We start from the raw sequence: 144,179 nt of genomic DNA, 5'->3' as shown, positions 1-144,179 counted from the left end.
TCTATTGCTCCATGAGGGAATACTTTGTGAATCAGGAATGGTCCTGACCATCGTGACTTTAACTTTCCAGGGAATAGTTTCAACCTGGAATTAAACAGCAATACCAATTGACCTTCCCGCAGTTCCTTTTTCTGAATCCTCTGATCATGCCATTTTTTGTTTGTTCCTTATAGATTTTGGCATTCTCGTATGCTTGATTACGAAACTCTTCCAACTCATGAAGTTGAGTCGTTCGAGCTTCACCAGCTTTCAGAAAATCACAGTTTAGGAATTTGGTGGCCCAAAACGCTTTGTGCTCGAGTTCGAGCGGTAGGTGACATGCCTTCCCATACACCAATTGATACGGAGACATACCTATTGGTGTCTTGTACGCTGTTCTGTACGCCCATAGAGCTTCGTCTAACTTGACCGACCAATCTTTTCGAGAGGCACTAACAGTTTTTTCCAGAATTTGTTTTATTTGCCTGTTAGAAACCTCGACTTGCCCACTTGTTTGAGGGTGATATGGGGTGGCTATCTTGTGTTTCACATTGTATTTTCTCAACAAATTCTCCATTAAATTATTCAAGAAATGAGTACCTTCATCACTGATTAGTGCTCGGGGTACTCTAAACCTAGAGAAAATGTTATGCTTGAGGAAATTTACCACCACTTTCACATCATTGGTGGGCAAGGCCACAACTTCTACCCACTTTGATATGTAGTCGACTGCCACCAAGATATAATTCTTCCCGAAGGACGGTGGAAAAGGTCCCATAAAATCAATCCCCCATAAATCAAACAGTTCCACTTCCAACATAGCATTCTGGGGCATCTGATTTCTCTTTGAGATGTTACCTATTCTCTGACATCTTTCGCATTCTCGAACGACATGATGAGCATCCTTGAATAAGGTCGGCCAGTATAGCCCATAATGTAAGACTTTTGTAGCACTTCTATCACCACTAAAGTGTCCCCCATAGTCTGAGTCATGGCAAGCTTTTAGTACATCCATTTGTTCCTCCTCTGGTACGCATCTTCTGACCAAACCATCTATTCCTTTCTTGTATAGGAATGGGTCATCCCATAAGTAGAACCTGCAATCATGTAAAAACTTTTTCTTGCGGTTAGAATCAAAATCTTCTGGGATTACCCCACCTACCAGATAGTTTGCATAGTCGGCAAACCAAGGTACACCAATAACAGCAAGGATGTGTTCATCTGCGAATTCATCCTTTATTGGACGTTTTTCTTCTGTTTCCTCAATGGGTGACATTCGAGAAAGGTGGTCTGCTACTGTGTTTTCACACCCTTTCTTGTCACGAATCTCCACATCAAACTCTTGAAGGAGTAAGATCCATCACAGAAGTCTTGGCTTAGAGTCCTGTTTAGCAAAAAGATACTTCAACACAGCATGGTCAGTGTAAACAATGACTCTGGACCCCAACAGATATTGCCTGAATTTATCAAAGGCATAAACAACATCTAGCAACTCTTTTTCAGTGGTTGCGTAGTTCATTTGTGCATGGTTCAAAACGTGACTAGCATAGTAAATAACATGTAACAATTTGTCTCTACGCTGTCCTAGAACTGCCCCTACTGCAATATCACTTGCATCACACATGATCTCGAAAGGAAGAGACCAATCCGGGGCCACAACAATTGGTGCCGACACCAGTTTTTTCTTAATTGTTTCAAATGCTACGGCACACTCATTGTCAAAAGTAAAAACTTTATCCTTAACCAAAAGAGTAGTTAAGGGTTTGGCTATCTTAGAAAAGTCTCTTATGAACCTGCGGTAGAAACCCGCATGCCCTAGGAAACTTCTAATACCTTTCTCATTCATTGGTGGAGGTAGCTTTGATATTACTTCGATCTTTGCTTGGTCAACTTCTATTCCTTTGTGGGAGATTTTGTGACCCAAGACTATACCTTCACGCACCATGAAGTGACACTTCTCCCAGTTGAGGATCAAGTTGGTCTGTTGACATCTTTCTAACACAAGAGCAAGATTAGTTAAACAATTATCAAAAGACTTACCAAAAACCGAGAAGTCGTCCATGAATACTTCCATATGCTTTTCAAGCATGTCGTCAAAGATGGCTTGCATGCATCTTTGAAAAGTAGCTGGAGCATTACATAACCCGAATGGCATCCTTCTATAAGCAAAAATACCAAACGGGCAAGTGAAGGTCGTCTTCTCTTGATCTTCTGGTGCGACCGCTATCTGATTGTACCCCGAATACCCATCGAGGAAACAATAGTAGTCATGACCCGCTAATCTTTCAAGCATTTGGTCTATGAAAGGTAACGGGAAGTGATCCTTTCTGGTCGCCAGATTTAACCTTCTGTAATCAATGCAAACTCTCCACCCTGTTACTGTCCTTGTAGGGATTAACTCATTTTTCTCATTTTTTATCACTGTAGTTCCTCCCTTTTTCGGCACTACATGAACAGGACTCACCCAAGCACTATCAGATATAGGGTAGATCATCCCTGCATCTAATAGTTTCACCACTTCTTTTCTGACAACTTCTTTATTTGCCGGTTTCAACCTCCGTTGAGGTTGGACTACAGGTTTGTGATCATCCTCCATGAGAATTTTGTGCATGCAAACTGTAGGACTAATACCTTTTAAATCGTCAATCGACCATCCCATGGCACCTTTGTGCTTTTTCAAAACTTCAACAAGTCTGTTCTCTTGGATAACTTCAAGGTGTGAGCTTATGATAGCTGGGCATTTGCTTTCTGTGTCTAGGAAGACATATTTGAGGTTTTCCGGTAGTTGTTTCAATACAGCCCCCTTTTTTGGTTCATCTTTCTTTTCCTCTACTAACGGTTTCCTTAGATCTTCCCACCAATTTTGTCGAGAACTTTTAATGAAAGGTTTTGCTTCCATCATATTCAACACTTCTTTCACTTTTTCGTCAACCTCTTCAGCTTCATTAAAAATTGATAAACTCAACACTCTTTCTAAGGGTAATTGTTGTGACTTCAAAGCATTCTCATTGCTAACAATTTGATCAATCACCTCAATATGTTGACTAGTAGCTACATCATCCTTGTATTTCATGGTGTTTCGCACATCAATTTTTAACTCTTCATCGTACACCTTCAAAGTCATTGTGCCTTCTTCTATGTCTATCAAACATCTCCCGGTCTCTAAGAATGGTCTTCCTAAAATGATTGGTATCTCTTCATCTTCAGGCATTTCTAGAATGACAAAATCTACCGGGAATACGAACTTGTCAATATTTACCAGCACATCTTCTACCACCCCATAAGGTCTTTTTACCGATTGGTCAGCAAATTGAAGTGTCATTCTTGTATCTTGCACTTTACCTATTCCCAATCTTTTGTAGATGGATAATGGCATAAGACTTACACTTGCTCCCAAGTCGATGAGAGCTTTCTTGAAAGACCTGTCTCCGATGGTACATGGAATAGTCACTGAACCTCGATCTTTCTTTTTAACCGGGACCTTTATACCCTGCAAAATAGCACTACAAGTTTCAGTTAGAATAATCGGATCATTCTCGATGGTCCGCTTCTTTGAAATGATGTCTTTCATGAACTTCACATAGGTAGGCATTTGCTCAAGTGCCTCCAAGAAAGGAATGTTAAGCTCAAGTTTCTTGAACATCTCCAAAAACTTCTCAAAGTTTTTCTCATGTTGTCCCTTCTTCTTATTTTTCGTGGGGAAAGGGAGTTTAACTGCCGGTTTTGGTGTAATAACTTTTTCTTTTACTACGCTTTCGTCACCAGTAACCTCTTGACTTGCAACCTCATTTTCTTTAATCTCTAGATCAACTTCAATTAATAGATATTCTTCTTTAGAATTCTTCCCATGTGTTTCTTTCGACTTATTGCTCCTTGTTGTCACAGCGTTCACATGATTATTGTCTCTGGGATTAGTAACCGTAACACTTGGTAGAGCGCCCTGTGGTTGAGTGTTGGTCATTTGTTGTGCAATCTGACTCATTTGAATTTCCAGATTTTTGATTGAAGCTCCTGTGTTCCTCAGATTGCTCCTTGTTTCTTCCTGGAATTGGGAGTTTTGAGCTACCATTTTTTCAATAGCGATCTCCCAATCTGCTTTCTTCGGTACCTGTTGTTGGAATTGTTGTTGACCTTGAGTTTGGAACTGTTGTGGATGGTGTTGAAATTGTTGCTGGTATGATGGTTGTTGTGGAGGTCTGTATTGTTGTGGTTGAGCTTGAGATTGATATTGGTTGGGTCCCTGCTTTTTAATATTTCCTTGTTGGTCTTTCCATGCAAAATTAGGATGATTTTTCCATCCTGGATTATATGTGTTGGCGTATGGATTATTCTGCCTCAACATATGAATCTGTTCCACTTGTTCCTGTGTTGCTACACAGTGCATAGCAAAATGTGGCCCACCACATATTTCACACACAACTGAGGTGACTGGCTCAACCTGTGCTACTTTCTGTTCACCAATATTCATCTTCTTTAATCTTCTTTCTACTTCAGCCGCAATCTGTTCTTCCATTTTAACCACCTGATCTGCAAGCTTTAAATCAATTTTTCCTTCTGGTTGGCTCATTGCGCGATCATATAACTCAATATGCTCGTTAGCGGCAATTGCTTCTATGATCCTCTTGATACCAGTGGCTGTTGAAAAATTAGTTGAGCCACCGGCAGCAGTGTCTATAAGTTGTTTTGTCTTGACTCGTAAACCATTAACAAAAGTCTGCATTTGCTCGGTTGGATCCATGTTATGAGTAGGACATGCAACCAAACACCTTTTAAACCTTTTGTATGCATCTCCAAGCGATTCCCCTTCTTTCTGTTTGAAATTGACAATGTCATATCTTTTTCGAATGAAAGCTGAAGCAGGGAAATACTCATTAAGGAAAGCAGTTTCCATCTGTTGCCATGTCGTGATACTTCTGAAGGATAGAAAAACACTTAGAAAGGGGGGGATTGAATAAGTGTGACTTTAAATCTTGAACGATAAAAATAAATTGCACAATTATTTTTATCCTGGTTCGCTGTTAACGAAGCTACTCCAGTCCACCCCCGCAGAGATGATTTACCTCAACTGAGGATTTAATCCACTAATCGCACGGATTACAATGGTTTTCCACTTAGTTCACGACTAAGTCTTCCAGAGTCTTCTGATCACACACTGATCACTCCAGGAACAACTGCTTAGATACCCTCTAAGACTTTTCTAGAGTCTACTGATCAACACGATCACTCTAGGCTTAGTTCACTCCTAAGACTTCCTCTAGAGTATTCTGATCAACCTGATCACTCTAGTTACAAACTGCTCAGCCAACTGCCAAGACTTCCTAGAGTATACTGATCACACGATCACTCTAGTTCCTTACAACTTAATGTAATCTATTCAAGAGTTTACAAATGCTTCTTAAAAGCGATAATCACAACTGTGATATTTCTCTTAACATTTAAGCTTAATCTCACTAATATATTACAACAGCAATGTAGTGAGTTGATGAAGATTCTGAGCTTTGATTGAATAGCGTTTCAGCAAGTTTGATATTCACAGAATTGATGTAGAAATTGGTAACCTTGCTTCTCATCAGAACTTCATATTTATAGGCGTTGAGAAGATGACCGTTGAGTGCATTTAATGCTTTGCGTGTTCCGTACAGCATTGCATTTAATGTTATACGCTTTTGTCAACTACCTCGAGCCTTGTTCACGCTGTGTCTACTGACGTTGCCTTTAGTAGCTTTAACGTTCCTTTTGTCAGTCAGCGTAGTCTGCCACCTGTACTTCCTTCTGATCTGATGTTTGTGAATACGACGTTTGAATATCATCAGAGTCAAACAGCTTGGTGCATAGCATCTTCTGATCTTCTGACCTTGAAGTGCTTCTGAGCGTGATACCATCTTCTGATCTTCAGTGCTTCTGATCTCATGTTCTTCTGATGCTTCCATAGACCCATGTTCTGATTCTGCTTCGACCATCTTCTGATGTCTTGCCAGACCATGTTCTGATGTTGCATGCTGAACCATTTGAGACACAACTTCTGAGCGCTGAATTATGCGTACTCTTTATATATTTCCTGAAAGGGAAATTGCATTGGATTAGAGTACCATATTATCTTAAGCAAAATTCATATTATTGTTATCATCAAAACTAAGATAATTGATAAGAACAAATCTTGTTCTCACAATCTCCCCCTTTTTGATGATGACAAAAACATATATAAATGATATGAATTTGCGATCAGAAAGAGTAGACGGCAAAAGACAAATTACACAGTTATTGCATAAGCATATGAATATGTCTCCCCCTGAGATTAACAATCTCCCCCTGAGATAAATAATCTCCCCCTGAAATAAATACTCGAAGAACTTTGATAAAAGACTTCCCTGATTATTTCGGTAGAGACGATCATATAAGCTTCTGCCTTCAGAGAATTCATAGCTTCTGATTTCTGCTTCCATTGGACAGCTTCAGAACTTGAATTTCTTTAGATCCTTAGAACACTCACAGCTTCTGATTCCTGCTTCCATCGTGGACAGCTTCAGAACTTGAATTTCTTTGATCTTCAGAACATTCACAGCTTCTGACTTCTGCTTCCATTCAGGACAGCTTCAGAACTTGAATTTCTTTGATCTTCAGAACATTCACAGCTTCTGATTTCTGCTTCCATTCAGGACAGCTTCAGAACTTGAGTTTTCTGGATCTTCTGGAACATTCACATCTTCTGATTTCTGCTTCCCTCGGATAGCTTCAGAACTTTGAATGTCTACCAACATCACTTCATGCTAGATTTGTATTAGAACATTGTTGAATGTACCAGAGCATCATCAGAGCATCTCTACATCCTGAAATGTTACAGAACAAAAACTAAACGACAAAAGTCAGCATGAACGAGTTAAAACATAAAATGTATGTTTGAACACATTATATGTATCAGAGCCATATAGGCTGAAATAATGTATCAGAGCAAATAATGTATCAGAGCCATAACATTATATGTATCAGAGCAAATAGAATTTTGTCAGAACAGGATAGACAATGATATTCAAATTCTATTATCAGTGCTTCTGATTCATTCTTCTTTCTTGCTTCTGATCTCTGAAGCTTGACAGCACTCAGCTTGCTTCAGTTTCCAAGAGCTTATTCCTTTTACAGAATAACACTTCTTATGGTTTTGCTTCTGAAGATTCACTTCACTTCTGTGTACCTGCAAAACACTTAAACCATATAGAACTTGCAGTTCTTGTTAGTGAATGTGTGGGAGCCTTTACCCAGCCACTGATAGATTTAATCAAAACATTTATCATTTATCTTCTCCCCCTTTTTGTCATAACATCAAAAAGAATATTTAAAAAGATTCAGATGCATAAAACGACAAAAGAAAGCATTTACTGGAATGTAAAACACAAAGAAACTTTTCATTGATAATCAAAAGATATTACAAAAGGTTCCTATGTTTAACAAGATGAGAAACATTCCTAGCAAATACATAGTAGAATTTCCAAAGAGGAAATCACTACAAAAATTAAAAACAGAACCCTAGCTAGACACGCTCTGTGTCAACCCATCAAGAATCCCGGAGGACTTCTTGTCTTCCAGACTGAAACCTCCACTGTAGGAGAGATCCCAGAACCAAGGAGGAAGTGAGGGACAGTTCACAGACAGAGAGCTAATGTTGCAAACGGGGCTTTCCCTTAACATAGAAGTTAAGAATATCATTCTTAACCTCTTCCCATAACTCAAGAAAGTCTTCTGTCTTTGGATGAAAGTTGATAACAACATCAAAGAAGGATCTGACTTGAGAGGTATTAGAAGAGCCATCCCGAGATGCACAGAGATCTGTCGCCTTTGAGTCATGGAGCTACAACAGGCTTAGGGTGAACGCTAGGTTTTGAGAGAAGAAATGAAAAACGAGAGAGAGAGAGAGAGAGAAAAAAAAACTTTAAGAGGAAAACAAAGAGATAGGAAACCAAAAACCATTTTGAAGAGTATTTAAAAGAAAATAAAATGAAACGAATGATGACTAGCATTTAATGTTACGTGACGTGAGGAGAGATAATAAAGACAGATGAGGTGACTAGCACAGTTACCTATGGTCGGCGTCCCTTCAACTACACGCGCGCTTATCCATGAATAGTAACGACAGGTTTACCATCCCGAGATAAAACGTAACAGCTGTTTTGCTTTAAAAGAGGTTCTGAATCAACTTAGACAATGAAACGTTAGTAATAACCGAATCATAATTTCTAAAAGAATTCAATCAGAACTTCTGATAAAAAAAAATGTTCCACATTCATTTCAGAAGATACTCATACATGAGAACTTCTCATCTTCTCATTCTGGGCATAAATCCATACTGATGTTCTTCAGAATGAACTTAAACCTATCTTCAGCCAGGGGTTTTGTAAAGATATCAGCCCATTGATGGTCTGTATCCACAAAGTTTAAAGAAATAACACCCTTCTGAACATAGTCCCTTATGAAATGATGTTTTATCTCAATATGTTTAGCTTTTGAATGAAGAATAGGATTCTTAGATAAACATATAGCAGAAGTATTATCACAGAATATAGGAATGTTACTCTCAAATATCTGATAATCTTCCAACTGACTCTTCATCCAGAGCATCTGTGTACTACAACCAGCAGCAGCAACATATTCTGCTTCTGTCGTTGATAGAGCAATAGTTGCTTGCTTCTTGCTGTACCAGGAGATCAAATGACTTCCAAGAAATTGGCAACTTCCTGAAGTACTTTTTCTTTCAATTCTGTCTCCAGCATAATCAGCATCGCAGAATCCTACTAAGTTGTATTCTTTAGATTTTCTGTAAGCTAAACCAACATTAGTAGTACCTTTCAGATACCTTAGAATTCTCTTAACAGCAGTTAAATGAGATTCTCTAGGATCTGATTGGAATCTAGCACACAAACAAACACTAAACAGAATGTCAGGTCTAGAAGCAGTCAAATATAGAAGAGATCCAATCATACCTCTGTATAACTTCTGATCTACCTTCTTACTTACCTCATCCTTACCTAGGATGCATGTTGGATGCATAGGAGTTTTGGCTTCTTTGCAGTCCAGAAGATTAAACTTCTTCAGAAGTTCCTTCACATACTTGGTTTGATGAACATACGTTCCTTCTGATGTTTGATTTATTTGTATTCCAAGGAAATACTTGAGTTCTCCCATCATGCTCATTTCAAACTCAGCCTGCATAGACTTAGCAAACTCCTTTCCAAGTGTAGCATTAGATGTTCCAAAAATAATATCATCTACATATATTTGACAAATTAAAATATCCTTTTCAAAGGTTTTACAAAAGAGAGTAGTGTCCACTTTTCCTCTAGTGAAACCATTATCCAGAAGGAAAGAACTTAAGCGTTCATACCAAGCTCTGGGAGCTTGCTTCAATCCATATAATGATTTCTTTAGTTTAAACACATGATTCGGAGACATAGAGTCTTCAAAACCAGGAGGTTGATGGACATAAACTTCTTCATCTATATAACCATTTAAGAAGGCACTCTTAACATCCATTTGATAGAGAGTGATGTTATGTTGAGTGGCAAAAGAAATTAATAAACGAATAGATTCTAACCTGGCCACTGGTGCAAAGGTTTCTGTATAATCAATCCCTTCTTGCTGACTATAACCCTGAGCCACCAGTCTGGCTTTGTTCCTTACCACTTCACCTTTCTCACTGAGCTTGTTTCTGAAGACCCATTTTGTACCAATTATATTGAATCCATCTGGTCTAGGAACAAGATCCCAAACATCATTCCTTGTAAACTGATTCAGTTCTTCTTGCATAGCAATTATCCAGTCTGGATCTTCTAGAGCATGATCAACAGAAGTTGGCTCGATCAAAGATACAAGACCTAATTGACAGTCTGCATTGTTCTTAAGGAATGCTCTTGTTCTGATTGGATCATCCTTCTTTCCAAGAATGACATCTTCTGAATGACCAGAGATGAGTCTGGATGATCTTCTGACAGACGGTTCTTCAGAAATACTTAGATCCTCCAGAGAAGCTGATACTTGATCTTCAGATTCTTTGCTTCTGAGAAGCTCTGCTTCTGATGCGTTGCTTCTTGGCTCAACAACTTCTGAGATGTCAATATCACAATCTGCAAAATTATCAAACTGCTTTGGTTTTTCAGAACCAAGCTTATCATCAAACCTGATATTGATTGATTCTTCTACAACCAATGTTTCAGTATTGTATACTCTGTAGCCTTTTGAGCGTTCAGAATATCCAAGAAGAAAACACTTTTGAGCTTTGGAATCAAACTTACCAAGATGATCTTTAGTGTTCAGAATAAAACATACACATCCAAAAGGATGGAAATATGAAATGTTGGGCTTTCTATTCTTCCACAATTCATAGGGAGTCTTATTTAGAATAGGTCTGATAGAGATTCTATTCTGAATATAGCATGCAGTGTTTATTGCTTCTGCCCAGAAATGCTTAGCCATATTGGTTTCATTGATCATGGTTCTGGCCATTTCTTGCAGAGTCCTATTCTTTCGTTCTACAACCCCATTTTGCTGTGGAGTTCTAGGACAAGAGAAATCATGGGCGATACCATTTTCTTTGAAGAATTCTTCAAAGGATTTGTTCTCAAATTCACCACCATGATCACTTCTGACCTTTATGATTTTACACTCTTTTTCAGATTGAATCTGAATGCAGAAATCAAAGAACACTGAATGAGTCTCATCCTTGTGTTTCAAGAATTTTACCCATGTCCAGCGGCTATAATCATCTACGATGACTAATCCATATTTCTTTCCTCTGACAGATGCTGTTTTGACTGGTCCAAACAGATCAATGTGCAAGAGTTCTAATGGCCTTGAGGTAGAAACAACATTCTTAGACTTGAATGCAGGTTTGGAGAACTTGCCCTTCTGACATGCTTCACAAAGAGCATCTGATTGGAATTTCAGATTAGGGAGTCCTCTGACAAGATTCAGTTTGTTAATCTGAGAGATCTTTCTCAAACTAGCATGACCTAATCTCCTGTGCCAGACCCACTGCTCTTCAGAAACAGACATAAGACAAGTCACCTTCTGACTCATAAGATCTTGCAGATCTGTCTTATAAATGTTGTTCTTCCTCTTGCCTGTAAATAGGATTGAGCCATCCTTCTGATTTACAGCCTTGCAAGACTTTTGATTGAAGATTATATCATAACCATTGTCACTTAATTGACTGATAGATAAGAGGTTATGTGTTAATCCTTCTACAAGAAGTACATTAGAGATGGAAGGAGAGTTACCAGACTTTATAGTTCCAGAGCCAATTATCTTGCCCTTCTGATCTCCTCCGAACTTGACTTCTCCTCCAGACTTAAGCACCAGGTCTTGGAACATAGACCTTCTTCCTGTCATGTGTCGCGAGCATCCAGAGTCCAGGTACCATGACATGTTGTGCTTTGTCCTTTTTGCAGTCAAGGATATCTGCAATAGGAATAATCTTATCCTTAGGTACCCACATCTTTTTGGGTCCTTTCTTGTTAGATTTTCTCAAGTTCTGATTGAACTTGGATTTAACATTGTAAGTAATAGGAGGAACAGCATGATAATTCTTAATGTGAGTTTCATGATATTTCCTAGGTTGTGTCACATGCTTCTTAGTGTGTGTAATGTGAAAACTTTGTGCATGTGAAGTGTGCCTAATATCATGAGAGTGGCCATACTTGAACTGATCATACAATGGCTTGTATGTGAGTTTCATTTCATCAACAGGTTCAAGTTTGTATGGGGTTTCACCCTCATAGCCAATGCCAACTCTTTTGTTTCCAGATACGGCATATATCATAGAAGCTAGCTGACTTCTGCCAATACTTCTAGATAAGAACTTCCTGAAACTTAAATCATATTCTTTCAGAATATGGTTTAGACTGGGAGCGGATTTTTCTGAATCAGAAGGAGATCCAACATTATTGGATAGTTTTAAAAGTTTTTCTTTTAATTCAGAATTCTCCAACTCAAGCTTCTTTGTTTCAAATTCAAATTGCTTTTTCAGCTTTTTGTATTTGAGACTAATCTGAGACTTGAGTTCCAGAAGTTCAGTTAGACCGGAAACTAACTCATCTCTAGTAAGTTCAGAAAATACCTCTTCAGAATCTGATTCTGATGTAGATTCTGATCCGTCATCTTCTGTAGCCATCAGCGCACAGTTGGCCTGCTCATCTTCTGAATCATCTTCTGACTCATCCCAGGTTGCCATAAGACCTTTCTTCTTATGAAACTTCTTCTTGGGACTTTCCTTCTGAAGATTTGGACATTCATTCTTGTAGTGTCCAGGCTCATTGCATTCATAGCACATGACCTTCTTCTTGTCAGATCTTCTTTCATCAGAAGATTCTCCACGTTCAAATTTCCTTGAACTTCTGAAGCCTCTGAACTTCCTTTGCTTGGTCTTCCAGAGTTGATTTAGCCTTCTGGAAATCATGGACAGTTCATCTTCTTCTTCAGATTCTGATTCTTTAGGATCTTCTTCTCTAGCCTGAAAAGCGTTAGTGCATTTCTTGATATTTGATTTTAATGCAATAGACTTACCTTTCTTTTGAGGCTCATTTGCGTCCAGCTCAATCTCATGGCTTCTCAAGGCACTGATAAGCTCTTCCAGAGAAACTTCATTCAGATTCTTCGCAATCTTGAATGCAGTCACCATCGGACCCCATCTTCTGGGTAAGCTTCTGATGATCTTCTTCACATGATCAGCCTTGGTGTATCCTTTGTCAAGAACTCTCAATCCAGCAGTCAGAGTTTGAAATCTCGAAAACATCTTTTCAATGTCTTCATCATCCTCCATCTTGAAGGCTTCATACTTCTGGATTAAGGCTAGAGCTTTAGTCTCCTTGACTTGAGCATTTCCTTCATGAGTCATTTTCAAGGACTCATATATGTCATAGGCCGTTTCCCTGTTAGATATCTTCTCATACTCAGCATGAGAGATAGCATTCAGCAAAACAGTTCTACATTTATGATGATTCCTGAAAAGCTTCTTTTGATCATCATTCATTTCTTGCCTTGACAGCTTTGCGCCACTGGCATTTACTGGATGTTTGTAACCATCCATCAGAAGATCCCATAGATCACCATCTAGACCCAGAAAGTAACTTTCCAGTTTATCTTTCCAGTATTCAAAGTTTTCACCATCAAATACCGGCGGTCTAGTATAACCATTGTTACCGTTGTATTGCTCAGCAGAGCCAGATGTAGATGCAGGTGTAGGTGTAGACTTTTCACTTTCATCAACCATCTTTTAAATGAAGCGTTTTTCTCTTCCTGAATCTTTTCTAAACACGGTTAAGTGCTTGCACCTTAGAACCGGCGCTCTGATGCCAATTGAAGGATAGAAAAACACTTAGAAAGGGGGGGATTGAATAAGTGTGACTTTAAATCTTGAACGATAAAAATAAATTGCACAATTATTTTTATCCTGGTTCGCTGTTAACGAAGCTACTCCAGTCCACCCCCGCAGAGATGATTTACCTCAACTGAGGATTTAATCCACTAATCGCACGGATTACAATGGTTTTCCACTTAGTTCACGACTAAGTCTTCCAGAGTCTTCTGATCACACACTGATCACTCCAGGAACAACTGCTTAGATACCCTCTAAGACTTTTCTAGAGTCTACTGATCAACACGATCACTCTAGGCTTAGTTCACTCCTAAGACTTCCTCTAGAGTATTCTGATCAACCTGATCACTCTAGTTACAAACTGCTCAGCCAACTGCCAAGACTTCCTAGAGTATACTGATCACACGATCACTCTAGTTCCTTACAACTTAATGTAATCTATTCAAGAGTTTACAAATGCTTCTTAAAAGCGATAATCACAACTGTGATATTTCTCTTAACATTTAAGCTTAATCTCACTAATATATTACAACAGCAATGTAGTGAGTTGATGAAGATTCTGAGCTTTGATTGAATAGCGTTTCAGCAAGTTTGATATTCACAGAATTGATGTAGAAATTGGTAACCTTGCTTCTCATCAGAACTTCATATTTATAGGCGTTGAGAAGATGACCGTTGAGTGCATTTAATGCTTTGCGTGTTCCGTACAGCATTGCATTTAATGTTATACGCTTTTGTCAACTACCTCGAGCCTTGTTCACGCTGTGTCTACTGACGTTGCCTTTAGTAGCTTTAACGTTCCTTTTGTCAGTCAGCGTAGTCTGCCACCTGTACTTCCTTCTGATCTGATGTTTGTGAATACGACGTTTGAATATCATCAGAGTCAAACAGCTTGGTGCATAGCATCTTCTGATCTTCTGACCTTGAAGTGCTTCTGAGCGTGATACCATCTTCTGATCTTCAGTGCTTCTGATCTCATGTTCTTCTGATGCTTCCATAGACCCATGTTCTGATTCTGCTTCGACCATCTTCTGATGTCTTGCCAGACCATGTTCTGATGTTGCATGCTGAACCATTTGAGACACAACTTCTGAGCGCTGAATTATGCGTACTCTTTATATATTTCCTGAAAGGGAAATTGCATTGGATTAGAGTACCATATTATCTTAAGCAAAATTCATATTATTGTTATCATCAAAACTAAGATAATTGATAAGAACAAATCTTGTTCTAACAACTTCCAGCTGGAAGTGAGTAAAACCAGTCTTCCGCATCCTCGGATAAAGTGAATGGGAACATCACAAGTCTATTGGCTTCTTCAGAATGGCCTTCTATCTTCAATGATGTTGTTGTGGTTAGGAATATCTGTAGATGCTTATTCGCATCTTCGTTGATTCTTCTAGCAAAGGGCTTGCTTTCTAACTGGCGGATAGTGGAAGGATGTAATTGGAAGTGTGCCATGTTAACCGGTTGATTTACTATTGTCATTCGTCCAAGTGGTGCATTAACCCTTCCATAATCACCTAAAAGTCTTTCTGCGGGAGGCGGATCAGCAGCCATAGTTTCAGGTTCTGAATCAGAATGCTCGGATGGGATGGATAGTATTTCTTCTTTTTCCGATTCTGAAACTATGGTTGAGTCTTCTTTTGATGCCAGTCTTTTTTGCTTAACTTCTCAAAGTCTTGCTCGCAATGATCTTTCTGGTTCTGTGTCAAAAATAAATTCTGCTAAGGCCTTACCTCGCATACAAAATTAGACAATGATTAGTTGAGAGTAAGAATAAAACAAAATAAAAATTGCAGAAAAATAAAATTTTAGTTGCAGAGCAACAAAATTTCAATTTAATTATTATTTAACTTATATTTGGCAGTCCCCGGCAACGGCGCCAAAAACTTGATCGGAAAAATAGCAAGTGTACTATTTTTACGAAGTAGTAATAAAAGGGTAAAAACCAAGTATCGATCTCGAGGACTGCGTTGGAATATAAGTTTTATAATTATTCAATTAAACAAAAAGACAACTGGGGTTTTTTTGATTTAGTTATAATTTCTAAACGTAGAATAAAAATAGCATAATGTAAATTTAAGCTTTTTCACTAATATGAGTAAATGCCAAGGCAAGGTGTGTGATTTGCTCTGTAACAACCCTGAATCCTTATTTGAGATCTCTTCAACAAGTTCATGATATTCAATTACTAAATATTTAGAGTGTTTGCCCCTAAATCCTTATTGGGCAAACCTTTGGTTTTCCATCTATAAATCCTAAGTCCTAAGAGAAATCAGATAAAACCAAGCTTTTTCTATCAAGAGTTTTAGTGACCATAGGGTATCCCTAGTCCTAGGTGATATCTACTATGGTTCAATTGAATACAAACCTTAACAATTGCGATCCGGCAAATTGTTAATCAAATAACAATCTTTATTGGTCCAATAAAGAAGGCATTAAAAACGGTATAAAATTGAATTGAATAACATAAACATGAAATCAATCAAATTAAAGTATCAAAGTCACTACAAACCAAATCAGGGACACCCCCTTGCATTGGGGGGTTTAGCTACTCATATTGTTCAAAAGAAATTCAAAAGTATCAAAGTTAAACATTACAGATAATTGAGGAATTTGTGATCTTCAATTGCTCTTGCTCATGAATGATCTCCGTTCTTCAATAATCTCATACGTTGCCCTTCCTCAGATTCAATTTCTTCCTTGTGTAAAAGATGCCTCTTCTCTTCTTGATCCTTCACTATATATTGCAAACCCTTCTTTTTAAGTTGGGAAGTACCAAAACGCCCTTCTGGATCACTTTTTGAGTAGAAAACATAAAATCTTGAAAATCAGCGTAACAAGCCAACACGGGCCGTGTTAGGCAACACGGGTACCCGTGTTGGTCCTCTAGATCCTTTTAAATCAGATTGCGCACTCAGTAGCAGCAACACGGGCCGTGTTAGGCAACACGGGTACCCGTGTTGCACCACTGTTTCTTCACTTTTGTTTCTTGATTGCCTGCCTAGCAACACGGGTCGTGTTACTCAACACGGGCGCCCGTGTTGCACCACTGATTCTCTCCTTTCTTCTTTGCCTTGCTCCTTACTTCCGACATTTCTTGCAATGGGTAGAGTGAACAATCTCCTAGATCTGAGGCATCATTAAACAACCAAACCAAAGCATAAAATGGGAAAGTAAACTCGAAAAAAAATGAAAGGATAAAACATGCCAACACACTCATACATACTTAAACCAATTTAAAAAAGACTAAACTATGACATTGAGCAGTGCGAAATACCTGGATTATCATCAGGAAAGTGACAAAAACATCATGAGATTCGTGACCGATCAGTAGCCTTAACTTTCTCTAGAGATTGTCTTCTTCTTCATTAGGATACATACCAGACAGTAGGATTGACATTCAACCGATGACAAACCATAATTCGGTCGATGTCGGGCATCTCATGAGGAGAAATGACAAACAGGTATGTGTTAGCTCTAAAACATTTAATCAATTCATTTTTTGCCTTAGAGGAGAGTCCAGGCCCCATCTTTACTAACCGTGCAAGATTGTCTTTAAGTTGAACAACTTCAACGTCTGAATTCAAAATCGACCTTATCTCGTCTTTGCATTATTAAGGTTGACCATATTCACTTGTCCAAGAGCCTCTCTCGATACAACTAAGGTGACGAAGATGTTTCTTAATATATCATCACGGATGTGCCTTGTTTTTCTTAAGTCGGCACCAAGAATAATCAGTTCCTTGACATCATTGTGATATATTACTTTGATGTGGACAGTGGAAGCTAATGCATCCAACATTACCAGGAATGACTTTCCAAGGATGCCGTTGAAAGCACTTTACACGGAACTATTAAGAAATGGATAGTTACATTCCTTTCATCTTCTCCCTCTCTGAGTGACAATGATACACCCACTACTCCATAGGGGCGACTTATGGAGTCATTGAATGCAATGAGACTTATGTCTTTGCACAAATTCAGTTTTTGTTGGTAGTTAATGAAGTGCGCCGACGTAAAGGACATAACATAAACTCTCACTGTCTATGAAAAGACTAGATACAATATTATTTTCCATGATAGCTTCTATGACCAACAATAGTGTAGCGTTATGTATTCCATCAATCTTCTCGCGATCCCTAAATCCTAGCATCGGTCCGTGTTTCATTTTGCGATTCGGTGCCAATCGTTGCTTGGAGAAGGTTTTGTAGTAGAGCATATTTGCCACACAAAAATTTCCCACGAATCTCCTTGACGACAAAAGTTGAAAACGATCAAAAGATTCTACGAAGTTCTATAGTGCGATTTTCTTCATCTTAATGCGTTATAGTAGCGATCTAGTTTTTGAACCAAAGGCGGCCTGGTTGTGGAATTTCATAGGAATTAGAAGTCGATTCCCATAGACGTCGACAATGTTCTATACTGAAACTAGAAATGTGATTGATTGGTGATGAGGAACTCCTGATGTAGTGATGTTGATCTCTGATATAACGAAGCAGATGTGAACTTGTTAGGTTAGTACTCCAACACTTTAGTCAATTATAGAATACAAAATAAAATGGAATTATAAAATCAAAAAAAAAAATTCAATCTCATGTATGTCAAATATATATGATAAATAATTTTATTTAAACTTTACGGACTAAAGGCTAAAAACGTATCCAAATCTTTGACCGACTCAGAACAACTTTAAACTTTAACTCCTTAAAAAACAAGGCTTTCTTTCATTCTCTCAAATAAACCAAATGTTGAAAACCTGTTTGCAATAAACTTATAATCCTTCATATCTATTTATTTTATTTTTAAAAAACACGATATTTCAATAATAAATTTATCATTTAACAAATTTCTAAAATATTATATAAAAAATATTAAAGATATTTTTATCTTGAGTTTTAATTTTCCTTTCTATAAATCCTATTTACAAGTTTACCTTAAGATATTATATTGTAAAATTAAAATCCAAAATAAATCACATCTAAAAGAAAAAAAGTTAGGTAAATGACAATGACAAAATACTTTTAACTTAGAAAAAAGAGAGATAGAGCATTGATCACCCCAATCAATATCGAGAGTTGGCACTTTGTGGGTACATACTACACATAAAGTAACGAGGGAATAAAAGAGACAAAAACGTGTCAATAATCCGAAGCAAGCACTGACACGTGTACCAATAACACCTCATCCACAAACACGTAGCAGTAGCCATGGCAACACGAAAACAACTCTGCATACGAAAACGAAACCAACCAAACATTATAAAAGTTTAAGGACACGATCCTAAACTTCACCAAAGACAGAACAACTTACGCAGTGTACTTCTATATTGCTCAGAATTCTCACTTCATTATTAGCTTTTGATTGAACATGGTTGGAGTAGGAGTTCCAATTTGCGTGGAATGTGGCACAAGGAGTAACCCTTGCCGGTGTAAGGTGGTGGGGCCTACACTCGGGTTCGTGGCGTTTGTGGCAGCGGCGGTGGTGGAGTGGCCGGTGGGGGCTCTGGTGTATTGCTTTAAGCATATGAAGGGTCGCAAAATCATGGGTCATCCTGCTACTGTTGTATACCCTAAAGTCACCAATGCCATCCCCATCTAACTTACTTTTGTTGTATTTATTGTTTATCCAATTTCTCATTTCGTGTTATGTAGAGTTCTGATGTTGATGTACTAGCATCATATGTGTCGGCATATATGTTCAGTTTGTATTGTAACTTATGAATGAATTTTGTTGTTCGGCTAAATTGGCTTGGGTATGCATTTCATATAGTAATGTTTGACTTTGAGGTTGATTATTGCACTCTGTTTTTCTCAAATTTTATAAAATTTTGAAATTACTCTTTCTTTTTTTTTCCGTCTTATCTGGATAGTATTGTACAATTGAGATGCATTATAATAAACTAATATCAAATTGTTTATTATTTATTTGGAATGACATTTTGAAAAAGAAATGTATATAACTAGAATATAATATTTAATATATTTGGATGGTGTAACTCCATAGTTTATTGTAAAATGAGTTCTATATAAATTCTCTTAGTATTAAATATTAAATATGTTTTTAATACCTATAAAATATCTATTTTTATTTTTGTCCTCTTATAAAAAAATAACATATTTTGATAACATTTCTACAAAATTATAAAATTATTATGCATGTATATTTTTCAATTATTATTTTATAATTGTTTAGAACGTTTAAAAAAAATTTTAAAAACATTTTCAAAATTTATTATTTTTATTATTGTTTTATAAAATTTTAAAAATTCAAATTTTATTATTTTCTAGAACGTTTTAAAAAGTTGCTTGAGAAAAAAATTTAAAATTTAATTCTTAAGTCTAAATTTTTATTATTTTTATTATTATTTTATAAAATTTAAATTTTTTATATTAAATTTTTTTCATTTTAAATTTTTTTGAAGTTTAATAAATAACTATTTTATAAATTATAAATAAATATTTTACAATATATGTATAAAAAAAAATTCAAAAACTTAAAAATTAAAAGGTAATTAAATCATTTTTAAACTTTTTAAAAATAAGCCCATCTACATGCATTGAATTTTTGTAAAGATTAAAATATATCAGTTTTATAATAGAGACTATAAATGAGATATCTATAAAGATGAAAAATATATTTATTGTAAATTATTAATAATTGTGGTATTTTCATATCATACATCATAAAATGATGGATGAAAAAATCTTGTTTAAATTATGGTCCATTCTTTCCAACAACTGTCATTAATGTAGAACAAGTAAATGTAAAAGGCTCATCGAATCGAATGAATTATTTTCTCATAAGGTACAATAGATGTAAAAAGATCAAAACTGAACACATTTTCTCATTTAACAAATCATTTGATGGCCCTTGAAAAAAAACATTTAACAAATCATTTGATGGCCCTTGAAAAAAAACATTTATAAATGATGATTTAAATCTCAAAATCCTTAGCTCAATGACAAAAGCATGTCAACCAAATGTGTTTATATTGGAAAAGAATAATCTCTCCAAAATGTCTTTGGCCGCATTATTCTATAAACTTCAACCTGAAACAGAACTCGAAAGGATAGAAAAAAGACCCAAAAGTATTGCCTTAAAAACTAAAGTCAAAGACCATAATTTTGAATAAGAATATGAATCTCAATCCACTAGTGCATTAATCAAGAAACTCGAAAAATTCTTGAGAAGGGAAATGAGAAAGGAAACTAGTAAAAAGGAGCACCAACTTCAAAAAAAAGTTACTTGTTTTAAATATACAAGAACAAAGCTAATAGTAAGAAGGACAAAAGGGCAAAGAAAGCATACATGGCATGAAAAGACAATGAGATAAGTTCATATTCAGATGAATAAGGGAACAAGGCATTAATGGCTTCACACCATTCTGATGATGAAGAAAATGAGGTTAGTGATTCCAAAATTAATGATATACCTTCATATGATGAATTAAAAATGTGTTCCATGAATTACATGAGGAATGTTTGAATCTTTCTATAAGATGTTCAAAGCAAAAGAAAATTATTTTATCTCTAGAGAGTAAGACTAATAACACTAATGTGAAATTAGATAACGTCACAAATTCTACATGTAATGAATGTCAAGAACATGAATCTAAAATTGTTGAACTAAACCAAGTTATAAAAAAATATGAAAATGTCAAATTGATTTAGATGATGAGCTAAGTAGACAAAAATATTCAAATAACAAATATGGACTTGGTTTTTCTAATTTTGATAAACCAAGCACAAGTAAAATCATCTTTGTTAAAGCTATCACAAAATTCAACAATGTGGAACCAAAGAAAGTGCATGGTGTAATTTATTCTAAAAGTTCTTATGATATAAATAATTCTTATGTCTATAAAAGGAATCATGTTTTTAGACCTACATGCTTTTTTTGTAATACAAAAGGTCATACTCCTAATGCTTGCTAAATAAGAAACTATAGTGTTCTTTATGGTGAGTATATATGGGTAAGGAAGGGAACTAAACCTAGAGGATCCAAAGAATATTGGGTACCTAGAAAGTACTATTGATTATATTTGTAGGTACTTGAAGATCATATGCTAATATTGTCAAATTAAGATTTGTTTTTCAAGTTACAAGACCATATAATATGGTAGGATTAACATGTCATTTGATTAAAGATGATTTGAATAATATTAACATTGATATCCTCATTAACATCAAATCATTGTGAACAAGATTCCCCATTTTTTTATATATGTTTTATCCGGTTCCTTATATTATGATTCTTTAGATTTTACTTTTTTTTCTTCTTTCTTTTTGATAATGTCAAAAGGGGGAGGAGGGGGGGAGAAATGGTTGTTTTTGTTGTTTTTCAGGAAACCAAAGACTAAATCATAACTTGCAAAATATAGGGGCAGTTATGAAAGATATGGAGAGATATACAAGATAGGTGAGCAATCAAGTGTCAAGCAAAAACTTCTTATCAATATAGTTTGTTATCATAACAAAGGAGGGGGGAGATTGTGAAGAAGATGTTCTTCATCAAAAAAGCTTATCATAGAAGAAATATCAAAGAAGAAAAATATTATAACCAAGTATCAAGATTAGATAAGCTTTGAAAATCAAAGGGTTGTTGAATCACGAAGATTAAGATACAATGACAATTCATATGTATATAAGTTTTAGGTGCTCAAAATATTTTCATCTAAACCATTATATATTTCAAAGAACAACTTTTAAAAGACAAAATTTTAAGTTTTTAAGAGAGTAAATCGATTTACCCTTTACATCAATCGACTGATGTGCTCTCTGTTTGAAATTCTGATTCTTGTAATTTGTGGCAGTTTGAAACTATCACAGTTTTATTGTTTTCTAAATAGTACATTGGTTCGTAAATTAGGGTTGTTTGTAACAATTGTAAATGACCTGTTTTATGAAACAACACACTAGTTCGTAATTGGCATAATTTGAAACCACCACAATTTTACTATTTTTTCAAAACAACATACTGTTTTGAAAAATATTAACCAGTGTGATTCCAAAATATTGTCAGTGATCATGAAACTTTTCCAAAATATGGTATGAAATCAAAGAGGCATAATAAAATGTTATTAAGTCAAAATACATTTTTTTTCAATTACCTCTTTCATACATTATTTTTCATATATTTTAAACAAGATTTTTTCAAATGTTCATACATCCATTACAATGAAACTTCCATAATTTTCATATCATTGAAAAAGAATTTCATTCAATTATTTTGAGCATTTAAGTGTTTCTATATATATATATATATATATATATATATATATATATATATATATATATATATATATATATATATATATATATATATATATATATATATATATATAGAGAGAGAGAGAGAGAGAGAGAGGGAGGTGAGTTCTAAAGGGAGGGAGGAATTAAGTCCCTCACCAATGAACCACTAATAATATACCGTTAGATTTTTAAAAATAATTTAAAGGTTGAGATTTGCTAAACTAAAAAAAATGTAACACCTATATTAAGAGATAATAAAGATGGAGATTTAGATGCCAGCTGTACTTAACATTATCTCTAGTTAGTTTGATAGCTTCAGTTAAGTTAGTTACACTTCTACATATATATAGTGTAACTGTTGTAACTGATCAAAACCAACAATGAATAACAGAATCATCTTCTCCATTTTATCTTCTTCTTCGCTTTGATCATCAATGGTTCAAGATCTCTCCAATGGAGTTCACCATTGCTTAGATATATCTCTATATCTGCTAGCACTCGATTCTTGACTATTCTTCTTCTATATCTTTTATTTACGGTTTCTTTTACCCTTCCTTTAATTTTATCTCCTTCTCATTACCTTTGGTATTATCCTCCAAACCAAGTAGAAGATAAATTGCATGGTGTTTCTTAATTTTTTTTTTCTTTTTATATTTTGGAACCCATTAAAAATTCTTGTAGTTTTAAATTTATTCTCTTTGTTTTATTTTTCATCTTTGGTTGACTTTACGTCTCATTAGAGACAACATAATGCTAACCATGCTTGTAGAATAGATATCTCAAAAAAGGGAAAAAAAGGGAGTAGCATAACAAGAGGAAGAATGGAAGGAGGTGATAGAAAAAGAAAGAACATTGTAAATTTTATGTGATAGAAATCTATAATATAAGAAAATTAATGGCTGTGGAAAAGTCCAAAACACCCTTATTTGATTTTTTGTCACCATATTAAAATTGTGGTTTTTTGGTCTTTGTGCCATAAAGTGTTTAATTTTATTATTAAAATAATACAACTCATATATTTTATCAAACTTATCAAATCTCTCTCTATTCTCTATTTTTTTTTTCTCTTTCATCACTTTCTCACTTATTTCTTCCAAAAAAAATCTATCAATCTATAATATTGTGGAAAAGTCCAAAATACCCTTATTTGATTTTTTGCCACAAATTAAAATTGTGGTTTTTTGGTCTTTGTACCATAAAGTTTTTAATTTTATTATTAAAATAATACAACTCTTATACTTTATCAAACTTATCAAATCTCTCTCTATTCTCTATTTTTTTTCTCTCTTTTATCACTTTCTCACTTATTTATGATCCATATATTTTTTATTAAAAAAATGGTATATGGGAATAAAATCCAATATTGATTTAAATATTTTTATATACTAAATTTACTATTGATCCAAATATTTTTGTAAATGATACCTAAAAAAAAATGAAGTCTGTATACGGGAAAAAATCTATTATTAACCTAAATATTTTTATATACGAGAAATTATATTTATGATCAAATATTTTTGATCAAAAATTGATATACGGGAAAAAATATATTATTGATCTAAATATTTTAATATACGAAAATTTAATATTGATCCTAATATTTTTGTAAATGATGCCTAAATAAAAATAATATTTGTATATGGAAAAAAAATCTATTATTTACGAAAAATGGTATTTATGACCCAAATATTTTTTATTTAAAAATGGTATACGGGAAAAAATTTATTATTGATCTAAATATTTTTATATACGAAATTTACTAATGATCCAAATATTTTTGTAAGTGATACCTAAACAAAAATGAAATCTTTATATGGGAAGAAATTTATTATTGATTTAAATATTTTTATATACGAGAAATGGTATTTATGATTAAATATTTTTAATTCAAAAATGGTATACGGGAAAAAATCTATTATTGATCTAAATATTTTTATATATGATATAATCAATTATTTATCTAATTTTTTTTTATTTTTAAACATTTTATTTAAAATAAATGATGTATCACAATTCGCGTAACCGAACAGAACCCGTGCGTATGCACGGGTTTGTTACTAGTTATTTTTTAGAAAAATATCAGTAACCTTCATCGTCCTGCCCACATAACATTAAAATTATAAAAAATAATTTTAATAGAGGTAAAAAGAAATAAAAAAAGTAGTTGAATGAAAAAGATAAACAACATAAACAAAACTACATTGAAAGAAGAAAAAACTCTCCGTTTTCTTGAATTTTAAAATATATCACTACTTTCAAGAAACTAAGTGAAAAATGAGATTTGCAAATGTAATCCATGATTTGGTTTTGCGGAAATGCTTACCCTCAATGTGTCTTTTTTGCTGAAAAAAAATAGATTAAAGAGCGAGGATTCAAAAGAAAGAAAAGATTAAATTGATTATCTTGAAATTTAATAATACTAATATTATTCAAAATATTACTCAAAATTCTCTACAAAATTGTATTGTTTATTAGGTAATACTAACATGTGTCCTAAGGACTCATGTTGATAATCAAATATAAGTTTGTTTTGGAAATTATGCCTCAACGTTATTAACAAATTAAAATTAAATTTCTTATTACTTTTTCAATATAAAATTTATATTTGTTGGTTTCCTTGTCCTTAGACAATAAGTTAATTATATTCTTATTTGTTTATCATTGATAATTTTTATATGTTAATTTTTATTTTTATTTTATTTATTTATAAAATATTTAAAAATGGAATGAAAGATATGAAAATCTTCTATAACCATTAGTAAACGAGAAATTAAAGTTAAAAACAAAAATTTAATATGTATTTGGTTACGCGTTTGATAATATAAACTTATGTCTGCTACATATTCTAAACTTATGTCTGCTACATATTCTAAGACACAAAAACATAAAAAGCCTGAAGTTAAGATTTGGAGTGTTAAAGAGACGTGGGCTTTTGACAATGTGAAAGTAAAAACCAACATATATTAAAAATGCTATAATTTGAAATAGGCTATACATAAATTATTTTATATATTTTTATATTTATAAAACCACTTGTAATGGAGGTGTTAAATATTTTTTTCAATAGTTAAATGCTTCCAATAGTGTGTTCAATAAAATGTTGAATATCACGTGATTAATTGGTGTTAAATATATTCAAGATGTTGAATGAGAATGGAGTGGGACCACATCATATACTTTGCAAAATCTTATTGGTTGTTTTGATTATTTAGATATTTATTCCATCATAATTATTTGGGACAATTATTTTACAATAAATCAATTATTTTATATATTTTTATTTTTATCAAAATTCATAATTTTTTTTCTATAAATAGAGACTTGGTTCATTCGATTTGGACACAAAAAAATCAACTTTTTTGTCTCTAATTTTTTTATTTAGCCTCCAATAAATTCTTATTTGTTGTTCTAAACATTTTTTTAGTGAAATGATCCAAACAATAACTCCTTTAACATCCAAAATTCAATTTTATTGTATTGGATTGTATTTTAAGTTTTGTAACTTTATTTGTTTTAATAATGACTATCCTTATATCTCGTCTTTATTACTTGCAAGAAAAAAATTAATTAAAAGTTAAATTAAAAAAAATTAAATTCAAATAGGTTATTAAATTAAAAAAATTAAAATAAATTATGTAACCCTTAATTTATAATAATTGTTATTAGTATATAATAATAAAAATTATATATAAAAAAATAAGAATATGAAATAAAAATAATGAGGTTAAATTTTATTAAATAAAATTATAGTAGTGAGATAAAGTTAAATAAATATTAAATTATTAAGTTGAAGAGAGAAGATAATGTGGAGTGTAGGATGTTGAATCATAAACTATTGTGGATACACGTGTGCATTGTGTGTACACAGAAAGTAAAACAAAGAAGAAAACAGACAAAACACCTGTCAAATTACAGTAGCAAGTAATGACACGTGTACCACTTATACATCGTCCACAGAGACACGTAGTAGTAATACACAACCATTAACCATACCAAAACAACTACGTACGGAAACAAAAAAACAACCAAACATTATAAAATGGATTTTTCTAAAGGTTCAACAAGAACAAATAAAGCATCAGTGTTCTTCTTTACGATGGTTGCAAAAGGGATTCCAGGTTGTGTGCAATGTGGCACAAGGAGTAACCCATGCCGGTGTAAGGTGGTGGGGCCTACACTCGGGTTTGTGGCGTTTGTTGCAGCGGCGGCGGTGGAGTGGCCGGTGGGGGCTTTGCTGTACTATTGTTTTAAGCACATGAAGGGTCGCAAAATCATGGCTCATCCTGCCACTGTTATATACCCGAAAGTCATCAATGCCATCCCCATCTAAGTCTAACTTACTAGTTCTATACTTCTATTTCCCAGTTCTATATGTACCATCATCATATCTGTTTTAATTAGATATTAGAGTATTAGATATATAATAATAAAAATAATGATGATGATAATAATAAACTAATTACTCAAACTAAGTTTTTTTCCTTCGCTTTTACATTTGTATTGCATCATATGAATGGATTTTGTCTGTAAGGGGTTTTCTTTACATCATATCAGAGTTCATGTATTTGTTAAAGATTTTCGTTAAAATTTAAGTTTGTCCATTTTTAAAAGAGAGTTTTTGGAGGCACTATAGTTGGAATTTTTTGTGAAGTCTATGTTTATCAACATAGATTTAGTTACATTTTTTTTTCTTCCTGTTTACCGGGGATATATCTTTGAATTTAACTGCGATTCTAGCTCTAAAAAGAATGGTTTGAAAGCTTCCACAAGAAACATATAATAAATATCGATAGTTTGGAAGTTAGACTCGTTAAATCCACAATTAATAAATTTTAAAATTTTAATCACATTCACTATTAAATATAATATAAATTAATATTTTATTTAATAAATAATACTTTTTCATATTTTTAGAAAAATGATAATGCAAACAATAAATTCACGTGTGATTTCTTCTTTTTTGTACATCTTTACTTGCAATTTTATTAAACATTAAAAATAAGTTTGTCGAAAATATTTTTAAAAGAATATTTCATATATTAATGAGATGCATTTGAAAAAATATTTTTATAAAAATGAAAATGGGTGACGCACTGACACACTGTCAACAAATCACCACCATCTATCAAATTAAACAATTCTTTTATTTAAGAGAAACTCTAATGATATAGGAGATCAGTGGCGGAGCCAGAAATTTTATGCAGCCTGGGCAAAAAAATTTAACTGCACGTTATATGTGAAAATATATAAATAGTCATAAAGGGTCTATCACCAAGCTCTTCCATAATCACCTTGGTAACTTCATGTGCACAACACGTTGCAAACTCCTTTTGAATGTTACCGGGAGTCATTATGCAATTTTTTGGACCACGATCAAAAGCATCTCTCACTTTTTCATCATTAGATTTTACCCAATCCACAATTTCTCTAAAATTTCCCTTGTTTAGAGAAGTAGAGCTTTCATCATGGCCACGGAAAGCAATACATTGTGTTATGAGATATCTAGTACAATCTAAAGGACAAGTTAAACGGATCTTATACAATTCTTCTGATTCCCTAGTTGCTCTAGCAAAGATACTTGTCACACTTTGTCTTTGATTATTATAATCGTCATAGTACTTCATACATGAGTTGTGCTTACTATCATGACTATCAATATGATCTTTAAAGCATTTAGATGCATGCTTCCAATCTTTAAATCCGTCTTTGTTGAAGACTTCGTAACCAAAGTGTCCGGCCCTCCCGGGCGGTTTAAAGAGAAAGCAATAGAAACAATAAATTGCATCATTCGACTCACTATATTCAATCCATGTATAATTTCTATACCATACTAAGAAAATAAATAAACAATTTGTAACACACAAATTGACGAGACTGAATAATAAAATAAAATAAATAAATTGTAACAACAAAGTTAAAAGAGAATTCTAAAAAAAATAAATAACAAATATATAATAAGAAAAAAAATTAAACTATTTTAGATTTAAAAAAACATTAAACTATTTTATTATAATATATAATATGTCAAGTACTTTATATTAACGTTGCAGTATAGTACCAGGGCGGTTCTATGTCAAGAAATTGGCAATCACTTAACCATATGAAAATGAAATTGAATCTATATTGCAAATTTCAATTGTGATACAGTACTACAGCGTATAGAACTACAAATAGGTACTACTAGTCTACTACTAACTATATGAATTAACCTATATAATATATATAATATAATAATAAATAATTAATTGGATTGGGCCTACCTAGACTATTGGGTATTTATCTGTTTTAATTGTCACACCCTTATTTTTATTAATTTTGCCCTTGATTTCGTTTAAAAATAGACTATTAAATTGGGGGAAATACAAAGAAATTAGGGGTTGCGCCCAGGCGCGTGCCCGGGCTCGCTGGGCTATAGAACCGCCCCTGTAGGAGATTGATGATTTTTATACTGTCATTGTACTATCTTTTAACTCTTAAAAAAACAAAATTGAATTTTTATAGAGTTATTGACAAGATATGGACTGAAGCTTTGTCCGAGGCATTAATAAACATTTTTCATGTCCGAGGGCATTAATAAACATTTTTCATATTACAAAAATTATATTAAATAAATTTATATTATAATTATTATTAAATGTAATATTTATTTCTTTAATAATTATATTTTAAATCGAGTTAAACAAAAATTAATGTCAAAATAGTGCAAAAATAAAAGAAATTACAAGAACAAAATAAATTGAAGGGGGAACAAAACAGGAATTTTGTACTGGTCAAAAAGTACATGTATGTTCCTTTTACAAGGATAAGGAGATTCAAAAGCTTTAGTATGTATATTACGTTTTATGGTGGTTAGAGCTTGTCCACAACGACGAGAAGCCATATATGGTAGTCTATTACGATGGTTTAGAGGCCTTGTTTACTTGAGGTGAGAGGTTCCATTATTAAGTGGTGTGCTTAGGTAAAGCATATACAGGGTGTGATTTGTATGAGTTTAGATCTCTTTCTCCTTATTTTAGGAATGAGATATTTAGAGGTCTCTTGAGTCTGCGCTAGAGATTCAAATAATGGTTTACCTTAACTTCGTAATCAATGAGTGTGGTTATGGGAAGACTTGATCACCTTGGATTGTGGGGAAAGTGGTTTCATCCTTTGACTGATCATTTGTCAGTTGGTTATTGTAGGTCCACGCCATCACCCATGTTTACTTGACGAGTGGGCAATGGGAGTTCACCTCAGGAGGCCTTGCGGTCCCTTTCGGGAAACCATATGGTTCTTTCGGGCAGCCCTAGATATGTAGGGTAGCTCGCCCCTCGCCATGGCGCCTTGCCATCCCTCTTTTCCATGGACTCTCCCCTCTTAGGGACCTAATAAAATTATATTAATACACAGTCTCTCAAGCTCGAGGGATTAAAAAGACAAAATAGTTTAATCTTGACCAAATCACTAAAGTCTTTCTCTTCCATTATTCTCCAAACGACTTCCTTGTTTTTACCATATGATCCCACTTTTTTCCTCTCTTTAGTTATTCATTGTATTACCATTGTCTTACTTTTGCTAGACGCCATTTTTTTTTTGTTTTTCCTTTGTTTCCTCTCATTCTTCTCTATGTGTTTCCCTGTGGTTGGACCATTCAAATTGTTTCCATTTTATCCGTTACCCATAATTGTCCCAATAATTAGTTGACCAATTGTTGCTTTTCTCGTATCTTTATTAATGACCTTTTGAATTTTTTTTACAAAAGAAAATTCAATGCATACCATTAATCAATTGTTGCTCAATACAAGGAGGAATCAGATTTATAAAATTACGTCTAGTTCAAGAATTGACTGCCTTCGTAAGAGATTGAGCAATCAAATTTGTTTGGCGCGTAATAAACTTCATCTCGAAGTTGGGAAAAACATGTAACAAACTTATAATTATTACATGTAACAACCCTTTGACTTAATATTTCCTTTTGAGTTCCATCATTAACTCTAATTATTATTCTCATATTTCATCATCAAGGCTAATAAATCTTGATCCCTTGTTTTCCTCCTGGCCATTATTGACATTAACTCCTATCGGTGCTACAATCTGCACCAACCATAACCATTCTCTTCAGCCTCATATCATTTCCCTAATTTATTATATGATTGCTTTTGAATTACCATTTAGGGTCCTTTAACGTTTGAATCTTCACTTCTTCCCTCCATGTTCTGCACTCATTGAGCTTTCGATTCAACTCTAGTCATTCCATCCTTTGCAGTCTTCTTATTTGTGCATTCTTCTTTGTAATAATTTAATCTTTCACATATGAGGCATAAAAGATGCATACCTTCATATTCAACTTTGTAGTGTTTAACTTTGATGGAGAACATTGCTAGAAGCGGTTTTGTCAGATTCACTTCAACACACAACCTTGCATATTTGCCTCTTTTCTGTGTAAGAGTATTTTCATCAACCTTTACTATCACACCTATGCGATCTCATATGAAAGAAAACACTTTTGCATGATAGTATTCAATGAGTAGCCCAAAAATCCTAACCCAAAGTACTACCTTTTCTATGGCATCACTTGAAAGACAGAAATTTCCACTCAAGTCTTTAACGGAAAGATATTGGTCGTAGATGAGCCACGATCAATCCATTAGAGTTGCATATTGATCTTCTTCACTTGTGAACGTTACTAGGATATATTCTTGTCCTAAGTCCACTATGTTTAGGTCTCTTCTTCTAGTCCACAATAGTCGTAGCTTGTTTTCAAGGTCTTTATAGACAATTCTCCTACCAAGCATTTTCACAATGACTCTTTCCTTCCATAACTTAACAATATTTTTTCTCTTCAAGTTCAAATAGTATGATTTCAAGGCATTCATACTCTCCAAACTTATTTTCCTCTATCCTTAGTTCTCCATTTTCATCAATCTCCTTAGAACTCCCTTCCATATCCTATGGTTCATCTTTCTTATTAAAGGATATCTCCCATATAACCACATCCTTATATGAAACAACCTCCTTTGAAACACCCCTTGCATGGACCTGATCACCATGCACCAATGTCACAGGTGCATTGTGATTCTCACTTCCTTTCATTCGCTTAGTACCCATGTCTTTCAGTTTATCTTCCTCCACTTGGTTCACACGATTTCTATTTTCAGCTTCCTCAAACCCTAACATAGCCTTTTTGTACATTTTTATCTTTCTATTTTATTTTCTAAAAAAATTGAAGGTTCATTTTAAATAAGATTAAATCTAAATATTATTATAAAATTTAAAGCATAAAATTCACATAATTATAATTTGATGGTTATAACTAGAGCTGTCAAAATGGGCTAGCCAATATGGGCCAGTCCGTCAGGCCCGAAAAATCATAGGGCTTGAGCTTTAAAATTAGAGCCCATATTTTCATGACCTTTTTAGCCCAGCCCTGAAAAGCCCGCTACCCATTAGGCTAGCCCATATGGGTCGTGGGTAGCCCATTAGGTCTGCATAATTATAAATTTTTTTTAAAATATTTAGATTTATATTATCTTATTCCAAAATAGCATACTGATTTTTCTCTCTTCACTAAATTTTATCTCTATTTTAGTCAATCTTTCTCTTTTAAATATTATACATTAATATAATCAATATTTTTTCATCGTATTATATTAATTTTTCTCATATATTAAATATTCAAGTATTATTTTATACAATTTAGACATATATTGTATTTAGAAACACATTATAGTATTTATAAGAGATAATATAGTACTAAAAAATGTATTACGTTTAAAATAACATAATTTTTAAGGTTTAGGATGGAGGGTTTAGGGTTTAATTTAAGATCAGATAGCTTGAAGTCCATCTAAGACCGGATTCAGATAGTAAATCTTAAGTTCGTATTACACAGGGCCGTTAGGACCGGGCATAGCTGCAGTTATAACTAATCCAAAAAATATATATTATTACCCCTGTTAATTTTGCGGGTCCCCAAAGGATTTTGATCCAATTGGCATCCCAATAAGAGAATCTAATCACAAGCTTAATATACTTGTTTTGAATAGGGACATCTAATAAACGCAACAAAACTCACCAGTTTGCTACCGCTTTGCCGTTGTTGTTTAAGAAACATTCCGAATTTGCAACAGTGAACTACTCAACTGACCAAAAAACGCAGTCTCAGATCATCGTCAACCTCCTTTAACAGCAGTAACAAAATCTTTAAGGTAGGGATTTAACTCCCCTTTCAATAACCTAATTTGACGCGCTGAATCTAAATATTACATATGCATTGCGTTTGATTCTATTACCATTAGCAACCGCCACGCTAATTCAAGCAAACCGCCGGTTCCTATTGTGATTTATTTTATTTCTTCTTCAAAATCTCTACTTGGATTTGATTTGATAATAACTGTCACTATTTTTTAATTTGAAAAACTTGTGATATACCGATAATGATTGTAATTTTGCAGTGTTGCATCCACTCTCCGAGATGGGTGTAGTGAAGGGTGTTATATTGGATGAATCAGTACTCTTGGATGGAGAAAATGATGATAAAAATGTATCATCACTACAGCCAGGAGTTGAATCTCTCATCAAAACACTCTTTTTGTCCCGAACACGTATTGGAATCGCTTATACCGTTGATCTTCCGAACGATAAGGTTAGTATTCTAAAAAGAATAGCTAGTTTATACTCACTTCATTGCTTTATCTTAAATGACCCTGTAAACGAAGTTGCTATGCCTGAATGGTGTAATACTGAGAATGAGAGTGTTATTTATCTGGTTTCGAGTAAGAAGTTGTTGTTACGTAAATTAAGAAGCTATAATTGGTTGGTTGTTGTTCTGAATGTTGGAGGTGAAAATGAAAGTGGCAGTTCTCGTGAATCCAACACTCCAAATATTGATAACCTAGCAGAGTTGCCATTGAACATTTGTCGGTTAAATAAAAAGTTAACCGGAAACAATTTCTTGACTGTGGGTTATACAATGAAGCCTTCTCGTGTTGAAGATTTTGCGAAGAGGGGTGCGTTCCCTTTGTCTCCTACAGAAAATGGTTTAATGTTTGTGCCTCTTATGGCCACGCTTCCTTTAGCGTCTCAGTTAAAAGATGTTGACATTGTTCTTCATAAAGCCACTGATGAAATTTTATCCGTTGAAGAGAACAAACTTACGTTTACACCAAAAATGCAAGAACTGCAAAGGTATTTGGATCAGAATCAGGATTTCTGTGTGGTTGATCCATTGGTTAACATTTATCCTATATTGGATCGGCTAGAAATTCAACAAGTTCTACTTGGCTTGTTAGAACTGAATACCGTAGGTAGTTGTTTGATAAGAGGGGCCCGTTTTCTGAAGGTTTATAATTTTAGCGAAGTGAATTTTGCATCTGAATTAACGGAAGCTGGATTATCTCTTCCGTGTATAGTGAAACCTAATGTTGCTTGTGGTGTCAGTGATGCTCATAAGATGGCAATAGTTTTCAGAATTGAAGATTTTAAGAGTATAAACGTTCCTCTACCAGCTGTTATTCAGGAATATGTGGATCATTCGTCCACTTTATACAAGTTTTATGTCTTGGGTGAGAAAGTTTTCTATGCTGTCAAAAAGTCGATACCAAATGCTGATATTTTGATGAAATCATCTAGTGGTGATGATCTCAAACCTCTAGAGTTTGATAGTTTGAAATCTCTACCCACCGCCGAAAGCACTGTCGTGGATTCTGGAGCTAGTAACGAGTCTATTGACCTTAAGCTGGTTACAGATGCTGCAAATTGGCTTAGGAAAAGGCTTAGTCTCACAATCTTTGGTTTCGATGTTGTTATTCAAGAAGGAACTCATGATCATGTAATTGTCGATGTAAACTACCTCCCATCTTTTAAGGAAGTACCTGATGACATCTCTATCCCTGCCTTCTGGGCAGCCATTAGAAATAAATTTGACAGTATGGTTTCTAAACAAGCACGTGCTTGAATGAACATCACGACTTTGACAGGAATTTTTGCCAGTGATTGCATCAGAAACGTTGACCAGATAGCGGATCTTATCATGCTAAAAATGAGGTTGAATAATTTTAGTGTTGCATGTTTGAAATTGAAACACTTAACAGTTGGTTATTTTTACAATTCAGTGTAATGCTTCTGCTATTTGGTGTTTTATTGCCTTGCATGAAAAATAAATTATGTGAAAATTTGTTGAATGCTGGTAGTTAAATCTTTATACATGTGAGGTGATATATGTTGGTCTAAGTCTTCAAAATCATTTTATTCCTTTCATTGAAACATATAATTGACATAGAAAATATTTATTATTATCTCCTTTTTCTCTCTAAAATCCTTATACAAACATAGATCTGAGTCTTCCACACAAATTGATCTTTTCTTAGGATCCATAACCAGAAGAAAAAAACTCACTTCGGGTCATCTATGCCTAAACATGAAACCTAATCTGAGTACTATAAGTGTTAAAATGCATAGAGATATCTATGAATACATTTGCTACAGAGTTGAGGACAAAGATAACTTGCTTCAGAATCTCCCACACAGAAGGGTTGTGTTGGTGCTACTATGTCTTTGCTTCAGGTTAGAAAAAACTAGTACTAATGTTGACAAGTGAAGGGACTATTTTTTTCCCGGTAGTAACTAGATATGCTCTGCGCAATTGCAAAGATTAATCTCCCAAGCCGGGACAAAATATAGGTGAATTGAGCTGGGACAAATTATAAGTGAAGGAACTATTGAGCAGCTGCTTCTTCATGAATTTCACCTTCTTCCACCGGACTGAAACTCACTCGTTTCTGAAAATTCAAATTCAACCAATCACATTAACTTAATTTCTTATTACCTGATAACATTATTGTTTATAATTTGTTCTAGTCAAAATTCTTTGGAAGATGTAAGTTTGAACAAAACATTTTTTTGATTTAGTATTTAACTAAAACTTTTCAACAATGTTAAAAATAAGTTATCTCATTCTTACATTTGACTTATGCTTATGTATTCCACATGTAAGAATACGGCGTGAGGCATGTTACCATGTTATATAGCTTAGTAAGAAACGTCATAAACAACATAGAAAGCATAAGATAAGAGAAAATATTCATCCACGTTATGTAAAATTTGCAATAAAATTTTATTTCCTTAACTTTCTCCTTAGCATCAGCAAGATAAGGTTGATTGCAACCCATGTTATAAGTGGAATAAATATTCATAGTCTGTCCCAGTTATGCTTTTCATTCTTAAGATTTTATCCCCTTTTCTGTATATAAAATGGTTGCCAGAATTTTCGGTTATTGAGTTTGAAAATGTCAATACTTTGACAGGAATTTTCGGTTATTTAGTTTGAAAATGTCAATACTTTGACATTTAAATTTGATCTTATTGTTAAGTTATTATTCAATACCATCTTATGGTCAGCTAAAAAGAAAATTCTTAGATCCAGATTTTTTTTGTTGATTCATCATTCCATATGAATACTCTTCCCACGTGGCTTTTGTTTAATTATAAAGTCATACTTTTTAAATTTAAATGATGTCTAATTGTTATTAACTAAAATTCATCAGTCACAATAATTTACATAAATTTTTAAAACCTCATAATTTTTTTTAATAAGAAGAGACTGAGAGAATGTGTAGCAAACATATGATATAGTACTGTATATCATTATTGATTGTATCAATCAAATTTTTATAAATACATTTATACATTAATTTAAAAATATAATTTATTTCTTTTGACACCATCTAACTATCATGAATTTTATTAATTCAAATCCCCGAAAATCACCCGCATGCACATAAAACTCATTACATAAGTAAATTCTTTAGTATTCAAAGTATCAGTATTTGTTAATAAACTTTAATTTATCTTATAATTAAATAATATTATTGTTTCATTTGACCGAATCTACTGTTACTTAATGAAATTAAAGGATATTAGAGTATTGACCTATATTTTATGTCAAAATATAATACTGAAAAAATATTTTCAATAATATATTATGGTGAGAAAGTACATTAAGAAACTCAAAATTTTCACGTCACAGTAATAAAATAATGAGCTTAAAGGTAGTGCACTTTCAGTGTAATAATGAGCTTAAAGGTAGTGCACTTTCAGTGTAAATTTTTTTACAAAGTCAGTGTATCACAATCTTCAAAAATAAATACTTTAAATGTTATTTAAATAAAAGTCAAACAATTATAAAAATTAACGGTTTGGATTTCACTGACAGTGTAAAACTGCTTTACACAATCGGTGTATTTCCATTAAATCCTAAAATAATTAAATTACAGATACAAACAAAACAACACTTCCAAAATCAGCAAAGAAAAAATAGTGTGTATACACACCAAAACCTTTGAATTTCTTATTTAAGTTTTATTTATTTATTATCATTTATCAATAATAATAATAATAACAATAACAATAATACAACAATCCCACATGCAAGTTGTGAGAAAAAAAAAATCGCACATTCACATGCAAAATCCAAGCAATTAACAAATTTTCAAAAAAAATGAGAATGCAATTAACAAAACTAAAAATCAACAAAATAATAACAGATGAAAATTCAAAAAAAAAAAAAAAACACATACCCTTCGTGACCTTTGATTATTCATCTCAATTTTGGCTTCATTTACCTCACCACCACCCTCCACGGCGGCATTATTCCCCATGTACAAACTCAAAATCTTCTCCGCCACCTCCGTTCCGTCGCAACTCTCCTCCATCAACCTATCCAATTGCGCCTTCGGCAGCCTCATTTTCACCCGAGTCGACCCATCACGAACCAAACCCGGTCCACCATCACCCAAACTAGACCGCTTCACCAAAGAAACATCCGAAACGCTCCGTTTCGACAACATCAAAAAATCGAGCCTCTCCATAGCATTCATGCCACGTAAACCAGTAGATCGCGCCCTACGTGGCACCGGCTCGGGCTGAAGCTTGGGTAATTCAACTAAGAAATATATTTTCTTGGGCTTTAGTTCTTGATAGGGCTCAAGCGGCTTGGCCCGAAGCCCGAACTGTTTAACGGCTTGTGAGTCGAGGAGAGCGTGACCGGGGTAGTGCTTAACGACGTCGTTTGCTCTAGCGGGAGTTTTTAGCTTGAAGGTTTCTCCGTTTATTTTCATCACCTTTGCTTTTTTGCTTCTTCTAATCATAACGTTTCCCATTCTTTCTCTTTTGATATTTTCAATTTTGATTGGTTATGTTTCTATCTTTGTAGACTAGACTAGAAGGTTATAATATTAATAGGAGGTGATAATAATAAAAATAATAATATATTAATACTTGCTATACTTATTAATATTGCCGTCACGGGATACGTTATTTAGTAAGTGACAAAAGCAAATAGTATGTGAATTAGTGGAAATTCTCATATAAATTAAGAAAGTATCTATGACTTTATTTATAATATATATTTATTTATCTAATAGTAGTGTGAAACTATAGATTTACAAAGCTAAATAAAGTGTTCCAGGTTAATGTAGATTTGATGGTTGTAATATAGCTGCTACAATTACATTTTTAGCCATTGCTGGTGTGTTTGTTGGATGAATTAAAACTAAAATTTCCAGAATATTATTGTTAGGAATTTTATTACTATCAGTATGTTTGGTAAATAAATAGAATTTTCGGAAATTTTTTTAGGTTTTATTTTAATTAACTTTTAGAAATTAAAAATTAAAAAATAAATGTGTTAAAATAATAAGAGTGAGAAGTTATGGTTGATTGTTTTATATCCTCATAAGAATATAAGATTCTCATCCTTTATTATGAAAATAAAAATGAAGAAATTCATTAACAAAACATATTCTTGGGAATAAAAAGTATCCAGATATAATTTATCAAAATTTGAAACAAACAAAGATATATGTGAATTCTAATGTCACATTTTCGAAAATAACATTTGTATCCATGAAACAAACATACCTAAATTATGTTTTGCGTTGATAATAAATGTGTTTATAGCTGATAAGAAGTAGGTGTGGATAGTTGATTATAATGGCGGCATGGTTGATATATTGCAGTTTGCAGAAAATACTTTGTTATAGGGAAACGAAACTTGGAAGCAGGTTTGGGCTCTCAAAGCGGAGTTTAGGGGGTTCGAGGTGGCGTCAGGTTTAGGAGTCAACTATCTCAAAAGCAGATTAATCGGTATAAATATCGGTGTTCATTTTCTTGCAGAAACAACCAATTTTTGTCTTGTAGGATCGAGGAGAGTTCATTTACTTTTCTTGGAATTCCTATAGGTTGTAATCTTAAAAGAATAGCAATGCGGAAACCGCTAATTGTGAAGTTGAAGGCTTGGTTGAATACATGGAAAGGGAGGTTACTAAGTTTTGGTGGAAGAATAACTTTGCTTAAATCTGTTTTATCTAGTATTTCTATCTTTCTAATTTCTTTCTACAGAGCCCCTGCTTGCTAAGAGATCAAGAAGATCCAATCTAATGTTCTGTGAGCGGATAAGGAAGACAAGAGGTAGATTCATTGAGTAGGGTGGGATCAGATTTGTTTAGTGTTGGAGAAAGGTGGTTTAGGCGTGAAGAAGATTGAGGAGTTCAATGTGTCGTTGCTCTTTAAATGGAGATGGAGGATCCTTAAACTGGAAAATTCTTTATGGATGAATTTATTGATGGCTAGGCACGATTCGTTGAGGAACCAAATGATTTCTGGAACCGTCTCTAGAACAACATTTTCTAATTCAGCATGGTGGAATGGTTTGGTAAAGGTGGAAAATTCTTTACCCGAGCCAGTTTTTGTCAGAAATTTAAAGTTTGAGTTGGACAGTGGGAATTCCATTCTGTTTTAGGAGGTTAAATGGTTAGGGGACTCTTGCTTAAATGATACTTTTCTAGGTTTGGATTCTATTAGCTTTATGAAGGAAACAGTGGTGGCAAGCATGGGTAGCTAGGAAGCTCGAACTTGGTTGTGGGGATATTTTGGCCTCGGAGTCAATTTGAATCGGGTTGATGCGAGATGGGAGCAGAACCTGTGTGCGATGTTATACTCTGCAGCTCAGGTCAAGTATCAACCGAATATGGTGATTTGGGGGCTAGATGTTGACCAGAGTTTCACAACAAAAATAGGGTATAATTTGGTGGCTCAGTGGCGTGAATCAACAGTCGTCGAAGACAGTTTCTCGAAAACGCTTGATTTTCTCTGGAAATTTGAGGTCCCGTTCAACATTAGATCATTTATGTGGAAATGTTTTTTTGAATACGATGCCGACGAAGGACCTTCTTCTCTGTAGAGGTATTGCTACTCTGCTTTCTGACCTTAAATGTGTGTTTTGCTCAGAGGAGGAGGAATCGTTAGATCACATCTTTCTTCTTTGTCCCATTTGGGTGACAGTGTGGAAAGAGATTGAAAATTGGATAGGGTTGATGCTAGATCCTGAAGTGTTCTTATGGAAAAATTTCTGCCATTGGTTTACTAGCATCAAGAAGAATGTAAAGGTGAACAAGGAGGGAGTTATTTGGTTTTCTGATCTCCTTTGGAACATCAAATTAAAGGCGTGAAAATGATTTTTTGTCGAAAAAATTTCTAACACCGACTGTAATTTCTATGAATTTTGCAAAAATCTGTTGTTTAATTTGAGGTGATGGATAGCATGGTGAAGTTGATTTATTTCTCCATTGTGGTGAACTACTAAAATAGCCATTGATTTAATATTAAACAATTTTAATGGACATGATTGATTGTAAATGAACTACAAACAAAGTAGTATGTAGAAAAATAAATATTTACATTCATACCCAAAATATATTTTTAACTAGCACCAAAATAAATGAAAAATTACATGAATAATTTTGTTAATTGAAAAATTAAAAAATTAAAACAAGCTCTAATATTAATAATAGTTAAAGGGAAATGTATGTAAATATTAATTATATTAAAACAATTGGTTTTAAAATTTATTTATGCCAATCAAATAATAACTTATTTATTGAATATTTTATTAATTTTTAAAAAATTATTTATAATAATTAATTATGATTTAACCATTAAAAATTACAAAATTAATATTTTATTTTTAAGTGAACACTTCATTACACTTTGAATTTATTTGGTTAGGTACCTATCATCTGATCAAACAATAATATTTAATTTTACATTATTCTTTTATCCTTTTATTTTAAAATAAACTAAAATTTATATTAATTTTATGGGTTAATACTACTTTACCCCCTGCCATATAGGCGAGATTCGGTTTACCCCCCTCTAAAAAAAAAATTTATTGGACAAACCTTGCAAAATAAAGATTCCATCAAATTTGACCCTGATCAATTTTTTTGACCAAGATTCTTAGAATCTTGCCTACATGGTATTTTTGGTAGTGTTGACTGTACAGCACATAAGCAATGTGGCACAGTCAGCACTGCCACGTGGAATTTAATTTTTTTTTTAATTTTTTTTTTAAATTTTTTTTGTTGATTTTTTTTAAAATTTTTTTATTATTATTTTTAAAAAAATATTTGACAGTACCTGAGGATTTACATACGGATTTAAAAATACCTGCGGATTCACCTACGGATTTGACAGTACCCGCGGATTTACCTGCGAATTTGACAATACCTGCGGATTCACCTACGAAGTTGACAATACCTGCGGATTTACCTACAAATTTGACAATACCTGGGGATTTACCTTTAAAAATACCTGCGAATTTGACAATACCTGCGGATTTACCTACGGATTTGACAATACCTGCGGATTCACCTACGGATTTGACAATACCTGCGGATTCACCTACGGATTTGACAATACCTGCGGATTCACCTACGGATTTGACAATACCTGCGAATTTACCTACGGATTTGACAATACCTGCGGATTTAAAAATACCTGCGAATTTATATATAAATAAATTTTAAATAATAATTAAAAAAAATTGGAAAAAAATATTAAATTTTTAAAATTTGAAAAAAATTTGAATTTTTTTTTTTAAAAACGTAAAAAAAATATTAATTTTTTTAAAAAAAAAATTAAAAAAAATCAACAAAAAAAATAAAAATAAAAATTAAAAAAAATCAATAAAATTTTTTTTATAAAAAATTAAATTCCACGTGGCAGTGCTGACTGTGCCACATTGCTTATGTGCTGTACAGTCAGCACTCCCAAAAATGCCATGTAGGCAAGATTCTAAGAATCTAGCCAAAAAAATTGATCAGGGTCAAAGTTGATGGAATCTTTATTTTGCAAGGTTTGTCCAATAAGTTTTTTTTTTAGAGGGGGATAAACCGAATCTCGCCTATATGGCAGGGGGATAAAGTAGTATTAACCCTAATTTTATTAAAGGTATCAATATTCAACTAAAATCGAAGAGTACCAAAATATTTATCTCATTTTTAATAAAAACAAATAAAAATTCAATTTTATTATAATAAAAAGAATTTTTTTGTAATGACCCACCGCTAGTATCCTATATTTTATGTTAAATATAACAGCAACACAATGGGTTGTGTATGCCAAAATGAATGAAAAATACAAAATTTATAAGTTAGATGAAAAATATTAATGCACAATATTACATAAACTCATCAACATTGTATCCAAAAAAAACCTATCAACGACTTATCAAAAAAAATCGTCAACATTGATACACAATTTTTTCAAGTTTTTAACTTTTAGTAAATTTCTATTTAAAAAAACAAATATTTTTATGATTTATATTAAAATATCTATTGGGACTAATAAGTCATTTTATAATTAATTAAATTTCTATATAAATTATAAAAGTACAAAAGTAATTAAAGAATTTTTTGGGCAATTGTATAAATTGTTAGAAAATTTGTTTAACCTATTATAATAGGTAGGAGTATTTTAGTAGTTCACCATGGTAGACCAAAAACTTAAATTCACCGTACTAACTTTCACCTTAATTTGAAGTGGGTTTTAGTTGATTAGAAAATTTTCTTGTTTCGAGCGTTGCTCTCGTCTTTTGTAAGCGGGATTTAGTATTCCTAATACTCAATTTATTGAAATTCTTACTTATATAGAAAATATGACTCAGATATTTTTATTTTTAAAATATTGGCGAAATAATTTTTTAAAAAATTTATATATTTTGGAGTTAATTTTATCTTAAAATTAAAATTAAAGTTTTTTCAAAGAGATGTCTAAAAATGTCAATACCTAAGACTATGTACAATGGTTACATTATTCAACACCCTACTTTTTCACTTTTTATCTTCCACATCATCTTCTCTCTCTTCCACCTAATAATTCAACACCTATTCAATTTTTTTCACTACAATGGTTTTGTTTAATAAAATTCAACACCCTACCCCACATCATATTCTTATTTTCTTTTAAAGTTTTGTTTTTATGATTATATATTAATATCTATTATCAATTAAAAGTGAATTTTTTTTTATGAGTCCAAATCAAATGAACCAAGTCTCTATTTATAGAGGAAAAAAAATAATGAATTTTGATAAAAATAAAAATAAATAAAAAATTTATTTACTATGAAATAATTAATTTTAAATGATTAAAAGAAAATAAAATCTAAATAATCACAACAACCAATAAAATTGTGTAAAGTGTTGCATGTGGCCCCACTTTTTTCTCATTCAACATGTTGAATCTTTTCAACACCAATTAATCCACATCACATTAAACACCTCATTCAACAAACCATTGTAGACATTCAACTATTGAATAATTTTTTCAACACCCCCATTATAAATGGTCTAATAAACATGTGGAGCCAAGCCAAACTTTTAACGTCCCATTGAAAAAAGAGAAAAAAGAAAAAGATGTATTTCCCCCATCGGTATTTCTTTTCATATCAGATTAATAAAAGTAACACTTGTCCCAACATTTGATAAAAGTTATAAACGTTAAAAATAGAAATTTCACCGATGGTAGATGATTAAAGAGTTTATAATATAAAGCCAACTGGTTTAGGCCTTTTAGATTATAAAACTCGCAGTAAAACTAAAACTTTCTAGATACTATAATTCATTATGATTTTTGAATAATATTGTTCATCGTATGTATAGAGTAATTATAAATATATAAAAAAAATACGTATATATACTTCTAGAGTTCTAAAACTACGCATGCTGCATGGCTTTTAACATGTTAGGCAAGTTTTGGAAGGGAAGAAAATGGCCATTTAGAAGTCTCTATATTTTCTTCTACTATTTTCTTTTTTATACTTTCAAGTTTGAAATGATATGTGTCTATTTCAGTGTCATATTCAGATTCAGGGAGGTTTTTTTTGGCATGTTATATTAAATTCTTAACAATATGGACTTTTTTCCAGATCTACTATTCTGTTTTTTGTTTTCATATTTTGTGTCGGCACACATGACATAACAAAAATGTATTATTTATTGGTATATAATTAATTTTGGGAAAACAACTATGTTATTTTTAATTAATTTGATTATTATTTATGTGTGTGTGATTCGAAAATGAAATTTGTACATGTTATCAACTTATCATAAATCTTGTGTTTTGTTAACCAAAGTATATTTTAAACTAAATAAATAAATAAATAAAAATATTTAGCTACAGTAAAGGTACTAGAAAAGCTAACATGAAAACCGTTAAGAACAATTAACCTAATTGCTACCAAGTCCTCTCAAAATCTAAGTCTAGGAACATATCTAATGCAATCTCACCAAACAACGACTCAAATGTCTGTAGGTATAACTATAGTCCTTTTTAATTTATGTAAAATACCAAAAGCAACTTAAAATTTGAGACGCAGAGAGTAACATTGACATATTAAATATTTTAATGGTTGGCACTATTGTTCCAAAACCTAAAATTATGAAGATTTGGCTTCTAATAATTTTTTATGAACAAATGTAAATTAAGTTATTTAGTTAATTTCTTTTCAATTGTCACTTTTTAATATTTTATACATATTAAAATAATTAATAAATATTATTGTTTTAAGTATAACTATTTAGCTTTTTTAATAATATTTTTGTCAAAAAATAATATTTTTAATTATTTTTCATTTTAATTTATTTTTCACAGTTATAAATAACTAGAAGTATTGTTGGAAAATTAATAATTAATATTACGTTTAATATTAAAACAATAAACAAATAAAAATAGTTTTTTTTATAAAAGCAATGATTGAAAAGGAGTTTAGGAAGTAATTAAAAAAGAAATTGAATTCTTTAATTTCAAGATTCGAAGATCCTATATTTCAACAAACTATACCTACCACTACCAAGTACGCTCTCTTCAACAAACATGAAAACATGCATCTTAAATTTCAGTATAGTAACTTGGACCAACGCAACCTAACCTTTGGAGTACACTAGTGTAGTCTTAATCATTGTAAAAAAAGTCTTATAATTTTGTTCAGAGGACACGTACTAATTAATTAAAATTTGGAAAATTTATATGAAAATGAAGTTTCAAATTTTTAAAACTTTAAATATATAACTTTTAAAATAATATTCCATGCACCATATGCAATATACAGTGGCAGATTTATATGCGGCGGGAGGGAACTATGACACCCATCAATGTCACGTGTGTGAGTTAGGGGTGGACAAATTTGAACCGTTTGATTTAAACTAACCGATCTATTGTCTTTTTTATGCAAATAGATCGGGTCGGTCGGTCGGGTGTCGAGTTGATTCAGTGGCTTAATTTGGATAGTATAGAGTTGTTTCGGTCGGACTAGCATGATTATTTTACATTCGACGAAAATCAAAACTGACCGAACCTAATTAATATTTATTTACAATTGAAGTAATGTAACCATTCATGAACAAAATCTTTCAAGTTGTTTCCCTTCACCAAGTGGCATGGATTTCTCTATGCCAAAAATTATATCAAAATCATTCGTTTTTTTTTCTAGTGCACAAGAATAAATGAGAGAACTTTATTCTGTAAAATATCGTTGATCGATATGTTTAATGTGAATGTGCGATTCTTATTAAGGTTTCCAAAGTATACTAAAGGAGGATTCGCCGGATAACCATTTGCATCCAATTTGCCTAAATTGGTGGTGAATCATAAGTGTCTTGGTTATAATCTTCGATCCAAATTTTTGCATGTTTATCCAATTTAGCCAAAGTTGAAGGATTGAGAATGCCCGTGACTATAGCATTCTGCTCTTCTGCATTAAAGTCTATCTCATAGACATGTGATACAAAACTCAGAAGTATGTAATATTAGTTTTAATGATAAGCATTAGAAGTAGCTACCTTACTTATATTCTATCTGGACTTTTTTTTTTGTTGACAAATTCTATCTGGACATTTGAAAGTTGAAACTTGCAAGGGAAAATGAACTGCTTATATTATAGATATGCCTGAATTTAAACTTTGAAAATCATGTTGGCACGAGCAAAGAAATAAAAAATAAACAAGTTGTTGCTTTTAGGAAATTCCTAAACTGTTTCTTTGTTTTCCATGTTCAAAATCTACAAATTGAGTGTTGCTCAGCATTAAAGAGCCAAAAGCCAACCAAAATAGTTTCTGCAGGTGAGTTCCTTCTTATCCACGTGTTTGGTAACTCGGTGGCCTATCGCTACCGTGCGTTTAAGAGCATTTCTACCGTGATTTTGAGAAGTTACAAAATGTAACTTCTAGTTGACCGTTATTTTCATGATCACCAAACATAGGCTTAAAATGAGTTGAAGATGTTTTATGTTTTGAATATAAAAATGAGTTCGAAAAATAAATTTTAAGATAAAAATCACATTCAAATTCAAAAGATACAAATTGTAGCTTAAAATAAAATCAATTCAAATACCATAATCAATTTTATTTCAGAAGAACCAAACTCGTCAAAATAAATTCTACATCTCTAGAATTGTTTCTGACTTTTCAAAAGTGGAAACCAAACATACACTATATAACATTTATGCTTCAGCAAAGTTGTTATATCTTTTTGATGAATAAAGAAAATCTCACAGCTAAAGTTGCCAATGGTTTGTTAGTAAGTACTCAATTCTCCTTTTTCAATGCTTATTCTTGTTTCATATACCATTGTAACTATGCACTGTCAGTGTAAAATTCTTTACACGGTCAATGCATCACAACCATTCACATATATTATTTTATAAATAATTTAAATAAAATTAAAAATTCAATAAATATTTAACGGCTACGATTCACTGACAGTGTAAAACTGCTTTACACTGTCAGTGTATTTCCATTAAATCCTATTTTTATTCCAACTTCCTTTTGCATATGGTTGACAGTTATAAAATATGTTGGCTTATTATACAACAAGGATGGCTAATACAATGAATTTAACTTCTCAATAAAGAAGATAAATATAGAAATTAAAAATAAGAAAAAAATAAACTTAACCTTCAATTTTTAGTACTGTCCTGACTTTGGTCCTACACACCTTTGACAGTCTTGGCACATTAGAACCTTTCAATTTTAGTAGACTCACTTTTTGTTTGCAGATGATTAAGTGTCTTTGATTAAATTGATTTAGAATGAAAATTTATTTTGATTAAAAGGGAGTTAAGATGATAAGCAATGCTACATTAGATCCTAATCAACATTCACAAAAAAGAAGACAATAAGAATAACCAAATAAAAGAGTTAAGATGCAAAAAAACAAAAGGTGGATTCTAATCCAAGCCATCCATATCATATATCACTTTCTCAGTCTCTGTAGTCTTACTCAAATTTTCTTGGTTTCCTTTGTTTAGGTATTGAAGAATGTCTTGTAGAAGGTCTCCATCCATTTCACCATCCAAGCAATTTCCTCATCTTTCATGTCAGTTATGGGCGGGTCATTACGGCGAAGGCCTTCATACATCTGTCTTGAGATGTCTTTCAATCTCTGCCTACTCTCTGTGTACACTTGTCCCAATCTTAGTAGGGCTTCTCGGTTATGGAAAATAACAGCCTTTTTCGTCTCGTATTCTTCACTTTCACCTTCCTCTTCTGAATCATCATCTTCTTGACTCCCTTCACTTTCATATTCCTCTTCTGTATCATCTTCTTGACTCCCTATAGGATGCCCTTGAAATGGTTTCCAGTTTACAAACTCATCAACATCCTCCGCTGTCCTTTTTCTCATCGGTATGACATTGAGGTTGAGCGCTTGCCACAAATTTCTCAAGAGATCTTCTATTCTCTGGTCATTCTCCATACCAATTTGACACTTGCGACGCAAGACTTCCATTTCATGGAGAATAGAATCCCATTTTTGCATATCTGTATCAGGCATTTGGTTTTGAACCCTAAGACGCCTCCAATTTGGCTTCACCCTTAGAAGCATTCCCCGTTTACGCGTAGTCACATAATACTCTTCACACTTCTTAGAGCGAAATCGGTCACTGTCAAAGTTAGGTACGCTCGATGATGAGTCACTTGTCTTCCTCTTTTGATCTCTTACAATAGGAAATCTGGGAGCCATGATTTTCACCTACATAATATCCAAGAAACCACTCAAAAGAAAACACAATTTCACAAACCATATTACAAACCAGATGATGTGATTCTGAAAGATACGTAAAGATATGGCTTGGAAAATAATTCTAATATAATTTATCAATACATGTAATACTTCACAAGATTCAAGAATATCAATAAACCTCATTGGAGTGGCAATATCATGAAATTTCAACTAATAAAAATACAATTCCAACTAACGAACATGAAATTTCCATAAATCACAGTTAGGAACACATTGGTTATAAGTCTAATTGCAAATGGATAACATCAATTTGGTAAATAAAACAATACACAAAAGGGTAAGAAATAAGGTTATGATCAAACTCTAAAAAATCATGTTTTACTGTGAGTATTAAACTAACTAAAACATAAAAGAACGCAAAAGAATTAGAGAAATAAAAAAAAGTCGCAATGGGGTTACCTGTTGAAGAGAATAACGGTGAAGGAGAAAGAAAATCTGAAGGAAACAAAGGAGAGAAGAGAGGATGATTAATAGTAACGGCAAATGTGAGTGCGGGCGTGGAAGTGGAAAATGGAAGGTTTAGGTACTTTATTATACTTGTGAGAAAGGGTAGGAGCACGAATTTAACTTCCCGCCAAGTGGGGTTGTCATATTCTCTTTGGGCCGTGCTGTGGCCCAAAATCAAAAGTGCAATATTGATCAATTTCCTACATGTTGAGACACCCCCTTAAAACTAGGGGATTGCTTAATGCGTCCTAAGGATTGTTTCATCATTCTAGTTAAAAACCAAAATTATTCATAGAATCTAGAAATGAATCTCTAGACGTGTCTCATTCATATTTATTTTTTAGTCAAGTTCTAAGGCTATGTCAAAAAATTTACGAAAATGCATCTCTGAATAACTTACAGAGATGCATCTCCAAACATTATTTTAATCAAAATACACGCTAGAGTCTCTTCTCCTTCCTCACTTCTCAAACTCTCTCATCTCACAAACTCTCAAACTCATTCAACACACTTTCAAGTTTCTACCACCAACATCCAATCGATTAAAAAGCTCAACATGAAACTCACATTTGGTAAGTTTTTTATTTCTCTATACTTTTTTTTATTTCAATAGACAATTGTGGAAATTGAGCATTAGGTTATGATATAGGTAGTTTGGATATGCTATTTAAAAGAGTAATGTGTTTGATAGGTAGTTTAAATGATCAATGCATTTTTTGGATGTCGACTAGACTGTATTACTGCCATTTTTCGTTATCTTTGAGTTGCAGAATATTACAGAGATGTATTTCCGGATTTTTTTTGTCAATATTGTTTGGCTTCATTTCATTGTGTTTCATCTATAGAATGCTTAGGTGGTTTAATTATATGCATTATGGATGATAACCAAAATATATTGAGGCACGAAAAAATTGCCCAATATGTATTAGTTCAAAGAGAAAGAGCTTGTTCATTGCAGGAACGAGTCGGTTCTAGTTTGGTTGATGCAAAGGCGTCAACTTCTGAGGCTCATGCATCTCTTCCTTCGTCCTCTCGTAGGAGCCAAGTGTCACCTCCTGATGCCCCAAAAGCCCCACTGATACATGTTGAGGCACCAGAGGCGGCACCCTAGGGGCTTCGAGGAGGCATGTCAATCTTATCATTGTTGCCTCTATATTCAGACCATGCTTCTAGGCATGTGTGGTACGGGGAGGTAAAATTCAATTGTATTCATTCTTTGAAACACGTTTGTTATCATATTCGAAGCTTTTAACGAGGATTTATTTTTCTTTAGGATCTTGATGCTTTAAAATGCATCAACCATGGCCAAAAGACTACGGGTCTGTCGCAACCTACTAAGTAGTGGTTTCAAAATGTTATGCAGCTATCTGGACTGCGACACTAATGAAGGATCAGTTATGTTACGATTTACTATAGTATGTTGTTTGATTTTTTAGAGAGATGACACTCGGAGATGTCATCTTTTCATCTTCCACTTGGTGAGAAGCCTATCACACTAGACTATGTCTCATTCTAGATGCATCTTCCAATCAGGGGAAGACTGTTAGAGCATGCTAGGATTAACAAAGATGAGGCAGTGGATATTGTGGAGATTTATTCGGGACTTGACCCAAGGGATGCCATTCAAGAGTTAAAAGTCACTTGAGGGTGTCATGCTAGGTTTTGATTCTTGGAAAGGATGTATGCACAACAGCTTCATGCGGTAAAGCAGATCGCTAGTGATGATGAGCATGTTATGCAATATATAACTACGTAGTGAGAGCATGCATGTTGTATTTGGTAGACACATCCATTTTTGTGGCCAAAAGTTTCATTTATGTGAATGTTTTTTACTTGAGATACTTCACTGACTTGGAGCGAACATGAGTATAACTGGGGACCCTCTTGTTAGGTCTACTTGTTCTACAAGTTAGCTGAAGGTTGTATATGGAAGACCAAATAGATGCCAGCCAACTACACACTGTTAATGGTAATATATTAGCATCTTTTAGTGTTTATGTGTCATTTACATACCGTTTGTGCTAAGCCATTACTAATAATTCATATATACCATTTTCAGGCTTGGATCCTCCGAAACTTCTGACGCATTTTCGATCGATCAAGTGTTCTGACTGACCTACACCGAGGATATGTCACATGCTTCTGCATTCGTTCTGCTCAAAGGGAATCAGGCGACAGAGCCATTTAGAGTGTATCTTGACCACTTGGTAGCAAAGGATATACACTTCTAGGCGTACATATATCACTGTGAGACGCGTACCTTGTACGTCATAACCTTCTACTCTGGATGGTTGGCTTGCGGATAACGTATGATTTATCCACATATGCCTAAGCATATCATATGACAGTTCATATAAATTCAGTTTGTTCCATGAGAACCTTATAAGCATGGTCCTCCCATTATGACACGTAGAGATGTCGGTGCCATGTATGTTGATTACATTAATCATCTAGTACCGGATGCCTTACGTGGTACCTTAGCTCCTAACGACTGGAGTGTTACATACGACTACATCAAGTGGAATTTCATGGTTTCATATCCTTATATGACACCGGATGCTCCAGAATATCCACATATGTCAACTCATCAGGAGATACTAGATGAAGAGCAGGCTATGGAATATCACGTTGTTGATGTGTTGCCTAAATGTCTTCGTATAATTGAGCTAGGGAAAACGAGTATAGACAGATGAGTCTTTCTGAATGACTTTAAGGTGAGGGACATTCTAGATGTCATTATGGAGGAGGCACAAGTTTCACTGCAGTATATGAGGCATCATAGGAATAGGGGGGCCCGAGTCTGACATACCCAATAGTATATAGTATTTGTCCTAGGAGCATTATTATCATTTGCTTTATTTTGACTTCATTGTGTATTCTAGATTTATTCAATTATATATGTTATTTTCATATTATTTCATTAGTGTGTGGTTTAATTTATATATAATTAAATATGATAGTATAGTTATAATGTATTGTCAATTAAATTAGTGTGTTTCTAAAACAAAGTAAAAAAATTATTGTCTGCTGTGAATACGAAAATGTATCTCCAGATTTTGTATGGTTTGAATACGAAGATGCATATCTGAATTAATATATGTCAAAATAAGGGTGTTTTGGTGAGGAATGCATGGAGTGTGTATGGGGTGGATCAATGAAGCATCTCCGGACTAACTTTTGGAAAACATATGGGGTGAGACTCACTTTAAGACGTGTTTTAGTGTGGAATAAGTGCGTCCGAAAATGCATTTTCAAAATCTGAAGGGGCATTTTTGAATTTTCTTAGGATGTTTTTCCACCACTTAGGGTAGGATAAGCAATTCCTGTTGTTTTTATTGGCTGATTGTCATTTATGTTTGGCTAAAATATAATAGCAGCAAAATATAATATAATGTATAAATCTTGCAAATATAAAAGAACAAAATAGGTACAAACAAGATGTTATATGGAATGTCATGACATCAACTCATGACATCGCGCCTGTAGAATTGGAACATGAAGATTCAGTCTGATACTCAACAAATACACAATATTCTATGGAATATTATGTAATCCTATGTGGCGCAGATTTAAAGGTCAATAGAATCAAATCAGAATATTGAAGAATCAAATCAGAATATTGAAGATTAAGCAGTTTCTAATTTAGGAGATAAATTAGGAAACTTGTGATTGAAGACCTTTCTTTTAGCAGAAGATATCTATTGATTTGTAACAACTAGTAGTGCTGCGATTTATAAGCCCAAGTCCAATTGGGAATAGGTTATAAAAAGAAACCTTTGTAACCTAGTTTAAGAGAGAAAACCGTGTATAGAAAAGATGTAGTCATTAGGGTTTGTATAGGTAGACAACCCAGGCCGTGGGATGACTGCCATGTCCTTCTCGAAACCTGTAGGTAAGAGAAGTTATTGTTTTCACTCGAAACCTGTAGGTAAGAGTTGAGTATTATGTTCTTGATTGAAGCTGTGAAGCAAGATCAAGTTAGTTTTTCTTGTTAATTGTTTAAATAGCTGTTACAGGGTTGTAACAGTTAGGTATCACTATGGAGTGAGCAGAGGTTCTCTTGTCTTAGATGGAGTTCTAAGATAAAGGTTGCATTGGGTAGTGACTAGGTAAATCAAAGGTTGTTTATCTGTAAACCAGGGGTTGTTTACATAAAATAGTACTACTGATAGTGAAATCTTCTTCCTGGCTTGGCAGCTCCCAGAGTAGGTAGTTAAACCGAATTGGGTTAACAATTCATTGTGTTATTTATCTTCTGCATTGTATTATCAGTTCAGCCTTGGATGTTGTAACATCGTGTATAACATCAGGTTCAGGTTTGATAGCTTGTCCTACTACAGAACCAATGAAGTTTACAATCTAGTTATGCTGACTGAACTAACATGATCCCAGTACTTATGGACTCCTTCTTCTTAGGGGCAATCAAAAGTTGGGGATCGTTCTGTCTTGCCTTTGCTAAGCTGATAATAGATCAGATGTCTTGACATCGTGAGTGACATCCTGAGTCTGTCATACCAGAATTTCAATTCCCTAAAACTTTAATTCAACCATTTATAAAAAAAACTTTTAGAATGTTCATTTTTCTAATTTTGAAGGCCTTGAAGGGTCTTTTTATGTTTATTATTATTATTATTGTTTCGGATTTGAAGATCTTACCCGTCTTGTTATTTTAGGTGGATTGAGGGTGATACATGCAAATATTATGATGTTCAAATTAGTAACTATTGGATATGATATGTATAAAGTTTAGGAAATTTGTGTGTAGTTTGATTTGATACATGAGGTCCATTATATAAGGTTTTACTAGAGTTTTTGGAGACCTATAACATTTGGTTCTGATGGTTAATTTAGCAAGTGTACTAAATTATCGTTAAGTAATAAATTAAATGTTTGTATCCACATGTATTATTACAACTATCGTACTAAAGTTGTTACTTAAGGGCTTTGCATAAGGGTTTGGTTTGCAAATACGAGGACAAAATAGATTAAATTTGACAGTGATTAAAAATGATCAGGCCTTTTCGAATTCTTTATCTTTCAATATTTGGTAATTGTGTCTATTCCCTAAAACTGCTTCTCAAGTACAACTATGAATTAACAAATAAGTTATGACCAATTACTTGGCACGTAACCCTCTCTTTTAATTACAACCCCATAATGTCGTAGGCGATATCGTAATCAAGAGAGGTTTTACTGAATGTTAATTCCTACTGTTACAACCGAATAATTCAATATTTCTAAAGTAATTGATAATTGAACAGACAAATCAGATCGAGTTTCAAAAGTCGTGGTTAATAATCATTTTCACTTAATTCAATTCATACATTTGTATAGAAGGTTTTAAGCACAATTTTAACTGAAAAATACTAGGATTGCAATTTTATTGAATAATACTCAACAAATACATGATTTAAATAGCTCAAAATAAATTCATCTAAAGATCTAATAAAAAAAATTTAACTAGTCATAATATAATCATAACGAATTAGTTTAAGAACTTATACGTGGATTACAGATGAAATATAAGCTTTAATGGTGCAGAAACACCAATCCTTATTCTTTATAACCTTGTCTCTTGAATCCACCTATCATGTCCTCAAAATTCGCACCACGATTCTTTCATTAATCCATCTAGCATAACTCAATTAAATAGAGCATCACACCATGAAATTCATTAGTCCATCTAACAACACACCACCATGTTATCTCATTGCACCAATATTTCCATTAAATCGTGCCACAATTTAATATACCAATATTTTTTCCTTAATTCAAAATCTTGCCACGATTTAAATAGAGACCAATATTTTTCATTGCTTCAAAATTGTACCATGAGGCTATATGGCCACCCCATGATTTAAACAAATACAAATATTATTTTATGTCTCTTTATCAGCTTTATGTGATGTTTCAACTATTGTTAAAAATCATCTTCAAACCATGCATTTACACACAAAATACTATAAAAAAGATTCTAAAAATGCTAACAAAACTATAACATGAAATACTGACATCACAAGCCAAAATTTGAGTTGTTACTTGTCCTTTAGAAATATACTTGAAAAATGAAAATTTATAATAAAATAAAATTCCTACTCGACCAATGATAACCACAAGTTCAAGCTTCTTACCATCACCTAATGATCAAGTTCAAATGGCGCTTATATTTTTTACTTCAATTTAGGAAAGTCCAAAGAATTATTTTCAACTTCAGTTATACTAAACTTTACTCTCTTTCTCACACTTTCACTCAAGTAAATAGTAGGGTACTCACTCAATCAACACAATATAACTATTTTACCATAAGTTTGAAATTTGTATAAAGGGTCAATAAATGTCAATATTGTGGATCTACGTGCTTGTAGGTACAATTGTCTGCAATTGTCAAATAACTTTAGTGATTTTCATGATGACAATGTTAGAAATATCGGTGAGATCGAATGGATCCAGGCTGAATCGCGAACGGAATCACTTTCCTTAAAAGTATTTCAAGCACACTCTCGATTGTCTTAGAGTTGGAACGGCCTGAATACCCAGGATAATTCAGCCTTACTCGAGTCTGCACAAGACCGGTGAAGAAACTCGAATGCAAGGAAGCTGTCTGGAAAATATATTAGAGGATAATGATTTTGTGTGTAGATTCCAAAAATAACAAGCTTGTATTTATAGCCCATGCAAAAGTGTGTTTCATAAGTTGCAACTCTTCATGAAACAATATTATTTAAAATATATAATTGCAATGGTTCATAAAAATACAATGCACCACTTCATGGAATGTTATGTATTTCGAATTCAAAAATCAAACTTTAGGCAATAATTAAAACATATTCGCAGTATGCCGGCCGAAGGCCGGGCCGCCCCCCGGAGGCGGCCGGAGCGCCGCGAATAGCCCGATCGCTCCGATGCGACGTGCCTAAGTGCTCAAGTGCCGTCTACAAGCCGCCACTAGCGCCTCTACGCCCACGCCCTCGGACCCGGTCCCGGAGCCGGAGCCGGTGTCGCCGGTGGCGACACCGGCGAGGGTGTTTTTGGTAGAGACAAGTGGCATAAGGCTTGGGACCACCACATATGACTATGTGGCACTTTATCCTCTTTGGCTCTTTTGGAATGTACATTGTTCCAAGTGATATATAAATGCTTTTAAAGTTTGCTCCACTTTCTATGTGGGACTATTTATGAAGCATTTATTGCCATTCTCACATTTGTCATTTTGGAACATAACTTGATGGAATTAATCCTCATAATTTCCAACAATCCCCCACTTGTTCTAATAATGACAAATCTAATAATTTCCAGAAATATAATATAAAGAGTGTTAATACAGTTAGGTATCTTTCGATTTAAAACTTAACCTTAGTGAGGACAACACAAAGTTTAATCGGAATATTAGGTAGCAAAGCTTTTAAACCATGAATCCATATGATTAGACCGGTGTCGCCTTACACACACTCTTTAAGGGTTCTTCCTCTGCATAACTCGCTTAGCACTTATTTATGGCCATGTGCTATCCTGTTTCATGAATTTTCCATGAGATAAACTCCAACTCTCACTTTGAGACGGCACCATCTCGAAATTCACATAGGTGAAGTTCATATTGTGTCCTTTTCCACAAGACACGTACCCTTGGTATTGAACTTCATTAAGAGTTTTTTAAAGTAAACTCAACCCTCGTTTCAAAGTCAACATTATCACGAAATGTTTGACAATTATCCAAATCAACGACTTGTTGTTACCCATTGAAAATCTTGAAGTTAATGTTCTGTTAACATAAGATTGGGTTGCCACCGTTGTCGGAACTCTTACTCAAGGAGTTTCAACCCCATGCCTCTCGAGGTTGTTTTTACTAAGTCTCTGGCCAGTGGCTTAGTAAACGGATCAGCCAAATTATAGCTTGTTCGTATATATGTGAGTGAAATGATTCCATCCTTAATCAACTTTCTCACGAACGAATGCCTAAGTCCTATATGTCTAGACTTTCCATTATACACTTCGCTGAATGCTCTTGCTAGAGTGGTCTGGCTATCGCAGTGTATCATGACTTTTGAAACATTGTTTTTAGCCAGTGGAACTTTCAAAAGAAGATCCCTCAACCATTCTGCTTCTTGACCAGCGGAAGCGAGAGCCACAAACTCTGATTCCATGGTCGAAAGAGTGATGCATGTTTGTTTCTTGCTCCTCCAAGAAATTGCTCCTCCAGCTAGTGTAAATATCCAACCAGTTGTAGATTTATGATCTCCAACATTTGATATCCAACTCGCATCAGTATATCCTTCTAATATGGCAGGAAACTTACCATAATGAAGGCCTAGATTTTTGGTCTTCAGTAAGTAGCCAAAAATTCTCGTGATTGCCTTCCAATGTTCATTGCTTGGATTGCTAGTAAATCTACTCATTTTACTAACTGCAAAAGATATGTCAGGTCTGGTACATTGCATTAAGTACATAAGACATCCGATTGCACTTGCATATTCTAGTTGAGCCACTGCTCTTCCATCATTCTTTTCAAGCTTGATTACATGATCAAATGGAGTGGTTACTTCCTTGAATTGTAGGTGTTTGAACTTATCAAGCATTTTCTCAATATAATGTGTTTGATTAAGTTCATAACCCCCACTATTTCTCTTGACTTTTATTCCTAAAATTGTGTCAACAAGTCCAAGATCTTTCATCTTGAAAGTGGAAGTTAGAAATTTCTTTGTTTCTAAAATCCCATTCATTTTGTTGCTAATTATTAGCATGTCATCAACATAGAGACACAAAAATATTACAGTGTCTTTGTACACTTTTGTATATAGGCACTTGTCGCAAGAATTAGGAATAAATCCATTTGACAATATTGTAGAGTCAAATTTTTGATGCCATTGTTTTGGTGCTTGTTTTAATCCATATAAGGATTTGACTAGTTTGCACACCTTTAGTTCATTTCCAGGAAGTACATAGCCTTCTGGTTGTTCCATATAGATTTCCTCATCGAGATCTCCGTTTAGGAACGCTGTTTTAACATCCATTTGATGAACTATAAGATCATTCAAAGAGGCTAAGGCAAACAACAATCGAATTGTGGTTGTCCTTGCTACTGGTGCATAGGTGTCAAAGTAATCTATACCTTCCTTTTGTCTGAATCCCTTTGCCACTAATCTTGCTTTATAAGTGTTTAAGGTACCATCACTATGATATTTCCTTTTAAACACCCATTTGCATCCAATGGGCCTTGATCCCTTTGGTAAGTCGACAAGTTCCCAAGTGTGGTTGGACATAATTGAATCCATTTCATCTTTGATAGCATCCTTCCAAAAAGAGGAGTCCCTGGAAGTTATTGCTTCCTTATAAGTTTTAGGATCATCCCCTACTTGAAGTATGACCGGAATACTTTGAACGAATTTTGTACTATTGCCTTCGACCAGATAAAACGAAATGGATTGAGAATCAATTTCGTCTGGTCCTAAGTTCTTTGTTTTCCGGACTCTTATGCTTATCCTTGGTTCGGGTTGTGATTCAATGATCTGAGGAGTGCCTTCAGGTTGTATTTCTACAATCCGAGAGGAATCTTCTTCACAAGATTCTTTATTTGTGGCCGACTCCGATTCTTTATCCTTAGTGATAAGATTTTCAAAGAATTCTACATCCCGGGATTCAACAATAATATTAGACTCTAAATTTAAAAGTCTATATGCTTTACTATTTTGTGCATATCCAACGAAAGCACATCTTATCCCTCGAGGACCCAACTTGGTTCTCTTAGGATCCATATTTTTATAGTAAGCGACACACCCCCACACTTTGAAATAACCAATATTCGGTGTCATGTTTTTCCATACCTCATATGGAGAAATACCAGTTTTCTTTAAAGGAATTCTATTTATTATGTGACAAGCGGATAGTAACGCTTCGCCCCATAAATTGAAAGGTAATTCTGAGTGCATTAACATAGCATTCATCATCTCTTGATATGTTCGGTTCTTTCTTTCGGCTATGCCATTTTGTTGCGGTGTTCTAGGCGCCGAACATTCATGTATTATGCCATGTTCTTCACAAAATGCATCAAATTCAGTAGAGAAGTATTCACCGCCCCTATCACTTCTAAGGACTTTTATACTTCTACTTAATTGATTTTCTACTTCTGCTTTATAAATCTTAAAGGCATTAAAAGCTTCATCTTTATGCTTTAAGAGATATACATATGTGTATCTAGAAGCATCATCAATGAAAGTGATGAAATATCTGTTTCCCCCACGGGTTAACATGCCATTAAATTCGCACAAATCTGAATGTATAAGATAAAGTAGATTTGTCTTTCTTTCAACACTTTTGAAAGGCTTTTTAATCATCTTTGATTTAACGCATAATTCACATTTGTTAAAATCATTGATGTTACATGATATCATTCCAGATTTAATTAGTCTCTTCATTGAACTAATACCAGTATGTGCTAATCTATTATGCCATAAAGAAACAGAATCAAGCATATAAGCAGAATTAGAAATTTCATTAATCATATTATTGGTAATACATAGTTTGATCATTCCCTCAGCGGAATATCCTTTTCCAACAAATACACCATTACGGGTCAATATAAGTTTGCCCGATTCATAAACATATTTAATACCAGGTTTTCCCAATAAATCCCCACTAACAAGATTCCTATTCATGTCTGGGACATGAAGCACATTGACAAGAGTAATTTTCTTTCCGGAAGTGAAGTTAAGTTCAACCGATCCAGTTCCAACAACCTTAGATCGTACTTCATTTCCCATTTGTACCTCTTGTCCATCATTTGTCTCAGAATAGGTTTTGAATGCAGCCCTGTCATAGGAGACATGCACCGTGGCACATGTATCGTACCACCAGCCTTGAACTTTGCCCTGGATTGCCATAATCTCGCTCACAGTAGCGATTATGTCATCATTTGAATGAACAGCATTGATCTCATTCTTTGATTTGTTGTGCTTGCAATCTCGAGCATAATGTCCAGGTTTTCCACAAACAAAGCATCCGGTCTTTGGACCTTTCTGACCCCCAGAATTCTTGAACTTGTTAAGTTCCTTTTTTGGTCCTAGATGACGCTTGTTGTTATCATGCTTCTTTCTTTCTTTGCTGGTCACAGCATTGGCTTTGGAAAGACCTGCAGATTCTGATTTTTCCCTTGCCTTCGATTCCTCCTCGATTCGAAGGTGTTTCTGGATTTTCTCCAAGGAAAAATCCTCGGAACTGTGCAACAATTTCTTTCTATAGCCTTTCCACGAAAGTGGCAATTTTGCAATGATTGCACCAACTTGAAAGGTTTCGGGGATGTCTATTTTCACTGCTTTGATTTTGTTCACCAGGACTTGCAATTCGTGCACTTGGGGAAGAATTGGTTTGGCGTCTAATAATTTAAAATCAAAGTACTTAGAAATTAAAAACTTTTTCGTACCTTCTTCTTCGGCCTTGAATTTAAACTCGAGGGCTTTCCATATCTCAACCGCGGAGGGATTGTCCGTATAGAGGTCGTAGAGACGATCAGATAATGTATTTAGGATATGTCCACGACACAGCAATTCGTCCTCCTTACGTTTCTTACGTTCTTTTTTGACTTCGTCAGAATCATCATCTGTTGGTTCTGGAATTGGTGGCAAGTCAGGATCTAAGACATATTGAATCTTCAGGGCAGTCAGAAGGAATGTCATCTTGTCTTGCCATCTGGTGTAATTTGTTCCATCAAAGCGATCCAATTTGACAAGATCCTGGTTCATAACTTTGATGCTTGAAACTGCAGCGTCGGAAGCCATTGAAGAATTAATACTTTTAAGATTGTTAGAAATATCGGTGAGATCGAATGGATCCAGGCTGAATCGTGAACGGAATCACTTTCCTTAAAAGTATTTCAAGCACACTCTCGATTGTCTTAGAGTTGGAACGGCCTGAATACCCAGGATAATTCAGCCTTACTCGAGTCTGCACAAGACCGGTGAAGAAACTCGAATGCAAGGAAGTTGTCTGGAAAATATATTAGAGGATAATGATTTTGTGTGTAGATTCCGAAAATAACAAGCTTGTATTTATAGCCCATGCAAAAGTGTGTTTCATAAGTTGCAACTCTTCATGAAACAATATTATTTAAAATATATAATTGCAATGGTTCATAAAAATACAATGCACCACTTCATGGAATGTTATGTATTTCGAATTCAAATTCAAAAATCAAACTTTAGGCAATAATTAAAACATATTCGCAGTATGCCGGCCGAAGGCCGGGCCGCCGCCTCATTAACGCCGCGAATAGCCCGATCGCTCCGATGCGACGTGCCTAAGTGCTCAAGTGCCGTCTACAAGCCGCCACTAGCGCCTCTACGCCCACGCCCTCGGACCCGGTCCCGGAGCCGGAGCCGGTGGCGCCGGTGGCGACACCGGCGAGGGTGTTTTTGGTAGAGACAAGTGGCATAAGGCTTGGGACCACCACATATGACTATGTGGCACTTTATCCTCTTTGGCTCTTTTGGAATGTACATTGTTCCAAGTGATATATAAATGCTTTTAAAGTTTGCTCCACTTTCTATGTGGGACTATTTATGAAGCATTTATTGCCATTCTCACATTTGTCATTTTGGAACATAACTTGATGGAATTAATCCTCATAATTTCCAACAGACAACACCTAATGTCAAATGGAATTTAGTGAATTCCTTGGTGATCTCAAGTCCAACAACCTTTGATGATGGTGTCTATTAAATAAGCTATATCAAGTCTCATCAGTTATAACAATCAAGTCTCAAATGAAGTGCTTAGTCAATTATGAATCAAACAGTTGATCTTGAAGCTTCAAGGTTGTAAAATAGAGGAAGTGTGAAAGCACGTCTTATCTTGTTTCTGAGTGACCAGTGTAATGTAAAGGTATAAAAGTAACTCTCGAGATACTAAGGAGGCTCACAAACATACTTAAAAAAATGATTTGAAGCCTCTTTTATATTAAAATGCACCTAAAAATGTTTGTATACATGTATTAAGTTATTACCAACTTGCTTAAACTATTATAAGCGATTTTTACACTAGTTAATTGATTAACACATTAGGATTAATCAATTAACTCATTTTAACACCTCCAAATTGTTTAAGGAAATATTTAATCAATTAGTGACGACCAATTTAAAAAACCTTCCTTATTCATCTTATCTAATAGATTAACAACAAAGGTTAATCGATTAGATATTTAGATCATTAAAAAAACTCATGGATCTTTTCCTTTTTTAACCAAAACTTCTCCAATAAATAGAAGATTTTTCCTCATTTTTATTTCACACCTTCTTTCAAAATTGAAATTATACTATACTATTGTATATTTTTTTTTTCACTATTTTCTTATTCTTCACTATAGTTGCCTTAGTGCCAAGTGGGTGAATATTACTTGTGAGAGTTAGATTGTACTAGTGTGATACTACATTTCTTCTTGTTCAAGTATGTGATTCTCTTGAGCAATATTCTTGTTCGGTTCTTGAGATTAACCTATTAAAATTTCAGTTTGATTCTTGAGATCAACTAGTTAAAATCTCTATTTGGTTTGTGAGTACAACCTCTTAAAAAATCTGTTTGGTTTAGGGTTCTACTTGTGTAAAATATCTCATTATTGTAAAAGTTTTGTGGGCATATCTTTAAGAGCCCAAGACTTATTTTTTGTGGAACTCTCAAAAGAAAACTCTCGGGGACAAGAGTAGCCCAAGTTGTAGTCCAAACCTATATGAATATCTATTGCACTCTCTCTAACTTTATCTCTTTAATTTCAATGTTGTTGTTGTTCTTCTTCTTCTTCTTCTTCTTCTTCTTCTTCATGTTCTTGTCATTAGTCACACAAGCTATAACTTTAACCCATTTAGTGACATAATCAACGTAAAATAGAATATAAAAGTAAGAGTAAGATGAAGGAGAAAGACACATGAAGTCGATGCTGCAACAATCAAAAGATTCAAGCTCTAATATTCTCTTCTGGGGCTTTTCATTCCTCTTGGTTATATTATCTGTTTTTGGCATTTGTTACAATGTTATCACCTTAAATAAGTACAGGTCATCCCACATATAAAAATTTTCTTCCTTGAAAAAATTCTTCTTCTACTGCCATGTGAACTCATCTAGAATGATATTTACGGCTTTAAAATTAGTCATATAAGAAAATCATGGCCTCTCAGTCACCGCAAACAAATGCTCATCAGAGAACTCCTCAACTTTGTTCTTCTCTTTCTTAGTAACTTTAGAGTTCTCTCACCTTGAGAGGTGATCAACCACCACATTTTCAACGCCTTTTTTGTCTTTGATTTTTAAGTTGAACTCTTGGAACAAAAGTATTCTTCTGAGTAGCCAAGGCTTAGGATCTCCCATGGTGAGTTAGTACTTAAGTTTTGCATAATATGTATAAAACAACAACTTTTGAAAAAATTCAGAGTAAAACTTTTCCAAAAAAAAAAAAATACTACTACTAACAGTTATGTTTTAGTAGTAGAATAATTGACTTGATTCTCATTAAAGTCCTTGCTAAAGTAGTATAAGGCATAGGAAAAAATTCTTATTTCGTTAGTCAAGCACCGCAGTTGGCGTCAATTGTACTTGCGGTGAGTACAATTGTGAATGAATCTACTCAACCTGTCTGTCTGAGTATTTATAGATGGAACCTCTAGTAAAGAAGTTACTCGGGAAAATGATTCTTATGCCTATAAAACCAGCTACACATCTCTAGGGTTTGACTCACTAAGAGCATCTCCAATGGTGCAACTCATTTTTGGTTTTTTGTGGGATCCAATAAGCCACATCATCTTAAAGCAACTCACTCAATTTTTACTCCAATGGTGCAATTCTAAAGAACCCATATTGGGTCCCACAATTTTACTTTATATATTAATATTTTATTCATATTAAATTTTATTTGGTTTAAATAATTATTTAAATTATTTAAATTTAAATTAATATAAAATAAATATAATTAAAATTAAACATAAAATTTAAAATGATAATTAAAATTAATCTCAAATACAATACATGACATATAATTAAAAACAATAAAAATAAATAACATAATAGAATTACTCAAATTTAAATTTCTTCATCCTCGTGTCCAAAACATTCCCAAATATGTTCGACTAAATCTTCTTGAAGTTGGCGATGAACTTGTTTTTCACGAAGACTTGCTCTTCTTTGTAGTCTTGTTGCAAGATTCGGATGAGGACCGTTAAATGTTTCAGTCGTTGAGTTGTTGTTACCTGCATTATCATAAGAGTAATCAAAATCATCTCTATATATGTGTCGTTCTTCTTCGACAATCATGTTGTGCAATATGATGCAAGCATATATGGTATGCTTGAGGGTTTCTATGTGCCAAGCACGCGCTGGACCACGTATTATTGCAAATCGAGATTAAAGTACTCCAAATGCCCGTTCCACATCCTTTCTAGATGATTCTTGGTGTTGTGCAAATAGTTTTCTCTTTTCTCTTGGCGGCATTGAAATGGTCTTGACAAATGTAACCCACTCAGGATATATATCATCCGCTAAATAATACCCCATATTATATGGAGTCCCATTGATTGTTAAACACATTGGAATGGTTTAGCACATTAATGTCATTGTTTGAACCTGCAATACCAAAAAATGCATGCCAAATCCATAAGTCTTGTGATGCCACTGCTTCAAGCATGATCGTGGGTTTACCATGTGTTGAATGCAGTATAGGGCAAGCAACAAAAAAGATTTGGAAATATTGATCCGGGAATTATCGTCCTCAAAGATGGAGAGATGCCATTCAACAGTTTCTACGGTTTCGAGCTTGGGTTTGAATGAGCAAAAAGTAAACAAAGATATAGACAAGAAAATAATAAACACATTCTTAGAAGAGAAATAACTTATCAGGAATGTAAATATATTCACTCTTCACAAACATACACTTACCAACCCGTTATACTCAACCTACGATACTCATCTATGTTATCACGTATCTCTCACATAAGCGTCCATCTCTGGAGCACAAACGAGATCATCTCATAACTAAGGTTATCTCTAACGTAAAGTCGCGAGAACATCCGTATTCTCGCGTCGGCGATCTCTCGCGCGCCGCTCAAACACGAAAGCATTAAGAACAGATATAAACAGTGAATGCTAGCTTTAAATCCATCTCTAGAGTTCAGAGCCAACAGATTATCATCCTAGATAAGGATTCAAGAAGTTTATCTCTAAAGCACCCCAAATCCCCAGCATAGAGCAAAAATCCAGGATAATATCAACACAGATTTGTAAAGCAAGTTAAACATAACATTATAATCGGTAAATATACATAAGATTCAAGTAAATATACAAACAAACCCAACCAAAGAGAAATACACAAAGAAGCAGAGAAATGAACCGAAAATCTTCCGGTTTGTCAGCTCCGTTCGACGCTCAATCCACCCCCGATCATCCTTATGCAACCTCTGAAGTTGTTTTCTAAGCTAATTTTGATCTAAGAATGAAAATGATGGAGTTGGGACTAAAACTTTCCCAAAACCATAACCCTAAAATATCTCAAATGAAGAAATATAAAGAAAATTCTGCGCAGGTCCGCTCAGCGGACTCAAAATTGTATCCAGCCTCTGATTTGCTCCGCTGGAGCTCTGCTCAGCGGACCCCCTCCGCTTAGCGGATGACAGCAAAAGTGAAATCTTGTTTTCGCCATAAGTTGAGAACCGTAACTCTGAATTACGCCCGGTTCGAAGCGTTGGAAAGCTTATTCAATGCTTTATCCAATAATGAATGAATGGAAACCAAAATGATGATTTTGGTCATCCTTATTTTGAGCCTTATTCTTTGATGAATTGGTAGAATTTGCATTCTTGAAGCTTAGCCTTTGGTCTTTATTACTCAATGCTCCAAATATGCATGAATACCTATAAAATGAATGGAAAACTATTAATTGGTATAAAAATGAATCAAAAACACAAGTATGCACATATTTACACCAAAGTTGGGATTTTATTACAAAAATCATAAGAATAGAATTGATAAGTGCCACAATATATACTCAAAATATCGACATTTTGGCACTTATCAAACTCTCTCCAACTTGAAACTTTGTTTGTCCTCAAACAATGTCAAATAAATCAAAGAATCAAAAGTAATAAACCAAAGAATTGTGAATCAACAAGTTTTGAAAACCAAAAACAAATGTATGGCTTAATACAGAAACGTATAAACAAAGTAAATACTTACCACTATACTACAACAAAAACATGTAAACGAAACGAATCCTAAGCACAAAAAGCATACAAAACATTCTAACACAATACATGCTCACATCATGAATCACACCTAGCAAAAATTCATCAATGGATGAAGAACACACAAAGGTGAAGGACTTTAAACACTCATCCAACAATCTTGCAAACAAAAGATTAAATTATGCATTCATCCAAAAATCACATTGAAGATACAAAAGCAAGAATCACAAGGACTTTTCAAGGTTGTAATGTGGCTTGGTTAACAAACAAGGGATATGTCCTAAGGCTAATCGAAACAAAAACTTGCCTAAACCTAAGGGAGTGATCAATCCACCAAAGATTTAAACAACACAATTCCGATCAAACTTCTTCTTTAACCACAAGTTTCTCAAGCCAATCACAATACTTATTAGCACAATTATTCACTTATCTTTTCTTTTTCTTTTTCAAAACTTTTTCACATTTTTTTCTTTCTTTTTCTTTTCTTTCCTTTTCACTTTTTTTTTCTTTTTCTTTCTTTTCAACCTCATAGCAACAACCAAATAAGTAGCAATCATTTCTCTCCCCAACTTGAATTAAACCACATCATCATGTGAATACTCCCCACTTTCTAAGGCAAGGTAAGAATTCATACCAAAAATCATGGTTGAGGGTTCAAGAAAACAAAGAATCAATCCTCCATGCAAAAATGAGAACTAAACACTCAAAGATAAGTATTTAGCAAAAACATGGACATTGAAAAAAAAGGCTCAAAAGGGTTAACAAATGATCACACACTCACAAGGTGAATTGACTATTTGGTTTTGGTAGTTGTGCTCAAAATGAAACAAAATGCCTTGATCCTTTTCATGCTTTCATAAAATCAACATAAACAAAAGATTAAGCATAATAAAATCCAGTTAAAACAAAGATTGTGGCCTCCAACATATATGAACAATGGAAAGCTTCCTCACATTTATGGTTTGGGAACTAAAGTGATTCAATCAATAAGCAAGTAATGCAAAAGAATGAATGGTATGATAATTGTACAAATGAAAAGTTTCCTAAACATGTTATGCTATAGAAAGCGATAAATGAATACCTTGAATGATACAACTTCAAAAACAATATCCTACCATACATCCGCAAGTTGAAACACTCAAGCTTTGGAAAATCACCTCAAAAATCTTCGAATAACGGACAAAATTTGAGTACAAGCAATCAATAAAAGAATTAGAAAAACAAACTATTATATACTACTAATTAGCCTTGGTGAAAGTGGGAAAAAGGATGAACCAAGTGGAATGGAAGCCCCTTTGGTACAAAGCAGGAAAACAAAATTTTACTGTCATTGCTTAGCGGAGCTAGGCTCGCTTAGCGGATGACAGAAAAATCAGAACACAAACAGATGTTCCAATATTCCTCCACTTCACCTAAATACTTCTTAATCCTAAATATAAACAACATTTACAACTGTTGGGGTGCCTCCCAACAAGCGCTTTTTTTACGTCGTTAGCTCGACGCCTTTATTGTTTCGGTGTTTGGAAAGTAGCCTCCTCTCGTCATGCCATGGTGACGTCTCACCGCACAAGCCTAAAGAAAGTGTCCTAACCAACCACTCAACAAACGTTACGGGTACAAATATATACAAACATAAAAGAAAACACAAGTATAAGAATATGTACATAAACAAACACATATATACAAGTATGAACACATACATGTATTATCATATAAAAAAAGAAAAGTTGGTGAATGTTGGATACGCAAGTTGAAAAGTGAAGATTTGTAATTAAAGAGCTAATCCGAGATCAACATGTTTCACCAACAGTCACCAACAAAAGTATACTTATATGTAACATATACAAGTAAACCTATATGGTGAACTTAAACAAGTAAACATATACAAGTAAGCATATATACAATATATACGTTATATACAAAGCTCAAAACCACGAAAACTATTGCGATGCAATCCACAACCATCCCCGACAACGACGCCATTTTATTGAATGCAGTATAGGGAAAGCAACAAAAAAGATTTGGAAATATTGATCCGGGAATTATCGTCCTCAAAGATGGAGAGATGCCATTCAACAGTTTCTACGGTTTCGAGCTTGGGTTTGAATGAGCAAAAAGTAAACAAAGATATAGACAAGAAAAGAATAAACACATTCTTAGAAGAGAAACAACTTATCAGGAATGTACATATATTCACTCTTCACAAACATACACTTACCAACCCGTTATACTCAACCTACGATACTCATCTATGTTATCACGTATCTCTCACATAAGCGTCCATCTCTGGAGCACAAACGAGATCATCTCACAACTAAGGTTATCTCTAACGCAAAGTCGCGAGAACATCCGTATTCTCGCGTCGGCGATCTCTCGCGCGCCGCTCAAACACGAAAGCATTAAGAACAGATACAAACAGTGAATGCTAGCTCTAAATCCATCTCTAGAGTTCAGAGCCAACAAATTATCATCCTAGATAAGGATTCAAGAAGTTTATCTCTAAAGCACCCCAAATCCCCAGCATAGAGCAAAAATCCAAGATAATATCAACACAGATTTGTAAAGCAAGTTAAACATAACATTATAATCGGTAAATATACATAAGATTCAAGTAAATATACAAACAAACTCAACCAAAGAGAAATACACAAAGAAGAAGAGAAATGAACCGAAAATCTTCCGGTTTGTCAGTTTCGTTCGACGCTCAATCCACCCTCGATCATCCTTATGCAACCTCCGAAGTTGTTTTCTAAGCTAATTTTGATCTAAGAATGAAAATGATGGAGTTGGGACTAAAACTTTCCCAAAACCATAACCCTAAAATGTCTCAAATGAAGAAATATAAAGAAAATTCTGCGCAGGTCCGCTCAGCGGACCCCCTCCGCTCAGCGGACTCAAAATTGCATCCAGCCTCTGATTTGCTCCGCTGGAGCTCCGCTCAGCGGACCCCCTCCGCTTAGCGGATGACAGCAAAAGTGAAATCTTGTTTTCGCCATAAGTTGAGAACCGTAACTCCGAATTGCGCCCGGTTCGAAGCGTTGGAAAGCTTATTCAATGCTCTATCCAATAATGAATGAATGGAAACCAAAATGATGATTTTTGTCATCCTTATTTTGAGCCTTATTCTTTGATGAATTGGTAGAATTTGCATTCTTGAAGCTTAGCCTTTGGTCTTTATTACTCAATGCTCCAAATATGCATGAATACCTATAAAATGAATGGAAAACTATTAATTGGTATAAAAATGAATCAAAAACACAAGTATGCACATATTTACACAAAAGTTAGGATTTTATTACAAAAATCATAAGAATAGAATCGATAAGTGCCACAAATATATACTCAAAATATCGACATTTTGGCACTTATCACCATGATCACCTCGACAAAACTGTCCTTTCCATGCAACAAGACAATTCTTCCATTCCCAATGCATACAATCAATGGAACCTAGCATGCCTAAAAATCCACGTGACTCCCCCATTTGTAAAAGATGCTCAACATTATTGTTATTAGGCCTTCTCAAATACTCAGCCCCAAATACCTCATTCACGCCCTTACGAATCTCTCTAAGCACTCAATTGCAGTGCTTTCACCAATTCAAACATATTTGTCTACAATGTCAGCGGAAGATCCATATGCCAACATACAAATGGCAGAAGTACACTTTAGCAATGTTGAAAGACCCATTTTACCAGTTGCATCAACCCTCATTTGAAAATATTCATCATGATTTCCAAGGGTTTCTACAATTTGAAGAAACAAATGCCTATGCATTCTGAACCTTCTACGGAATTGGGCATCCGTGTATACTGGATTTTCTGAGAAGTAGTCGTTAAATAATCGTATATTCCCTTCTTCACGATTCCGATCTATCACTGATCTTCTTTTTCGCCTTGATGAACTTCCAGATTGACGTTCCTTCTCGAGCATTGACAACAATAGTTCTTCATCTGTGTTGTCCATAAGTTCTTCTTCAATCACCTCCCAAAAAAGTTTGTTGAGGTTGTTTGAATTGTTTGAATTGTTTGAATCCATTGAAGTGAGAGAAAAGTGTTAGAAAAGTGATAGAAAAATGATAGAATAATGAGAGAGGGGTGGTAGAAAAAATTATAGAAGAATGAGAGATGGTGGTAGAAAAGTGAGAAAAGAATGAAAGTATATATAAGGATAGTTTGAATAACGGCTAGTTTGAATAATATTTAAATATAATAAATACTAGAACATTGCATCTTATTAAAATAGTTGTTGATACATAACAAGTACTACATAATTTTTAAATATAATAAATACTAGAACATTGCATCTTATTAGAATAGGTGTTGATACTACATAATATTTAAATATAATAAATACTAGAACATTGCATATCATTACCATCCATATTTTTCTTTTAGGTTATTACAACGTTTTTCATGAAATTCACGTTGACTATCGTTCATCTAAGAAGTGTCTGACATTATGAATTGCATTGCTTCAAACTCCATCGGTTCCTTGACTAATTTGTTTTCCTCCTCCTTAAGTCGTGCTTCAAACTCCATCTTTTCCTTGACTAATTTTTTTTCTTCCTCCTTAAGTCGTGCTAGGTTTTCCATTACTTCCATTCTCTTATTCATTGTATCAGAAATAACACTAGGAGGAGGTTCAGTTGCATTTGCATTTTCCTTTGCCTTACCTTTTCGTTTTGCCGCCTTTTGTCCCATTGGACGCTCCATTGGAGATGATGAGTTAAACTCATAACTTGAAGGTATTTCTGAGTTTGGCGATGTCATGTATGCACCGCTAGTAGAATTCTTTGTTCTCTTTGAAGAATTTTTGGTGGATGCTCCCATCCATTTAGGTTCATCTTTTAAAAGCCGCCATGCATACTCAAGGTTGAATGGCGCACCTTCATCTTGTTCAAAAAAAGCACGTGCATTGACTAAGATATCTTTCTCTGATACCCCACTTTTTTTTCACGAACAACTTGTTTGTAACACCCAACAAATTTTTGAACAAGGTCATTTATTCGATGCCATCGAGATTTTAATTGGCCTTGTAGCTTTTCTCGTGACTGGCCACGATATTGGTTATAATTATCGGTGATTCTTAACCAAAAGCTATCGACTTTTTTATCAACTCCCACAATTGGATCCTTTGAAATATTTAGCCATGATTGCATAAGAAGTGTATCCTCTTCCCTTGTGAATACCTCTCGGGTTTTTTTTAACAGAACGCCTTTGTTCTTTTTCAATTGTAATATTTTCAATACCAACTTGAGTTGAAAATTGTGGAACTTGGCGTTCAGACATAAACCCATTTGGTGTTTCGGGTTCATGGTGAGAAAAATTCATCCCGTGAGTATTTATCTGTGGTCTAAAATAAATATTTGGGTTGTTTGGTGACGGAAAAATACAGTAGAGTTTGTTGTCGGTGAGGGAAATTGAGAATTTTGAGGATTAGAATTTTGCTGATTTTGCATGAGATGGAACATAGTTTGTTGAAAATTATATTGATTAGGGTCCATTTGCCTTAACAATAATAATTTGAACTAAGAAGATGAAAAATTTGGTAAAATATATGATCAATTGAAGGCTAATAAGATGAAATTGTGAGAGAAAAATTTAAAATACTATGAGTAAGGAATAAATTTATGAGATAAAATTTGACTAACATTTGCTTGTATTTATAACCAAATAAATTATTAAAATAAAAAATGGCAAAAGAGCCGTTGCAGCACAGTTTCCAAATTATATTATTATTTTATTTAAAATTACCGTTGTTTTGCATTTAAACGTTGGCATGCGTGGCATAACTTTAATTTTATAACTTACTTCTAGCTGGCTTACGAAACGGCAATTGATTGTCGTTGGAGATGGCCTAAGGTGGAGGGTGTCATCCTATTATGTTGGAATGAGGTTAATCCAACTAATGCTTTTGTTATCCCTTAAGTGAATTTCGTTCAACTCACTTAACATGTGACTTGATACGTCTTCCCATTAGAGAAAGTGGGCCAGACTTGATTCCATGCTTGTTATTTGATCTCGCCACTTGCTATCCAAGTGTTTATCATGTTATTTAAGAGTTGGATAGTTGGTGGGCTGGGCCCTTTGGGCCTTTGCCAAAGATATCCAAATTCACAATTTCTTAAGTACGAGACATATAAGGGAGAAGTAATTTAAGCTGATATATGCCAATCCACGGTCTCTCAAGCACGATGTGTGTAAGGGATAAGTGATTAAGGTATGTTTGAAGGTGACACCAATTTTAGTGTTTATAAACGTGCATCGCCTTGTTTAATTTTTGGTTGTGATGTTTTGTGAAAACTAGGTTGCAATTTGCATAGGAGCAACGATTAAACTCCAGGTGGTGGATTTTATGCGATAAAATGATTAAAACTGTATTGGAAATGATCAAACAATCTGAGTTGTTTGTCCATTTGCATTCCTGTCACTACAACACGGAAGGCCTACGAAAGCGCTTATTTTGGGCTTTAAAAGCGCTTTAAATCGCTGTGAAAGCCAGCGCTGGCGTAGGTAACAAAAGCGCTTCTAAAAGCGCTCTGGTAGACCCCCCTATAAGAGCGCTTTTCTGGAAAAAGCGCTCTGGTATCCCCCCCTATTAGAGCGCTTTTTCTGGAAAAAGCGCACTGATAGCCCCCCTATAAGAGCGCTTTTCCAAAAGCGCTTTCGTAGGTTGCGTTTTTTATTTTATTTTTTATGCTTTTTTTTTATAAACCTATTATTTTTATAATTTCTAAACCTGCATTTATGGCAGCATTCTTTCATGAACCTGTAATTTACCATTGTTATCCCATAAACCTATAATTTACAATCGTAATCCCATTATTTCGGTAATCTCATTATTTCAACAAAGAAGCGATTTCGATTATATACTAAACATGCATTATAATTATACCATTGTAATTAATCCAAAATATATATACACCGATTCACATATTTCTAACATGAAAACAACTAAACCAATTCACATGACATTATAACAATAAGAAAATCATCCCTAAACAACTAAATCAACTAAATCGGTCCTAGTCCTGCAAAGTCTGAACATCTTCAAATGATTGAAAATCTTCACAATCTGCAAAATAAAAATAATATAATCAAAATAAGATTATTGTTATATAAAAGCTCTAAAATAAGAAGGTAAAGAGTAGAACGAGTATATATATATATATATATATATATATATATATATATATATATATATATATATATATATATATATATATATATATATATATATATATATATATATATATATATATATATATGTGTGTGTCGTGTAAAAAGAATAATCAAATTAAATATATCAATAAATACAAATTAATTTATTAATATTTAGGACTTTATATATCTAACTTGAATACATGGAATGAAATATCATTTATTGTAAATTAGTTCAACAAATTTTGTACATAAAGTTTACCTTAAATTTAACACAGCCACGTCATATAGCCCAGAGGGATAAAGCAATATAGATCACTAACAATAATCCGGTCACAGACACCCTCAAGAACAACATTAGCTACATGTTATTGATAGGAACACTATTAGAAACTCAACCAACAGCATGTCAAACAATTACAGAATTTGAGAAGTTGTTACCAAATTGATCAAAAGAGCCCAGTATCCTTGTGAGCTTTCTACTATCTCTTAGCAATAAAAGAAGTTTCTCTGCAACAACAATTAATGTAAAGTTCACAACCAATTGACAGGAAAAATTAGACACAAATAAAAGTTGAATATTAATTTCTATGACAAATAATACATGACAACTAGTTACTACTACTTACCCTTCAGCGTTTTCCTTCATCTTTGAGCTATGCTATATCTACACTTATTTTCCTACACTTGTATATTACACCGTATATTTTAACACAGATAGATACTTGTGCACAGAAATTAAGATAGAATAAATTAATAAAAAATGAATTGTATACCTTGTATGTAGAAAATTACGGTGTTGGTGTAAGCTAGGGGTGTATGTTTACTCAATCAATAAATGTTGCAATAATGAGAAGGGGTTGTTGGACTAGAAATTTGAAGGTTTTGTTGGACTTAACCTGCATCGCCTCATTTCTATCCAAGTTGTATTGTGTCACAGAATATGAATCAAGTAACTGTACCCCGAAGGATCCTGCCACAGAAGACTTCGGGGTACAATTACTTGATTCATATTCTGTGGAACATAATCGGCAGGGGCACATTGTGTTCTATCCTTTACCAGTCCATCCACTGTTTGAAGCTCAACCTACAATAGAAAAACGTGATTATTACTAACTACATATAGAAAATCTTGAATCATGTAAAAGTTGATGAAAAAGATATCCCTTGTAGGTCTCATTATCAATAACATCTTCTACTTACTTGATACATGTCTTCAATACTCTAAATCACTGATAAAAACCTAACAAACTTTGTCTTCAATACTCTAAATCACACTGATAAAACCTAAATCACTGATAAATTAAAAAAGCCCCAATAATATTAACTATAACCCTAAATAAAATTTTGTATTTTTGAAAGCAAACAATGAAAAAAAGGAAAATTTCCGGCACAAAACCCTAACCTGAACAGAGAAGAGACGGTTGAAGGGTGGCGATGGAGTGAGGAAGGCGGCGGCGGAGTCGGTTGAAGGCTGGAGAGGGAGTGAGGACGGCGGAGCAACGAAAGGAAGAAGAAGGTTCGCGTGTTTTGGATCTGAAACAAAACGCGTGTGTTTGTAAAATATATAATTTTTTAAATGGGCTACCAGAGCGCTTTTCAAAAGCGCTTTAATAACACCCCCTACCAGAGCGCTTTTATCCCAAAAGCGCTTTCGTAGCACCCACCCTATAAGAGCGCTTTTAAAAGCGCTTTCATAACCCCCCTATCAGAGCGCTTTTTAAAAGCGCTCTCATACCTCCCCCTACCAGAGCGCTTTTTGAAAGCGCTCTCATAACCCCCCCTACCAGAGCGCTTTTTTTGCATCATTTTCCCTTGTTTATTAATTTTGTTTTTAGCGAGCCCTACGAGAACGCTTTTGCTAAAAGCGCTTTAGTAGCTGCGCTACTACAGCTTAAATTTGGCGTAGTGTGTGATAATGGCATTGATGTTCTACATAGTAATAATGGCCATGACCCTGACCAAAACAAGAAATTTACGCGGGTTTTACCACCTCTGCTACAAGATGCTGTCAAAATTTTGAGGCCTACTTATTCATATAAATAATACTCAATTTTTATATGAGGCTTAAACACCTCTAAGAAAGAAAACCAAATTGAAGACACTATACTTGGGACGACCCTGATATTATATATACTGTGTTTGCTAACTTATTCAGTATGTTTAATATTGGTTACTCTTGTGGATTGTTTGTAGTTCTTTGGCTTAACATTTGGCACCTTATATGCTAAATATCAGCGTCTGTCTGTGATTGTCTAATTCAGTAGATATGTGAATCTGAAATGGATTCATTCAGTCTAAAATTCAGTAGTAAAATAAAATACATAAAACTTATTTGAAGGGTGATAATATTTAATAACCATGGTAGTATCCATGTATGTTAGGCCTAAGAGATGGTTGATAATGATAACCATATTCACCAATAGTTGATGACACTCCAAGGATGTTATGTGGCCTTTCTTGATTCCATAAACCAGAATAATTAATTCCACTATTCTCTTGAAAATTTGCAGGCCACATCCATTTTGGATAATCACTGATTCTGATAGCATTTTCATTTTCCCTATTGTTAAAACTTTCAAAAAACAATGGTGGTGTTGGTGCTGCCAAATATTGATTAATATCTTGGCCATAGAAGGTTGGAATCATATACTGATTTTCATAGGCACTCGTGTCATTCATTATATATTCTTCATTGTTGTCTTTGACATTATTCTCATCATCTATGTGTTCTTGGCTGTAATCTTCTTCATTCCAAATTTCTGCATGCTTACCCAATTTGGCTAACTTTTGGACCAAAGTTGAAGGGTTCACAATACCTGTCACCATTACTTCTTGCTCTTCTGCATTAATGTCTACTCCATAGACACCTGATACACAATGGTTCTATAACTTCATAAAGATGATAAACATAGAAATTAAAATATGATTAAATTTTAATAAAATTTACCTTCAACTTTTCTAAGTACTTTCTTGACTTTAGCCCTACACCCTTCACAGTTCATATGTACTTTGAGAACCAAAGTTTGTACCTTAAGTATTAACAAATAAATACATCTCAGAAAAATATAAATACATTTAGTTATTATAATAAAAATGAAATGAATAAATGAAAAAAAATTAGAAGATGCAAGGACCTCAATATTCAATAACTCATGTTCATTTGTTGACATTTCTGGCAATTTTTTCAGCTAGAATATCAGATAAAAACAAAGCCTTCTTTGTTTTCTTCTATATTTTGTGTGTGAAAGGAACAAAGTAGTAGTACTAATAGACAAGGTTTGTATAGAAGGTGTTTTAAAGGACAAAGAATATAAAGAGACAGATGGTTGTGATTTGGGTTGGTAAACGTTTTTTTGACTGAGTTATGATCTTGTGGTTTGGTCAGGCAAGGATTTTGTGCATGTACGATAGACAGTAGTTTGATCTTAAGAAATGATTCTGCACAGTGATCATGTGATAGAGTTGTACGGTGGATGCAGTCTAGTCCTGCACATTTGACTCTTTCAAACTGAGTAGAACACATACATTTGAAGGGGTTTAATTTGGAAAAGAATTATGTTTCGTATTTTACTTCATGATAATGATAAGAATGGTAAGCATATAGACATATGAAGGAGAAAGAACAACATTCAGTAACTTAGAGTTTTAATAGACTAATTAATCAAAAGTGGTTGAATAAGTGTTAGAGTATAAATATTAGAAACATGAAAAGCCTAAACAATCATTACTAAAATACAATAAAAATCATATTTAACGAATAATATTATCTACGTTTTCTCAAACTCACCATGCATTAATAGGGTGCATAGTTAGGGGTGGCAAAACGGGCCCGGCCCGTTGGGCATGCCCGTTTTACCCGCACTTTAGTGCGGGGCGGGCCAAGGTTTTAGGCCCTCACCCTCTAATGTGACCGCCCCGCCCCGTTTTCAATGCGGGCTTTTGCGGACATGTACATTTTCATAAATTTTTATGTTTTTAGGCTTAAAAGGTGCAATGCCCGCGGGCTTTGCCCGCCCCGCCCTCACTTTTTTGCGGGGCGGGGCTAGGTTTTAGGCCCGCATCTTCAACTATGCCCGCCCCGCCCCGTTTATTTGCGGGCTTTTGCGGGGCGGGCTAAACGGGCGCGGGCATGCCCGTTTGCCACCCCTATGCATAGTGTTGAAAAAAGTTGTTTTCTGTCTCATATCAATTGGTGTAACCGGTTACGGGATATGGTGTAACCGGTTACGAGCCTGATAATCAGAGACATATTGATTTGGTTATGTTGTAATCGGTCATGTCTGCAACTGTCAATTTTTCTGTTACTGTTTTAATTATTTTTAGCTCCTCAATCATTTTGTAACTTGATGTTTATAAGGGGTTTAATGTTCCCTATTATGGTTAATGCCAATTTTAACTCTCTCTCTCTCTCTCTCTCTCTCTCTCTCTCTCTCTCTCTCTCTCTCTCTCTCTCTCTCTCTCTCTCTCTCTCTCTCTCTCTCTCTCTCTCTCTCAATTCTCTAAACTTCATCTTCTCTAAATAAATCCAATTCTCCATTGATTCACCTTAATTGATTTTGTATGTTTTGACATTTGGCATCAAAAGTCGGGTTCTGATCCATTTCTGTTGCAACAATGAGTACCGTTTCCAACGACCGGATTCCCACCAACCTATTGATTCTTGAATCAGAGAATTATGACAAGTGGTCCAAATAAATGAAAGTTTTTTTGGGTATCAAGAAGTTCTCGACATCGCCAACAATGGAGTTACACCACTTGGGGCTAAGGCTACAAATGTACATCGAGCTTCATTCAAGGAAGAGAAGAAAAAAGACTACAAGGCACATTTACTTGATTCAGTATTGTGTTGATAGCAATAACTTTGAAAAGGTCGGCGATTGCGAGTCGGCAAAGCAAGCTTGGGAGGTTTTGGAGAAAGCTTATGCAGGGGCTGATAAGGCTAAGGTGGTGAGGTTACAAACTCACAAAAGGAAATTTGAGTTAACGCAGATGGAAGTGAAGGAAACGATCAACGATTATGTGACACGTATTACGCGTTTGGTGAATCAAATTAAGGCTTGTGGAGAAACCATTTTATAGCAGAATGTTGTGTCGAAGATTTTGCGTTCTTTAACGTCAATATTTGATAACATTGTAGTGGTTATCAAAGAATGGAAGGATTTTGCAACGTTGAGCAAGGATGAGCTTCAAAGTTCATTAGAGGTGCATGAACAAAGAATGGACGAGAGAGAAAACGATAAGGCAAAGGCAGAGATAGCTTTACAAGCTCGTTTCAACGAGAAGAGTAAAGGATCGAAAGGAAAATGAGCTTCTAAAGAGAAGTAAACTTTTTAGAATTTTGGTGGAGGTGATTAACAAAATTCGAAGGTTTTGACGGGGCAAAAAGGTGAGAGCAGCAACTCCAATAGATATGGTGATCAAGGTAACACGAGAGGTGGAAAACCAAGGGATAAAAGTAAAGTGCAGTGCTGGAAATGTAAGAAATTGGGACATCTCTCGAATGAATATGGTGCAAAACAGAGGGATTCCCAAGGGGATGAAGCTAAGGTTGCTAGGCAAGAGGTAGATGATGAAGATATGCTCTTAGTGATGATTACTGGGGAGTTTGATGGCAGTTCAGAGGTACTGGCCAGCAGCTGCAACTCCCGGGACAGCAACTGCAGTAGTTCGGAAAACGGGACAAATTTGCACTGGGAACAAAATGTAATGATCTCGGTGCGAGATGGAGTTCAAGGAAGCGATGAATGGTACTTGGAATCCGGTTGTTTAACGCATATGACGGGGAGAAAGGATTTGTTTGCGAAAATCAATCAAGTCGCAAAAAGTAGAGTTAAATTTGTGGATGATTCCACTCTTGCGGTCGAAGGTGTCGGTGATGTCTTGGTCGAGAAAAAGAATGATGGACATTTTATGATCAAATATGTGTTTTATATTTTGGTTATTAAGTGTAATATTTTGAGTGTTGGCCAATTTCTTGAGAATGGTTATAAAATACGCTTGAAAGACAAGATTTTGCACGTTGTGGATGCTAGTGGAGTGTTGATCCTTAAGGCTCTTATGGCTTCCAATAGGACTTTCAAAATGGAGTTGAAAGTGTTGGAGCATAGGTGCTTAGCTACAGCGGCAAGTCGATAAGAGTGGCTATGACACTACCGTCTTGGGCATTTGAATTTTCGTGATCTCAAAGTGTTGCAACAAAACGAAATGGTTACCGGGCTGCCACATAATAACATTCTAGTTGAGTTGTGTGAGGAATGTGTGAAGGAAAAGAAACAGAAGGGGAGTTTTAGCAAGGATGCGGGTCATAGGACCAAAACTCACCTTGAGGTGATGTATTCCGATGTTTGTAGGCCAATGCAAGTTGAAACATTTGGTGGCAATAGGTATTTTGTCACATTTATCGATGATTATCAAGAGGAAGGATGGGGTGTTTGATGTGTTCAAGAAGTTTAAGTCCATGGTGGAGAGGAAATGTGGTCACAAGTTTAAGATTCTCAAAATGGATGGTGGAAGTGAGTATACCTCGGATGTGTTTGGGAAATATTGTGATGATGAGGGTATAGTGCGTGAGATTGTGCCACCATATATGCCTCAGCAAAATGGTATTATCGATAGGAAAAATCGCTCGATTATGAACATGGTTCGAAGCATGAGCGGTAAAAATTTACCGAAGGAACTATGGGGACAAGCTGTTTCTACAGCCACTTACTTGTTGAATAGATGTCCTACCAAGAAGCTTGAGAAGCTTACATCGGAAAAGGTATGGTTCGGATTCAAACTGAATCTAATCCATTTGAGAGTTTTTGGTTCGGTAGCGTATAGACATGTGTCGGATCAACTTAGTAATAAGTTTGACGACAAAGGAGGGGATATTATTTTTGTTGGATATCATTCTAAAGGTGGTTACAAGCTGTTTGATGCGAAAAATCGAAGGATTGCGATAAGCTGGGATGTTATTTTTAAAGAAATTGGTACTGTCATTCCCAGTGTAACCGATTACCATTAGGGAGTGCAATCTGATGTAACCGCTTACCAGCAGAAAAAACAGACATCCAGGTCTGCAGAAGGTGTAACCGGTTACACCCAGTCAGTTCATTCTGGTGTAACCGGTTACCAGCAGAACAGAACCCTAACAACTTTGTTTTTTAATGATCCTGTCAGTTCTGAAACTGTCGTGCAGCCCCCAAATGAGGTTCTAAACGAGGATAATCTTAGAAGATCAACAAGGCAAAGGGTCTTTCCTTTAGGACTCCAAGAATGCGAGAGATTTCAAGATAACGAAGTCAATAATGAATGTGATTTCTTTCACTTTGCCCTTATGGCTGAATCTGAAGCAGTGAATACGGAGGAGGCTCTAAGTGATCCAAAGTGGACTTGTGCAATGAAAGAGGAGATGGAATCTATTGAAAAGAATGGCACTTGGGATTTATTTGATATATCGCTTAGAAAGAAGCCAATTGGTGTGCGTTGGGTCTATAAAGTGAAGGCAAATCCCAAAGGCAAGATAATCATGTATAAGGATCGATTGGTAGCGAAGGGATTTTTACAACTTGAAGGTATAAACTTTGAGGAAGTGTTTGCAGATGTGGCTAGGCTTGAGACCATCTGATTAATTGTTGGTATTGGGGGATATATCAAATGTACGTCAAATCTCCATTTTTGAACTGTCTGCTCGATGAAGATGTTTATGTAGAGCAGCCCCCCGGATTTGTAGTGAAGAACCAAGAGATGAGATACTACAAATTTCATAAAGCATTGTATAGTTTGAACCAAGCTCCAAGAGCTTGGAACAAACATATTGATGACAGTCTTTGAAAATTCTAGTAACACACGCTCGATGTCAAACTGGATGTTATGACATCCACCATTATGCAGCACAGAAAGTAATAACAAAACAGTAAAGAACACACAAAATTGTTTACCCAGTTCGGTTCAAACAACCTACTCTGGGGGCTACCAAGCCAGGGATGAAGTCCACTATCAGTAGTATCAATTCAAAGCTAAACTCCCTCGTTTACAACTTCTCACTTAATCACTACCCAATGACCCTTCAACCTAGGTTCTACCTAGATATGGAATATCTCCATTCCACTCCCCCTCAATCACAACAGTGATTACACATAAACAATAAACAATTACAGATAGAAGACACTCTTCAAAAACACACCTTGATCTACTTAAAAGCTTCAATCAAGAGACACACACTCGTGCTTAAAAGCTTAGAGTGACATTACAAAAACACAAACTAATTCCAACGCAATCATCAAAGACAATAGCGTGGATCACACGAGACAGTTACAGAACAGCCGTTCTTCACAAAATAAAATCTTCTGTCTGCATTCCAAATTAGGATTGCAGTCCTTTTTATATGCAGTCTTGGGCCTTGGGCTTTTTAAGAAACACCTTAGGGTTAACAAAGTTAACCTAATTCACACGCCAACTGTCTGTTACACAATGTGCTATCAGTAGGATCTTCTGGACGAAATATGCAGCACTCAATAATAAGTTTCCTAAACTGATAAAAGGGATAAATCGGGAAACACAACTAATAAACAACAACAGCTCCTGGTGTCACACACGGATATGATGACATCGATCATGACATTCACTACAAAACCTGTATTAGCTTCACACATATATGCAACCTGCATATACAAAATCAACCAGGTATGTTTTACCAATAATGCAGCCAACATGAATACACCTTCAATCTCCCCCTTTGGCAAATTTTTGGCTAAAACAACCTGTCACACCATACTAGAGAAAAACTTGCAGCGGATAACCAAAACACAATAACACAAGCTAATACAAACAAACAGCATACATCACCAGTATGCACACAGTGCTCAAACAAAAACAGACAGACAGCCACAAGAGTAGCACAAGCACAAACAGATCAACACAAAAATAAGCAAATTAGAATTGTTGATAACACACAACCACCATTCTTGTTGTTCTGGGGTGACATATTACTTCTCCCCCTGTTTGGCCATAAATGTTGCCAAAGCCTAAAAAAAACTTCTCCTCCTCCAAGTTTAAATAAGTCCAAAAATTTAAACTGACCGAAATTAAATAAAACTAAAAGCAAAAGAAACAAATCAAACAAAACAAAAAAAAACAAAAACAAACAGGACTCCAGCTGGAATTACTGCCCAGATTCAGACCCACTTGAGGTGTCTGAAGAACTTTCTTTCTCAGAGGCATCAGCCGGACTAACATTTTCTTCTTCCCCTTCTTGTTTATCTTTGTCTTCCATCTCTTCAGTATCTGCAAACTCCTCATTCTCATCCATTTCCAGAGTACGTATCATTTTTTCAAGAGATATTTTTCTTGATTCCAATTCTTTGCAAGTCTCTTTTAGCATTGTTATGACTTCTGCTTTGCTGACTGATGTTCCAGATTTGGAAGTTTCAGCTGATGTCATGACAATGTCTGGAACATGCTTACCCTGAAACAGTTTGTAATGGAAGGCCAAGGGACTTTCTCTTTTGCACACTACATCATGTTCATTGAGAATGTTTGAATACTGCTCCAGAATTATACCACACAAGAAGGATGGAAAGGTAATTGGACCCTTAATACTGAAGCTTCCAGCATGCTTTATGGTTTGGTCAAAAATATATGCTCCATAATCAAACTTTGCCTTTGTTCCTACAGCATACAAAAAGCTACCAAGCACAGTTGAGATAGCGGACTTGTAATTTGTTGGAACCCAATTAGCTGCTCCTATCTTGTGAAGCATTGCATACTTGATGCTTAGCTTGCTTGCAGTTAGCTTCTCTTTTATGGGCCAACTTTTTACTTGCTTGGCTGTGATCACTTGACAGACTTGGTTGTCTGTTACTTCCAGCTCGGTTTGAGCTTCATCTGTTCTTTCCAAGAATTTATTAATCACAAAAGGAGAGAACGATACACACTTACCTCTTACAAACACCTTTTTGTAGTATGCACTCCTGCCGTTGCCACAATCTTCAGATAGGTTTACCACAAATTCTTTTACTAGTTTCTCATAACATTTGGGAAGATTGCACACAGTTTTTAGCAGTCCAGCTTCTTGAATCAACTCTAAGACCTCCTTGTTTTCAAGAGCATTTGGAGCCAATTCCCTTTCAACAACCAATCTCTTTTGGAGAACATACTTCCATCTGCTGGCACTAGAGGCATAGTGGAAAGACACATTATCAATGGGAACTTCAGGAATACAGGAACAAGCTTACTGGTTGTAGGCTTCTTCCTCGATGGAATGTCAGGGACATTCACTTCAACATCAGATTCAGGTTCAACGATTTCCCGCTCTTTTCTTTTCTTTGGAATGACCCTGCTCCAAGATTTTGATGGACCAACCCCTTTACTCTTGGTTACAGCTTTGCTCTTGACAGATCCTACAGAAGTACTCTTCTTCCTGACAGTGTCTTTGGCAGGGTTGTTCACTTGAGTGCTCCTTTTAGGAGATCCTTGGACAACAGCTTTGCCTTTTCTTCTTGTCATTAGCCTGTTGGCTACACTAGGATTCAAGGAGGTAAGTAATTCGTCGTCAAAGTACTCATCTAAGTCAACCACATTAGTATCAGTTTCAGTATTGGCCTTAGGGTGCTCATTATTGTCAATGTCATTGACATCTTCGGTGACATTGGTATTCTTAGTAAACCCTTGTTCATCCTTGTAGATTTCTAGGTTACTATCAACGGTGTTAACAGCCTCAGCCTTACTGGTGTTATTGAGGGGATCATCCATATGGTTTGAAGAGGAATAGATATTCCAGGCACTTGATGATTCTCCTTCAGAATACGAGTAACAATCCTGGTAATTGCGCTATCGACATATTTGGATCCTTCTTTAGTAAGTTCCTCCATGGTAGCTGATGCTGAGGATTTGGTACCCTTGTTGTGAATACCCTCCTTGGGCCATTTTGCATGAGTCATTTTAGGCTTTGTGGCCTTTACTTCGTCACTGCTAATCGTCCTTAAATGGACAACCTTAAGAACTCTATTAGGGTTAGAGGACTCTTCCGGTGTTGCCGAGTCTGAAACGGGAGATTCATCACTCGATTGCTGAGACATCACAATCTTTAAAAATCTTGTATCTCTTTGTCAAGGCACGCAAAAACAATCTTTAAAAATTAACAATTTTCTCATCAACAGATCTTAAGGACTCGTCTAATTATATTGGTTTTGGAGAAAGTAATTGAGATTTGACTAGAAATCTTAAATCCATTTAAGTGAAACCTTATGTGTTTACTAAGATTTGGAAACAAGAAAACTGAGAAAGTAATTGATATGGCAGGGATTACAAGAGGTAATTTGAAATAAATAGTTCGTCCATATGTCTTCATCGTAAAACATAGTATCCAACAACTTTTAGTTCTTTGGGAGTTCTTATTGGAAGTCCTTGTTAATTCAAATGCATTTTAAAAACTTTTGAGATCGTTTAGTGGAAAGCAGCTTATTTGAAAAACAATTTTGAAAGTATGGAAAAATAAAATATCAAAGTGGAAATCGGTTACCCTAAACAGGGATAATCAATTTACTGAGAATTGTATCAAAGACTTGTGATATATATTAAGGAGTTTTAGAGGTTTTAAATAAAATTTTCAAATTTAATTTATGATATATATTACAAGAATTTTAAAACTTAAAATATAGAGTTTAATGGTAGTGGACTGTTAGTGTAAAAAAGTATTAAATAGACATTCAATCATATTATTTTAAAGTGTCAAATCATATTAGTAATTTAAAATTTAAGTGATGACTTGGTAAGATACATGGTTGTCATTGGTTGACAGTGTAAAAGTAATTTACACTTTCGGTGCACATCCCATTTTCTCTAAAATATAGGGTTAATAGTAATTCATCCCCCTATAATGTTAGTGAATTTTGATTTTCCCCCCTCCCTACCCTTTGGCAACGGTTTTTTCAAAAAAATCGTTGCTAAAACCTGCCTTTGGCAACGGTGGGGGTAAACCGAAACACGCTCATATTACCAGGGGATAAATTACTATTAACCCTAAAATATATCACAAAAACATTTTTTAGAAAAAAAAAATCTTCTTTTAAGTCTTTTTTTCTCCAAAGACTTCATTTCCTCTCTCCTTCAAACTTTAAAACAAAGAATAAAAGACTTTGATGCCACGTCATAACTTAAAATGATGGAGAGTCTGAAAAGCATGGAAGCATGAATAAGTAAATCTTCTAAAGAACGAAGGTTTATAAAATATGAGGAAAGATATTTTGACAATTTTTTTAGAGTAATGTTATTCTTACACCCATATTATACATCAATATTTACATCAAACACTGTTCACCATATTTATACGGTGAACACTGTTTTTAAAAATAAAATAATAATATTTATAAAAAATATTTTTTTTAAAATTACAGATGATACTGTTCATGTACGGACGTGCATTAACCAACTTCATTACTGTATTAACCAAGTTTGATGACTGTTAAAAATTATTTTTAATACCTGGATGTTGCATTAACCAACTTCATTACTGCATTAATCAAATTTTTACACTGCATTAACCAAGTTTGGTGACTACTAAAAATTATTTTTAATACCTGAATGTTGCATTAACCAACTTCATTACTGCATTAACCAAGTTTGGTGACTGCTAAAAATTATTTTTAATACCTGGATGTTGCATTAACCAACTTCATTACTGCATTAACCAAATTTGGTGACTACTGTAATGTACTGTTTATGAATAGTAACGTGAACAGTTTCATCCGTACATAAATAGTAGTCGTCCTTACATACGTTAATTTTTAAAATAAAAATTATTGTTTATAAATATTATTATTTTATTTTAAAAACATTATTCATCGTATAAATAGGTGAATAGTATTTGGTGTAAGTATTGGTGTATAATATGAATGTAAGAATAACATTACTTTTTTTTTTTAACATTGCACCTTCAGCAACTGTACATAAATACAAGAGCAGGGCCGGCCCTGTGCATGTGCAGGAAGTGCTACAGCACAGGGCCCCAAATTTTAGGGGCCTCATAATTTTAAAAGGTCCAATTTTTTTTCTATAAATACTAATTGAAATAAGTAAAATGTTATGATAAAAATTCAATAAATCAAAAAATGCTATAATAAAAACTCAATAAAATACAAAAATTGAGATAGATCAAAATTCAAAATAATTTTAATTAAATATATTATTGATTAATACATAAATATGATTTTTATGTGTTTTTTTTAATTATTATAATTGTATTTATATTTTAAATTTGGGCCCATTTTCAAAATTAGAACGGGGCCTCTATGTTGATTGGGCCGGCCCTGTACAAGAGATTTGATAATTTCGCCTTTTTAAAAGGATACTTTTGTCATTTTAAGTTAAACTTTATTGATCATTTTATTCTCTTTCATTTAAACCACTTTCTCTTTCCTGTTGCATTAAAAGAATTTTTTTTTTGAATAACAAGTTTTTTAAAAAAAATTTCAGAAATAACCAAGTTTTCAAAAAAATTCTCCAAATGTCACTTTTTTACTACCTGCACCACGTTGTCGCCAGGGGGGGGTGGCGACAACACTAAGCCCAGAACGTCGTCGCCAGTGGGCCTGGCGCCTACATGCAAATTTTAGGTGTTGTCGCCACCCCCCCGACGACAACACCCCCCCATATTTTTTTCTTTAACATATTTTCTCTTAAATTTTTTTATATTATATTTTTCAAATATTCTTTCAACATTATTTTTTTATATAATTTTTTCGGTAATTTTTTTTTCCATGGTAATTTTTTTCGGTAATTTTTTTCTTTCAACATTAATGTTTTCGGTAATATTTTCTCTTAAATGTTTGTAAATATTATGGGTTCCAAATATTTTTTCCATGGTAATATTTGGTAATTTCTTTCAATATGTCTCCTGAATCCATTATTTTTTTGGTAATGTTTTTTGTGTTGTAACCCATAAAATCTATGAAAAAAGTTCATTTCATTGAAAAAGTAAATTACAAATATCATCGAAACTAAAAACTATGTTGTGGAGCTAGATCCACGATTGGGACATTTGGTCCTATTATGTCCTACCTCACGACATATACTACACTTCCTCTGCATTTTTTCAGTTACGTCCATCTCGGTTCTAATACGCCTGCTGTTTGGTCGACCGCTTTTATTCCGACGCATTAAATCGTTATGCCAAACTGTTTCCCCCTCGTACACAGGCCAATATGCTTCCATTGCTACCACCGGAAAGTAATTGTCGTATACGTTGAGCAACGTTGATACCTTGTAAATTTCTGATACCAAAGATAATGCATCAAAGTGAGTATGTGAACATGCTGCAAGGACATGGGAGCAAGGCATGTGATATGCTTGAAATTGGCCACAGTCGCACCAACGATCTGGGATATTGACGCGATACTGTTGTCGTGGAAGTCCCTGGTTGTGGTCAATTGTTTCCTTTACACTGAAGGTGTGGCCATGACGGTCGAACTCGGTCACTCGGTGAGTGTTACCCTTGGCAGATTCCTGTTGTATATATTTCATACACACATCACTGTAGACCTGTTGTGTTTGTAACACTGAATTCCACCGCTTACCTCTAGCTCGGAGATTCTTCAGAAAGAAACTCCAAGCAGCAGCTGTTTCTCCTTCTACCAGAGCAAAGGCTATTGGAAAAATGTTGCTGTTTCCATCCTGCGCGACCGCCATCAGCAAAGTTCCCTTGTATTTCCCATACAGCCATGTTCCATCAATTTGAATAATCGGCTTGCAAAAACCAAAACCGACGATGCATGGTCGAAACGCCCAGAACAGTCTATGGAAGATTCCATTACCTTCGAGAGGGGTTCCGTCTTGGGACTGTGCCGGCAGTGTCTCCAATATAGTAACAGTCCCAGGTGAATACAATTGCAGTGCAGCCAGGTAGCGAGGAAGTTGTTGGTACGATTCCTCCCAGTTGCCGTAGACTTTTTCAATTGCTTTCTGTTTCGCCAACCAAGCCTTTCTGTACGAAGGTCTGTATTTGAACACAGAAACGCAATGAGAAGTAATTGTCTTCACCTTCAGTGATGGGTCAGTTTCGACCAGAGGAATGATGGTATGACATATCATGTCATGACTGAGTTTTCGATGATCTTGCGCCATGTTAGTGGTGACGCAGGTGTGGGCTTGAGATATCGAACGTATCACCCACGCATTAAATTTCTTTCTGAATGATGCCTTCAGCATGTATCCATTTTCAAAATATATTTATAAAATTTACTATCTTCTATATTTTGAAATTAATATTATTTGCTTTGCAGTTTATTTGGAGACCTTACTTGGAATTGGATCACGTACCCGACCTTGACGAGGCGGCTATTTGGACGACAAAATCACCCATCATACGGTTCACCACTGTGGAGATGCACCAAAGTGACCGTGTGAAGCTCCAATTCGGCATGCATCAAGGTATCCCTGACCCACCTGAACCTGACTGTTTGGGACGTTGGCATCTGGCGAAGGTTAGCGAACAGTGGTACGTAGAAAATTACAAGACGTTTGCTATAGATCAGCGTAAAATATGGGCTCGTCGTTCCAAATATGTTCTAGAATTTCCTGTGGCGCCGCAAGAAATGAAGCCAACTGTTGAATATGTCAACTGGTACAGATCGGTCACAAATCCTGAAATGATTGTGTCTGCCCCTTTCTATTTAGCTGACCCGCGAGCACAACCTCCATATTTTGGAGGACAACAACAACCACCACCAAATTACCACCAACAACAACAACCACCACCACCAAATTACCAACAACAACAACAACCACCGCCAAATTACCAACAACAACATTACCCACGGCAACACCAACAACAACAACAAAGTTACCACCAACAACCAATCCAACCACAAACACCTTTTTACCAACAACATTCCCAACAATACCACCAATTTTTTCCATCCCAAACTCAACCACAAAATCAAGAATTCCATGTAGGGAGCTCTTCCAGATCACATTTCCAAGAATTCCATGCGGGGAGCTCTTCAAGATCACCACCAATAACCCCCGACATGGGCATAGAAGAAGAATACCCGCAATACACCACATTCGACCAACCAACGTCACAGTACACCAACCAACCATTTGACCTCAACACACCACCACAACCATTGTATTTTAACCAAACCGGATCCACCACCAACTTCCAAAACTTCCAGGCCGCACCCACTAGGAGAAATTTCAACCCGCCTAGACAAAGCTTTGACAGCGCCGCGGGCACCCGCCTATCCTATGGAGGGAATTCTAGAGGTCAAGGACGGCCCACAGATTTTGAAGACCCAGATTTCATTGAGGGGCCGTCGACTCAAGCACAAGACGAACCAAATAGAGGGGGGCGTCGTCGCAGGAATAGGGGGCATTACCAACTCGTGACCCGTCTACACGACCTATTAGACAACCTGAATGTGGATCGTACCATGGTCCACGTGGCGCGCAATAGGATTTTTATTTGTATCGTTACTGTATTTTGAGTTGTTTTTCATTTTAATGTATTTTGTGTTGTTTTTCATTTCAATGTATTTTGTATTTTGGTTATGTTTAATTTATTGCTATTATATTTCCATCTTAAAAAAATAAAAAAACAACTAAAAAAGTAATATAAAAAAAACAGAAAAAAAAAAGAAAAAAAAAAATAGGGGGGGTGTTGTCGCCAGGGGGGCTGGCGACAACACCTAAACAATACAAGGGAGGCGCCAATGGGCCTGGCGACATCACTTAAGCCCAGAACGTTGTCGCCACACCCCCCCTGGCGACAACGTGTTATTTTAAAAAAAAAAAAAACATTTTCGTAATTATTTTGAAAACCTTGTTATTTCTGGAATTTTTTTTTAAAAAATGATTATTTAAAAAAAAAATCGCATTAAAACTCTAAAATTTCCTCTCCCCTATCAAAATAAAACTAATAGTTGAAACCACTATTTATATTAACCATATTTCAATATATATTAACTAATTTTTTACATACAATTAACCAATTTTATCGTATTTATTATTATTTTTATATTTACAAATTCATTAACCAACTTCTGAAATGATTTAATCAATTTTTTTATAGATGATTAATCAACATTATTTTATTTCTACTTTACTTCCTATGTTTTTTATGGTTGAAAACTCATTAACCAATTTCTTAGACTTATTAACCAACATTTTACACTTAATTAATTTGATATTACTTATAATTTACTATAATTTTTTTAATGTCTAAAGTTCTGCTAACCAATATTTGAACTCTTTTAACCAACTTCTCGTTTTAATCTTTAAGAATTTATTAACATTCATAAAGAAAAAAATATATCACAAATCACAAATCCACACTATTTTTTGATAAATTGCAAAGTTATTAAAGATGTAATTTGTATTTATTTTCTTTCATACTTCTCTTAAATCATTATATTTATATATATATAACAAAATTGGGTAAAGCTAACATGTGCCCTAAGGGCACATGTTAAAAAACATATTAATAGAAAGTTTATCTTGAAACAAAGCAATGAAAATATTAATTATAAATTTTTAATAAAAATATTGTACAATTTCCAATAAAAAAACTTTTACATTTAGCTCTTAACATGTGTCTTTAGGGCACATATTAGCATTACTCAACAAAATTAAACCAAAATTACAATAAAGTAGAGGAATGGGTAAAAAAGAAAAAAAGAAAAATATGATTGAAGAAATGAGGGATGTTGTAATGGAAGGAATCAGAGTTGCAGTGGGTGTTGGAAGAAATTAGTTAACGGAGAAGAAAAAAAAAGTTGGAAGAGATAAATAACTTATCGTGGTTGTTGGAAAAAAATGGTAAGTGATAAGAAAGAAGAAGGTGCAAAGTTAAATAATAATAATAATAAACAATATGTAACTAGTAGTGTGAAAATAGCATTCCTGAAAAAATATCTAATAAAGCATTTGGATTCGAGTGGTAAACAGGTTTTTCTAAGAAATAAATGTTTGAAAAATATTGAGTTCGATTTCGGTTAAAAATAATACCCAGTCAGTGTCATGACCTCTCGGCAAGAATTCTGAATTACTTGGACCTCTTTCTCCTACATCCTAAGTAGGGGTGTTCACGGTGCGGTTTGGACGATTTTAATGCTAAAAATCATTCAAACCGCAAGAGAAAAAAACTTGTGGTTTGATTTGGTTCGATTGGCTTTTAAAAATAAAATCAAACCAAACAAAACCAAATTAATGCGGTTTGAGTTGGTTCGACTTTTTACAAAAACAAGTTATTGAGTCATACATACATATAGAGGAAAATATAATTTTCTGTTTCATCATTCATCCATTACCATAAAGAGTTTTTAATTGTCAAAATAAGTTTAAAATTTGATACATAAAATTGCGTCTTATAAGTTTATCTTAAGTCTAAAGAAAGATATTCATGAAATTGGATTCTTAAATAAGTATACGATAAAATTTATTTTATCAAAATAGTATTTATAAATGAATAATATTTTGTTTTTTTGTTGATATATAAATTAAAATAAATATCATACAAAGAATAATATGATAAAATATACACACAATGTCAATTGATTTCTCTAAAGAATTAAAGAAATATATATTGGTTAGTAAGATTTTGTAACATAATTGGTTTGGTTTGATTTGGTTCGGTTTGCAAAATATAAATCGCAAACCAAACTGAACTGCGCAGTTCTGTTAGAAAATGGTTCAAACACATCCGAACTAAATACAATTTTTTACGATTTTGGTTTTGTGATTTTTTTGGTCGATTTAGTTTTGAACACCCCAACTAAAAAACAAAATTTCTAAAACTATAAAAGGAATCGGCATATGAGCAATAAATGAAAATAAAATTTTACTATTTATTTACCTATTAGCAGGAAAAAATGTTATTTTTATATGTTTAAAAAAATACTGGTGAAATTAATTGCTCTATAAAATAGGTGGATTTATTATAAATTTGTTGGAATCTTTTAATTTACTAGTCATATTTATAAAAGAAAAAAAAGTTGATTGTTTATATTTATTTAATAATTAATGTATTTGTTCCATTATGTTATTGATTATTCAATAAGCTTAAAATATATTCTTTTTATATAAATAGAATAAAAGGGAGTATTTATGATGTTTTTTTAAATAATTAATTACCTAATTGATAGATGAACAACCTTTTATTGTTTACTTAAAACATAAATAAATATTTTTTAAAAACATTTTTTACTTAAAAAATAATTAATTAATTGACTAATTAACAAATTAAAAGTAAATAATAGAAAACCGTGTTGTAGAATGATGTAGATTAACCTTAAATTGGAATGTTTTTAAATGTTGTAGATTATCTTAAAATGGAGTTTTTCATTACTCCTAACTAACCGTGTTTTTCCTTTATAAGAAAACCGTGTTTTTGCCCTTCTTCCTTCTTCACTGACAGGAAATCCTCCGCAAACCATTTAATCTTCCCATCCACGTTCACTCTTTCTCACAGAATCAGAGCCACCAGCTTCCTTCGTTTGTTTCATCCTCTAACGTTTTCTTCAACGTTTCAATTTCTGCATTACTCTTTACGACACTTCCAGCAACATGTTCATGGGTCGCTTCTTTAGTGCATGGTTCAAAACTAAGCACAGTCCTCCGTATTATCGTAATGCAACATTCTTATTCACATTGAATGAATATATATATATATATATATATATATATATATATATATATAGAAATTCTATGGTGCAGTTGCCAATTTGACTTCAGTGGTGAAGTCACTGTCTGACCAATCAGAATTAAGCCCTAAGCCTTAATAGTGCCACATAGGACTGAAGCATTAAATGACCCTTATTGTCACTTACTGTGGTAATTTTATAGTTTGTATATTGCAACTTAATCCCTAACATATTAATATTATTTTTAAATTTTAATGTTTATTAGTCCCTTAACATATTAATATTGTTTTTAATTTTTAATGTTTATAAAAGAATAAAATAAATTATGATTCATCTTCCCCACTTCATCTTTTCATAGTCGTAAAAATATAATTTCGGATACCCTTTGATTTCAACAATTTCACTTCAATCTCCACTTCACCAAATCAAAATCTACTCAAAATAAAAAATCAATATAAACATAAATATATAAAAAAAAAAACTAACGTGAGAAATTAGAATTGGTTCGGAGAATTTTCCGGCGGTGGTTCTCCGCCGTTGACATCGACACTGTCATCATATAAGCATCATTAGCATAATTTTTTTGTAGGAAGATGTAGATATTATATTGCTAAATCTAACTGGGTCGTCAATTTCGATTAAAATCAACTGTGTTCATAGATTGATAGAATTGTTCAGTTAGGGTTTATTTGGTACTTTTTGGAAATTCGTATTTATCTTTGGATGATAGCTTTAATAAGTTACATGGTTGGAATCGTGATGAAATTCTGAGCAATTTGGTATTTTACATTTTTCAATTTGACGAGGAATGGAGAAAATATGAGTTTGGCCATGGTGGTGGTCTTGAGGAAGAAGAAGATGGAGTTTGGCTTTTCACCATTGTTGGGTTATCAAAGCTTCAAATTGGTATTCCTCAAAATAAGTAAAATTGGACAGAAAAGAAGACATTATTGTGTTCAGAATATAATTTCCAATTGAACCATGTGATTTTTTAATATTTATTTGCTGTGTTATATGAGTATGAAATCTGCAGGTCCGGGAAAAGCATGGTGAGAACAATGGAGGAACAGTACCGGCGCAAGCTTTTTTTTTTCAAATTTTTAAGCGCTTTCGTTTCATATATAGTGTATAATTTTCGTTTGCTTAAAGCGAAGCAACGACGGCGTAGCGGCAATGGGAGAGCTTTAACATCATAAAGTGCAGGGGCGTGGGTTCGATCCCAGCCTACTGCAGTTTTTCTTTGCCTTTTTTTTCTTAAAGGATGTTGTTTACAGATTCAGTGCAATGAGCCTTCATGCGTCCACGATGTACCTTGGTTCTCTATCATCAGATCCGTACCAAGCAAGGATCCAACGCATCAATGCTGAAGGTTCACCATGGATCATCAAGGGAGTACCACACAGGATTTCTATCCAGGATTTTTATTATTATTCTTTTATTAGTTTTATAAATTTGTTTTATTTTGTATTTTCAATTTTTTATTTTAGAATTGAATTTAAGGTTTTCTTTTATAAATTTAATTTAGGATTTAAGTGATAAAATTAGGATTAGGTTAATGATTAGGATTTAGGATTTTTTTCGATTATTTCGAATATTTGATTTAATCTATTTAATTAGTTTTAACTATTAAATCACAAAAACCCTAGAATGGCCATCAACGCATTAAAGGTTTGCCCAATCCTACTGCCCAAAAACACTAATTCCTATCTAATTGATTCTTGATTAATATAATTTTCTCCTCGATCCGACTAAACCTATTAGTCGCATTGGCGAGAAATAAATTTAATCGAATTAATTTATTTTTGTTAATTTAACTAATTCTGGCTTAATTCTCTCCTCGACCCGACTAAATCTATTAGTTGCAACGACGAGAGATAAAATAATAAAAAATATATACAAACTTTAAAATACATTTTATTTGCTGCGCGCGACGATCGAATCTATCGATCAGAGCAACCAGCAATACATTATTTAATCCGTTAACTATAATGATCAAACCTTAGGAAATGGTTGAGGGTGCCTAACACCTTCCCTCAACCTGATTATAATAACTTACCCCGATCTCTAAACTGCGTAGGGTTTCCTATTCGCCCTTCAGAATAGGTGGCGACTCTAAGTCTTTATTTTTAGGGTAGGTTGCTACAGATGGTCAACCATGTGTGAACCATGGAATATAGTCAATAGAGGATGGTCAATCATGTGTGAACTATGTCTAAGATACGTATATAATGATCAACTATGTGTGAACCATGGAAGATAGTTAACAGATGATGGTCGACCATGTGTGAACCATGCCAGGGAGTCAACAGATGATGCTTGGCTATATGTGAACCATGTCAGGGATGCACTAATAATGTCCTACTATGTGTGAACCATGTCAGGGAGTCAACTGATGATGTCCAACTATGTGTGAACCATGCTATAGATGTACATGAGATGATCGACTATGTGTGAACCATGTTACAAATGAATATTAGATGGTCAGGGAGTCAATTGATGATGGTCGGCCATGTATGAACCATGTCACGGAGTCAACAAATGATGTCAGAGATGCATAGATGATGGTCAACCATGTGTGAATCATGTTACTAATGGATAGGAGATGGTCAACTATGTGTGAACCATGTCAGGGAGTCAACTGATGATGTCCAACTATGTGTGAACCATGCTATAGATGGACAGGAGATGATCGACTACGTGTGAACCATGTTACAAATGAATATTAGATGGTCAGGGAGTCAATTGATGATGGTCAACTATGTGTGAACCATGTCAGAGATGCATTGATGAAGGTCGACTATGTGTGAACCATGGAAAATAGTCAGTAGATGATGGTGAGCCATGTCAAAGATGCATTGATGATGGTCAACTATGTGTGAACCATGTATGAAACGCGTTGATTATAGTCAACTATTTGTGAACCATGTCAGGGATGCACTGATGATGCTCGACTAAGTGTGAACCATGTTACAAATGGATAAGAGATGGTCTACTATGTGTGAACCATGTCAAGGAGTCAACTGACGATGTTCGACTATATGTGAACCATGTCAGGAATGCACAAATGATGTTCGACTATGTGTGAACCATGTTACAGATGGATAGGAGATGATCAACTATGTGTGAACCATGTCAAGGAGTCAACTGATGATGTTCAACTGTGTGTGAACCATTTCAGGGATGCACTGATGATGTTCGACTATGTGTGAATCATGTCAGACAATGAACTAATGATGTCCGACTATGTGTGAACCATATCAGGGATGCACTAAAGATGGTCGACTTTGTGTGAACCATGTCAGACAGTCAACTACTGATGTCCCACTATGTGTGAACCATGTCAGGGATGCATTGATGATGACCAACTATGTGTGAACCATGTCAGACAGTCAACTAATAATGTACGACTATTAGTGAACCCTGTTAGGGATGCATTGATGACGGTCAACACATGTGTGAACCATGTCAGAGATGCACTGATGATGTTCCACTATGTGTGAACCATGTTAGAGAGTCAACTTATGATATCCGACAATGTGTGAACAATGTTATAGATGGACAAGAGATGGTCAACTATGTGTGAACCATGTCAGGGAGTCAACTGATGATGGTTAACTATATGTGAACTATGTCTGGGAGTCAATTGATGATGGTGGACTATGTGTGAACCATGTTAGTAATGCATTGATGATGGTCAACCATGTGTGAACCATGGAAAAGAGTCAGTAGGTGATGGAAAATCATGTCAGAGATGCATTGATGATGATCAACTATGTATGAACCATGTCATAAATGCATTGATGATGGTCAATTATGTGTGAACCATGGAAAATAGTCAGTAGATGACGGTGAACCATGTCATAAATGCATAGATGAAGGTCAACTATGTGTGAACTATGTCATAAATGCATATATGAAGGTCAACTATGTATGAACCATGAAAGATAGTGTATAGAAGATGGTCAATTGTGTGTGAACTATGTCAGAGATGCATAGATGATGGTCAACTCTGTGTGAACCATGGAAGATAGTAAATAGATGATGATTAACTATGTGTGAGCCATGTTAGTGGATGTACTCTGAATCATATTTTAATGGATCAGAGTCAACGACATGGGTCGCTTTGACTTAAACTTTTGATTTCAACACATGTCAGGGATGCACTGATGATGTTCGACTATGTCTGAACCAGGTTACAGATGGATAGAAGATAATCAACTATGTGTGAACCATGTCAGGGAGTCAACTGATGATGGTAAACTATGTCTGACATGGTTCACACATAGTTGACAATCAACCAATGATGTCCGACTACGTGTGAACCATATCAGGGATGCACTAAAGATGACCGACTTTGTGTGAACCATGTCAGACACTCAACTGCTGATGTCCCACTATGTGTGAACCATGTCAGGGATGCATTGATGATGGTCAACTATGTGTGAACCATGTCAGACAGTCAATTGATGATGTCCGACTATGTGTGAACTATTTTAGGGATGCATTGAAGATTGTCGACTATGTATGAACCAAATAAAACAGTCAACTGCTGATGTCCCACTATGTGTGAACCATGTCAGGGATGCATTGATGATGGTAAACTATGTGTGAACCATGTCAGACAGTCAACTAATTATGTACGACTATTAATGAACCATGTTAGGAATGCATTGATGATGGTCAACATATGTGTGAACCATGTCAGAGACGCATAGAAGACGGTCGACTATATGTGAACCATGTAATAAATGCATAGATGACTGTCAGTTGTTTTGTGAACTATGTAATATATGCATAGATGAAGGTCAACTATGTGTGAACTATGTCATAGATGCATAGATGAATGTCAACTATGTGTGAACCATGAAATATAGTGTATAAAAGATGGTCAATTGTGTGTGAACTATGTTAGAGATGCATAGATGATGGTCAACTATGTATGAACCATGGAAAATGGTCAATAGATGATGGTTAACTATGTGTGAGCCATGTTAGAGGATGGTTAAATATGTGTGCACCATGTAAGACAGTCAATAAAAGATGGTTAACTATGTGGGAACCATGTCAGAGATTCATAAATGATGGTCAAATACGTGTGCACCATGTAAGACAGTCAATAAAAGATGGTCAATTATGTGTGAACTATGTTAGAGATTCATCAAATGATAGTCAATAGATGGCGGTCAATTATGTGTGAACCGTGGAAGATAGTTAATAGAAGATTATAAACTATGTGTGAATTATGTCAGAGATGCATAGATGATGGTCAACTATGTGTGTCTCATGTAAGATAGTCAATCGAAGATGGTCAACTATGTGTGAACTATGTCAGAGATGCATAGATGATATTCATATATGTGTGAACCATGGAAGAGATTCAACAGATGATGGTCTACTATGTGTGAACTATGTCAGAGATACATAGATGATGGTCAATTATGTGTGAACAATGGAAGATAGTCGACATATTATGGTAAACTATGTCTTAACTATGTCTGAGATGCATGGATGATGGTCAACTATGTGTGAACCATGGAAGATAGTCAACAGAAGATGGTAAACTATGTTAGACGGATTTTTATCCGTGTCTGACAGAGACGGACATTGAGACAAAAATTTACAATTAATTAAATAAAAATAAAATAATAAATATTTATTTTAAAAAATGAGACAGTTATATATTGAGACAGTTATATATCGTGTTTTAAAAATGAAAATAACAATTAAATAAATAAATAAATAAAAGAATAAATATTTATTTTTAAATTTTAGGTTTCTAATGTATTTTTCTTAAAATTAGATTCACAATTTATTATTCAAAATTTATTTTAGTTTTAATTTGATTCTATAAACTTAAAAGTTTTTCAAAATATAAATACTAGACTTTTTAATTTACCAAGACTTTTTAATATTTCAAAGTGTTTTAGTTTTATTTTCTTAGACTAAATTAACTAAAATATATATATATATATATATATATATATATATATTTATTAAATTAATTGATTATATAAAAATATATTTTAAAATTAAAATTGATAATAAATATTACAAATGAGTCTGCAAAATCGATAAAATCAAAAGTTATAGTGCAAATATATAACTAATTAAAATTAATCAAAATTACTTTTGTAAATTTTATTAAATCAAACTTCTCCCACTTTTTCATATTCCCTCAACTTTTCTAACAAATCCTAAAAAAAATTTAGAACGCTCCAACATTTCCCTCCTTTGAAATCTCAAAAAATTTCATCTCCCTCTCTTTCTTGGATACCTATTCAAACACAAATTAGAATACTTGTCTTTCTAATTTCACCAAAACCCATACATCTCTTACTCCTACTATGGCTACGGGTGAAAAGCGGAAGTTCATGCGAAGCTTAATCGATGGCTGTCAAGAGAGCTATCGAGTTTGGGAAAAGGTCAGCCTCATTCTCTTTCTCTTAACAAGTCGAATTTAATTGACATTGTTGTTGTTGTTTTGCTTCTTGTTTTGATTTTGTTTTTTTTTGGGTGTTATTATAGCTTCCCGAAAAGAAGGTTCCATGTACAATTGGGAATGGTTATGAATTAGTAACTAAATTGGTTGAATGTTGTGATTTAAAGGTTATTTTGTCTATGGTTTATAGCTTTTCCCTTGGGAAGAATCTTACATGCCTGACACACAAATATATCTGATGGCTTTTATGGTCCCTTAATTTGTGTTGTTGCTACTTATTTTCTATTGTCCCTTAATTTGAATCAAAACTTGTTATGACCAAGTCTTAATGTGTTGTTTTAGATGTTGGAGCATTTCAACCATGAAATACGTCTTATAAGAGAAACGGCATCTGGTCATTTCTGCTCTTCATTTGGATTATCCGGCCAATGCATCAAAAAGGAGGTAACCGACCACTTAATTTGTTGTGCATTTGAAACGTGTCACTAACAACGTAGTTTTGAAACTTCTTGATTGCGTTGATCATGCATTAAAACAAAAATCTTTCGTTGAAATCGCAGAATCTTTTTATGATACATAGAAGGAGGGGTGGAAGTAGTCAAAAAATGTATCATAGTGAATGGTTGGATACTATTAATTCACAGCCCGATGTCATATCGATGCATCTTCTTCCCTTGACATCCCTTTTGTTGGGTATCCGTTGCAGCGGATATGTGAGCCATACTATAAATATCTACCTTCGTTGTAAGTACTTATTTGATTTGTTTTGCTGCACAAATCTCAGAAATAGTCTCTTTTTAAAACTGATTTAGCTGAACCTGCATATAAACCGTGATTATTGAAACAGACAAACCTCCAATGGAAGACCTCCATCAGTTTTTCGAGTTCCAGCTACCGAGACAACTTGCATCTATACTTAGTGAGATACGTCTTGGTTCTTACTAGAAGCATCAAGTGATCAGTGGCTAAGATTTAGCATTTCGGTCCAAAACATAAATACAATTCCAGTAAGTATTCTATCTTACAATTTTAAAGTGTATTTTGCGAGTATTTAACTCCATTAAATGACGAGATAACGAATATAAGATATTCCATAATATTGTCTCTTTTTTTATATGGCAGGTAGATGTTGGAAATAGACCAGTAACCGGCCTGAGATTACAATTGGAAGGGAGAAGAAGCAACTGATTAGCCATTCACCTACAGCACTTGACTTCTCTACTGAAGTCCTTACCACTCGCAGACAATGCAAATGCTTATCTATCTTGTGACTCATAGCTGCAACCTCCATAAGAAAGTGAAATGGAGCTACTTTTCATATGCTTGTACTGCGCCTGTTGGATCACCAAGCTGTTTCTTTAGGTATCTGTCTTAAGTTTTAGGCCGTGGAACTGAATGATATTTGGATGTCTGTTTGGGATCATGTCATTGAGCTCATTTGTGATGGAAAACAAGTGCTTTGTAGAAACGCCGCTTCTTTTATTCTGTTATTACTCCAACTGATTATCATAATTGGTACTTATATGATACTAACTTTTTCTTCCTTAATGACAGTGAGTTGTTGTAGAGAACTTTCAGGCAGTACTTGTTTGGGAAGGATCAAACTGGCATTTGGCTTACAATTGTAACACATCACACTGAATTATCTCTTGAAATTGTAACTCACATATCTGTATTTTTGGCTTTCAAATATAGCGTTTTCTTCTCCGGGTTGATGTTTTAAAGTGGCATTTGTAGAAATAGGATAGAAGAGCTGTTGAAAGCCAGGGAGGGCATCGGGAGAAAACTGATTGATAGGCTTTACTAAAACAAGGATGCAGATGAAGTGATCCTATAGTAAGATTTTTTGTACTGATACTTCTAAGATGTTATTAGTTACTAGTTTTACCGCATGAGTTGTAGTTTTCTTTTTTAACTTTTTCCTTTTTTTCCTCCTTAGTCCTCAAGCAATTTTCAAAGATCCTTTCCGTGGCGGAAACAATATAATGGTAAGAAGTGTTATTATACTTGAAAGTTGTTTCATTTCATGCCATGTTGATTGAAATAGTACAAAAATTTATGAATTTAATAGGATTATTTTGTTTTGCGAAGGTCTTTGCGATGCATATACACTAGCAGGTGAGCCTATCCCTACAAATAAGAGACACATAACTGCTGAAATCTTCAGTAACCCAAAGGTCAATGCTGAAATTCCATGGTACGTATTGTACTGTTTATCTTTTTAATATGAACACCTATTGTTGGATTGGATGATAGAAAATGTAATCTTAACAGAAAACATGTTGATGATGTTGTATGTTGATTGATTGTTCAAAGGTATGGAATAGAACAAGAGTATATGTTTATATGTCATCTCAATTATTTATGAGCAGTGACACACAAGTGTGTATGTTTATATGTTTATGTTCTGTTCATTTTGCTGTCCTAGATTAAATAATTTATAACTAACTATTCTTCAAGATGTATTCGCTACTGTCCTCAGTTGTTTATCCTTTCACCAGTTTTTCCTTCGTTAGTTGATTTCTCTATGATTGGGATCACAGTACAGCATAGGTATGGTCTCTCTCGCTCCCAAACCCCCACCACACACACAGTCACACACTTACACAACCTTGGAAGCATCCTCCTTTGTTCTATAATGGTATTGTGTTTATTCTCACTTTTTTTGTTCTTATTATTCATGAGTTGATGTTGAATTTCAGAAGAAGAGTCCCCCTTTAATGCACTGTCCAAAACTGCTGAGTTACTAGAAGGCAATACCGCATTAATCAGTCAGTACTATTATGGATGTATTTTCCACGAGCTTCTTGCTTTTCTACTGGCCTGTCGGCGTGCACCTTCTGAGGTCTATCTTCCCGTCCTTTTCATTATCCTTTAGGTTTGAAAACTAAAGTTTTTAGTGTAGCACCTGTTCCTAATATTCACTAGTTTTTCATTTTCCTTTTAGTAATAATTAGATGGCAGAGTTGGAAAAAAATTAATTCTACTGAAAAGTCAAAATGACATTCATTTTGAAACAAATTTTCTTTGTTAAAGTGACGTTCATTTGAAACGGAGAGGTAGTATATCTTATGTATAGCTATTTATGAGATCATCATGAATTAGTTGTTTCCCATGGTTAGTTTTCTCATTACTCAAATTTAACCTTTGTCCTGCAGAGAAGCAGTGAAAATGTCAAATCAATTGATATGATAGGATTTGCGAAATCAGCCGTGTCTGTCCTTAATAATGCTGAGCTAGCAATTGATGAGGTGGAGAGTGGTTCCCTGATCCACATGGATGTTGATCAAATCTATTTGCATGTTCCATCTCCTGTTAAGGCTGATATTTTTGAAAGTTAGTTTTGCTCGACAAAACATGTCTGAGACTGAAATAGATGTCACCACAAGCATAAAAAATTTCGTCAAAAGCAACTATGGGATTCCAACAGATAGCCGTACAGAATTTATATATGCTGACAATTCAAAAGCAATTTTCAATAAACTGGTCCTCTGCTGCAATAAAGAAGGCGGCACCCTCTGTTTTCCAACTGGATCAAATGGGAACTATCTTTCTTCTGCTACATTTTTGAAAGCTGACATGGTGACAGTTCCAACTGATGCCAGTGTAGGTTTTAAGTTCACAGAAAAGGCACTGTGAAAACCCCATGGGTGTATATTTCTGGACCTACAATCAATCCCACTGGCTTAGTTTATAGCAACGAGGAGATAGGAGAGATTTTGGGCACTTGTGCTAGATTTGGCGCAAGAGTTATAATTGATACGTCATCCTCTGGTTTAGAATTTGACTGTTAAGGCTGGGGTAGCTGGGATTTGGAGGGGTGTTTGTCTAATCTGAATTCTTCAATCAAGCCATCATTCTGTGTGTCCCTTCTTGGAGGACTGTCTCTTAAGATGCTCAATGGTGTTCTTAGGCTTGGGTTTGTTATTCTTAACCAGTCGGTTTTGGTTGACGCATTTCATAGTTATCCGGGATTAAGTAAACCTCATAGTACTGTTAGATATGCTACAAAGAAGTTGCTGGATCTTAGGGAGCAGAAATCATCAATTCTATCGGATGCTATTGTTGAACATACACAGATTTTGAGAAGTAGGTCTGCTCGCTTGAAGGAGGTAATATTTTTATCTGCTTAACATTTCTGTTTGAATTTCCTTTTAAATGGTTTGTTTTTTATGGTTGTAGTTTTTTCTTTTATTAAAAAATGCTAAACAATTTTTTGGGATATACTTCCCTAGGTACTTGAGAAGAATGGGTGGGAGTGGGACGTACTTGTACTTGAATCATGTGCTGGCGTATCTGTTGTGGCCAAACCCTCCGCCTATCTCAAAAAGACTATTAAGATAAAGTTGTCCTTTAAAGGTGAAGTCAGCGAAGGAGATGCTGCTAAGGAAATAACGCTCGATGACTCAAATATTAAGAATGCCATTCTTGAAGCCACTGGTTTATGCATCAATAGTGGCTTTTGGACTGGAATTCCTGGATATTGTCGGTTCAATATTGCACTTGAAGAAAATGATTTCAAGAAAGCACTGGAATTGGATTGTATACTAAATTCAGAGAAGTTGCACTAGATTAAAACTGGCGTCAATGATGCAACACTTAAACGTTTGAGCTTCAGTGCATGCCTTTCGTTTTCTTAAGGAATAGGGCAAGTGTGGGTGTTTTGTTCCTCTTGTGCACGCAGTCCATCGTCGGTATTGTACGTTTATGATTTGTATGCTGTGCAATAACCATAGAATGCGAAGTTTCTGTTCATGAAATTTCCTCAATGACTGATGTTTGTGCACTCTAATTTTTGCTAAATTTCCTCAATGACTGATGTTTGTCAATCATATGGTTTGTAATTGTGAAGAAAAAACTTCTAGAATTTGATGGGCGAAGATTTATTCAAGTGAGGATTTGTTTAATGTTAAATAGTGTTGAAATGGATGCAAAAGGAATTTTATGAGCATAATCTCAAAGGGAGAGTTCATTCGATTAAGTAGGAGAATAAGTTTCACTTTTTAACAGAGATTCAACAATTTAAGACTTATAATAGTTACCACAAATACACTTTGGAACACAGTACAACTTATTTCTAGTCCATAAAATGCAAAAGTAGTTTATCTAGTCAGCTAACTTATTGAGAATGTTTTGCATAAAAATTTGACATCACCTTTTTATAACTAGTCCATGCTAACCAATTGACTGTTAGCAACTTTGTAGAGTTTCTTTTAAGTGAAAGGAGGCGTAAAAGTCATTGCAGTTTAATGCTCATAATGATTCATTGTTAATCAAAAAACGGATGATATAACATATCGTCAATTGGATAATATTTTCACATAATTATTTGAAGCAGGAACTCACATAAGCATTACAATTACACCAATCTTGGACTTTGGTTGTTTAGGTACGATTTTCCAAGGCAATAGAGAACACGGGTTGAGACCTCCATTATTTTACTTCCAAGCATGACATGGAAGGAAAAACCATAACCGGCATAACTCATTTAAATACACATAGTTTCCTATTGGAATGTTTTGGTATCTTTAGTATCAATTGTTTCTATATTACATGTTTGTGAAAATAGAATACAACAATCTGTCACTATACTTGGCAAACTGCCAAATATCATTTCTTGATATTTCAATTCGCGAACAGGAGCAGGACAAACAATTTAAGTTTCACTTCAAAGACGCTATATAAGCCCAACATGTCTGTCATCTATTTATGAAGAATTATTGCCAGCTAGAAGAACATCAGCTGCAGAATCAAAGTCAAGCGGGAAAAACACCCTGCAAAACAATAGATAAGCATCACACACACACACACGATAGTATATACTAAAAGAGTCATCTTTTATGCCAATCAAACCCAACTTATTCGGTAAATAGCATGTCATTCATCGATCATCCAAAGCAGAATTAATACTAGTCTTTTTCGTCAAAAAGGAACTTAAATAAGAAATCTTGCAAATGACTACATGATAACTAAGTGAATATCTAAAAGCTCAGTTGCAAAATAGATTTCTTCATCACAAGGAATATTCCACTTAGAAAGCAACCATGGCCACTGGAACCAGACATAATGACACGGAGATGTAACTTTATATGCTATAAAAATACAGCAGTAACTAAAAGCCACTGAGAGTGTATGATCACCCAAAAATGCATAAAAAAGTGTGATTATGACATTGTAAAAAAGTGTGATTAACAGTATCTAAATATCTAATGATACATGAGTCATATCACGAATTAAAAGTAAAAGTGAACATAATCAATACAAATTATCATGGACACATTTAGAGCATGAATATCTATTAATTCTGATGGATCACAACTCCTTCAACTTTCAGGTTTGCATATAATCAGCCATCTATCTAGAGTTTTTCGTATATCACTTATTTTCTAATGAACCACCACTCGAGCATCCATGTAATAGACCCAAAAGTGTAGAATGAGTTACAATGGAGGCCAGGAGATTTTAATGCAGTTAATGACACACAAACACTTTTCTTCAATTTATTAGACAGTTAATAGAAGAAAATATAAGTAACTTTCATGTATGAATTCACTTAAATTGACAGTAGAAAAATTGAAATTAGGTAATCTTTTAACATTACACATAAAAACGATCTTTTATTACCTCGTAGCTTCTTGAATAATTCTTCAATAGTTCTAGTTGTGCCTCATCTCCAAGATAATCATTCAATAGCAAAGTAATACTTGGCTTGACTTTTTTAGAAGATTTCCATCACAGGCTTGATCATTGTTGTTATGTGTTGCACTTGAAAGTGACATTAGGTGATTCTTCTTGAAGGTATTTAAGCAACTTCACGACAGATTCTCGGGGAACAAGATCTGAATTAAAAGCACAAATGAGTACTCATCGAGAAAAAATATTGTAGAAGGAGAAAGAGGAGAAAAGGGTGATCATGAAAGTTACCAATTTTATTTAAAATCAACGCAAGACATTTCTCATGTCCTACTTTCATTACCATTTTTCTATGCCAACGCAATGAGTACCCAAGGGATCTCAAGCACCAAGGACCTAAAGTATGACATCATAGGCTTTTCAATAACCTTTACTAAATCCTTATAAAATGCCCTATTTTAACTATCAACTGAGAATCAGAACCCTTTTACTCTTACTCTATACAAAACGGAAATGATGGAGCAAGGACCTTTTCATTATTCTGTCTTGCGTCTTGAACTCGTGTAATTGTCTTTCTCTTTTCATATGGAATAAACAAACCTAAATTTGTTCCCAAGTACTCTAAGAAATGTGGCAAATTCTTACAGAGACATACAATGGTTTTAGCATATAGTCATTACAAGTATACAACTTTGGAAAATATAAAAGCTTATGAAAAAGATTTGAGTTCATGAAGCATTTCCATAAAAAAAATGTCAAAACACACACCTGCAGATGTTCTAATTCGGTTTGCGCCGAGGCTCAGTCCTGGACGCTTCAAAGTCAATATAGAAAAGGTAATCAAAGTACCTAACTCAATGTTGAATAAAAAAAAATACTATTTCAATGCTTGCATCTGCATCTGAGAAACACAATATAATGTTAAAGACAAAACTCACTTGGCAGTGCCAGTGTTGGAATCATCGACGACTCTTAGTGGACGATTTCTTTGAGGACGACTTTCAATATGATTCCGTAGCACATATTGTTAATCGCATTTTAATCATCACCTATTGAGTTAGACTAACAAACTGAGATATACCTTGGATAAATTTATGTCCCTTGATGCAAATATGGCCAAAACTTTAAATAGAACCCGAAGACCTTGATCTAGTGTAAACACAATGCTTATCTAAAAAATAATGAATGAGAACGTTATTGGTTCGAGGGAATCTACAACTGTGAATGTATATAGTCAAGGGTTAAAATGAGTTGTCACCTTAAAAGGCTTATTGGCTGTTGGAATTATTGGATCCCTTACAAGCACAAGATAACGACTGATGATTTCTGAATCGTCCTGGAAAAGACATCGAAAAAGTTATCGAGAATAGAACATGCACGTCCTATTACTTACCTTTCATATGCACTCTTGTTAACAATCAATTAAAGATTCTGAGAAAATGAAAATGATTGGTAAGGGTTTTTACCTGGATACTTTCTGCAAGTACATTAAGCCCGTAGATTTCGGCCGCTCGAACGCTTGCAATGGCACCCGTACCGTACAGAACATTTGAAGCTACAATCTAATCGCAACCAAAACAAAAATTATTCTCTCTACTAAAACATTAAGAGAATCTTAAAAGTTGCACTATGGATGAATTATAGGTAAGATAAAAGAGAGTAACATACGAGCGACAAGCAGCAGCTGCGGATTTCACTTTCAGCTGAGCAATATAGGCTTCCGTGTGTATAATCTAAAAACAACTTAGATGAGTTGAACGGAATTATATCAGAATTACAAACAGAAAATAAACACACATAAAAGCAAACAAAGTTACATGTTAAGATTTAACTAGTACTCAAAAAAATCAAACACAATCATAAAACACACATGAAGAATACACAAACTACATGTTGTAAAGGCCATGCCATAAGTTTAGGAAAAAAAACAGTACATGTCTATGCATATTATTCAACTCAACCTTTTCATGTTCAAGAACACCCAGTTTACCTAAGAACAATTTTTAAAATGTAAGCTTTAAGAAGAGTATAAATTATAGAATAACGTAAAGTTAATAGAAAGTGCATAACTCTTCCTCCGTCAGCGGAGACGAATCGACATCAGAGAAGCTTTCCGCCAGCAAATCTCCGGATAAGACGCTGAAGATTTCCTCGTTGTATAGGAGGTCGTCATCGAGGAAGAAGGAGTAGGAGAGCGACATCACCAGTGGAGGAATTTAGAAATTTAGGGTTTCGAATCGATTTCTTCGATTGAGAAGTTGGGAGAAAGAACAAGAAGAACGAATTTGAAGAAAAAATATAATTTGTGTTTAAAATATATTATCATCTAATAAAATAAAATTTAATTTGTAAAATATTATTAAATGAATAGGGACTTATATGCAATAATTAAAAGTTTTTTTTTAAAAATGGGTCCCACAGTAAAGTTATTTTACTGAGCTGATGTGACTTAGGTTAACTTAGAATTAATTAGGATTGATTAGGGCTTTGATTCTATTGGTCAATTGCAGTGACTTCACCACTGAAGTCAATTTGATAACTGCACCATAGAAGCTCCCATATATATATATATATATATATATATATATATATATATATATATATATATATATATATATATATATATATATATATATATATATATATATATATATAGGGCATATCATATGAGAATGACATATTTATATGAGAATGTGAGAAAGAATCCGAACCATTGAACTTTAAAATAAATGGTGGAGATTATGATTGAATCTTTTTTTTCTCTCTCCTACTTCATTTATTTCAAGATACAGGAGAGAGAAAAAAAAGATTCACTCATAATCTCCACCATTTATTTTAAAATCCAATGGTTCAGATTCATTCTCACATTCTCATATAAATATTTCATTCTCATATGATATGCCCTATATATATATATATATATATATATATATATATATATATATATATATATATATATATATATATATATATATATATATATATATATATATATATATATATACTTGCCTAAGTTGTTAATTCATATTAAATTTTTGTTACTGACAGGTTTGAATGATAGAGAAGATGGTACATTGAAGTGCTTCAGTTTAAATGATATAAAAACTGCTACAAGGAACTTAATTCAAGGGAGAGATGACAAGCTTTGTTGTGTAATTACTGTCAGGAAGGGGTGGATTGATGAGCATACATTAGCCCCCAGTAAACCAGATTCAGGTTTTGCAATTACTGTCAGGAAGCTTAACCAAGTGTGCCATCAGGATCACAATGAATTGTTGGTGAGTTTCATTCAAAAAACTTCTACTCAAAGTTTAAGATATATTTTGATATGTTTAATTGTCATCTTACTTCATTATAGAGAATAATCAATATTATGGGACAACTGAGTCATCCCAATCTTGCGAAACTTATTGGTTATTGCTTAGAGGATATCCACCCCATTTTGGTATACGATTTTTCGCCCGAGGGAAGTTTGGACAATCATTTGTATAAAAGTATGTCACTTATTGTTGTTGTTGCCTTTTTTTTTCAAAAATATTTATTAGATAACTTCATTTACAAGTTATCTACCTGACTTGTATGGATCAGGATCTTCTAATGTTCAGCCGCTATCATGGAAAAGCCGCATGAAGATAGCTCTTGATGCTGCTACGGCTCTTGCATATCTTCACGGTGATGAAGTCAACGTGATACATGGAGAATTAAATACTTCTAATATCTTAATAGATTCAGTAAGTGGTTTCTTTTATCTAACAAACTTACAAATGAAGAGTTTAATTACGGTTAGACCGGGTTTGTAAATTCTTATACGTAAATGACAGAATCACAATGCAAAGATATTCGATTTCGGATTGAATAAAAATGAAAGGTTTAGGAGGTGCCAAGGTTTTGCAGTAATTTACGCAGCACCTGAGTACATAATGACAGGTAACTGATTATTCTTACTACATAATAAAAATTAGCAATACCTTTCAATATTCCTAACTTTTCTTGCCATTGTCTTTTTATTTAAGGTTATCAAACCAAAATGGGTGATGTATACAGTTTTGGACTTGTTCTGTTGGAAATTATGTCTGGCAAATGTGTATTTGATAGAAATAGGCCACGAAATGAACGTAATTTAATCGAATGGGCCAAGCCGTTACTCTTGAACAAATGCAAGATATTCAAAGTCATGGATTGCTATATAGAAGGGCAATACTCGCCGCGTGAAGCAATGAAAGTAGCTTGCATTGTAATTTGTTGTCTGTCTGAAACACCAAAAAATAGACCAAACATGGATGAGGTGGTGACAGCATTGGAACAACTTCAGGATTCTGATGACACAATTGGAACAGCTTCTCCACTTTGTGGAAATTGACATTATTTTCATTTTTGAATAAATATTAGAAAGCATCACCTCTATTTATTCTTTAAATAATATAAACTTTTTGAGGCATGTGTATTAAGTCCATAAATTTTCACTTAAATATTCATCAACACTTTTTCCATGCTGTTCTAAACCATTGCTGCTTGAGATATGACCATTTGTTTTGATGGTTGGTTATTTGATGTTGAGATTTAAACATTCCTTCTCCACCAAAATATTACAGTCAGTGAGTGTATATAAATAGGTGCTTGTCTGTCTGTCTCTGGTTGGTTAGAAAGATATGTAGGAAGCTTCATACCTGCCTATTATGTTCTTCACATGACATTTCTACCATCTTGCAACCCTGAATAACACAATATTACATAATAGATCAATCATCCGAATGAAACAAGTAATCAAAACTGCTATAGTTGAATGTGATAGTCAATAGGTTTTCTCGAACGAATTGACTAAAACTAGTTAAATAATTGCATGCATAGTTGTTTCATTTGAAGTTTTAGACAATGTATCTTAGTCAAAATCTAGTTTTCCTAGCTCAAAACTTCCTTTGTAATATGGCAACCATAATTCCTCTTGATGTATGCATTTAGATTAGGATTTAAAGCAACAATGATTGTCTTGTTTCTTGAAAATGAATAACAAGTCTTGGAATATGAAACGCTGCTTGTAACAAGTCTTACAATGCAAATTACCAAGATCTTGCATATGAAACGCTGCTTGTAACTGTTGTTTAAGGCTTTGAATGGAAGCATGATCAAAACCAGTAATAATCATATCATCAACATACAGAAGAAGTAGGACAATTCCAATAGACGTTCTATGAATAAATAGAGAAGAATCATACTGACTTTGAGTAAAAGAAAACCCAAGTAGAGTGGAGCGAAATTTTTCATACCATGCTCTAGGCGCTTGTTTCAAACCGTATAAGGAGCGTTTGAGCTTGCACACACCCTTAGATGATGGAAATAAACCTTGAGGAGGAGTCATATAAATATCTTTCGCCAGGTCACCATGAAGAAAAGCATTTTTCACATCTAATTGATGAAGAGCCCACCCGTTAGAAGCATCTATAGAGAGTACCGTACGAACAGATATCATTTTGGAAACCGGTGAAAATGTCTCATCATAATCAATTCCATATTCCTGCTTGTTTCCTAAGACAACCAAGCGAGCCTTGAAACGGTTGAGGGACCCATCATAATTAAATTTCACAGAATACACCCATTTGCGGCCAATTAGTTTGACATCAGGAGGACAAGAGACAATATCCCATGTGAAATTCTCTTGAAGAGCATGAAGTTCCTCATTCATTGCATTTATCCAACGTACATCTTTAACAGCCTGTGAATAGCAAGTAGGAATAGATATGCCAGAGAGTGTGGCGGTCAGAGAAGTATGTAAGGAATCATACCTGTCTGGTGAATATCTATCTGGTGCTCTAGATATTCGACCTGAACGTCGTGGTTCAACCGTTACAGGATCAGGTGGCGATTCAGCGTCGGGAAGGGGTATGGGAACCTGCTGTTTGTGTTTTCTGACATATACATGACCTGATTTATAACATTCTATAGATTGATGCATAACATAAAACTTAGGAAGAGTAACAATATCATTCATGATAGGAGAAACACATGGAAACATAAACTGATTATAAAAAATGTCACATTCCTAGAAATGTGAAAATGATGGTTAGTGACATCATAACACACAAATCCCTTATGAGAGTGACTATACCCCATAAGCGCACATTGAACAGACTGCGCTCCAAGATTATGCCTTTCGAATGGAGGTAAGTGAACAAAACAAACACATCAAAAAGTATGTAAATCTTTATAATTAGGCTGAATTTTAAAAAGACGAAAAAAAGGAGAATCGAGATCAATAACCGTAGAAGGAAGACGATTGATCAAGAAGACAGATGTGGAAAGAGACTCCACTTAAAACCGTGGTGGTACAAAAGCTTGAAGAAGTAAAGTGTGTGTCACATCAAGAAAATGACGATTCTTGTGTTTTGCCATCCCATTTTGTTGGGGGATATTAGGACAAGATCGTTGAGAAAAAATGCCTTTTTGTTGAAGAAGTTCTTGAAACTCACGAGACATGTACTCACCACCAGAATCAGAGCGAAAAATTTAAACACTTACATGAAATTGAGTTTCAATATATGTCAGAAATTTCTTAAACATAGAAAACACTTCAGACTTAGACCGAAGAAAATATATCCAAGTAAAACGACTATAATCATTAATAAATGTGATAAAATATTTATAGCGAGTATGAGAAACTACAGGAGACATACCCCATACATCACTAGAATCATTTCAAAACAAGAGGAAGCCCGATAAGCACTCAACGGAAAAGGAAGTGTTTTACTTTTAGCCAATTTGCAAACAGAACATGAAAGAGAGGCATTAGAAACAACATTTTTATTTCCCAACAAACCATTTTTAAATAAATGAGATAAAACAACAGAGTTGGGATGACCCAATTTTCTATGTCAATCCTCATAAGAATTCAAGACATTATTACAAACAAGAGATAAATGATTAGAAATAAACTGAACTGGAAACAATCTTCCCGCTTTAGGCCCCTTCGCAACCACCTTCCCCGACACCTGTTCTTGCACAAGACAACCATCACGAGAAAAATTTACATTACAATTATTATCAACCAATTGACAAACAAATAATAAATTGGAAGCAAGTCGATGTGATACAAACACATCCCGAAAATCAGAGTTGAGTTCACCAACATTAGTGATAGAGAGAGCATTATCATCCGCAATTTGAATTTTTTGATTACCTTGGTAAGAATATAAATTGTGCAAGTATTCAGAAGAGGCTGTCATATGATTGGATACACCAGAATCAAGAAACTACGGGCAGGAAACATTCGAAGACTTACCCTGAATTCCCAAGGTTGAAAGAGCGGAAAGTGCCATCTATTGGATTATTTTAGGTTGGAGAGCACCACCATTAGATGGATTGGTGATGGAAGGACCAACTGCAGAGCTTGTACTAGCAGGAAATGCTTGCACCGAACATTGTGCTGATCATGGAGGACGGGTGAAACAACCAGAGATAATATGGTCCCGCTGCTTGCAATAATTACAAAACTTCTTACTGCAACTCTGAGCAAGATGTCCAAATTTTTTGCAAGAGAAACATTGAACATGTCGAATATCATGACCTTTACCTCTACTATGAGGAGCATATGCAAACATAGCAGACTCAGAAATGACAACATCATGAGACATGGATCCTTGAGTAGCAAGATGTTGTTCCTCTCTGAGAAGTTCACCAACACATGTATCTAAAGAAGGAACAGGATTCCTATTCAGCAAAGCACCTCTGACAACCTCAAATTATGCACATAGCTTCTTGAGAAATTGATCCCGCCTACTAGTATTGTAGACCTCTTGGACATCCGCGAGAGAACTCTTAGGAACCGCAACATGTATAATCGCAGAGTGTTCTGTCCACAAATTCAAAAAACCAGAATAATATTCTTGAACAGACAGATTGCCTTGTTTGTAATTGGCAATGTCTAGCACCAACTAAAAACGTTTGGCCGCATTGTCTAAGTTATAGATACGCTTCAAGTAGTTTCACATTTCTTGAGCAGTGGAAAAGATCGCAAATTATTAATCATGTGAGGATCAATAGTACCAAGAATCCAAGTGATAATCTGAGCATCTTTTATTTCCCATGCATCTAAGTCAGTTGTCTCTAACGGTGCCAAAGAGATTGTAACTTATGAGCACTGTCAGAAACACGATTGTAAGCACCAGAGATTAGAATCGCAATCTTGGAAGAGATTACCGAGAATCGAGATGATTTCAATAACCGAGAAACGAGATCTACCGATATGATTTCAAGAGCGACCCAGTGGGGTGTCGCTGAATATAGCCAAAGTTAACCTAAACTCACAGGTTTGATCGAAAACCTACTGATACCATGTCAATAATGCTTGGATTGATACTTTTCTTATTATTATTTCTCATATATATAGAGGTTACATGGCTATATCGGTAATTACACTAAATAATTACATTTAAACTAATTCCTATTCACATTGACTAGAAATCTTGAATGCAGTTAAGTAAAACCTTATGTGTTTACTACTAACTTTTTTTTTACTTTAGAAAATTACTATATATGCAATGAAAGAGAATGCAGAACATCTTTACTACCTGTAATTGAACATAGAGAAAAGAGATGGTGCACTGACAGTATAAATAATTTTTACACTGTCAACCAATGACAACCATGTAAAGCACTAAGTTACACTAAAATTTAAAATACTTTTATTATTTGGCACTTTAAAATATTTTGATTGGATGTTTGTGTAAAAAAAATTACACCGACAGTGTACTGCCATTAACCTCTTGAACATATACTATTCCTTTCTGTTTTGTGGCCATACTTAGATTTGGAAAAAAGAAAACTGAGAAAGTAATTGATATGGAAGGGATTACAAGAGGTAATTTGAAATAAATAGTTCGTCCATATGTCATCATCACAAAACATAGTATCCATCAACTTTCAGTTCTTTTGGGAGTTCTTATTAGAAGTCCTTGATAATTCAAATGCATTTCAGAAGCTTTTGAGATTGTTTCGTGGAAAGCAGTTTATTTGGAAAACAATTCTGGAAGTATGGAAAAATAAAATATCGAAGTGGAAATCAGGTTTTTAGTTTATTTATGGATATGTTTGGTTCTAACTTGTATTAGATGTATCCTATATATACTTCCTCATGTAATATGTTCGAAAATAATGCCATTTGTGAATATTCTCTTCAATATCTCTAAATTCACTTCATCTTCTCAAATTAACTCTCCCCGCCCACCAAAGCTCTCCCCGCCAAAGTCCGCCGCCTGCTAAAACTTGCCTCCCCTATTCGTTCAGCCCGTCTCGCCTTAAGTCCGTCTTTTTTAGTTAATTCTTGTAATTCTAATTTTTGACGGTTTTAATTTATACATTTATTTATGTATTAGTTTTTTAAGTAAAATTTATTAAAAAGATAAAAAATTGTTTTAAAAAATAAGTGAAAAATTTAATTTAAATGTAAATAAAGTCTATTAATCTATTAAAATATATATATATATATATATATATATATATATATATATATATATATATATATATATATATAATAAACGGGCAAATCCGCCAATTTGGTGGGACGGACATGTTTTTTATGCGCCATTTTATTTGGCGGACTTGCTCGTCCCGCTCGTTTTTTGACGGGTTTAAGACAATGCGCAGCGGCCCGTTTTACCACCTCTACTCTGAATTAGTAGGAGGAATCGACATATGAGCAATAAATGAGAATAAAATTTTATTTATTTATTTACCAATGAGCAATAACAAATATTATTTTTGATAAGTCTACAAAAAATACTTGTGAAATTAATTGCTCAATAAAATAGTTAGGGATTTTTTATAAATTTATTGAAATTCTTTAATTTACTAGTCTTATTTATAAAAGAAGTTGATTTTTTTATATTTATTTAATAATTAATATATTTGTTCTATTATATTTTAATTATACAATAAACTTAAAATATAATTATTTTTTTATAAATAGAATCGAAGGTATATTTATGATGTTTTGTAAACATTTGTTACTTGAAAAATAATTAATTAATTAACTAATTAAAAGATGAGCAATCTTTTATTGTTTACTTAAAACATAAATAAATATTTTTTTTAAACATTTTTTACTTAAAAAAAATTAATTAATCGACTAATTAAAAGTAAATAATAGAAAACCGTGTTGTAGATAAATGATGTAGAATAATCTTAATTGGAATGTTTTTAAATGTTGTACTTGTAGAGTTATCTTAAAATGGAGTTTTTCATTAGTTGAGAGTTGGCCTCTAGTCTTCTTCACTACTAACCGTCTTTTTCCTTTATAAGAAAACCGTGTTTTCGCCTTCTTCCTTCTTCACTTCCTCATCCAACACTCACACGGAATCCTCCGCAAACCATTTAATCTTCACTCTTTCCCAGTTCCTTCGTTTGTTTCATCCTCTAACGTTTCCTTCAACGTTTCAATTTCTGCATTACTCTTTCCTTCTGTGGTACTTCTTCCTCATCAACAACACCCAACAACATGTTCATGGGTGGCTTCTTTACTGCATGGTTCAAAACTCAGAAGCACAGTCATCCGTATTATCGTAATGCAACATTCTTATTCACATTGGATGAATATATATACTTGCCTAACTTGTTTATTCATATTTAATTTTTGTTATGGACAGGTTTGAATGATAGAGAAGATGGTACATTGAAGTGCTTCAGTTTAAAGGATTTAAAAGCTGCAACAAGGAACTTAATTCAAGTGAGAGATGACAAGCTTTGTTGTGTTAAGGGGTGGATTGATGAGCATACATTAGCCCCCAGTAAACCAGGTCCGGGCTTTGAAATTACTGTCAGGAAGCTTAACCAAGTGTGCCATCAGGAACATGATGAATTGTTGTTGAGTTTCAACAACATGGGACAATTGAGTCATCCCAATCTTGCCAAACTCATTGGTTATTGCTTAGAGGATATCCACCCCATTTTGGTATACGATTTTTCAGCCGAGGGAAGCTTGGACAATCATTTGTATAAAAGTATGTCACTTATTGTTATTGCTGTTGTCTTTTTTGTATTCAAAAAAATTTATTAGATAACTTCATTTACAAGTTACCTACCTGACTTGTATGGATCAGGATCTTCTAATGTTCAGCCGCTATCATGGAAAAGCAGAATGCAAATAGCTCTTGATGTTGCTAAGGCTCTTGCATATCTTCACAGTGATGAAGTCAAAGTGATACGTGGAGATTTAAATACTTCTAATATCTTAATTGATCCAGTAAGTGATTTCTTTTTTATCTAACAAACTTACAAATGTAGAGTGTAATTACCGGTTTGACCGGGTTTGTAAATTCTTCTATGTGAATGACAGAATCACAATGCAAAGGTATTCGATTTCGGATTAAATAAAAACGATGGGGTTACTAGGTGCTATGATTATGCAGCAATTTACTCAGCACCTGACTACTTTATGACAGGTAACTGATTATTCTTACTACATAATAAAAATTAACAATAACCCTCAATATTCTTAACTTTTCTTGCCATTGTGTTTATTTAAGGTCAACAAACCAAAAAGGGTGATGTATACAGTTTTGGAGTTGTTCTGTTGGAAATCATGTCTGGCAAATGTGTATTTGATAAAAATAGGCCACAAAATGAACGTAATTTAATTGAATGGGCCAAGCCGTTGCTCTTGAACAAATGCAAGATCTTCCGAGTCATGGATTGCTATATAGAAGGGCAATACTCGCCGCGTGAAGCAATGAAAGTAGCTTGCATTGTAATTTGTTGTCTGTCTGAAACACCAAAAAATAGACCAAACATGGATGAGGTGGTGACAGCATTGGAACAGCTTCAGGATTCTGATGACACAATTGGAACAGCTTCTCCACTTTGTGGAAATTGACATTATTTTGCATTTTTGAATAAACATTAGGAGACTCAAACATCTTCTGCTATCTGTGTCACGCCATGTTGACATTAAGAGTATATGACTTCACTAATGCTAATCCTATAATTTAAGTAATACAGTTCTCTTTTACATTGATAGGTATCATATAACTTTATTGCAAATTGCAATATCATGTAATACATTGAAATTCATATATTATTTATTTGAAGCATGTCTTAAACTTTGATGTGATTAGATAACTAATGGTATAAATAGGTTGTTGCAAGCTATTCTATTTGACCATTGGCTAGTTTATTAGACTTTTTTTTTCTGTTCCTTCTATTAGTCATAGTTGTATATACACATTTTATGTAGCTAATGAATTATAACAATTGATAAAGTTCTCCTATAATTTCTCCGGACTCAACATAAACAAATGAGCAAGTTTCAATTCTCCATTTTCATGTCTTCTCAAGATTTTGCAATTTCAGTTTTTAAAAACCATTTTAATAAGACCTTTGTATGGAGTAGACTCTTTGACTCCAAAACACACCTATGGGATGAAAGGAACAAATAGTACCGACAATATTAAAGGCAAAACCACAATAGATCTGTTTTCAGAAGGAATGCTTAGATTTCATTCCTCAGAAACACACCATTCATGCTTAAGTTATTTAATATGCTCCAAAAACACACCAAAACTGTTAGGAAGCTGGTTTGGAACCCTAACAAAACTAAGGAAAAGCTATAAAATAAAAGAGACAACTAAAATAAACTAATAAAATTAAAGACTTTTCATTTCATTTTTATAATCCTTTCAATGTCTCAAGGACTACATATATAGTACTCATAATGGATAATTAAATAAAACCCAAACTTATAAAAGCCCAATTCAATACCCTTACAAGATCCTAAGAACATTCTAGAATTATTACAAAACAATAACTAATATAAAATACTAAATAAACTATATTAACTCTCTATCATTGCCGCGGGGTTCACTTGAACCTTGTCCTCAAGGTTCTAATTTTACTCTTAATCCAACAAAATTATTTTAGTGAAAAAAATAGAACCAATACTAAATGAGAGAATAATGCCAAAAGAAATTTCTATGTGGATGGTATTACACCATATGATAGTAAATGATGTGGGTGGGATATGATATTGAGTAGGACATATAGTGGAAAATAGTTGGCAATACGCTTTGTCAGCACAATTTGTGGGGAAAAGATACATCACAATTACATGTGAATTTTGGATTGATTTGGTGAGAAAAAAAAAAGTAACCACAAAAAAAGAGATATTGAAGGATTGACACAACATAGAGAGACACGTGATGGCAGATAAAACTTGACTTTTTCCAAAAAAAAGATTAGGCTTTTTAGCAAATGGAATTTTAAGACAAGGATTTTGTTGGTAGTATAAAAAAACTTAAATGACATAAAGGTTTTGTTTTTTTTGTGCGTGGTTAGAAAGTATAATAAAAACACAGTAATAGCCACACAAAAAAAACAAATACCAATTTTGCCCATCTTTACCTCGATACCAAAGCCAACGACACAATTTTTCTCACATTGAAAAACTCCTCCATATCCAACAATTGAAAAAAAATACTCTTTTCTCCTTCAAACTTTCCTTTTTTCCATTGCTTGCAGTATTCATTTCTGCTTTGTTTTCCAGTCTTGAACTTCTTTCATGGTGCCACCATTTACATTTGCTTTGCTTCTCTCTAGCAGTGTTTACATCTTCGTTCATATTTGCTTCAATAAATCCATTTTGAACACTTGAATCTGGTGGTTTCGGTGATGGTCGTTTCAGATTTAATAGCTTTGCCGGTAAAAGTTGTAGATCTGGAGGTTTGGCCGGAGGCAGTTGCAAATCGGAAAATTTCGTCGAAAGAGATACCGGAGTTGACCACAGAAGCGTCACCGGAGTTTTCACCCGAAATGATATCGGATTTGTCTTTGGATGAGTCGTCGGAGGTGCTGTCAGAATTTTCACCGGAGAGGACACCGCCGGAAGTTTCACCGGAGAAGGTGCCAGAAATTTTGCCGGAGTTGTTGCCGGAGATATTACTGAGGATGATAGTTGTGAAACAAAAACTTTTTTGATTCCTTCGTTTTCTTCCTCCATATGTTTTTTCATAGTACTCAGAACATATTTCTCTTTCCATTTTTCTTGTGTTTTTTTGAATGAATCTGAAAGATTTTGGATTTGTTCTTTCAACTCTTCTCTATATTTGTTTGATAACTCATGAGTTTCAATCAAATATTGTTTCAGAGTTTCCAGGTCTTGGTAAAATGTTTCTGATTGTAAATTGGAATTTTGGGGTTCTGGTTGGTATGGGTTAGGTGAAGGTGGATATGATGTGTATGGGTTAGATGATGTAGGTGGTGTAGTTGTGACAGTATAGTAATAAGGAGAAATGGAGTGATAATAAAATGGAGATGGAACACTAACATATGCAGGAGTGAAAGATTGATAGTATAGATTTGCCATGGAAGGATTGAAGTTCAAGGATGAAAGCACCAATGTTAGGAAGCTGGTTTGGAACCCTAACAAAACTAAGGAAAAGCTATAAAATAAAAGAGACAACTAAAATAAACTAATAAAATTAAAGACTTTTCATTTCATTTTTATAATCCTTTCAATGTCTCAAGGACTACATATATAGTACTCATAATGGATAATTAAATAAAACCCAAACTTATAAAAGCCCAATTCAATACCCTTACAAGATCCTAAGAACATTCTAGAATTATTACAAAACAATAACTAATATAAAATACTAAATAAACTATATTAACTCTCTATCAAAAACCCTCAAACGATATATGTTCCCTTTAATATTGTCAGTACTATATGATCTAAGCATGAATAGATCAGGTAATCTCGTTCAACACCAGTACACAAAATACATGGATATTCATTTTGTGTGTGAAAAGGTTGCTCGTGACTAGGTTCGCATTCCACATATTTTGTCACGCTAAATAGTTGAGATTTTTACAAAAAGGTCTTTCACTACACTTGTCGATGATTTTAAAAATAGTCTCAATATTTGTTAACCTCCGGTTTCGACTACGAGGATATATTAAATATTAAATAATTGTAAGCTTAAGTAATACTTTAACATAAACTAAGAAAATTTCTTCACCCACCTCCTAACCTTCTTGCCCACCCCTGGTGAATTTACCACACTACCCCTTGTTTCGGAAGTTCATTTCCGAAAAGGTACTTTTTTTGTAAAAAAAAGGTGTTTTCGGAAATGTATCTCCGAAAACGTGTTTTTTTTAATATAAAATATTGATTTCAGAGATGCATCTCCGAAATAAAGTTACTTTTAAGAAAATGTGGTGTTTTCGGAAGTTCATCTCCGAACGCACCCCCTTGAGAGAATTCGGAAATGAACCTCCGAATTTATGTCTGGACAGAAGAAAAATGAAAAACAACAACGATTCGCTTTATCTAATCGGGTGAAGATTACAACGATAATATCACTGAAAATTAAAGTTACATATTTTTGAACACAGGTAGGTGGGGATGAGTCAACATTTTGATAACGTCGTCCGCCGATCTTTGAAGTTTCGCGTCCAACTCGATCGGGCCTTTCGAAGAAAATCGGTCGAACGTTGTCCACAAAACCGCTAAATCTTCGTCGTTCTTGATCTCAAAAGGTGTGAACTTAATGCCTCCCTCGTCGTTAAGCGATGGCGAGCGGTACTCGAGCTTGACAACCTTTCGATTCTCGGGATAGTGCAAAAGTGTGTTAAGCGACGTTATCAACTCCGCAAACGGCGTGTCGCGCGAGAAGCGAAATTGGAACGGCATCGGGTAGCCGGTTTCAAAGTAGACGAATGCTAGGTGGGGGTAGGTTTGTGTCATTTGTGTTTTGTGGTGTGAAGAGGATGAAGAAGAGTGTGTAGTATTTATAGACTTATTGGAGCATTGATGGCCCAACAAACCTTATCCTGCCTCAGGGGACTTTTCGGAAATGAACTTCCGAAAATAGGAGGCAGAGATGTATATTTCGGAAGTTCATTTCCGAATTATGCAGAAACAGACATAAATTTTGCATTTTGTTGATTGCTTAGTGTGTTGTGTAAATTGAACAAATGGAAGGTACATTAAACATAAATTAGACAAAGATGACATAAAACATACTTATATTATATATGTATTGAATCGGTCCGATTTTACATGATAAACAACAATACATACAAAAATGGTCATTACAAACCAAAAACGATCCGGAACGAACTAAAATTCACCGAACCAATCGGTGGATCCTAAGTCCAAAATAGGCACGTTCTTCGACCGCTCTCTATTTTGCTCGCGCTCTTGACTCATCATTTCTTCAAACTCCGCCATTCTTGAAACGAAAGGATCCGGCCAAGTCTCCGCCTCATTTGAACGATGTGCGGTCCATTGACAACAAGTAGCCGGTATAGGACACCCCGTGTTCAAAAACACTTGGACGAAGTGCCGCGATTGTAGATACCCGATGCATATGATCCGGCCCGACGAGTCCAATGGCGGTCGACTATGAAGTGGAAAGAAAGTCTCACTTAGTCCAAACCTCGTCAAATCGACGCATACAATATCATATGCACTTGCTATTAGATGACCCATATCGGGGAATGACATCCACTTCGAGACCGGAGCGATACCGGTAAGTGATGGAACAAGTGAATCATGAATTTTCGCAAACTTTTCTTGATTTTCATATAGTCGGCCGTAGATGTCCCGATACGAAGTCAACTCCGCAATAAGTTCCCGTCGGACTAAAGTGTGATTATTTTCCCCTTTACCGAGCAAACCCGCAACGGCCCGATATCCACAATTGTCGTCGCCTCCAACATCAATGATGTTATCGATATATTTGTGCATAAAAAGTGGCATCTCATCAATGTAGACAATGGGTGATTTTTTTATCGGCGGTGTGCGAGGTGGCTTCGAAATACGGGCACCTTTGTTACCACTACACTTGGACTTAGATGTCTCATGAATTTCTGGGAATGATGCATCAACATGTTCAAAGTGGGACGGAGATCGTTTTGTTGACGTGTCATCTTGTGTAATTTTGGACTTTTTCGGTGCACCTTTCGTCTTAACCGGTTGAGATGGCGGTTTCAAATCGGTGGTCTCCGGAAATGCGATCTTTCGCAATTGTTCTTTTATATGCATTTTTGTTGTGTCGTCCGCTTTAGCAAACTTCTCCATTATCACTTCCAACTCGTCGGAGATGGTGATTTTGGAGTCATTTTCTTTCGGCGGGTCAAAATAATCAAAACGAAGTTTCTTCCAATGGTCGGCTACCTCATCCATGCGTATGGGTGAATTCAACTTTTTTCTTTTTTGCAAGTATACAAGCACATGGAAGGCCGTATGTCTTTCTAATGGTGCACCCACATAATGAACTATCCGTCCCCGTGGTCTCCGACCGCTTAGCTTCATGAAACAAAAAATTCAAACCCGTTCGAGATATGTTGTAAATCAATTGGGAGAATAGAATTTGGCCCTTATACCGGTGTTCCATAACCGTCTTGCTCCCACCGAACGATGTTTGAATTTTATTGTGTTGATTTTGGAGCATTTGGTTCACGGTGTCCCATCCCCGACATAAATCTCCCTTGCTATCACCCAACCACCTCTTGAAGACCGCATGTGCGGATTCAACTCGGTTAGTCGTGGTGCAACCAAGATGTCTAATCCGATTTGTCCAAGCGCACACGACTTTTTCTCTAACTTTGTCAAGAATGGTGGATTCGACGTAATGACAAAAAGTCTTAATGGAACCACACAAAGACCTAAAGTGTACCAATTTCTCGGTATACACCTCTTCGGAGTATGCATCCAAAATTTCCCTCCATGCCGCCATTATCCTATCAACCACAACACCGACTTTGACAACTTTACCATTTTCATCCGGCCTATCTTTTGTCCCAACCGCGGGTTTCAACTTGCTTCTCACGTTGCAAGTTATGTGATACCGGCAAAGTAAAGCGGTAGATGTCGGGAAGACGGTATCGACCGTATTCATCAAAGCATTGTCCCGATCGGTGACAATGACGTTTGGCATAACCTCTTGATCAACTAACAAAGACTTGCAAATTCCCAAGGCCCACGTAAAGTTGTCTTCTTTTTCACACTCCAAAAAAGAAAACCCCACCGAATAAGTCTTGTCCGTCGAGGTCACACCGACTATCTCTAGAAGCGGAAGCCTATATTTGTTTGTCTTGTACGTCGAATCCATGACTAGAACGGTTGGAAATGTGATGAATAATTTGATACTTTCGGGATGAGTCCAAAAAATATCACGCACCGTAACTTTATCCTCGGAGGTTCGGAAGCTTGAAACATATTTGTTATCGCCTAGTAGTTTCAAAAGTTGTTGCATTTCCGACCGAGGGCCCATATTCAATACTTTGAGATTGTGTCGTTCATTGTAAACTTGCTTGATATTTGAAACGCTATCCGGATTCTTACGCTTCAAATCAGCAAGTATGTTGCGAGGCGCCACTTTGACTATCGTTAGGTCCGATATCACATTCCTCTCTTCGCGGGACAAACGACACGCCATTGGATGTCCGTGTAACTTGACATCCAAGGCATGATTATGAATTCCACAAATTACGGTTAACCGCCACAAATCATCAACCCTCCGAGTAGCACGCAACTTAAACGGACACCCGCACTTTCTCGATCCCGTGTCCTCGTGTTTTAGCACCCGGTTTGATTGTACATAACTACCACCCAGTTCGCAATTCAAAACAACGAAAGCTTTCCGCCTACTATTTCCGTTGTCCGACCTTAAAATAACAATTCCAAATCCATGTTTGTTAGCTTCCTTCCGAACCCAATCAATCAATTGTTCGCGACTACCGAAGCTCCGATCATTTGTAAAATGTTGCCGAACATCGACCGCATTGATCATAGGAGTAACGTCAATAACCGGATCGTTATTAACGTTGACAATTTCCGGAACTAATACTCAATCGTCTCGCACAATGTTGTCCGGATGCACCATACCTAACAAATGAATAAATTAGCAAAATTGGCCAAAACAGGTTTTTTTTTACTGCCAGGGCATATTTCGGAAGTTCATTTCCGAAATTTATTAGGTAATATATTTCGGAAATGAACTTCCGAACCATATCAGTTTCAGCATAAAATTTATCAATCAATGTAGTGAAATAGGGGATGAAATGAGTGATGTTTACCTGAAATTGTAGCTTTCTATGCTCCCTTTAACGTGATCAACGGTTTGAAACTTGATTTTAGGGCGAAAAACGGATGGAGATTGATTGGGTTTTGGAGAGGGTTTTGAGATGTTTTGGAGAAAAATGATGAAATAGTGAAGGAGGGAAATTTGTATATGCAGGAATATTTTCGGAAATGAACTTCCGAAAATATTCACGTTTTTAAATTTTTTTAACTTCGGAGATGCATCTCCGAAAACACAACTTTTTTGGTGATTTCGGAGATGCATTTCCGAAGTTAAAAAAAATTCAAAATAAAAATAACTTCGGAGATGAATCTCCGAAGCAGTGGCAGTTTTGGTTTTTCGCTGGAGTGACCCCCATAGGGAGGTGGGTAAAGAAAAATTCTAAACTAAATATATTTTATGTAAATTGAATAGCATTTAGTAATATTTTAATATAACTTAAATAGGTTATAGTTTTGTGGAATCTGATTCAACACTTTTATTACTATTTAACTACTCTGTTTTTTCCCCTCCTTAGCATTAAAAACAAATAAATAATAAACTAGTACTACGCGGTTTGTCTGCCACATCTGTTTAAACTAGCAACCAGGGAATGGATAAACACCTTGGTCAAACAAAAAAATATTTTAAAGTGATAAAGTGGTGATTTACGCTGATCTTAGTAGGAAAAATTACAGTTCGATCTTCTGCAACTGCGATTAAGAGGTGGATGCAATTGGTAGGGGTGCGATTGAAAGAGAACTGAAACCACTTGATGTCAAAACTGACACTCGAACCAAATTATACCGGTATTGAAAAGCAAAAATAATAATAATAACAATAAAATATTTCAAAGAACCCCATTCACACACTCCACGTACTTTTCAACACCTAATTATTATCATAATCACACAACAACATTGGCGTTGAATTCGCAGTTATGTCCTCAAGTGACAGTGACACCTAGCTTTCCCACGTTGAAAAATACTTGTTTTCACACATGTGTATATTTGATTTTCTTCTCTTCCAAAGCCTTGTTTATGAAAACTTCTCTCTATCAAAAATTCTTAGTTGATCTTCTCCTTCCTTCCACTGAAAATTAACAAGAGACAAGACAGGGTCCAATAGTTCTATGTTGATGGGTTGTTGCTTTAGTGCAAAGGTCAAAGCTGAGAGTCCTACTCCTACACATAATGGTATCATTCTTATTCTATTTTTTACTTGATCAAATTGTATATCAACTCTATTTGATAAGAGATCGTTTGGATTTGAGTTCTGATTCTTCTGAATGATTCAATATATGTATTTCTATGGATAGATTTTGCACTTTTAGATCCAATTGTATTACATAGTTGCAATAATGTTATAGAAAAATTATCAATGTAAAAGAGAACTAATTATAACTTAAATCATAGGATTAATCTTATTGGTAGAAAGATCGTCTCTGTAGCACTGACACCACTGAAACAAGATGTCAGTGAAAATTGTTGCTATAATAAGGGCTAAGAAGTTAGTTGATGTTTTTATTGTGAGATAAACAGGTTTGAATTCAAAGGTTGTTGGGAAAGAAGAGGATGTTTTGAGTGGTTTAAGCAGGAGGGCCTCTTCTTCTTCACACATGCTTCTAACTTCTAGAACTGAGGGTGAGATATTGGAATGCATCAATTTGAAGTGTTTCACAATCAATGAGGTAAGAACCGCGACAAGGAACTTTCGTCCGGATAGTATGGTGGGTGAAGGTGGATTTGGTTGTGTGTTCAAGGGTTGGATCGACGAACATACTCTTGCTCCGACTAAACCAGGTACTGGTTTTGTCATTGCGGTGAAGAGGCTTAACCAAGAAAGCAGTCAGGGACATAGTGAATGGTTGGTGAGTGTCATTTTAGGCTCAAGATTTGAGAATTCAATTGCATTTTGAAGTTAGGAAAAATTTGAATCAGTTAAGGACTTTTAGGCTTGAATAATCTTTGAATTCCATGATCAAATCTTGTGTGTTCTTTATTTGCGTTTTTTGTATCTATTTTCTTTTGATTCGGTGTTGTTGTTCTAATATCAACCTTGTAATTTATAGACAGAAATCAATTATCTGGGACAGCTGCGTCATCCGAATCTTGTGAAACTAATTGGTTACTGCTTAGAGGATGATTACCGGATTTTGGTATATGAATTTGTTACCAAGGGAAGTTTGGATAACCATTTGTTTAGAAGTATGTTATTGATTTTCCGCCATCTATTATCGTCTCGTTTTTTCGATAAGCTGATTTCATTTAGTGTTAGTATATTAAACTCCTCATGTTTATGGAGCAGGGGCTTCTTACTTTCAGCCACTCTCTTGGAAAATCCGTATGAAGATAGCTCTTGATGCTGCTAAAGGTCTTGCATTTCTTCATAGTGATGAAGTCGATGTGATATATCGAGACTTCAAAACTTCGAATATCTTGATTGATTCTGTAAGTGGCTTATCACATTGATCTTACTAGCGGGAGATAAGCGGTTACTCATAACACTTGTTTTGTAAAATTCCTCTTTGTTGATAACAGAACTATAATGCAAAACTCTCTGATTTTGGGATGGTAAAAGATGGACCAGAAGGCGGTAAGAGCCACGTATCGACAAGGATAATGGGCACCCCAGGTTATGCAGCTCCTGAGTATCTAGCCACAGGTATCTCAGTCTTTTCGTTGATGTATGAAGACAAAATCATTTTACATTCAGTTCATTCAAAATCAATTTTGTTCGGCCTATAATTTCACTCCTAACTTTTTGTTGTTGTTGTGAAGGTCACCTAACCAAAAAGAGTGACGTATACAGTTTCGGAGTTGTTCTCTTGGAAATTATGTCGGGCAAGCGCACATTGGATACAAACCGGCCCTCTGGGGAGCATAATTTAGTTGAGTGGGCCAAACCATTACTCGTGAGCAAACGCAAGATCTCTCAAGTCATGGATGCTCGTATAGAGGGCCAGTACTCGTTGCGTGAAGCAGTGAAAGTGGCTCACATTGCCATTCTATGCTTGTCGGCAGAACAAAAATATAGACCAAACATTGACGAGGTTGTGAGATCGTTGGAACAACTTCAGGATTCTAATGACAAAACCGATGGCCATAGCTCAAGTAGCAGTGGCTTAAAACATGGAAAAAGAGTCAATGAATCTTTAAGCGGAGAAGGTACTTCTAATCTAAGTTCATCATCACCTTCTCCTCTCCACAAGTAAAAGAGTAAATTTTTGGAGTATTACATATATCTCAGTCAGTATACATTGTTTTAAAGAATATATACAAAGATAGTGTGTTCTATATTCATGAGCCAAATTATTCAATGACATGTCTAGTTACTAACTTGTTGTACAGATTTTCATGTCAAAATGTTAGTAACAGAAGTGTTTCTTTTTTTTGTCATTCCAACATCTTTCTCATCAGGCTCTATCATTCTGTGAATATGTTAAGTGAGTACAAGAGATAAGTGTAACAATGATAAGTGCTTATTTGAATCAGCTGTAATCACTCATTTGAGTGCTTCTCAATGCATGTGTGCTCTGATTTTGTTCAAGGTTAAAAATGTTCTTTTTTATACTACCATGATTTTGCACATGGCTTTGTCTTGTTAATAGAAACATGTCAAATTCATTGTTAATCCAAACATATACAGTAAATGCAATATCATTATTTTCCATGCAAGTTGTAAATATGTGCACTCCCTCTGGAGGAAAAATGAATCATATAAAGTTTGTATATTTGATCTAAATTTTAGACTAAATATATCAATTTTTTTACTCATTGTATATTGTGTTACGGAGTATACTCGCACTAAACCAATTACATGTTAAGTGGTTTTTTAAAAGAGTGGTGAAATTGAAATGTTTAAAAGTTGATATTGTATAAAATAAAAATATACTATTTATAGTTGCTAATGTGATAGTTCAGAGTAAGAAGAAAATATTAAATTAACAACATGGTATTCAAATCCTATAAATAGGGTTTTTTATAAACCAAATATATAAGAAGTTCATTGCGATAGATGTTACTTTTTTGTATGAAGTTTTTCTTGCTCATGGATATATGAAGTATTTGTAGTCTTTGGGTTCAGAAATCTTGTAGTTGTTTGTTCCTAGTTCGGCCCAGCAAATTTGAACCTCTCAGACAAAAATTTATATAATTTATTAAAAACTAGCGGGATACCCGTGCGTCTGCACGGGTATCCGTTGTGGCCGTGTTATTTTGTTCAATATATATTATTCTAGAGTTAAATGTCATAAAACCAGATGGGTAAAATATAGAAATTTCTTTTTAATAGATTGGAGCAAAGTTTGGGATATTTTCATCAATAAAAATTATTTTCTCGTTAATATTCAATATTTCGATCAGTAACTTCATGTTCCCGTAAATATTTAATATATTTATCAATAATTCATGTTCTCGTTAATATTGAATATTTTATCCAGTAATTTCATGTTCCCGTTAATATTCAATATTTTGATTAGTATCTTCATGTTCCCGCTAATATTCATTATTATGATCAGTAACTTCGTATTCCCGTTAATATTCCAAACTTGTTCCCGTTAATATTCAATATTTTTATCAGTAACTTCATGTTCCCGTTAATATTCTTTATTTTGATTAGTAACTCCGTTTTTCCGTTAATATTTATTATTTTGATCAATAACTTTGTGTTCCCGTTAATATTCAAAAATTGGATCAGTAACTTAATGTTTCCAATAAAGAATACACAATGTCGATTGTACAATGCAATAAACTTAGTCACATTTACTTTCATCGTATTTCAAATTTTTTCCCGTTAAAATTCAATATTTTTATCAGTAACGCATGTTCCCGTTAATATTCATTATTTTGATCAGTAACTCCGTGTTCCCGTTAATATTGAAAAAATTTATCAGTAAGTTAATGTTTCTGTTGATATTCAAAAAAATTATCAGTAACTTCGTGTTCTCGTTAATATTCAATATTTTGTCAATAACCCCGTATTTCCGTTAATATTTATTATTTTGATTAGTAACTTCGTGTTCCCGTTAATATTCAAAATTTTGATCAGTAACTTAATGTTTCCGATAATATTCAAAATTTTGATCAGTAACTTCGTGCTCCCGTTAATATTCAATATTTTAATCAATAACTCTGTGCTCCAGTTAATATTCAATATTTTGAATATTAACAGGATACATGTTCATTCGCACTGGGACCAGTGTAGTACGCTCATTTGTTTTAATATTAAATATTTTGATCAATAAATATTATTTTCCCGTTAATATTTAATATTTCGATCATTAACTTCATGTTTTCATCAATATTTTTGTTTTAGAATTATTTATAAAACTATTTAAATCAATTGTAAACTTATTCTCGTTATTATTCAACATTTAATTAAATGTGTTAATATCAGTATCATATGTGCGTACCATATAATTACTCGTGTGTATCCGTAATATATTATTTTCTATTTGGATAGAATTGACACATTAAAGTTTTAATAGTAATATTTCAATTATATTATATTATATATAGATAAATATATATTGATTATTGATGAACTTGTGCAGTTTAAATTTTAAATTTTATAAATGACAAACAATATGATTAATAAAAAATATCATACAATTTTGATATTATTTATTCATAAATTACTTATGTTTCATTCTATTACTATTTATTTATACATTACTTATGATTCATTCTATTATTATTTATTCATATATGTAAAGTATTTATTTTATATATTGGTAAGTAATTGATATGATTTTAATGTATTGATTCTATATCAATTAAATTATCCCTAACGTAATGATTTTAACGTGTGGGTCTTTAAAAAGGCTTTTATATCTTACAAAATTAGATAGTTTTAGGTAAATAATACAAAAGTACAATATTTTCTCAAAATTATATTTTTTTTAGGTAAGTCATACAATATTGTAAAAACAGTATAATTTTGTAAGATATAAAAGTACAATATTTTCTCAAATCTAATAATTTAAAAATACATGTGGTAAGTATTATATTTTCTTATAATATAATACATTATTTTTCGTAATCTTAAATTTTTAATGCATTTCACCCATCTTATTTTATGCCTCATTCTATTAGTATTTACATAGAAATAAAAACAAAATTATATAAACAAAAGAGTTTATTATTTTTTAAAGAAATATATATTTTTCCGTCAATATAGGTTAAACATTAGAAAATATAATGTTATGTGTCAATGTCAAAATGTTATCTAGTATCTTTATAAGTAACGTTATATTGTCCTTAATATTCAATGATTAGTGATAATAAAATAATTAATAATATTTCATATTATCAAATAATTTTGATATTATTTAATTCATAAATTATTTATGTATTTATTATAGATCACAATACTATACTTTATAATCATATCAAAAATTAAACAAAACAAAACAATTATATACTTTATATTCGTCGCTAAACAACACTAATAAAAAACTTAAGCTTCTTTTTAATTATTTACTAAAAATAACTATTTACTATAATTGTTTAAAATTAATTGATTAATTTAATATTTTTGAAAATTGAAGATAATATTAATTCAATTTGTATATTTAAAAGAATACAAATATATTCAATTCTATAATTTAATGTTATTAATTGATAAATTTTTCCTTAAAAAATTATTTAATATGATTGATTTGAATTAATTATGTAAAACAACGATTGATTAAAATTAATATGATTGACTTTTTATTTCCTCAAAATGAAATATTTATTAAAAAATATGAGGTATAACTTGATGACTTTTAAACTTGATTTTCATTGCAAAAAAATTAAGTGGAAGTAAAAAGTCGGTGTTATGTCTAAAAAAGGGCAAGGAAAAATAAATAAATAAGTGTTTATGACTCTTAACATAACATATTTATATAATTTAAATAATATAATATAAATAAATATTAAAAATTAGAGTAATATTTATGATAATTAATTTAAATGATTCTAAGTAATTTTTTTATAATTAATATGGTAATTTTTTATTTTATAATTAATATGGTTATTTTAATAAAGTATATACTTTTAATATAACAATATAATATGTAAATATAAGAGGTTAATTTCACCATACACATCTTTAGATTATGAGCCTTGTATTTTTATAATATTTTATAAAAATGAAATATACAGTAGATATTAGAAAATATAAAAAAATAACAAATTTATTATCATTTAAAAGTAAAAAGAATAAAAAAGGAAACAAATCAAATGCATATTATATTACTGTTTGGTCGATTTTGCTGTCTAATAACACTATTACATTAACAAAATGTTAAATATAGACAAATTAATAGACCTATATGGATAATTATATTCAAAATAAATAATTTCTTAGTATAAAAATAAATCTTATAAATATTAAATAATACGTATAATATATTAAAATTTATAATTAGTTGTTCATCAAAATATAACACATAATAGCAAGTTATTTGCAATCTTATCTCCCTCCTTTAAAAAAAATCATGTTGGGTCTCCCCATTGGTCCGTTCAAGATTTCACTATATCTTTGCCCTATCGGATTTCCCTACTATGACAATTTTAATACTTTTCTCGTATTTAGATAATTAGTACATATTTATTAAATCATTATTTCAATGACATAGATTTCAATAGTAACATGTTTTTTCATATTTAGATCAATAATAAACATCACATTCTATTTTTCTCTTATTTTGATCATTATTATATTTTTTATTATATTTTTTTCCGCGTACATGTAAGGTATTGTAATTTTTTCCCATTAAGTTATTGTAATATATATTTACTTTATTTATTTTAAATATTTTTTAAAAATCAAGTTTATAAATGTTTATCCATTTTAGACTTTAATATAGCAATAATAATAATTTTACAAATAGAATTCTCAACTCAACAATTGAAAGAAAAATTATATTTTATGTCTATCTTCTTTATATTTTTCTTACTTTCACTTTCCTTCTTTTTGATTTGGATTTTATAGAGAATATTTTTTTTTTATTTATTAAAAGTACAGTATAATTTCTTTGGGTTAAAAACTTTATATAAAAATATTTTGAAATTAACTAAATATATAGGTTATTAATGATCAAATCGTGATTATGTTCTCTTTTTGATCGGTAACATATATAGAAATAATAAAACAAATCAAAATTCATTAGATATAATGGATTAAATTTTATTTATTCTTGTTTTACTCTTATTTTTTTCTTCTTTAAACTGATACCCAAAAAAATATATCAACAAAAACTGACCCCCAAAATCACCGCATTTCCAGAAGAATGGGAAGAAATGTTCAACAGTAAAGTTCAAAAGACGGGACTTATAATTCCAGAAGAACCGGAAGAACCGTCCAGCAGTAAAGTTGGAAACTTATAATTCCAGAAGAATTGGAAGAACCGTTGAAAAGTAAAGTTGGAAAGATAAGACTTATATAAGTGGAATCATTTCTAAGGTAGAAAACCAATGGAACCGTTCAACAATAAGAACAAAACAACGTAAAAAAAATAAAAATGAAAATTCATTAAAACCAAAACAGTAACAAACAAACCACATACAATCATCACACTTATCACAGTATAATTTATCTATTTTATTTTCATCCTATTACAAAAATTAATTGCACTCTAATTACAAAAACTGTACGTATCAATTCTTACGTACTCTATAATTGTACTTACAAAAATGGAAAAAATCAACTAATGATTTGAAAACCCTGATGACAGTTTTTCTCTTGATCAGATGAGTTTTGATGAAAACCCAAGCAAAGTACATAAATGTATAAAATCAAACCAAGATGTCAGTTGGTTTGTTCTGATGTTGCTTGATCTCATTCCACCATCGTATCTAAACAACATAAGACCAAAATAATAGAATATAAGAAAAAACCTCATCAAAATCAAAACAATAACAAAGAAACATACCTGATGAGTTTTGTTATGCCATTTTTTCATAAAATAGAGATACATGTGATGCAGGAACAACATGTATGTCACCACCCTGTGCAACACAAAAAATAATATTAGACAGACAACAAACCAAAAACAGTATAGGAAAAACCAACCAAAGAAATCACTTCATTACCGATACGTCATTACCGATCCGTCAACAAATACTATAAATAACAAAATCATAAGGTAGAATGTAGGAGTTACAAACTCTTCATTACACTCTTCATTACATAACCGATGCAGAAGCTGAATGGAAAGAAGAATACAAAGTCATCATTAAGTTCTTTATGTAACACATAATTATGCAGCAGAGAAGATGCATGGACAGATCTACCTTAATGCCAATTATGTAAGAATACAAAGTCATCATTAAGTTCTTTATGTAACACATAATATATGCAGCAGAGAAGATGCATGGACAGGCTACCTTAATGCCAATTATGTAACACATCAATAGTGGAAGATGAAAGAACATACCTTATAAATCAACAGTCCACATGGCGCATCCATAAGCAACAGTTCCTGCTCTCAGAATAAGCCACTTGGCAGCATGAGAGGAACTCTTCAAAAAGATAGAGTTTTCTTATATTATAGATATTATTATATAATTATCTTATACATATATCTCCAAAAACCTCAAGAACGACATCAAGTGCATATATTAAAGGGTGGAGATTACGGGGTAGCAACAGGTAACATTTGCCTTCGGGAAGATGAAGCCGAAGACACCCAAAGTCCAAAAGTGGACGCTTCTACATCCAATGAGCTGATACCAACCAACGGTTGCGAGGGTCTAGCTATCTCTTAGTGAATAAATGCATGCTAGGACACTCTACCGTTCCTCGACCGATCTTGGTTGTCATCTATTTTACTTATAATTAAATTTTCAAGCAAAGGAAACAAAATCAAACCTAGATGACAAACATGCAAAATCAAACAATGCAGACATAATACAGAAGTGCACTTCTGTAACTCGGAAAAATCAAATTTATACAAAATATAGAAGTGCACTTTCGTATTTTTCTAAAACGGAGAAATGGAAGAAAACGTAGAAACGCCTCATACCCTATACTCTAAATGTCAATGCATGCATCAATAAACTATGTATTATGAGTGTAACTACAACCTAATGTAACTTAAATAATTTATTTTAGTAATGCACCATCACAAATAAAAAAATAGAGGAAAAAAAAAACTTATCAAATGTGAGAAGTGGGAGCTCTTGGATTGATTGGACTTGAGTAGTGATTGATAAAGCTCTTGGATTATGCGCAATGTAGTAGAAAGTTTGAGAAAAAAATGGTGGATTTGAGGTTTCTCATGCACATTTTTTTTTGTTTTAGAATAAGCTATGCCAGAAATGAGGAATGGGGAATGTATGACACGATAATATCACTCAAAACGTGTTCAAAGATATACTTCTGAAAATTTTACGGAGATGCATCTTCATACTAATTTATGGAAAAATGAAGGTGGCTCACTTACAAATGAATGTGGTGTGGAGTTTTTGTGCGTTCAAAAATGCATCTTTGTATTTTAAGAATATTTTTTATTTTTTTCTAGGGTGTGTGAACACCACTGAGGGTGCAATAAGCAATTCCCATTATGAAACTTGTATTTAGTGTGGGCTTTTTGCCTAGTCTAAAATATTTAATGTGGGCTTTTTTCCACATCTAGAAATATATGCATATTCATTTAAATATTATCTTGTTACATCAAGACTAATCAATTGGAAATTTCCTTTAGTTGAGAACTAGATAAAAATTTTGTCGATATGGTTTATACCATGACAAGGGTTGGTTAAAAATAAAGCCTAATCCGATGGAGAATTTTATCTTTGTCCCACACTGAGCACAAATATTCACATTTCTTAACAAAAGATACAAGATGAATGATCATAAGAAGCTTCTAAAAAATAAATCGAAGAGTACTATAAAAATAAAGTACAATGCATATTATTGGTGAGATTGATTTTAGTACTAATGTCATGTCACAACTTATTTTATTATTGAATCAAAATGTTACCCATGTTCTATTTTATGTCCCACTTCATCTTTGCTCTCGAAAATATAATGTTTCTTCTTTCTATCTCAAAACTTTCATTCAACATCATCTTCGTCCATTCCGTATCTCCCACGTGCCTCTTCTTCATTTCGTATTATAGGCCTTTTCTTCATTATGTATCGTAGCCATTTTTCAACCAAAAATTGTTACAGTTTACAAATGAGAGGAAGTAAAAATTCATAAATTGAGAATTCAAATGGAAGAGAATTATCCATATGTGGTTGTAATCTATCAGCGAAGATGTGGGTTTCAAATACCCATGAAAACCCTAAGAGAAAGTTCTTAAGATGCAAAAATTTCTGAAAGGTATGCATGCATCAATAAAATTGTTATAGTGAATTATAAATATTATTATTCTCCGAACGCTTGATATAGAGTTTATTATTGATTGCATCCAAATATAAGTCGTGAGTTATTTATCTAGGATGATAAAATAGATGAAATGACATGGAAATCTAGAAATAAGGAACTTTCCAAAAGTCTAGATACTTAGTAAAATAATTGTGAAATTATACTTGATTATTTTAGATAGTTTAGCAAGAAATTTGGCAAAGAATATAACAAATATTAAAGCTCAAAGAAGGTTCAAAATGTTGGTGTAAGCTCTAGAGGCCAATATTTTTTGTATTTGTATCGAATTATTTATTAATAATAAAAGGCATTTCTTTATTATGTTTGTTTTTCCAAAATAATAAAGTCCCTATAATAGCTAGTCCATTTAATGAAATGTTAAGTGTGACTTAATCATGAGACCTCGTTATAAATAAGGATATTATTCTTAAATTATCCGTTGTTATTGAAGAGTAATTCAATATTCAGAAGATGAACATCAGAAGTTCTGATGTGGGCTGATCTTCTGATGGTTACTCAGAAGATGTTGTTGACCAGAAGATGTTATCTTCTGGGTCCCATTAGCTTAGATGTTTAGTAGTAAGGGTGCTTTAGTATTTTGTAGTATTGTACTGTTTGTACTTTAAACTTGTTCACTAAGTTTATGCTATTAGGGCTGATGTGGCAAAAAAATTCTTTGTATAAATAGCCTTGTAGTAGCTATCATTTATTAACAACGCAAGTAGAATATACATCATTATTCTCTCATTAATCTTTGCGCCGTTATTCCTTTTGTTCATTCTCTTTGTCATCATCTTTATTCATTGTGCACCAACAATTGGTATCTAGAGCTCTGGTTCCAAACACAGGGAAACACGAATGAACGTGAGTTTGTGTGACTGTGTGATTGATTTTGTTTCTGGGAAACAAAGTTGTGTTGAATCACATTTTTCTTGGTTGTTTGTGGGTTGGGAAACACTGTGTGAGTGTGAGTGAAATCTGATTTTTCTACACAAGTTTAAAGATGAGTGGAAGCAACTTGAATACCAAACTTCCAGTTCTTGATGGTAAAAACTGGAATAGATGGATGATTCAAATGCGTGTATTATTTGGTGCTCAAGATGTTCTAGATCATGTCACTGGAGGATATGTTCCGGTTGCAGCGGATGCAACGGAAGAACAAAGAGAAGCGCAGAGAGAGACGAAGAAGAGAGATCAAAAGGTGTTGTTCTTCATCCATCTGTGTGTGAATGTGAATGTGTTTGAGAAGATTGTTGATTCTATGACGTCAAAGGAGGCGTGGGATATACTGGTCAGGTGTTACGGTGGTGACGTATTAGTGAAGAAGGTGAAGCTTCAATCCCTGGGAAAGCAATATGAGAATCTCAACATGAAGAACAATGAGAAAGTTTCTGAGTATATCTCTAGAGTGATTTTGATCACTAATGAGATGAAGGCTTGTGGAGAAACCCTTTCTGAACAAGTAATCATAGAGAAGATATTGAGGTCTCTTACTCCTCAATTTGATTATATTGTTGTATCTATTGAACATTCTAAAGATCTGGAAACCGTGAGAATAGAAGAGTTGCAAAGCCGTTTTGGAGCACAAGAGTTGCGTCTGACTGAGAGAACTTCTGAGAGAGAAGTTGAGCAAGCTCTGAAGGCTTCTTTTGTCAAGAAGGACCAGAAGCATAGACGTGGTGATAGATTCCTGAAGGAAGCCTCAACTTCTGATGAAAAGAGATATCAGAAGGGAAAGGATGAGAAGAAAGTTCAATGTTACTGTTGCAAACAGTTTAGCCATTTTGCTAGAGACTGTTTGGCAAACAAAGGAAGGAGATCAGAAGAAGCAAATATAGCCAGAGGAGGTTCAGATGATGAACCTGTGCTATTGATGGCTTTAGAGTCTGACGAAAGATGTTTGTCAGAGTGGTGGTATATGGACACTGGGTGTTCAAATCACTTGACTGGAAACAAACAATGGCTGATAGATTTTGACTCTGAAAGGAGGACAAAAATCATATGTGCTGATGATAAGTACCTTTATGCAGAAGGTATGGGAAATGTCAAAGTCAAAGTGAGGAATGGAAAGACTGTTCTGATCAAGGATGTTTGGTATGTTCCTGGAATCAGAAGCAATCTGATGAGTGTAGGTCAACTCATTAAGAAAGGTTTCTCAGTTGTTATGAAGAACAATCTCTTGAAGTTGTACGATTCCAATCAGAATTTGATTATGCAATCTGAACAGGGAAGCAACAGAACATTCAAGGTGAATGTAGAAACAGCTGAAACAGAGTGTCTGAGTGCTTAAGGCTCAAAAGGTGATAGTAAGTTGTGGCACAAGAGGTTGGGGCACTTGAACTGTAGAAGCCTGGGGCATGTAAGTTCTAAGAAGCTTGTACATGGCATTCCAAAGATTGTGAAGCCTGAGAAGTCATGTAAGGTATGCATGAAAGGCAAACAACCCAGATTGCCATTTGTATCATAAGTTGCTCCAAGAGCAAAGCATGCTCTAGGAGTAGTGCACTCTGATGTGTGTGGACCATTTCCGGAACCTTCACTTGGAGGAAATAGGTATTTTGTGTCTTTTGTGGATGAGTTCACAAGAATGACGTGGGTAACACTTATCAAGTTTAAGATTGAGGTGTTCGCAGAATTCTAGAAGTTCAAGGTGAAGGCTGAGAAGCAGAGTGGTCAGAAGATAAAGATTCTCAGAACGGATGGTGGAGGCGAGTATAACTCTACAGAATTCCAGAAGTTCTGTGATGATAATAGAATTGAGCATGAGGTTACTGCTCCTTATACTCCTCAACACAATGGTCTTGCTGAATGTAGAAACCGTACTTTGCTTGATATGACGAGAAGTATGCTAAAAGAGAAGAAGCTTCCTCATAATCTATGGGGAGAAGCTGTTGCTACTACAACATATGTACTCGACAGGTGTCCAACGAAAAGGCTGAAGGAAATTGTTCCTTTAGAGAAGTGGACTAAGGAGTGTCATACCCCAATTTTTGACCTATGCATTTTGTTCCATTAAACCATTTGCATATCATTCATTCACTAAGGCATGATTTCAAATGAACGACATTTGTGCAATTTAGGGTTTTATCAGTGTGCTTATCAAATAAAGATTAATTCATCTGTTTTTATCTCTACATAATGAGCCGCGAGATTAAGGTTTATCTCCCCGTGTTGCTAGAGCATGACAGTTTTTTCAATTGATGATGATCATTGAATTTTGTGTTCTCATTTTTCGTGACTTCCTCAAGACGTTGCAATTATTGTTAAACCATGGTGCAAATGTTGAACATAAAGAGGCGGTGTGCTATTTGTTTGACATGCAAGTTTGGATTAGATCTAGGGATTGATTTGAATTTAGATTCATTAGTGGAAATATTCATGCAAGTTCTTAATGCGTTAAAGTTAACCATTAATTCGTAAGATTGAAGTAATCTTGTCTCGACTCATTTTGAATTCAAAGATTACGTTGTATTGGTTTTGAAACGATTTAATCGGATGCAAATTTTATCATTCATTCATAATAATCAAGACGTCATTTAAATTCAAGTACAAAGATCATTCAACATTCTTCATTCATTCAAAAGTTCACTATATTTATGGTTCAAATTTCATTACAAAAACAAATTATTACAAACATGAAAGTTACACAAAGCTAAGTTCTATTTTTGTCTCCAATCTTCTTCTTTTGAAGTTTCCAATTTTCAATCTTCATTCAAACTTCTTATTGCTTTACCACCAATGCCATTGCACATGAAACAAGAGAAAGAAATGGTTAGAATCCACAAAAATATGAACATGAACAAGAATTTCCAAGAGGATACACAAGTTCATCATTAGGGTTTGATGAAAGAATCAGAATTTTGTCAAGGGATTTGTTTTCAATCAACAAAAGGCCTCATGCAATGTCATAATTAATCATGGGCCTAAAAGTAATCCTATTGCAAATCACAAAACTAGGTTTTGGTTCACAAAAGAAATTAGCAAGAGAGTTTAAGAAAATAGACAAAGCTGCCAAGATTTCTGTCGTCCAAACAAATTCACAAGGCCCAATTTTATGGCCTGTCCAAAACCTTGCTGTCCTCAAAACAAGACAAAACAGCCACCCTGCTATCACTATGTTGCTGCCAGTATCAGAAATTGCATGAAAATGGTAAAATACAAACTGTTACACAAAAGCAGCCTGCAGCATTTCCCTTTATAATTCCAAACCAAGTTTGAATCCATCCAACCCTAGAATTGTTCCCAAACCTAGAGACTATATATGACACTGTTTCATTGAAGAAAAGAGGAGGCTCATCTGCAAAACCCTAGCCGAAGCAAATAACCAAACATTCACAAACCATCAATTTGTTCAGAAGCGAATTTTCAGAACACAATACTCAGTTCACACAATACTCAGTTCACACAATATTCAGTTCATATAACACCTTAAACTATCATCATTTTCCATTAAAAAAAAACCCCTTCAGAAATGTAGAAGAAGAGATTCAGAGATAAAGAAATTATAGAAAGATCTCACCCTGTTTTGACCCGATTCATAACTGTTTTATCAACATCTTCATAGCCAAACCGCAACCTCCACACTTGCTTCACTTCACATCCCTATGCATAATCACCTTTCAATCACCATAATTTCCGCCATACACTCACTGGATCACAACCTGCAAAATACGCTCAACACTCAACCAACCAACAAAACCGCAACATAAATTCAAACCTCAGCCGCAATACTCAACATACGATAACTCAAAACTCAATAAACAACACACACATCAGATCCAGAAACAAAGAAGGAGAAGACAGACAGAGAAGAAGCGCTCAGAAGAGGAAGAGAAACGTACCTGAGTTTGCATTTTCCCTCTTGATTCTGTTTCAATTTTCTTTCAATTTTTGCTTTATATTTGCTCATGTAATCTTATAAATCAACACTGTTATATTGGATTGGGATCGAATGGGGTTGGGGTTTTAATTCTTTCCTTGTTCGTTTGTGTTGCTGTTTAATCGACGCGATATTGAGAGAAATCGGAGAGATGAGATTCGTTGTTGTTGTTTGTCGAAGCCGAGAATCTAACGAGAGAGAGGGAAGACGTTTCGAAATTAGGGTTTGTCCCTTTGGCAAACCCGGTTTTAGTTGACGGGTTTCGGGTCAGATCCGACCCAGTAGTTTTTGGATTGAGACTAGCTTCTAGCTTGTGGGCTCAGACCTTAAAGCCCATGTGTTTTTAATTGTAACACCATCATTTTTCTGAACACACCCCCAGCGCCTTTGTTTCATTAAATTGGGCTTACACCCTTTAGCCCATCAACTTTTCTTAATTCTTAACTTAATTTTTAGTTTAGTTAATAGATTTTAAAAAATGATCTTTCCTTTTAATTCAAGAATAAATTAAAGTTTGTTTAGAATATGATTTTTGATTGTATGTTTAAGTTTCTCTTATATCATCTTGTCGTATTGTTTAGAATTGTTCAATCTTTCAAAACTTCAAAAAATACTTTTTCATTCAAATAAACCTTAGTCCAATTCTAAGTCTTTTTGATTAATCTTATTTCTCACTTCACATAATTTTAATAAACCTTGGTCAATACCAAGTTTCTTTTTCATAATCAAAAATGCTTTTAATAATCGAATTGAGTTTAGTCGATAATGGATGAATCAAGAGGGGTTTGTACGTACTTGTACAAGTTGCTCTAAAGCATTTAGGCGATGGCCGTTAAGCTTTTGTTTGAATGCTTTGATTCCATTAAAGACTCCTTAAAATTCGACTTGTCTCATCTTTCTCTACAAAACGCTTTTAATAATCAATTTGAATTAGGTTTATAATGGATGAATCAAGAGGGGTTTGTACGTACTTGTACAAGTTGCTCTAAAGCATTTAGGTGATGGCCGTTAAGCTTTTGTCTGAATGCTTAGATTCCATTAAAAAAAGCCCTAAAGCTCGATTTGTCTCATCTTTCAACAAAACACTAAAAATAAACGATTTCAACTCATTAAAACTTTCTTTGGTCGATACCAAACTTTTTTTATCCAACTCGTTTTTATAATAAAAAACTCTAATAAAATTGAGTTTGGTCAATAATGGATGAATCAAGAGGGGTTTGTACGTACTTGTACAAGTTGCTCTAAAGCATTTAGGCGATGGCCGTTAAGCTTTTGTTTGAATTCTTTGATTCCATTAAAGACCCTTTAACTTAGTTCGCACCACCTTTTCATAAAGAGCGATTCACACGTCGTTCATTAAAATCAAACAAACAAAAACTCGTAGTTTTATCCTGAACTACGATTGCTTTTTCCCATTGCACTAGGGAATACGTAGGCACAAGATACAAATGTCTTGGCGAGCACAATAATAAAAAACCCAAATCCCGTTTCTTTTTTTTGTCCATATAATAGTTTGAACGCAATTAGATAATAAGCTAGCAATCGATCACAAGAATAACTAAATGGGTCCCATCGAGTACGATGGAGGTGAGGGGTGCTAATACCTTCCCCTTGCTTAACCGACTCCCGAACCCAAATTTGGTTGCGAAGACCATCTTTGTTCATTTCATTTCATTTGTGGGTTTTATCAATATTTTCCCATTCCCATTGGAATAAATAAAATTTGGTGGCGACTCTGTTTTGTTACAATTTCGTGGCGATGATTTTTTGACCCGCGACAGCTGGCGACTCTGCTGGGGATTACTTATTTGAGTCAACCCTAGTTTAGTTTTTTTTTTTTTGTGATATTTGCTAATTTTATTTACTTGCTTATTTATTGTCTTTATTATATCTTTGTTTGGTTTCTCATTATTATGGTTGGAATCTCTTGATTATTGGCGCATGTGAGAAAAAGCTCTACACCCGAGCTCGAGTGACACGTAAGATAAGATGGTGGTCTAGTATTAAACTTGCTTGACGTAGTGTCAAGTGGGAGGTACTAAAACCCCGCCTGGAGTAGGTCCTTTGAGGAGATGTCTGTGACTAAGTAAGTTATTTACTTGGGCTATGATGTTTCCAATTTGGACTGCCGACTCTAGGGACCTTTAGAAAAACCCTAAACCATGACTTTTAGAAAATGGTGGTTTCGCGCCCAACTTGCGTAACGTAACTATTACTGTGGGTAAGTGCGAAAACCACACTCAGAATAGGCTTCATTTGAAAACGTAGTTGGATGGTAAGTTATTTATTAGATGATTGAGTTTTCAAAAGAAGTTTGTAACTCTGAGAACCGTGTCTAGAACCTTTCCAACATAAAAACCTTAGACTCTGTGCCAAGTAATCAGAATCTTTCTCTATCCAATTGATTTGAAATCTACTACCTGTGAATCATAAATTCATGCATCCATAAAAACTGTTTTTCACTTGATTTTCAAGGAACTTAGAGGTCTTTATTTGTGAACATCATAGGTTTCATCAAACTTAATGGATCTTGGGTGTTGATGGGGTGAAAACCCTAATCCATCAAAATGGATGATTAATTTTGATAATAACTCGATCGACGCTTTGATCTAATTTTGGATCTACTTTCTCTCTTCATGCTTTTATGTTAAGAATTCAATATCTTGAGTTCCTTGAAAGTCAAATAAAACCAGCATTTGCATATCATGCGTCATGTTGCATTTGGTCTTGCTTTTTAAGAATTATCCAAAGTTTTTTCCGTCTCTTGGTCTTCATAAATCAAGTTGTCTCATCAGTACAATACTCGAGCTAAGAGAAAAATGGAAAATATTGAGCAAGAGATTTGTGAACTTCGAAAGGAGATGATTACTTTAAAAGATGAAGTGCAAAAATTGATCAAGAGTGGTATTGTGTCTTTTTAAGGAAGCATGGACCTATTGCTCAGATTATTTGCCTAAGTAGGGATGAAGGCATGGTTAATGGATGCCTGGAAGTTAAGGATGTTCCTTAAAACACAAGTCCAAATGAAGAGAGTCTTCTCGGATGATTAGTTCACTTCTGCTTTTCATTTTTGTAATCTTTAATGATTGATAATGCTTTGCTTGTATGTAAGAACTTGTTTGTTTTTGAATGATAATGATAATACAATGAGTATGTTTGTCTTGAAGTAATCCATTTGTATTCACTCATAAAATGTTTTTTTTTTTTGCATTATGATACCAACTTTCCTTTTTGCCTATGCAACTCTTGATGGGAGGATAATGAAATTAAAAAAAAAAGTTTCTGGTTGTATTGTTTTGAATAAAACCCTGCTGATGATGTAAGGCATTGTTTCAAATTCCCAAACACTGGAGATATAAGGAAGATAATCCCTTGTTAACACCTTTTGAG

The 144,179-nt window shown here is 34.0% G+C and overlaps 11 protein-coding genes, 1 long non-coding RNA gene and 3 pseudogenes across 22 annotated transcripts; 8 read left to right on the top strand and 7 right to left on the bottom strand.

The window, feature by feature from the left end:
• Positions 1–18,623: 18,623 nt before the first annotated feature.
• Positions 18,624–19,124, top strand: LOC131656069 (uncharacterized). The gene has a single exon (XM_058925849.1). It carries the CDS (start codon positions 18,713–18,715, stop codon positions 18,941–18,943), a length of 231 nt encoding a protein of 76 aa, XP_058781832.1. The 5' UTR covers positions 18,624–18,712; the 3' UTR covers positions 18,944–19,124.
• A 7,502-nt stretch (positions 19,125–26,626) lies between these two features.
• On the top strand, positions 26,627–27,284 carry LOC131656068 (uncharacterized). Its single transcript, XM_058925848.1, has one exon. The coding sequence runs from the start codon at positions 26,636–26,638 to the stop codon at positions 26,924–26,926; it is 291 nt and encodes a 96-aa protein (XP_058781831.1). The 5' UTR covers positions 26,627–26,635; the 3' UTR covers positions 26,927–27,284.
• Positions 27,285–32,601: 5,317 nt separating this feature from the next.
• LOC131661829 (inositol 1,3,4-trisphosphate 5/6-kinase 4-like) lies at positions 32,602–34,788 on the top strand. Its single transcript, XM_058931468.1, has 2 exons — positions 32,602–32,783; positions 33,030–34,788. The coding sequence occupies exon 2, from the start codon at positions 33,050–33,052 to the stop codon at positions 34,529–34,531; it is 1,482 nt and encodes a 493-aa protein (XP_058787451.1). The 5' UTR covers positions 32,602–32,783; positions 33,030–33,049; the 3' UTR covers positions 34,532–34,788.
• A 9-nt stretch (positions 34,789–34,797) lies between these two features.
• Positions 34,798–37,766, bottom strand: LOC131661830 (uncharacterized protein At1g66480-like). Its single transcript, XM_058931469.1, has 2 exons — positions 37,152–37,766; positions 34,798–35,354 (listed from the first exon to the last, which is right to left on the bottom strand). Exons 1-2 carry the CDS (start codon positions 37,731–37,733, stop codon positions 35,292–35,294), a joined length of 645 nt encoding a protein of 214 aa, XP_058787452.1. The 5' UTR covers positions 37,734–37,766; the 3' UTR covers positions 34,798–35,291.
• A 9,237-nt stretch (positions 37,767–47,003) lies between these two features.
• Positions 47,004–48,495, bottom strand: LOC131656067 (uncharacterized). Its single transcript, XM_058925847.1, has 2 exons — positions 48,388–48,495; positions 47,004–47,937 (listed from the first exon to the last, which is right to left on the bottom strand). Exon 2 carries the CDS (start codon positions 47,926–47,928, stop codon positions 47,212–47,214), a length of 717 nt encoding a protein of 238 aa, XP_058781830.1. The 5' UTR covers positions 47,929–47,937; positions 48,388–48,495; the 3' UTR covers positions 47,004–47,211.
• A 15,315-nt stretch (positions 48,496–63,810) lies between these two features.
• On the bottom strand, positions 63,811–69,680 carry LOC131658299 (uncharacterized; annotated as a pseudogene).
• Positions 69,681–70,015: 335 nt separating this feature from the next.
• LOC131656066 (glutathione S-transferase T3-like) lies at positions 70,016–71,148 on the bottom strand (annotated as a pseudogene).
• A 4,009-nt stretch (positions 71,149–75,157) lies between these two features.
• Positions 75,158–75,978, bottom strand: LOC131658298 (heavy metal-associated isoprenylated plant protein 28-like). Its single transcript, XM_058927606.1, has 3 exons — positions 75,943–75,978; positions 75,756–75,837; positions 75,158–75,675 (listed from the first exon to the last, which is right to left on the bottom strand). Exons 1-3 carry the CDS (start codon positions 75,976–75,978, stop codon positions 75,158–75,160), a joined length of 636 nt encoding a protein of 211 aa, XP_058783589.1.
• A 1,570-nt stretch (positions 75,979–77,548) lies between these two features.
• Positions 77,549–78,943, top strand: LOC131658297 (uncharacterized). The gene is made up of 3 exons (XM_058927605.1): positions 77,549–77,834; positions 77,946–78,092; positions 78,195–78,943. Exons 1-3 carry the CDS (start codon positions 77,549–77,551, stop codon positions 78,941–78,943), a joined length of 1,182 nt encoding a protein of 393 aa, XP_058783588.1.
• A 3,010-nt stretch (positions 78,944–81,953) lies between these two features.
• On the bottom strand, positions 81,954–83,868 carry LOC131658295 (uncharacterized). The gene is made up of 3 exons (XM_058927604.1): positions 83,703–83,868; positions 83,001–83,586; positions 81,954–82,953 (listed from the first exon to the last, which is right to left on the bottom strand). Exons 1-3 carry the CDS (start codon positions 83,866–83,868, stop codon positions 81,954–81,956), a joined length of 1,752 nt encoding a protein of 583 aa, XP_058783587.1.
• Positions 83,869–92,243: 8,375 nt separating this feature from the next.
• On the top strand, positions 92,244–109,886 carry LOC131661826 (receptor-like cytoplasmic kinase 176). Its single transcript, XM_058931466.1, has 6 exons — positions 92,244–92,411; positions 108,548–108,777; positions 108,858–108,993; positions 109,088–109,230; positions 109,321–109,426; positions 109,513–109,886. The coding sequence occupies exons 1-6, from the start codon at positions 92,351–92,353 to the stop codon at positions 109,857–109,859; spliced, it is 1,023 nt and encodes a 340-aa protein (XP_058787449.1). The 5' UTR covers positions 92,244–92,350; the 3' UTR covers positions 109,860–109,886.
• LOC131661825 (methionine S-methyltransferase-like) lies at positions 98,603–103,773 on the top strand (annotated as a pseudogene).
• On the bottom strand, positions 104,171–107,801 carry LOC131661828 (uncharacterized). Of its 11 annotated transcripts, none has more exons than XR_009301277.1 (7): positions 107,168–107,801; positions 106,966–107,061; positions 106,758–106,835; positions 105,997–106,670; positions 105,791–105,895; positions 105,491–105,705; positions 104,171–104,640 (listed from the first exon to the last, which is right to left on the bottom strand). It is a non-coding gene; the product is annotated as an uncharacterized LOC131661828 (long non-coding RNA). The 11 variants fall into 11 exon arrangements; XR_009301279.1 differs by having other exon boundaries at positions 106,029–106,670; XR_009301275.1 differs by lacking the exon at positions 105,791–105,895 and having other exon boundaries at positions 106,268–106,348; positions 106,438–106,670.
• A 5,960-nt stretch (positions 109,887–115,846) lies between the features above and the next one.
• On the top strand, positions 115,847–117,569 carry LOC131656065 (receptor-like cytoplasmic kinase 176). Its single transcript, XM_058925846.1, has 5 exons — positions 115,847–116,049; positions 116,134–116,487; positions 116,587–116,729; positions 116,823–116,928; positions 117,013–117,569. Exons 1-5 carry the CDS (start codon positions 115,986–115,988, stop codon positions 117,357–117,359), a joined length of 1,014 nt encoding a protein of 337 aa, XP_058781829.1. The 5' UTR covers positions 115,847–115,985; the 3' UTR covers positions 117,360–117,569.
• Positions 117,570–125,505: 7,936 nt separating this feature from the next.
• LOC131661824 (receptor-like cytoplasmic kinase 176) lies at positions 125,506–128,106 on the top strand. The gene is made up of 6 exons (XM_058931465.1): positions 125,506–125,744; positions 126,090–126,418; positions 126,620–126,755; positions 126,856–126,998; positions 127,089–127,212; positions 127,329–128,106. The coding sequence occupies exons 1-6, from the start codon at positions 125,681–125,683 to the stop codon at positions 127,760–127,762; spliced, it is 1,230 nt and encodes a 409-aa protein (XP_058787448.1). The 5' UTR covers positions 125,506–125,680; the 3' UTR covers positions 127,763–128,106.
• The last annotated feature ends 16,073 nt before the right edge of the window (positions 128,107–144,179 follow it).

Source organism: Vicia villosa, linkage group LG3, assembly GCF_029867415.1.
Source record: "Vicia villosa cultivar HV-30 ecotype Madison, WI linkage group LG3, Vvil1.0, whole genome shotgun sequence".
Taxonomy (NCBI): domain Eukaryota; kingdom Viridiplantae; phylum Streptophyta; class Magnoliopsida; order Fabales; family Fabaceae; genus Vicia; species Vicia villosa.
This window is presented reverse-complemented; position numbering and strand designations above follow the sequence as displayed.

Coding starts and splice junctions, on each gene's coding strand:
- LOC131656069 (XM_058925849.1), top strand. CDS start 18,713: ATGGTTGGAGTAGGAGTTCCAATTTGCGTGGAATGTGGCACAAGGAGT.
- LOC131656068 (XM_058925848.1), top strand. CDS start 26,636: ATGGATTTTTCTAAAGGTTCAACAAGAACAAATAAAGCATCAGTGTTC.
- LOC131661829 (XM_058931468.1), top strand. CDS start 33,050: ATGGGTGTAGTGAAGGGTGTTATATTGGATGAATCAGTACTCTTGGAT.
- LOC131661830 (XM_058931469.1), bottom strand. CDS start 37,733: ATGGGAAACGTTATGATTAGAAGAAGCAAAAAAGCAAAGGTGATGAAA. Junction 35,355..37,151: donor ATAATCAAAGGTCACGAAGG/GTATGTGTTTTT, acceptor TTGAATTTTCAG/AAACGAGTGAGTTTCAGTCC.
- LOC131656067 (XM_058925847.1), bottom strand. CDS start 47,928: ATGGCTCCCAGATTTCCTATTGTAAGAGATCAAAAGAGGAAGACAAGT.
- LOC131658298 (XM_058927606.1), bottom strand. CDS start 75,978: ATGTCAACAAATGAACATGAGTTATTGAATATTGAG. Junction 75,838..75,942: donor ATGAGTTATTGAATATTGAG/GTCCTTGCATCT, acceptor TTAATACTTAAG/GTACAAACTTTGGTTCTCAA. Junction 75,676..75,755: donor AGTACTTAGAAAAGTTGAAG/GTAAATTTTATT, acceptor ATTGTGTATCAG/GTGTCTATGGAGTAGACATT.
- LOC131658297 (XM_058927605.1), top strand. CDS start 77,549: ATGGAGTTACACCACTTGGGGCTAAGGCTACAAATGTACATCGAGCTT. Junction 77,835..77,945: donor GATCAACGATTATGTGACAC/GTATTACGCGTT, acceptor ATAACATTGTAG/TGGTTATCAAAGAATGGAAG. Junction 78,093..78,194: donor AGCTCGTTTCAACGAGAAGA/GTAAAGGATCGA, acceptor CGGGGCAAAAAG/GTGAGAGCAGCAACTCCAAT.
- LOC131658295 (XM_058927604.1), bottom strand. CDS start 83,868: ATGTCTCAGCAATCGAGTGATGAATCTCCCGTTTCAGACTCGGCAACA. Junction 83,587..83,702: donor TGCAAAATGGCCCAAGGAGG/GTATTCACAACA, acceptor CGTATTCTGAAG/GAGAATCATCAAGTGCCTGG. Junction 82,954..83,000: donor CTTGTTCCTGTATTCCTGAA/GTTCCCATTGAT, acceptor TAGTGCCAGCAG/ATGGAAGTATGTTCTCCAAA.
- LOC131661826 (XM_058931466.1), top strand. CDS start 92,351: ATGTTCATGGGTCGCTTCTTTAGTGCATGGTTCAAAACTAAGCACAGT. Junction 92,412..108,547: donor GCACAGTCCTCCGTATTATC/GTAATGCAACAT, acceptor TGTTACTGACAG/GTTTGAATGATAGAGAAGAT. Junction 108,994..109,087: donor GGACAATCATTTGTATAAAA/GTATGTCACTTA, acceptor TGTATGGATCAG/GATCTTCTAATGTTCAGCCG.
- LOC131656065 (XM_058925846.1), top strand. CDS start 115,986: ATGTTCATGGGTGGCTTCTTTACTGCATGGTTCAAAACTCAGAAGCAC. Junction 116,050..116,133: donor GCACAGTCATCCGTATTATC/GTAATGCAACAT, acceptor TGTTATGGACAG/GTTTGAATGATAGAGAAGAT. Junction 116,730..116,822: donor CTAATATCTTAATTGATCCA/GTAAGTGATTTC, acceptor TGTGAATGACAG/AATCACAATGCAAAGGTATT.
- LOC131661824 (XM_058931465.1), top strand. CDS start 125,681: ATGTTGATGGGTTGTTGCTTTAGTGCAAAGGTCAAAGCTGAGAGTCCT. Junction 125,745..126,089: donor TCCTACTCCTACACATAATG/GTATCATTCTTA, acceptor TGAGATAAACAG/GTTTGAATTCAAAGGTTGTT. Junction 126,756..126,855: donor GGATAACCATTTGTTTAGAA/GTATGTTATTGA, acceptor TTTATGGAGCAG/GGGCTTCTTACTTTCAGCCA.